At 38.3% G+C, this 117,074-nt stretch overlaps 1 protein-coding gene across 1 annotated transcript; it reads left to right on the forward strand.

The window, feature by feature from the left end:
- Nucleotides 1-14,797: 14,797 nt before the first annotated feature.
- Nucleotides 14,798-115,535, forward strand: LNPEP (leucyl and cystinyl aminopeptidase). Its single transcript, XM_024563311.4, has 18 exons — nucleotides 14,798-15,058; nucleotides 58,767-59,607; nucleotides 61,483-61,621; nucleotides 62,827-62,958; nucleotides 78,559-78,679; nucleotides 79,301-79,455; nucleotides 81,236-81,349; nucleotides 82,783-82,914; nucleotides 85,228-85,359; nucleotides 87,857-88,017; nucleotides 88,274-88,362; nucleotides 95,138-95,321; nucleotides 96,459-96,615; nucleotides 103,327-103,511; nucleotides 104,989-105,150; nucleotides 106,673-106,813; nucleotides 107,495-107,576; nucleotides 108,206-115,535. Exons 1-18 carry the CDS (start codon nucleotides 15,040-15,042, stop codon nucleotides 108,335-108,337), a joined length of 3,078 nt encoding a protein of 1,025 aa, XP_024419079.2. The 5' UTR covers nucleotides 14,798-15,039; the 3' UTR covers nucleotides 108,338-115,535.
- The last annotated feature ends 1,539 nt before the right edge of the window (nucleotides 115,536-117,074 follow it).

Below are 117,074 nucleotides of genomic sequence, written 5' to 3' on the forward strand. Positions count from 1 at the left end.
GCTCTGGACTGTGAAGCAAAGGGTGGCTAGTTTGATTCCCAGTCAGGGCAAATGTCTGGGTTGTTGGCCAGGTCCCCCATTGCGGGGGCACATCAGAAGCAAGCACACATTGATGTTTCTTTCCCACTCTTTCTCCCTCCCTTCCCCTCTCTTTAAAAATAAAAAAAAAATCTTAAAAAAAATAGTTTAGGAATCTTTCTCTTCATGAATTTCTTAGAGTAGTTTCAGAAAGATAGGACTTAGCTCTTCCCTAAATGTTTGGTAAAACTCCCCTGGAAGCCATCTGCTCCAGGGCTTTTATGTGCTGGGAGTTTTTTGATTAGTGCTTCAATTTCACTAACTGTTATCAGTCTATTCAGGATTTCTGCTTCTTCTTGATTCAGTTTGGAAGATTATATGTTTCTAGAAATTTGTCCATTTTGCCCAGGTTGTCAAATTTCTTGGCATAAATTTGTTCATAGTAATTTCTTGCAGTCCTTTGTATTTCTGTGGTATCAGTTGTAATTTGTCCTCTTTCATTTTTGATTTTATTTATTTGGGTCTTCTCACTTTTTTTCTTGATGAGTTTGGTTAAAGACTTGTTGATTTTATTTATCCTTTCAAAGAACCAGCTCTTGGATTTATTGGTCATTTGAATTGTTCTTTTAGTCTCCATGTCACTTAATTCTGCTCTGATTTTGATCATTTCCTTCCTTCCACCTGTTTTGGGCTTTATTTGTTGTTCTTACTCTAGTTCTTGTAGATGTAGGGTTAGGTTGTTTATTGGAAATTTTTCTTTTTTCGGTAGGCCTGTATTGTTATGAACTTCTGTCTCAGGAGTGCCTTCTCTGTGTCCCATAGGTTTTGGGCTGTTGTGTGTTCATTTTCACTTGTTTCCAGAAACTTTTTGATTCCTTCCTTGATCTCATTGTTAATCCATTCATTATTTAATAGCATGTTGTTCAGTCTCCATGAATTTGAATATTTTTGAGTTTTTTCCTTGAGGTTGGTTTCTAGTTTCAAGCCATTGTGATCTGAGAAGGTACTTGATATGATTTCAATTTTCTTGAATTTGTTGAGGCTTGTTTTGTGACATACTATGTGGTCTGTCTTTGAAAATGTCCCATGTACATTTGAAAAGAATGTGTATTTTGCTTTTTGGGGATAAAAGTTTCTGTATATAGGGATTAAATCCATTTGATCTTGAATGTTGTTCAATGCCACAATATCCTTGTAGATGCTTTGCTTGGAAGATCTATCCATTGTTGACAAAGGGGTGTTAAAATCCCCTACAATGATTGTGTTACTGTTGATATCATTCTTGAAGTCCTCCAAGATATTCCTTATATATTTGGGTGCTCCTATGTTGGGTGCATACATTTTCAACGGTTATATTTTCTTGATGGGTTGTTCCCTTAAGTATTATATAGTGTCTTTTTAAAAAAATATATTTATTGATTATGCTATTACAGTTGTCCCATTCCCCCCCGCTCCATAGTGTCTTTCTTTGTATTTTATTATTGTCTTTGTTTTGAAATCTACTTTGTCTGATATAAGCATTGCTACCTCAGCTTTTATTCATGCCTGTGTGCTTGGACTATCTCTTTCCATCCTTTCATTTTCACTCTGTGCAGATTTTTTTCTCAGGTAGGCCTCTTGTAGACAGCACATATATGCAGGTAATGTTTTCTTATCCATTCAGCTACCCTATGTTTTTTGATTAGAGCATTTAATCAATTTATATTTAAGGTTTTTATTCATAAGTACTTATTCATTGCCATTTTTTCCCTTTGTATTTGTGTTTCTCCCACTCCCTCCCTCTCTCTCTCTCTCTCTCTCATCCAAGGACTAACCAGGCCCAACCCCGCTTAGCTTACAAGATTGGGTGCATTCAGTGTGGTATGGCCATAGACATCTCTCTCAGTCTCTCTTTATTTTTCTTCATCTTCTTAAAGCAGTCCCTTTAGCATCCCTTGCAATGTTGGTTTGGTGAAGATATATTCTTTCAGCCCTTTTTCTTTTGTCTGGGAAGCATCTTATTTCACCTTCCATTTTAAATGAGAGCCTTTCTGGGTAAAGTAGTCTTGGTACAGGCCTTTGTCTTTTATTACTTGGAATATTTCTTGCCATTCTCTTCTGGCTTGTAGTGTTTCTATTGAGTAATCAGCTGATAGCCTTATCAGGACTCCCTTTATGTTACTAGCTGCTTTTCCTTTGCTGTCTTTAATATTCTTTCTTTGTCTTTAAATTCTGCCATTCATACTGTGATCTGTCTTAGAGTGGGCCTCTGTGGATTCATCTTGATTGAGACATTCTGTGCTTGCTGGACTTGCATGGCACTTTCTCTCTTGTGATAAGGAAGTTTTCTGTCATTACCTTTTCAAACAGGTTTGATATGCCTTGCTCCTGTTCTTCTCCTTCTGGTATTCCTATGATATGGATATTATTATGTTTCATTTTGTCCAGCAGTCCCCTTAAACTATCTTCATTCTTTCTAAGTCTTTTTTGTTTTGTTGCTCTACCTGAGAATTTTTTTCTTCCTTGTCTTCCAGCTCGCTGATTTAATCCTCTGCCTCATCTAGCCTGCTTATAATTCTTTCTACTGTGTTCTTCATTTCAGAAATTGTTTTCTTCATTTCCTCCTGGCTTTCATTGTCAGTTTCTATGTCCTTTTTCATGCTGATGTAGTTAACTGTAAGTTCCTTGTAGCTTCCCTGTAGTTCTTCGTAGTTCTCACTTAGCTCATTGAGCTTCCTTATAGCCATTATTTTGAACTCAGTGTCTGATAGTTTACTTTCCTCTATTTCATTTAGCACTCTTTCCTGTGATTCCTCCTTTCCTTTCAATTGAGGGATATTTCTTTGTCTCCCCATTTTCAGTGACTTTTCTTGTTTGTTTCTGCTTCTTAGATTGATGTGCCTCGACTCCCTGTCTTTGTGGTGTGAACTTCTGTGGTAGGAGACCTGTGGGATTCAGTGGTGCAGTCTCCTTGATCTCCTGAACTTTATGCTCTTGAGATGGTCCTTATGCCCTTTATGTTGGCTCTCTGGGTGTAACTGGGTTTTGATTGTTGCTGGGCCATTCTTTGGTGGGTTCTTCCCTCTACCTGGTTGACTGAGAGTCACTCCACCCACCATGTCTTGAATGCTGTTGTGCAGGTGCTGTCAGAACAAAACCACAAGCCCAGGACACTGCTCACATCTGCAAAAATAACACCCACCCATAATCACACTATCAACAGCAAATGAGCCACTATTAATAAGGATATAAAGAGATTAAGACTTGTATAAGAAAGGACAAATGAATATGAGATAACTAACTGAAAGAAAAATGATTTTGAGAGGATAGAGGAAGGATCAATAATACGAGTAGAGAATTGGGACAAGGTGAAGAGTGAAAGTAAATTTTACATCATAAATAAAAAGGGCGGTAGGAAGGCAGAATGGAGCAAGAAGAAGGAAGCATATATTATTAGGTTTAAACAGAAATTTAAAAAATATAGTGAGAGAGAATGAAAAAAATAAGTAAATAAATTAAAATATAGGAACCAAATAGGAGAAAAAGATCCACCACAGCACTATCAATAGCAAATGAGCAAAGATTAATATAGGTGAGACATGAATAAGAAAGAAAAAAGAAAGAGAGAAAAGCTTAAGAGATGTCTAGAGGAAAGAGAAGTGATTTTGAGATGATAGAGGGAGAAGGAATACTAAAAGTGAGGATTGAAAACCAGGCTAATGCAGAGAAAAATTAAAATTTGAGACAAAAAGAAGAAAAGGCAAGAGGAAGGCAGAATGGAGCAGGAGAGGGGAATGGTAATATTTGAGATTTAAAATACCAAAATAGTGAAGATCTAGAGATAAAATTGAGGAAATGAAACAACAACCATCCTATCCACAACCAAGGATCAGATGTTGATAAAGGAGAGAGAGCTAGAGTATTCTAAGATTTGGGGGGAAAGTGTGAGATGACCAATGACAAGAAAAATGGATTTGAAGGCTGGAGGTAGGAGAAATAAAATAGAGTGCAGAAGGGAAACAAGTCATAGCAAGAGAGAAAACAAAATTTAAAACAAAAATAAGAGCAGGAAAGCAGAAGGTTAAATGGGAAAAGTGAAGGGAAGGGCAAAATATGAGATTTGAAATAAACTGTAATATAAAAGCTAGTGCCCTAATAGGCATAAACTTGAAAGACAAGAAATGAACGTTAAGAAGCTATGCAGGAAAGAAAATACCTCAAATCATGAAGAAGGCCCCGTTGGATTTCATCTTGGTGGCATCTAGTATTTACCACAGTGTTTTCTTTCTGGATCTTCCTCTGGTGATGTCAGATGGTCTGGCCTGAGGCAGTCTGTTTGAGACTACCAGGGATCCACAGCCTCTGGCTGCCTGTGTCAGTTGTAGTCTAGTCACTCTGTATCCAGCAGTCAGGCCTGAGCTTCACAGGCTGGGGCAGAGTAATTCCTGTGGGCGGGGCTGTTGCTTCTCCTCAGGCTGATGCAAATTGGAGGGGAGTGGTCTGCCTGAGCCAAAGGTCTTCCTGAGCAAGAAGGTGCAATCATTTAGCACCAGAATCCTGGCAGCTGCTCCCTGAATTCTCTCCCCAAAGCCACCAAACCCAGTCTCTCCTCAAGCGTCTCTAGTCTACTCTGCTTCCCCTTTGTCAGAGCCCAGGGTAAGTGACTGGAAATGAAATTTTATATGTTGGCCCTTTAAAAGACTCTGTGTCTCCAGCTTTCAGTCCCTGGCAGAGAGAAACCCTGATGCTTTTCACAGCTGGATGTTATCTGGGTTCCTTCCCAGCTCTGGTGCTATATGCTGGGGAGCCCAGCTTGGGGTTTAGACTCCACACTTCTTGGTGGAACCCTCCCCTCACCACTGAAATATTCCTCCAGCACTTTAGCTGCCACCCATGGGAGCTCAGCCAGCCCTCTCAAAACTCCTCCACACTCCTTACCAGTCTCATGGTGGTGAAGCTGTTTCTTCTGTCTGTCCTTAGTTATAAGTTTTCTCTCCAGCTAGTGTTCAGTTGGCTATTCAAGATGATTTCTCTACAACCCTGGCTGGTGTAGCTCAGTGGATTGAGCACTGGTCTTAAAACCAAGGGTGATTTCTCTACAATTTAGCTGTAATGTTAGATTGGTCCTGGGAGGAGGTTCGTGTAGCTTCAACTTAGTCCTCCACCATCTTGGATCCCCTTGCTTCCTGAAATCTTAATCCCATTAAACTCATATCTTCAAATCATAAGGAGGAAGGGTGAAAAGGATTATGAAAGACTGGGTTTGTGGGGCAGAAGCAAATGTATATTTTATATCCTAATATTTTAATAGATGGTACCAGATTCTTTTTCTGAAAGGAGATGTTAATTCACTTCCCTCTTACCTTTCTATCCTGTACTTGTTAGTAATAAATGTTAATCTCTTATTTCCAGTAATACTTACCATGGTAAAGTATAGTTTCCCTAGATATTTATATAGCTATGCCACTAATTTGTCTTGATTGTTTTCTGCTTGATAAATCTTTCTGTATCCTGTTTCTTTGAATTTTTCTGTATCCTTTATTTTCAGATGAGTCTTTTATAAACAGACTATACCTGAATTTTGTTTTCTATTATATTCCCCAACTTGGGCAGGTTGGGCTTTGTCATCTGCCCCCACCCAACCCCTACCCCAAGCCACTCTCGGAAGGCATAAAAACTGAAGCTTCAGGTGCCCTCAAGGTAAATGTTGACTTCAGCCTCTGCTTACCCCTCAGGGTTCCTGCATTCACTTCATTTTTGATCCATGAGTATTCCTTAGTTACTTTCAAGAACATCAGTGCATTAAAACAATTTAAAATATTATTTATTCTATACTTTTATTTTTAGCAAGAAGGTCAGCCAGGGTACCTAGTCTAGCATATTCTCAGAGGCCATAATAATTTATTTTCCAATCTGCAAGTGCCTGACACTTTTACACACGAGGCTCCTTAGTATGGACATTTGTTTGTCGTATTGACTGTGTAGTACGGATTTCTCATAAATGAGGTTGTGGGATGCCTTACGCTGTATCATACTTAGGAAGCTAGCAGTATAAACAGACGGTTTATTCAGAACTTAAATCAGGAAAATTTTCCAATGTTCATAGGGAGAAATGGTTTAGAAAGTCTGAGAAATGCAAACTTAACTAACAAGATAAAAAAACATTTCTATGTTTCTATCACTTCTGCAAACTTTAGTTTTCAGCTATATATTCAAGAGCTTATACTAATTTGTTCTTCTTTTCCCAAGTCTTCATCTTCTACCCTGCTCACAGATAATGTTAAAAAACTGGTTTTCTATTATCAGTAGATGACTCATTAATTTTGATCTTTAGGTTTTTAGCCACATTATTTCCACACTTCAAAGTTCATGCCTCCTGCTGTTGAATTATGCCCTATTTCTTTCTTTGAATATAACATTTCAGGTTTGTGCGTCTGTAAGGAATTCTCATGTTAATACAACCTAGCATGTCCCTTAGTCATCCAAAAAAGACTTCAGTTACAAGTACAAACCTCATTTTAAGGTAAGCAGAATAAATTGTCTAAGACTTAAGGGATACAAAAGATATTATTTAAGTTTTGAAACCTTATTCCGCTTTAAAATTGTTTTCTAGTAAACTGAGTTTGAAAATTCTCACTCATTTTTAATATGATGAGTTGGAATTGAGAAAAGGTTAGATAAAACATTCTAAAAATTTAAATAGAGAAAGAGGTAGGATGGGGAGGGGGGAACTCTTTCTAAAACAGAAACAATGGTCTCCATGGTATAAGGCTGTTGGCATATAATTTTGTTTTCTTTCTATTCATACCTCGAACTATAGAACCCAGTACTAAAAGCAGGAATCTTACAAGAACAAAGCAAACTTTTTAGGTGATAGGTGGTAAACAGGCAATGATAAAGATCAAAGAAAAGGTCAGGTCTGAAACAACTACGCACAACTGCTGTGAACCTGACAGATTCCACAGGAGTCAGACCTCCTGTCCTCGGTAAGTTAATTCAACTCACACTGAGGGACTGAATTTGGGTCACTGAAGCAGTAAGAGAGGATGGAGAGCACTTAAAAGTTTGTATTTGTTTGTTTTTGTCATGAGTCCTGCCTTATCTGGATGTAGACAATAGTTCTGATGCAACAGATCAAAGCCCTGTTTAAACTATAGTGTTCTCTCTTCTAGGAAAGCCATTACCAGATAGGAAAAGCACATTATTCTTCTCGTCTCAGATAATTGTTTCTTTGGGAATCCTTCCTGTTTGTATTTTAAGGCCAAGGGGAATATACTGTTAGCTCCTCTGTCTCACTTGAAAGCCTAGAAAGAAATACCACCTGAGCTGTTGGCCTTGCAAATCCAAACGTAAAAAGTGTATAAAACAATAATAATAATAAAGCCTCATAGGTTTTGTCTCAAAGTACATCTTTCCTTATCCAGTTACCTTTTGTTCTATCATTTATTATTACAGATTCATTCCTTTGGGTTAAAGAAATAAAATATTAAATTATAACTCTTTAGTCATGTTTTAGTGTGACTTAAAAAAATTAATATTTATTTCTTTACAGCTAGCTGAGAAAAGGACCCTAAGGAGAAAGAGAGGACCCCAAAGCTGGGGGAGAGGACTGGGGTAGGGATGGGGTGCGGCATGGATTCTGGAGTAAGAGCACTACCCCCAAATTACTGGTTGGATAGGAAGAGCTGGAGGGTAGTATCTGTCCCTTATTCTAGGTCATTGAATACAGGTGACCTTTGACAAATATTTGTTGGCTGTGTGAGTCAGCACCTAGAAATGAGGGAGGAAATTTTTAAAAACGGGACCTAAGAGAACTTGGAGATAAGCCTACTTGGCAACTTTGCCTCAGGCTGGTCCTGCTGGTACATGATTGTATGCTCCTGTGGCATGTATTACACATTATGTGTATATCCCGTGAGCTTGTCCTTTTAGGCCCAATGTACTGGCCTTAAAAGCAAAACTTCAGTCCTGTTTTTGTTGCTGTTGTTGTTGTTCTCTTTGGTGCTCTGTACTCAGCAGGCACATCACAAATGCTACTGACTGACTGACTGACAGCCCGTGCTGGCAGCTATCAGCCTGAGGGAGGAGAAAAGCATCTGAGTCAGCCCAGCGTCAGCCAAGAATCACAGCCAAGTGTAATTTTCTGCATAAATATTGCAGGACCTTCTCGTGCTAAAAAACAAATAAAAACCTGAAGCACATATTTTACGGGAAGGAACCTTAGGCTCTATTTCAGCATAGACGTAGGAAATAAAGGGAGATGAAAACCGAATCAGTATCTTCAGGAGTGTAAATGTCTCCCTAGAAAAAGCAAGTCAATCAAAAATTCCAGCTAGATATCATTTCTAAAAATAACTTTTATATCCTCTGGCTTTTATATAAGAGGGCCTGTGATTGGTTCTCATGGCTGAAGCAGGGCCTGGCATCCCTGCCACTTCCTGGCCTAGCTAGGCCCCATTGAACACAGGGCTTATGTATCCAGTCAACACCAAAAACTTGATTTTCTCAGGGCATCATTATTTTGAATTATCAGGTTGGAGTATGTCAGCATTATATAAATTTGTTCACTCTTGCATTATACTTTGTGAGTCTAAACTTTTTTACATGCAATCCACATGGTATTAAAATTTACAATTCACATTTAAAAGTAATAGCAAATACATTTTTAGTGCTTATTTTGTGCCAGTCTCCTCAAAGCACTTTTAGTGTGTACATTCCTCTTTTCCTCACAATAACCCTAAGGATGGAGTGATTGTCTTTAGTTTATAAAAGAAAAAAGAAAGCCCAGGGAGATTAAGCAATTTGCTCAGTCACAGAGGCAATGGTTTTAATATATTCAGAGTTGTGCACCTGTAATTGTGGTCAATTTTAGAACATTTTCATCACCTTAACAAGAAACCCTGTACCCACTAGCAGTCACTTTCCATTCCTCCCTCCCTTCAGTTCGAGGCAACCACTAATATTTCTGTCTCTGTAGATTTGCCTAGTCTGGACATTCCACATAAATGGTCTTCGTAACTGGCTTCTTTGATGAACATTTGTGTTGTTTACACTTTTTGGCTATTATAAATAGTATAATACAATTTATTGTACAAGTTTTTGTGTGGACAGAAATTTTTAATTCTTTGGGTATATACCTAGGAGTGGAATTGCTGGATCCAACTGCAGCTCTGTGTAGCCTTTAGAGGAACTGCCAGACTATTTCCAGCACAGCTACACCATTTTATGTTCCCACCAGCAGTGTATAAAGGTTCCAATCTCTTTACATCTTTGCCAACATTTATTAGTCTCTAGCTTTTTTATTCTAGCCATCCTATTCCTGTGCCTACCTATACTGTCAAGTGGTACGCCATTGCGGTTTTGATTTGCATTTTCCTCATGGCTAATGATATTGAACATCTTTTCATGTGTTTATTGGCCATTTGTATATTTTGTTTGGAGAAATGCCTATTCTGATCCTTTGTCCATTTTAATTGGATTATTTGTTTTTAATCATTAAATTGTAGGAGTTCTTTATGTATTCTAGATACAAATCTCTTGTCTTCTGTGGGGTTGATTTTTCACTTCTTGATGTTATACATGAAAATCAAATCTTTCTTGATGCTTATCTTCAACCTTATTTCTTTTAGACAGATGCTGTTATGACAAGTTTAATTGTGTTTACACAAAATCCATATGTTGAGGTTGTAACCCCCAGCACCTCGGAATGGGACTTTATTTGGAAATAGGGTGGTGGCAGTGTAATTAGTTAAGGTGAAATCATACTGGAGTAGGGTGATATGACTAGTGTTATTAAAAGGGAAATATGAACACAGATATACATGCAGGGAGAATGCCATGCGAAGACTAAAGTTACGCTGCCACAAGCCAAGGAACTACTAGAAGCCAGGAGAGAAGCCTGAACATATATCTTCCCCTGGTGCCTTCCAAGGGAGGGCCCTGATGACTCCTTGACCTTGACTTCTAGCCTCCAGAACTATGAGACAAAAATTTCTGTTGTTTAAGATTGTTATTGTTTTTTGGTTTTGTTTTTGTTTCTGTTTTTTACAGCAGCCATAACAAACTAATACAAATGTCTAAGATTTATTTTTCCATTTTAGTAGTTACTTTCAGGTCAAAGTTCAAGGTTTAATAATATATCTTTTTTTTTTGGCTTGTAATCCTAGTTATATTGATCAATTATATGAAAAATTGCATTGAATTCAGCTCTATTTTTACTTTTCTTGTAAAAAAAGTAAAGTGGCTTAGGGTTTAAAATATTATCAAAATATTATTAAAATATTAGTGTTTATAACTTTTAGTGAACATTTAGATTGCCTACCTGATATTTTGGTTGCTTAACCCCCTTTTACCCTTCTGAATAAGAAAAAGGACTTTGTCCACTGCCCCCCACCATCCCATATGAAATACAGAAACTGGTCCTAAACTCAGCCCTCCTAAACTGCTTTGTCCAAGAAACTGATCATGGTAACCTTGCTTTCATTTCCAGTGATTTGCTTAGAAATAAACAAAATGCAGTTTTGGCAATAAAACCTGAAGAGAATTCTAATGGGGCATTTCTGAGAAAAGTTTTCTTGCTCTTAAGAAAGACAAACCAGAGAAAAGGTTCCTTCCTCCTCCCTTGATGCAGCCTTTTCGACCTCATGGAACTCAGTGTTTCAGGAAATTGCTCCCAGAGTGGACAGAGTGAGAAGGTGAATTTTTTATAAGGTTAGAGAGCTGTGACTAAAGACTGCCTTATCTCTGGGCTTATGTGAGATGATAAGTTTCCTTCTTATTTAAAATGGTTTATTAGCATTTTGCTCTGTATTCCAAAGTATCTGAACTCATATAGAACTGTTCTTTCTTGATAACCTTTTGCTTTATTTGGCTGAGTGTTTTTTGCTAATGTCTAAGCTATGCAAGGACTCTGTTGGGTGATTATTCTGTTGTTTCTTTTTTTTTTTTTAGTGCTCTAAACATTTATGCCTAATTTGGTATAACTTCAAACATCACTAATTGATGCTGAGCATGTGTGCTGCAAGAGGGTTACCAGGGCAATGAGATACTGACTCCTTTCGTTCGTGGGATGGCTGAGTAGAGTCTAAAGTAGCTGGAAACCTCACAGTGGTCATCTTGTCCTGGCAGCAAACAGCATCCTCCACTTATTTAAGAGTCCTGAACAAATGTTTTCAAATGTATACACCGAATTAATGTATAGTTTAGTGCTTATTTCAAAATAATGAGAAAGAGCCCTGGCTGCTGTAGCTCAGTGGATTCAGTGCGGGCTGCAAACCAAAGGGTTGACAGTTCAATTCCTAGTCAGGGCACATGCCTGGGTTGCGGGTCAGGTCCCCAGTGGGGGCGTATGAGAGGCAACCACACATTGATGTTTCTCTCCCTCTCTTTCTCCCTCCCTTTCCCTCTCTCTAAAAATAAATAAATAAAATTTTAAAAAATTAGAACATTTAATACTGCTAAACCTAAAGTTGACACGGAATATCAATAAATTAAATTGGAATTTCAATTAAATAGTTAATGGGATAGCTTTCTATTAGCCTGAAGTTAGCTGTATTTCTCTTCATACCATATCCCTTTCACAGATCATTTTTATTTCCCTGTGGGAACAGGGAAGCAGCAGCAAATTTCAGGGCACTGGTTTAGAACAGAGGCCACCTGAGTCCCAGCCCCTGTCTGCCACTGGACTGTGAATAAATCTTCTAACCTTTCCAGATTTCGGTTCCCTCATCTGTTAAACTGAGGCTTGGATTAATGATCCAGGCCATACAAAGTGCTTTATTTTGATGGGGGGAAAAAGTTCTTATATTCATTGATTAGCAAGTTTGTTGCTTTTTTATAAGTAAATACTGTTTGTTATTTAAGGAGCTTGTATTTTTCTTTTTGCTATTTGTTATATTATACTTAGCCTTCCAATTTCTTTATTTTCAAGTGTTAAATGGTAGAAAGCAAGGATTCTAAAATAGTAGTGGGTATAGTAGATAATGTCACATTATCTCCTCTGATAATGAGTAGTAACTTCATAGCAATTTAAAGTATTATGCCCTTAAACTAAAGAGGAAGTTCTGTGTGGGAAGCTAGAAAGAGGTTAAAGACTGAAACATCATGGGTTTCAGCAGTGAATGTGTGAAATTGTGTTCCCTCATAAAGGCTTTATGAAGTCAAATGTAAAATGGTATCCAAAAAATAAAAAATCCAGAATAAAACAAAACACAATTCATTATTATTCTTTTGAGGGTAGGTAGGATCCTGAAACATTTTGGGTTTACATACTTTTATCTCCAATCCAAAACCAGAATTCTTTAAATCTTTAAATGGTTCTTAATGACTCTCTCTCCTTCCCCTCACCCCACCCCATGTAAGAATAGGAGGGATGGGAGGCAAGAGCTTGGCAAAGAAAGAATAAGGAAATTATTTGTCTCTTTGTCAAAGAAATCTCAGAAAGACATGATAATCCATCTATTAGTGCCATGGTGAAGCATTTTTACTGTAAGTCTCTGCAGAAATGAAATATTTAAGACAAAACACAAGATGATGTGTTTCATGCTGGAAAGCATAATAGACTCTAATTTACAGGTGAGGCGAGGGGATTTAGCAAGCTGTGGAGTTTTAAATATCTCTGATCCTAAGTACTTTGGTTGCAAAAATAACTCCAAAGGGAACTGACATGTCCTCAAACATGGGGAAGAGCCTCTTATCTAAGCAATACAATGTGCAGGGTCCTTTTAACAAGATCCAGTCCTGCATAAAATATCTGAACACTGATGCAACAGCTGAGCTTCACTTCCTATTTTTGGTTAAATTCCCTGGGGTGGGGGTGAGGGGCAGTCTAAAGGCTCTGATTATTTTTATTTAACAGTTAAGGGAGAACAGCTTTGAGGTATCATATGATACAGACACCTTTCCGGTACTGGTCACATACACACCATTTAGTATAGAATAAGGTAGATGGTCTCTGGAAGCGTGTTCAACATTGCAAGTTAACTAGAACTCTAAATACCATTGCATCCATCCCCATATTCATTCAAAACTTTATTGCAATTATCTGGGGATTAGGAAGACAGTCCTTGAAAAAGATAATGACCATGCCTTTACACAGCTTGCATTCTCGAGAGAGAGAGTTTGATAATAATAAAGCAACAAACGAAAACATTGTTTCAGAGAGTAATGAGTGCTCTAAGAAAATTAAGCAGTAGTCCATGTTTGTGCTTATTTTCGACTATGTGGTCAGGAAAGGGCTCTCTAGAGTTGACATTTGAGTTGAGACCTAAATGACAAGAAGGAACCAGCAGGCAAATTACCAGTCAGAAGGAACAGTGCTTGCGCGAACAACGTGCTTGGATGGAACTTGGCTACTTCCAGGAACTCCAAGAAGCCCTTTGTGGCCAAAGCCATGATCACGTGTAGGAGATGAGGTCCCCAGAATAAGGTAGAGTTTCTTTTTTATTCTAAGCGTGATTGTTGTCCATTGGAGGTTTTAAAGTGGAGTAGGAAGTGTGTAATTTAACACAATTGACATTTACTATATAACATTGCACTTCAGTTTTACTTCTTCTAAATCTGATGTCTAATTCCCGTGCGGGTCAAATAACACCCCTGCCGTTCCCTATTCAACCAGGCTGTTTTGCGCTCATGGGCTTGTTTGCAACCGATGCCCTGCGCCCTGCTGTTGACAGCCTCTGAGGAGCGTGTGACAGTTGGCAGGCTCAATGAGGCACAGCCTAAGCCAAATTGCGGCAGCGGCCAGGGATACGGATAGGATTGAGTGGGGGAGAAGCAGAGGTCGGGTCTGGAAGGGCTGCGGCCTTCCCTGTGAGAGTAGCAGCAGCGGTGCGCAGCGCACACGGAGCTAGGGATGAGGGAGCCGGCCTGATGAGCCTCCCCGGGCTCACGGCCCCTTAGTTGCTCCATCCCCAAGGTTTGCCAGGACTGCCCAGATTTGACATCGGAAACAATGGTGGCAAGGGGCTGGAGGCAAAGGCGCCAAGGCTGGGAGGGCAGGGATGGTTAAGGGAGCTTCTGCTTCTCTGGTCTAGCTCCATCTGCCTAGGCCGAGGACCCCAGCGGTGGCACCCCTCAGAGCCGCAGGTGTTGATTTAGAGCTGGCTCCTGCTAGTCTTCTGATCACATTCTGCGGCGGCCAAGGACTCCGGCTTATCCAGCCCCGGGTTTTGTGATTCGCCGGCCTTAGAGGCCACGCTGGAACTGCTAGCCCGGGGATAGGTTCCCTGGGCATCCCCCACCCCCTCCTGCCTTCAGTCTCTTGGGTTACACCCACTTGGGACCAAACCATAGCAGGCCAGCAGCCCTGCCTAGACGGTCCACAGCGCCACCTCTTTCGAGCTTTGGTGAAGTGAGCTCCCGAAGCCGCTCTCCAGTTCGGGGAGCGACCCTTCACCCGCAGGCTCCTGCTCTGCCTTCAGATCTCCGCTACAGTGGCACCTCCCAGCCAGTCCTGTCTTCACCGAGCCACCCGAATTAGCGCCCCGCTTACTCTCCATCACATCACCCTGATTTAGTGCTCAGCGGAGCGGTTATTTCAGCCTTGTGTATCTTCTGCGTTTGTATATTGCCTGTTTCCGGAATGTCTGCTTCACGGGGCAACGACTGTGTTTTCCTACAGTGGTGCTGAGTTCTGGGAGCCTAGGATCGTGCTGGCCTGGACACAGTAGGCTTCCTGTTTGTTGAATGACTGAAAGTGGGCCTGTAGAGACTTAGAGCTGGCTTCCCTGACGGGGGCGTGGCTTGTTTACACCCCGCCCCTGGGCCCGCCCTCTGCTCTAACCCGCTTCAACCCTTCCTGTCCCGGAGTTGGCTTCAGGCCTTTGAGAAGCATTTTTCTCTTTCCTCCCTCGCATTTTCTGCAGCTGTCGCGAAAACCCGGCAAGGCGGACCCGCAGAGCTGCGGAGCGGCGCCGCCCCTGGCAGCACCTCCCGAACATCACTGGGTGGCCGCGCTGGGCATGCTCAGTCTGCGGGGCCGCTTCAGCCCTCCGTGTAGGAAGCTAGGGCGCTCCGGCTGTACGGAGCCGAGGCGGGGGGAAAATGGAGCCCTTCACCAGTGGTGAGTGGGCAGCCGGAGGGCCTGGGACCGGAGCTCTGGAGCCCAGAGGACTGTGGGCAGTCGGAACCCGAGGGGTCGGGATGCAGTCGTTCCCACCATGGGTTTTCTGCGAGGGTTTGGGGGCTGGGAGGTGGGACTGGGGGAGGCAGCTGGAGGCTGGGAACAGGGGTCCCGCGGAGCCCGATGCGGGCGGGGGGGGGGGGGGGGGGGCTGGCGTGAAGGTCAGCGCCGCAGCCTTCCTGGGTGGGGATGGGGGACGTCGGGTGCGGCTGGACCGGATTCTCCGCCGGGCGGCCAGGTGGGCGAACGGCAAAGTTTGGGCTGCGGTACGCAGCGGAGGGGAAGTGGGAAAGTTGGCCGCACGGTTTGCCCCAATACGGTGGTGTGCGTCACGGCCTCTGCCCGGGCTAACTTTGGTGCCGCGCTGGGGGCTGTCCCCCTGTCCTTCAGCGAGTTGCGGGGTGACTTTTCCTAATAGGACGGGGTGGGTTCGGGAGCTTGCCGGTTAATTTAGGGGAAGGAAGGGAAAGTTGGGGGCAGGCTTGCCTGCGCCCTGCTCGGGGCCGAGGCGCTGCCCGCCCGCACCGCCACCCTCGCGTCTGTTGCCGAGGCGCTGCGCAGGGCGTTCGGGCTTCCTTCCCCGCTCCCGGTAACGTTAGTTTTTCGGTGGGAGGCTCATTAGATACGGAGAGTCCCTCACGGTGATATCACAATGTGACTTGAGGGGAGAGTCAGAGCAGGAGCTTGCGGGATATCCTACAACAGTCACAGCCCTTTATTGAATGGAGAGAATAAATCCCGCCCTAGTTAAAACGATGGCTTTTGTTTGGCACAGAAGTGCCTGAGTTACAATATAAGGGTGAGATGCCTAACCATTTTGCGGCGTTCGTTATATGGATTCTGTTTTGGGATAGAAAGTAGGAAAACTGCCATCAAGGGATAATTCACACTTAAAGAGAGAATTCATTTTCTAGTTGACATGTTTTCCTGCTCGTGGTTGGTTACTTCAGGTAGTTTGTCATGGTGATAGAAGCCAAGTCTACCGCTGCTTGGGTGGGTCCCTGTCACCCAAGTAGAAACATTGTCCACTGTACATCCCAAACACCATCCTGACTTCGTTGTACGTTGTGCTTCATTCATGGGCTTGTGAACTAATTATATTCTTCCTGTTTCTACTTCATGATGCTTTATTCTACTGCCATCTTCCTGTCTGTACTGTTTAATCAGGCTTAATGACGGCAACTTTAATTATAAATCTTCTTGTTCAGGTTCTATTTGTAATCACTAAGGCTCTAAGATGAGTCTGGTAAAGTTACTAAGACAATTAAGAAAGAGTGGAACAGAAAAGAACCTTGAAGACCATCTAGTAGTTTAGTGGAATATATGTTTAATATAGAGCATTAAATCCTTTCCTATGACTCTTCCAAGGCTTTTTCTTTGTTCTAAGTAGAATGCTCGGAGCTTCCATCTATGTCGGATGTTAAATATGAAATTTCGCTTAAATTAAAAAAATGTTTCCACGGCGAGGCCAGGTCATCCATTTGGTCAAGAGCATGGCTAGCTGATTTTGTGAACCCGTGCCAACAGAATGAAAGTATATTCTCAAGTCTTAAAATTGGAGCCTTTTCTTCTCTCTTAGAACATGCTCCCCTCGATATGAATGTTTACAAATTGCTACATTTGGGAAGGCAGTGGAAAAGTCCTACAGACGAGATCAAAAAAGAAGCAAACCTTCAACTTTCGTGTAGGAAATTGGATTTCTAATCCTTTCCTGTCTTCCAGATTTTCAGTGTGTGTTAGAGATAGTTTGGCAATGCAGTGTTTTAGTTAATGTAAATCCTTTACCAAGGAGAGTAGAAACTACGTTTGAAGTCACAAGAAATGAGCTCCTAGCAATTTGAGGTACTTTTCAGGTTTAAGGTGTTTTTTTTTTAAATTTCAGAAGTTTTGAAGGATAACTGTAGAATTTTCTAGTGTTTTCAAGCAGGACATCTTTGTACTTAATCCTTTTGAGTACAAAGCATGTGTACATTTAATTCTTCTCCTGTAGGTCTGGGTGTTCTGGTGTAGAGTAGTTCATTATCCACAGAATTTATGAGTGCAGGAATTGTCAAGGTTGGTATTGGCTTTTGTTTCAAATTCATGCTCTTTTAGTGAAATCTTCACTGCTTACACTTTCTCATGTATCCTGTATGTGGAAAGAGTTGTGAGAGCTTAACAAAGACATTTTTAGTTTCAGGACCACATATCTTTCAGTTAAAATTTGTCAATGGTTCTACCCTGTGCCCTATAAATTTGTAAAAAAGGCAAATTTAGTTTCTGTTTTGTCATTTTGGCTTTCTGTACTCATCTATTCCAGTAGGACTTTCTGTACTTTGTTAAAACTTGCTCCTGCCGTTCTTTTTTCTTGGGCCCTGCTCTTTGCCTGCTGATAATGTGAACATCCTCTGTTAACCTGTCCAGATAACACTGCTCTAACCCATTTAATATGCACATCTCCAGAAAAGGCTTATAAAGAGGAACCTTAGTGCCAGGAATTCCCATTCGGCTCAGGAGATATATTTGGTCTTGCCCTGGGGAGGGACTGCTATTATGCTGAAGATTGTACATCCATACTGGTTTTGGATCTTTGGTGAGTTTTTTGCGGGGTGGGGATGGGGGTGAGATGTGCTAGACCAGTACTCAAGAGTTTTAACAGTAATTATTATGTCCTGCTAGGCAGGTAGAGAGAAGTGAAACTACTAGAAAGTAGTGATTTATATATTATCAAAAAACAAACCCAAAAAGTGGTGGCAGCTCTCCAGACCTTTGGATAGATGTACTGTTGTAGATTAGGACAAGTTATTATTTGATGACTGTCAAGCTTTATTTGTCCTCCCTTGCGCATTCAGGGTTGGGGTATTTCAGAGTAACTTAAATTTTTATTAAGGAATATAAACGCCAGGGCTCACCCTCAGAATCTGATTGAGGACGTCTGAGACTGTTGAGCCTAGGAATATGTGACTTCATTTTGAGGATGTTAGAATTGTTCACCAGAAGGTAGAAGAGCCAGGATTTGGAGGTGTATTGCCAGAGAAGGACTTTTTACCCTTATGTGTGGTGTTGTGTGTGTGTATGTGTATTTTCCCCCTATGCTTTGTAGGCTTAAAGGAAATCTAGAGGGCAAAAAAGCATTGATATTTTGAAGTCCCAAACTGAAAACATAATTCAAACAGTTAGTCATTTTGTTTTCATATGAACAAAGCCCCCAGAAATTTCTTTAGCACTACAGCCTGGTGCATAATCAAACAGGGGGACTTTCCTGTCTTACAAAATTATTTTTGTTTTTGTTTTCAAATGCAATGCAATTGAAAGTATTTCCCAACTTCCATAATGAGAAGTCTGGACAATAAAGTAGATATTCATGGGTTATAAGGCAGTATGAAATTGTGATTTCATCTTTTTATGTTATAGAATAATAATTGTCCTATAGCATACATTTAAAAAATTTTAGCATCATTATCAAAAGTGTGAGCTTACCACATTTTGTTTATATGTTTTACATCTTTTGTTCTATGATAAATTACTACATTGAGAGAAAACCCTTAAGAAATGGAAGATAGGAGTTTTTCTGTCTGATGGAATGTAAGTTATATTGTTTTTAACCCATCTGTCTTGTTTTTATTTTAGTTAAGGGAAATAGGGACTATATAGAAATTGAGTGTTAACACTTAATAGTCTAAGGTTGAGGCAGAAACTAGATAAACCAATTCAGTTTTTAACTGGGAAGCGGTGGTTGAAAATTTCTTTGCTTTACACAACCACCTCCAAAAAAGAGTGTCTTGAAACAAGATAAACAACATAGTTTAGATGCAATTGAAACCAGTGATTATCATTTATCTGTAGATGATCCTTGAGAACTCAGCCTGAAAGATATATAACCAGAAAGATTGGTTATGAGGAAATTATCATATAAAAATAAGCAAGAGGTGATTTTCTCCTCAGTAATTCAGTTGGGTACCACTTTTTGAATGCCCATTACAAAGTAGATTTTCTGTTAAGCGTGGTTATAAAAATCCCACAATTCTGTCATCAGATAATGTTAACCTCAGTGAGAGATATGAAATGCAAGAATCTAGCTTTATTCTCATGCTGATATATAGAAGTGAAAAAGCAATGAAAGTTTAAGACAGTTTTCTAATTATGAAATCAATGTACAGGGTTGTCTTTATAACCTGTTCGTATAACATCTGTCACCAATAAGTTCACATTTCTACTGTAAATATTCCTGTTAGGAAACAACAGCATTTTGACCCTCTGTAAAAGTATTAGGAAATCTGAGAATTTGGGATGGAGCTGCATTAGACCCCTGCTTCCTGACAGTTGAGGTGAGGAGGATGGTGCAGACATGTTCTATAAATTTGTTACCTAACATCTTGAAAACTGTAGGTGGTTGGAGGTGGTGCAAATACTACTAAGCCTTTCCATAATACCAGTGAAGCAACAAGAGAAAGTTTTTTTTTCTTTTTTTAAAATTTGAATCAATAGACAGGCACCTTTTCTGAGAGTTCACAGGAAACAAGGATTGGAAATAGAGGGAAATTTGGAAGCCCTTCGATAGTGCAGTTCCTGTGTATCTAGTAGCTTTTTTAGAGAAGGCTGCTCGTTGCCCTAGTGTTCCTGTGCAGTTATTGGGACAGAAGGAGCTCCTGTGTCGATGCAAGCGTGGCCAGGATTCCTCTGTACGCTGATTCATTATTGTAATCCATTTGTGATTGTCCTGGGAGGTCCCGTAGGACTTGGACTCTAAAGATTTTCAGGGAAACTTGGGACTTAGTAGAATTAATGATGAGGATGAAAGAAATGTAGAGATTTTGGGTAAAGGATGAAGCTGATAGGCAGAGATTTTCAAAATGGCCATGCCTTGAGCCTTGTTCAGAGAGTGAGACACTGTTGAATGAGGCTGAAAGAGAGAATCAGAGTTGGAAGGGGTGGTAGGTGGATCTGGTGGGACAAAATAAGTTGAGGGGCGAGGGGAATGAATGAGTTGAGATTGGCATTTGGAGGCCCTGGAAGGAGATAGAAAACATTTGCCATGAGTTTAATCATTCAATGTACTTCTTTCTTTCACAGTCAAAAATTCATTTACTTGTAAGTTAGGACTGTTCACTTTCATGAAAGTTTTAAATTTCAAGGAAAAAAGTACAGAGGACTGTAGAGTCATTGAACTTGAGGTACCATCCTGGTGGCAGTGACTGTTCTTTATTTCCTGGTTTTACTTCATTTTTCTACTGATGTTTACGGTTGAATAATGAGCCAAATAATTTTTTTAAACTCCAAGATTAGCATCTAAACTAGGAGGAAACCAGTTCTTTTGCCAAATAAAGAAAATTCAGGCTTCCAAGGAAGTTTGAAAAACAATGGAAAATCAAGTTCAACTGTAGAAGATCCTTTGAAGTTCTTTTCCTTTTAAGAGTGTTTTCCTTAATGAAGGTCTTCCTGGGCATTCCTCCCGTGTATTTTAAGAATGCAGTCACCAAAACAAAACTCAAGCCAATTGTCTGTATTTCTGTAGGTTAGGGGGCTGGGTGGTCCAGTCTTCTCCAATCTCCCTGTACTCTTGGGGGAGGTCAAGCCAATGATCTGGGATGAAGGGAGTAAAAGGCTTCCTGATGATTCTGTGGGGAGAGCTTCATAAGCTGGGAGAACAGGAGAATGGGAAGTGCGGTGAGAGAATTGGTATCTGCGGGTTGGTTGTGCTCCTTTCCTTCCTGATCCCACAGCGATGGTGACCTGAACCGTGTGGTAATGTTTCCCAGACAACTACCTCAGATGTCATAGAGGAACTTTCTGGTGGGCAAGGGGGCTTTGGTTCATAGTATTTCTCACATCTGCAACTTATTTTATAAGATTTAAAACAGTTGTTAGAATATCACCTCAACAGCATTACATTATCCTATGTTTCTCTTTAGAGGAAAAATGCACGGAAGTTTGGGAGTAATTGAGTAGAGTAAGTAAATGTTTAAAACATCTTTAAGTTGCTTTGGGTCATGTGATTTGAAATCAGAAAGTAGTGTAATCCTTGTTATGTTTCTTCTTGTTCCATAACTGTTGAAAGGGCCTCAGTGGTTAGGTAAGGGAGTCCGCTGTGGCCCTTGGGGTCTGATTTATCAATATCAAGTCCATGAGTTTGAGGTAGTTCCCCTTATAAGTATTAGCAGTCATTTTTCTGCTTTTGGAACTAAATGCTAAGTATCTAACCAACCCTTTGGGCCACTGACATGTCCTTACATATCTAGATGGGGAGGCTAGATTAAGAAAACAACTCAGACTGAGCATAGAGTATTGGGTGTTAGTGGGAATAAAAAATGTATTGCTCTTTAAAACAGCAGCCTCACTTCCATCTGCATCAATCCAGGCTAGTGAGGCTTGGTAATTTTCCAGTTGGAGGAAGCACACAGAAAAATAATTGAATGTAGAAGAGAGGGTATAATCTGAATGGAGGTTAGATAAGAAATAGGGTATGTTGGGTTAGATAGAAATAAGTTACCTTTGTTCAAATTCATTTGTTCATTGCAGTTGGCTGCATAGTTCTGTTTTAATTAATTGCCAATTTGAGAAACACCATAGAGATAAAGACTTGAAGAATTCATGCATAGAAACTTTCCTTAGCAGATAATCAAATAACTTTGATGACTGGTAGAAAAAAATGTGGTTACAATCCAGAGTTTTGGATAATCATCACTTTTTTTTTTAAATGGGTTGATGATAAACTGACCCTCATTAAGTTTTAAATTGTTGGCAAAATCTTTGCTATAGAGATTTAAGACTATCATTTACTTGTGTTTTATCAGTCTGATAAGTCAGATGGAAAAGTATTTCAGAGAATTATCAGCAGAATGTTTTGTTCAAATCTCTCTTAGATCAAGTCTAGCATATATGTTTACTAATTGAAGTACTTTCTAACTCATAAGCATTCTGTGTACAATGAAGTGTTCTTACACATTTGTTTTGCAGATCTCATTCAATGATATGCATTCTCTATTAAGTCACTTACAGGTATTCATTATGCCTAATGCCATTTTTCATTTTAAATAAGGGATTATGGTAGATTAACATTATGTTGAAATTATATTCAGGTAGTTGATGGAATTAAAAATAAACTTTTTAAATTTAGATCTTTAAAAGATATTTGCCACTTTGTAGATTTGCTTGAGAGATTAAGGAGCATAACTATTTAGGCATTATTGACAATTTCAACTGCTTTTTATAGCCGAATCATTCTAAGAGGTGCCATGAGGATTGTCTAGGATTGTGGGACCTATGTTATGAAGAAAGATTAAAAAAAAATATTGTGAGCCCTGGCTCGTATGGCTCAGTGGATTGAGTGCAAACTGTGAACCAAAGGGTCGCTGGCTCAATTCCCCGTCAGGGCACATGCCTGGGTTGCCGGCCAGGTGTCCAGTGGGGGTGCATGTGAGAGGCAACCACTCATTGATGTTTCTCTCCTCTTTCTCCCTCCCTTCCTCTCTCTCTAAAAATAATAAAATCTTTAAACTAAAAAATATTGTGAAAAAGTTTGATATAAATATAAACATTAGGGTAAGCAATTTAGCCTAGGAAAGGGAAAGAAAATTGAAAATTAAGGTCAAATAACTTTATTTCCCCTTATGAGGATGTTGGCTAACTTTGAAATGGCAAAAAAGCATGTCTGATTAATATCATAATGATAAATATAAGGATGAGGAATGCTGTTTTGTCTGTATTCTTCAGTCCATGGAATAGTATGTTCCTCTTGTTAACTTGATGATTTTTAGGTGTCCCCTAGCCAGAAATTCTACTAGAGTATTTTTCCTGTGGGCTCTACAATGTTTTTGAATGCTGGTGGTTCAGTAGAAATAAATGGTATTTACTAGAGCTTTGTATATTATTGTAAATTTTATTTTTCTTTTGGCTCTATAGTAAGTCCATTGTAGATAACAACCAGAGAAAATAAATACAGAAATGCATATGTGTATATGTATATGCATATTTATTTATTGGAAGATATTATACAAAAATGTTTTTAGAAAAGGTATGCTTTGGGCTCACTTCTATTTTATTGAAACCAGATAGTACTGGGGTTTAAATCTACTTATATTTTTTGCTTTATTTCCCCCTTTTTTGTGTGTTGAATTTCTTCCTTTTTAAATCATGCTAATAGTTTTTCTTCATCTCTTATTTTGTTCACCAGGACTTAACATAGAACAAACCAAAATTAGTTTTCCATGTCTCCTTGGAAAGTCAGGAGTTGGGGTCAGAGAAGAGCACAGAGTGAATATTTTAGTACAGATTCTTCTTGCATACCATTTTAGACTGCTGTAATTAACAGGTATTTATAACATTTGTTTTTGACATATCCCCACATACCTCTTTTTAAAAATACAATAGTTTTTTAAAAACATGCCCCCCTCAAATAAATACATTAAAATATACATTAATTGTATGCTAACCTGTGTCAAGCTTTGTTCTTAAAGCTGTAGTACAAAATGAGTGCAGCATGGTCTCTGTTTTTGAGGAGCTTATAGTCCAGCAGAGTTAAGTTTTAAAAAAGGTACATGAACACACAAAATAATACATTCTCTTAAAAACCTCAGGCTTCTCTAAGAAGCACAGGTCCCATACTATACCACTTTCCTTAGATCCACTTAGTTTTGTACTTTTAGTTTTTCATTTTGGAGATCTGTCCATGATGATGGTAGACCTGTCTCTCTCTCTCTCTCTCTCATTTTTATGACAGCCATATACTGTTCCATAATATGGAAGAGTGATTCAGATGGCTGCATTCAAACCCTGGCTCCTTACTATTAACTCTGTGATTCTTATTTAAAGATAATAGCAAGATGTTCTACTATGTTTAGTTGAAAGACTAAAAAAAAATATGCACAGAAACTCAAACTTTTATTGTTTTTAGCTGAGGTCTAAGATACGTGGCGGTTTGACATACTCCAGCCATAGTGAGATTTTCAAAATTGGAAAACAAATGGTATTTTTTACATCTTGTCTACTGAAGGCTTCAGGCCAGTCAGTATAGGAGGATTCTTTTAATTTCATATTTATTAACAGTTATCATGTATCTGTAACACTTTCAGGGAAGTGTTGCATAAGAGTAGAATAGAGGAGCTATTCATTTCTACATGCAATTTGATTCTGGCTTAGATGTGTGTTTCTGGTTCCTTTAAGCAAATGTAATAATATGCAACACCTCATTCATACAAGTAGAACTTGTTTCAGTCTTAGATTAGGTATTAAATATATTTTGTCTGTTAGTTGGGGTTGAAGTAGTTAGGAATTTAAGACCAAAAGAGGTAGTGTTAACATGAAGATATAGAATAAGGGTACTTCATTAACTGTTAACAAGGCCTGTATTTCATAGGCATCAGGAATGCAAACAAACATCTCTGTGTTTAAATTTATACCTATTTTGCTATGTTTCCTCACAGGAAGTGTAATAAGGAGCTAGTTTTACTAGTGAATTTGTATGTTTGCTAGTGACTGTGACAGCCTTATTTATTATTATTATTTTTACAGAAGGATTGTAACTTGGCAGCAGCTTTTGGCTCTGAGAATCTGTTATGAATCATGGCAATTTACCTCCTTACCTCCACCCTGCCAGGAGTCTCCAGAACTTTTTTTCCCTCGCAGAGATAATATTTTCAACTTTTAAAACACACCAGGTAGTGATTTTGACCAAATGGCAAGATGAACTGTCTATATGGAAGGATTGCATGGGAACAAAGTAGAGGCATTTCTCATCTTGGGCCAGAAGTATTCCTAGGAAGCCTTAGGGTTGGGAAGAGAGTGCTTTTTCCACAGAAATAAATTATTGGAGTCCACTTTTCTGCCCAGAGGTGCTCAAAGAAGCATTAATGGTATGTTATGAAAGCATAGGTACCCCTTTTTAGGACTCCATTTTCTAAATGGTTAACACCACATTTTGAGTTCTATATAAAGAATGTACATGCTTGTTCAACCCAAACCATCAATTACACACAACAAATAAAAGCACAACTCTTTTGTATTTGGTTGCTACTAGAGTTGCCTCCTAACATGCATATTAGATGTTCAATAAATGTTATCTGAGACTAATTTCTTCAAATAACTCCGAAACATTTAAATAACAATATTATTTTGTTTGTTTTCTTTTAATTTAGAGATTTTTCTTTTTTTCCTAAGCATTGAATTTCAATGCTTTTTTTCCTTTTTCTATAAATTTCTCTATAGCAAATAGAGTAATTCCAAATCACTTTTTTGGGGGGAATATTCTTATGAGTGTTCGTTCACCTTCCCTTTTCACTGAAATGCATTTTGAGGGCTTGCTGTGTTTCAGACACAGCAAGTGCTTACTACAGGAAAGACAGTGCTGCGTAAGACGTGGTCTCAATGTGTGAGGGAAAAGATGATGGGTAAGGGGAAGCAGTCTCTTACTCTGAAGCATTTTCAAAATCAAACTTAAAGAATGACCTAACATTTTCCTCCTTCCTTCATTGCTAGAGAGTTGCTGTGTCTTTGAGACAAAAGTGGTTCCGTTAAATCAATTTACTTCTCTTCCAGCAGTACTGTAGGGACTCTGGCTGACCTGGTATTGGAGTATTTTTGCTCTTCATTAAAAAGACACAAAAACAATTCCCAAGCCAATTAGATTCAGCTTTTAAAAAGTAATTTTTTAATATCCCAGAATTGATAAGAAGGCATGAATTGGTCATACATAAGCATTCATGTGGCCTTATTTATGGGAAGAGTACAGGAGGTGAGGCTACATCATTGCTGTCAATTAGGCAAAGTCATTGAGAGGCAAGATTCTCTATTAGTTGATACAACAGAATACTAATGGTATGAGTTAGTTACAGTATGAGCAGGAATGTGAAAGCATGAAACTAACCAGGAGGGAAAAACGTAGATGTTTCTGTCCTAATGTTAATCAAAAGATAAAAATTAAATGACATTTAGACAAGAACAAAATCAATACAATTCCTTAGTGGCCACATAGCATAAATTATGGCGTGTGAATTATGAAGACATTAATTCAACATCATCTTTCTTCAAAAAAAAAAAACCTCTCCATTTTCTCCCATTTTACTTAGTATATTTATGGAGTACTTATATGAAAACAGAATATAGGTAGTGTATTAGTCAGCTCAGGCTTCCATAACATAATACCATGGACTGACTGGGTTGGGTGGCTTAAACAGCAGTAATTTTATTTCCTTACATTTGTAGTTTGGAGGTTAGGCATTCAAGATCAAGGTGCGGGGCATGGTTGGTTTCTGGTGAGAGCTCTCTCCCTGGCTTGCAGATGGCCACCTTCTTGGTATGACCTCACATACCTTTCTGCCGTGTTTGCAGAGAGAGCTGTGGTGTCTCAGATGCATCTGGTAAGAATATCAGTCCTGTCAGCCTTACCCTTATAAACTCATTTGACCTTAATTATGTCCTTAAAGGCCCCTATGTCCAAATAGTCACATTGGGGGTTAGTGCTTAGACATGAAATTTTTTTGGTGGGGGTGGGGCACTCAGTTCAGTCCATAACAGGCAGACTTCTATTTGGATGATTTGTTTACCTTATGGTAAAGAAGATTCTGTTTTTTTCATAGAAACAAATTATTGGAGTCCACATTCCTGTCTGAGAATGCTCAAAAGAGCATATATGGTTAGTTTAAGTTCAGTAATTTTTTTTTTTGCCTAGACCCAGGTTCCTTCCTGCCCAACTAAAAAGTGATTCAGATCTATATTTGTTTTTCTTACTTTATGTATTTACATGCTTTTTCAAATAATACGCTGAAACTTCTACTCTTGAATCAAGATATCTGGAGAGTTTGGTAATTTTTTCTTTATCTTTGAAGGCAGAATTATGTTTCTCAAACTATTTAGTCTCAGAATGCCTTCTGTACTCTTAAAAATTAATGTGGACCCCTAAAAGTTTTTGTTTATGTGGGCTATATTTCTAGATGTTTAATGTATTAGAAGTTAACACTGAAACAATTTTTAGAATATGAGTTTATTTCATAATAATAATAAAAACCTTTTCCATGTCAAATGGTATTTTAGTGAAAAATAACCATTTTCCAAAACAATTATTGAAAGGCATTATTTTACATTGTTGCAAATCTCTTTAATGTCTGGATTTAAAATAAACGACAATTAGGTTTTTCAGATTTTCTTCTGTGGTCTGTCATATTACATGTAATGTACCTATGTATAAGTCTACTGAATACTCATGAGAGAATGGGAATGAAAATGGCAAATAACCTCTTATTAAGAAAATAGTTTTAGCTCTGAAGACTGGCTGGAGGAGCATTAGGGATTCTCAGGGTACCCATTCCACATCTTCATAACCATCACTTTAAACATTTAATCTGCCTTTTACAGGGATTGGAGAGGAATACCGTAGGAGTCCACAGCAAGTGGAAAATGGGGCTGTGGAGATCAGGCAGCAGGGTTCTTAAGATAGATCTAGGTCACGGGGGAAGGCAGTGTTCCAGCCGGGCATGTCCGACCAACCACGTATCAGGTGCCTTGGTTATTTGAGGGTTCTGCAGTTATTTATTCCAGCCCTGGATAGTTCTAAACTAGAGTGGACACGAAATTTTAGGATACTCTTTAGTTACCTTAAAAAAAGGGAGTTGGATTTTATCTATTTTGTGTTTAAACCTGAAGAGTTTTCAACCTGCTGCCCTTCTTTCCCAAACCCCCTCTCTCCAACATACACATAATATGAACACATCATTTAACTTCTTAGCCCTTTAGTGGTTTCTTAGACTTACCTCAATTTTAATGAATTAAAGGCCTGCATTGTTTAATTCAGTTATTGTTTTACTGCTTGTCCTGATCTGTGGAGTCCAGAATGATGTAAAATCCTTTGCCCCATATCTCTCTTTAAGAGAACTAGAATGAACCCTCTTTTTCTTCCTGTGGTATCTGGGTCCACGAGTGAGTAGTATGGATCTACTTAAAACTGTTTTTCCCCTTGAAAAGATATCTGCACCCTCATGTTCATAGCAGCATTGTTTATAACAGCCAAGACATGGAAACAACTTACGTGCTGTGCCCATCAATGGATGAATGGATAAAGAAGCTGTGGTACATACATGCAATGGAATATTACTCAGCCTTAAAAAACAGGGAAATCCTTGCTCTGGCCAGGTGGCTCCGTTGCTTGGACCGTCATCCTGTATACCACAAGGATGCTGGTTCAATCCCCAGTCAGGGTACATACCTAGGTTGTGGGTTCAGTCTTCATCAGGGCACATACTGGAGGCAACCGATCGATGTTTCTCTCTCTCTCTCTCTCTCCCCCCCTCCTTCCTCTCTAAAATCAATAAAAATACCCTTGGGTGAGGATTAAAAAAAAAAAAAGAAATCCTACAATTTGCTACAACATGGATGGACCTTGGAGGACTTAGGCTAAGTGAAATAAGTCAGAGAAAGACAAATACTGTATTTGTCTTACATGGGGAATCTAAAAAAACAAACAAAAACCCCAAAACACTAAAAACTAACAAACTCACCAAACACATAGAAAAAGAGGACAGATTTGTGGTTACCAGGGGCAGGGTGTGGGGAGAGGGGCAATTGGAGGGAAGGTGGTCAAGAGGTACAAACTCCGAGTTGCAGGATAAATTAGTGCTAGGGATGTGATATACGCATGATGATTGTAGTTAACACTGCTGTATGATAGATATATAGTGAAGTTACAGAGCAGATCCTAAGAGTTCTCATCACAAGGAGCAGTTTTTTATTGTATCTATCAATATGTGAGATGATGGCTGTCAACTGAACGTATTGTGGTGATCATTTCACAATACGTAAATCAAACCATCATGCTTTACACCGGAAACTTATACAGTAATGTAGATCAGTTATAAGTTCAGTTAACTGAATTAATGGTCTGTAAAAGTAGGTCATGTACCAAACCATCCTAATCCATACATTTAAAGTACCTTGAAATACTAACAGAATTAGCTCTTCACTCTCTTGTTGTTCATACTAAGTGTCAGGAACACTTTGGAACAGAAGACCATTTATGGTTCCTTTGTGTGAGTTAACAAAAAGTAATTGTGGAACAAAGGCCTGGAGCCTGGCATGTGATATGCAGTAATTGTTCAGACGAATAAGCCTCGCAAACTGGCCTTGGTGTAATTGAAATCAGAGTACTGAGGTGTTGCATTTTCCTGGTTCTTAGTTTTCCATTTTTTAAACTTAAAGTCAAAGCAAAACAAAATCTATACTTTATCCCTCCCTCCATCCACATTTTGAGGCAACAATTGACCTGTTTTCTGTCACTATAGCGTAGTTTACATTTCCTAGAATTTTATATAAATGGAATTATATCGATTTTATATAAATAGAATCATATACTATGTTTTTGGGCCTTTTTTTCAATCAGCAGAATAATTTTGAGATTTTTCTATGGATGTTAATATTTAGTTTCTCTTTTAAAATTGCTGAATAATATTCCATTATATGGATATACCATAATTTGTTAATACCTCTTAATAGATATTTGGTTTTGGTTATTATACATAAAGCTATTGTGAACATTCAGATATGTCTTTGTGTAGACATTAGTTTTTGTTTGTCTTGGTTAAATACCTAGGAGTTGATTGGTTGGGTCATCTGGTAGCTGCATGTTTTAACTTTAAGAAACTGCCACATTTTCCAAACTGTTATTTTACATTTCCATCAGCAGTATTATGGTAGTGCTTCTCCATATCCTTGCCAACACTTGGTGTGATTAGTCTTTTTAATTTTAGCCAGTCTAGTGGGTTTGTAGTATCTCAGTGTGGTTTTAATTTGCATTTCCCTTGAGGAATACTGATGTTGAGCATCTTTGTGTGTGTTTTTTTTTCCATTAGTTCATCTTCTTTCATGGTTGGCTGTTCAGATATTTTGCCCATATACTGAGTTGTAAGAGTTCTTTATGTATTCTGCATTTACTTATACAAAAGATATAAATATGTTTGTGTGATATATAACATTTGTATTATATAGGGTGGGGCAAAAGTAGGCTTACAGTTGTTCATATGGAAAATAATACAGTAGTTAATAAATCTTAATACAAGAACAAACTGTTTCATGCACTCACAACTGTAAACCTCCTTTTGCCCCATCCTGATTGTATTGTACAAACATATATAATAAGATACACACACACACATCAAAATACTAAAGATGGTGCTCTATGAAGTTCTGGCTTCCACAGTTTTCTGTTAAGAAATCCATGGTACTTTTAATTGTTATTACTCTATATATAATATGTATTTTTTTTCTAGCTGGTTTCAGAGTTTTTCTTTACTATTTTTTTAGTAGTTTATTTGTGTCTTGGTTTGGTTTTCTTTGGACTTATTCTTTTTTTTTAAAGATTTTATTTATTTATTTTTACAGAGAGTAGAAAGGAGAGAGAAACATTGAAGTGTGAGAGAAACATCTGATCGGTTGCCTCTCGCACGCCCCCAACTGGGGACCTGGCGCATAACCCAGGCTTGTTCCTTGACCAGGAATTGAACTGGCAACATTTCAGTCCACAGGCTGGCACTCATTCCACTGAACCACACCAGCCAGGGCTGGGCTTATTCTTTTGTTAGGTTCATTGAACTGTAAATGTGTGTCTTTCACTATATTTGCAGAGTTTTAGATCATAGTTTTTTTTTCAGATGATTTTTCTGCACCAATATTTTTTTACATGCATGTTAGTCTTTTTGATATTAACTTGTTGATATTGAGGCACTGCTTTTTTTTCCTCAGTATTTCTTTTCTCCCTTTTATTCAAATTGAATAATTTCTGCTTATCTTTAAGAAATGTGATATGTGAATCATAATTAAAATTGACCATCAGTTGAACTTACAAACCCTCTGATAAAAAGCTGGAGTAAACAGCTGCAGTGTTTTCAGTGAAACAGTGGCTCAATGAATAAATCTAAAATAAACTTAAAAATCTCATTCAATATGATTTGCTGTAAATTTTAAATTGCTAATTGAAACACATTGTTAAGCAAGTTTGGCCAAATGCTGGGGTATAGAGTGTCGATTTGCTCTGTCAGCTAAGACTGAGCTCCATGTCCAAACTCGTGGCAGTGTGGTTATTTTTTGCCAATGATGACCAAATGTTGAAACTGTTCTTTGTAAGAAGATGGTAAAGTAATGAAATGTGTTAGAAATATTTGCATCAAAAACATTTTAAAAGTTAGTAAATAAAATTTTATCACTTAGCCAGGACACTCTAATATTAATAATTATACAGATTCTCTCATCCCAAGTGTTATATTTTACCGTATTGGGAAGCAGGTAAGTGCTGACTACAGAAGAAAACAGGAGACAGCATGTATTTTTCTCAAAAAATCAGCTGTAGTACAATATGAGAAATTTCTCTAAAAATATAACTTTTTCAGTCACATCTGGTCTCTATTTTGTTTGAGATCAAGGTGGGACCGTGCTGCTTAGTCTTGAACTGTCTGTTTGTTTGCTCCCGGCAATGATTTCTGGTCTTCTGGTTTGGTCTCAAAGTCTTGGGAACTCATTTTATTATAAAATGTAAAAGTTCATTTTAAAAAAACATATAGCTCTCTTTGCCCTTTTTAAAGGAAAAAGGCCATGTAAAGTAGAGTACTAACTTGTAACATCCTCTAGATTTGCTGTTTTAATTGATGAAGGCTTGGACAATGTTAGGATGTTCTATTATCTGAAAAATACTCATTGAAAAAAGTTTGTCTGCCATGGTGCAAGAACAAAAGACTTCTCTGAGGTTACTTAACCGTTTCCTGCGTCTGAGAAAGTAGTTGTTTTCACATCACCAAACTGAATTTGAGTAGAACTAAACTTAGCTAAGAGATTTGGTGGGTAAAACTCAGTTTCACTTCCATCTTCCTGCTGTGAAGTTAAAATTAAAAAATTAAAAACAAGAAATCTCCTTGATTCCAGTCATTTTTACTAACCAGCTGAATAACTTTGGACAGAAGTTAATTGTTTTATCTTTAAAATATAAAGGGTTAGCATATCTCTAAAAAAGCTTCTAGTTTTTTTAAATAGCAAAAAATAAAGTTTCCATAAAATAGGCATGCATTGTGTTGTATTTGCATAATTTCATAATCTTAATGAGAAAGGGGGAAAGTCCAGCTGATTGCCCATGGTGGAGTAGTAACCCAGGGAATGTGATTGGGCAATATCAAGCAGCACCTTTTTAATGCCTACCAAACGCCTGGCTGAGAGAGCTGTGGAAACGACAGTGGCAGTGTCTGACACATGCTGGTGGCCGTGTTGACTCTGAGGCCATGTCAAACCTCCGTGCAGCTCTGCAGTTCAGACCCCGGGGTGGCTCTGTGACCACCCCAGGTCCAGAGGCTGCAGAGACATGAAACATTTGCCTGGCAGGAGGGACCTGCGTTGACACTCCCGCGCTATTTTAAGTCATATCACATGGTGTTAGAGGGTTAAGCTGCTACAGTCAGAAAAATGTAGGTTTGGAACTTGGTTGTGTCATTTACTACAAGTTCTTTAATCTCTTACCCTCTCACTTTGTCATCTGTAAAATATTGTGGGAATTAAATAAGCTCATACATGTAAAATGTGGATTAATAATACAGAAAGCTATAATTATTGAGCACTTACTATGTGGTAGGCTCTGTTCTAAATCTTTTACATGTATTTCATTTAATTCGCACAATTCAATAAGATAGGTACTGTTATCTCCAATTGACAAATGAGCACACTGAGTTTAAAAGAGGAAATAACTTGTTCAAGGTTACACAGGAAATGGCAGAGTATCTCTGGTTTCAAAGACATTCATTCTTACCTAATCTGCTGTGCTCAGCCCATTGTTAGTATATGCTGAAGCCCTCAGTGAATGTTGTTTTTATCGTTTTTATTGGTAGTGGTGTAAAATGGGGGTGTTCTTGATGAACTTTGGTTTTACTTTTTTCAGCATCTAATCTGGTCCTGTCCTAGGGCTTCAGGCAAAGAGCATCCTCACTTCCATGGATGAGGGAGCTAGACACTATGGAGTCCAGTATATCAAGGCCCTTAGGCTTTGGAGGAAAGCCCACAGATGCACACAGGAGTTTTTGTATAAAGAATGCGAAGTGTTCTGAATGCCAGGTGTTCCGTTCTCTCCTTATATGCGAGTTGAAGTCCAAAATAACCATGAGGCCCTGCATGTGTTTCAAAGATTCCACAGAATCATAGAACTGATATCTATAATAGTATAATCACTTTTGTCTTAGGGGTGAATTAGCCTATAAGAATAGTACATGCATCAGAATAAGTATATGTATGGATGATGGATAAATCAGTCATCTATTGCTGCATAATAAATCACAAAACATAGTGGGTTAAAACAACGACCATTTAATTTGCCCATGATTTTCTTTAGGTCAGTAATTTGTCCTGGGCTCAGCTGGATGTCTCTTCTACTGGTTTTGCCTGAGGTCACTCGTAGTATCCATCTTCTGGCAGGTTAACTTGGAGCTAGAAGACTTAAGATAGCTTTGGTCACATATCTGACAGTTGGTGCTGGCTGTTGGCTGGGCGTATCTTTCCATGTGGTTCCTCATCCACAAGGAGGCCAACTCAGATTTCTTCCCATCGGACCCTCAGGTCAGCAAAAGAGAATAGTGAAAGCTACAAGGCCCCTAAGCCTACGATTAGAAATACTTCACCGTCACTTCTGCTGTATTCTATTGATCAAAGCAAATTACAAGGCCAGTACAGATTCAAGGAGAGGAGATAATAGACTCCATCTCATAGCAGGTCTCGTGGAAGATTAATTAACAGATTCTGTCCTGGTGTCCAGGTTCCTATTTCACTGACCAGGACCATTTCTAAGACATGCCAACAGTGCTGATACAGTATCTTGATGTATATAATATACACTTTTTTGCCCAAATTTTTGAGGGAAAAATAAAGATGCACGTTATACATAGGTAGCATGTAGCACTAATACCTAGTGTATAGTATGCACCCATGTTAAAGCCATGGGTGCATGTTACACACAGCAAAATATGGGTAATTTTTCATTAATTTCTTAACTTTACATCATGAACAGATTAAAACATGATCTGTATGTGTTTGAGTGTTTTCCTATTATTAACATATAAAAAAATAATAAAAACATTCAACACACACATAACTTCACTTGGCAGAAGTAACCACTATTAACATTTTTATTTACAGTGTGTCCAACTGGACAAATATTTATTTATTTAAAATTTTATAACCTGCCTCTTAGTACTATATTTTGAACACCTTCCCATGTTTAAAATGGGTGTAAATAATTTTTATGTCTGCATAGCATTTTATTGGTGTGAATATACCTATCCTCTGTTGTTACACATGTAGGTTTCCTTTTTCTTGCTACGTAAACAAAACTGCTGTAAACATTCTGTAAATGTGTGTAGATTCTCGTAGGATAAATTCCTCTTACAGAGTTACTTGGTCAAAGGAATTAGGCTTTTGACATGTATTGTTGAGACATGATTTAAAAAATCCTCTGATTTCAACTCATCAATGAGTATAATTTTGCTGAGTTAGGCACGTAAGTATCTTAGTAAAATTGTTCTTTAGATGTGTACAGGTAACGTACACCTTGTGGTTTATGTTTGGAGGGAATTTGGTATATTCTCTTGACTGTCAGGATAAACTCTTAGATGGGAGCCTTAGACATCCATTTCCCTTTAACATATCTCAAACGCAATAATTCTTAAAACTTAGGTAAAAACAGAAACTATAAACACGTCAGCATGTAAAGTAAGTTACTGACACCATCTTATTGACTAAAGCTTTTATTTTCCATATGGGTCCACTGATTAGAGTTCTACATCTTTCTTCTTTTATGATAATGTGCTGTCCAACATGCACCTGTAATTTCTAGGTCCTTTTTTTTTTTATGTGGTTTGAGCTTAGACACTTTGAAGCCCCGGAGCGGAAATCATTCTAGGACCCCTCTCCCCCAATCCTTTGCTTTTCTTCCTAATCATTTGGCAGCAGTGTTAATTTGGGGTTTCACTTTGGTGGGGTCTTTCTGATACATAACCCAGTTTTCACAGAAGCTATTTTCTTTTTGTATTTTTTTATTTAATGTAATACTTAATTATTACATAACTACAGTTATAATTTTAACTAGTGCACATTGGTTTGAGAACAGACAACTAATTCTTGGTCAGAACACAGCTGCTCTGCTGGGGGCATGAGTACGTGGACCTTTTAGAGAGTAGCCCTTTGGCTATAGGCATCCATTGGGCACACAGCATTGGAAATGTCTTTCCAAGGACATGGAGAACATCCACATTGTTTGTTGAGGTAAAACATTTACTTCCTTTACTGAAAAAATGACCCCTCTTTTATTATGTTATTCTTGTTTTACAGATTAAGATTTGTATTAAACTACAGGTATTTATTTCTCTCCTTGATTTTGATATTAAACTCTGTATTTGAAACATTTCACCCCAGATTCCTATGTGCTACAGCTCTTGTTTTTGTCTGATATTGTCCTTGGTCATTGGCATTTTCTAGTAGAATGCCTCCTTTTCCTCTTAAATGTTCTTCTTGGCAGATATTTAAAATAATGTGCTTTATAACTACAGCATTAAAGTAGCAAGTAGTTTATGTTCTTTGCTTCTTCCTCCCAGCACTGAAATGTTGATTTCTGCTCATAGAAATACAAAACTGCACAGAAAACAGCAGTGGTGATTACACGTAGGAAATATAATACAGTGTAGCATTTGAAGATGGTAGAAAATTTATTGACTGAATGTTTTAGTTTGGTAAAATAAAATCAATGTCTACATAATGCTGTCCTTTAGGTTGTTTCAACCAGAAAATATTAAGCATTCTATAAATTTAAATTGCCTTCATCCAAATTATAGTTGTCATTTGATACGCTTTATGGTGTAAATGCGATTATAGTAAATGAGCACAGCGTTTATAGATACACTTAATCCCTAGGTTTATTTTGTTAAGAGTTGTAGTGTCTTCACAATCAAAGCAGCCATGTGTAAAAAGTGTTGGAAGTCCAATGACTTAAAATGTAAAACTTGTATATTAAAGTTTCTGTGAAACAGAGTTATCTAAAGTTACCCTGTTCCACACTGGCTGGAGTCCTCCATGGACACTGCTTGTGCTGATTCTAAATGACATCAAGAGGCCAGAGTTGTTGCCTATGTTTTATCACTTGGTATTTAGGGCACAGAAGACAAAATGAGGGGTCAGGACTCTTTTCTTTTTTCCTTTTTAAGATTTTATTTATTTTGTTAGAGAGAGGGGAAGGGAGGGAGAAAGAGTAGGAGAGAAACATTGATGTGTGAGAGAAACATCGATTGGTTGTCTCTCTCATGCCCCTGACTGAGGACCAAACCTGCAACCGAGGCATGAGCGCCGACTTGGAATCGAACTGGCGACCTTGCAGTTTCTCAGTCCAGCACTCAGGCGCTGAGCCACACCAGCCTGGGCTTGACTCTTCTTAATTCATGAATTTATCTACTGATAAGTGCTGTGAGCAACATTTAAGAATCCTCTTTTTGTAGTAAAAGTTTGAGGGGGGAAATTGTACTGATGGATCTTAAAGAGTAATACTAGTGTGCCTGGCTGAGAAGTAAAAGGTGTGTTTATTTGCTTATGATGTTGAAGCTTCTACCCTAATTACTTAATATATTAACAATAAATTCTTTATTAATGTAGCACTGCGTAGTTTGCAAAGTGTTGTGACCCACTTATTTGATGATGATAATCTAAGCAGACAGGGCAGTTATTAATTATCCCCATTTACCAGTGAGAAAACTGAGGTTCCAACACATACTTAAATGGAAGAGCCAGAATTAGAATCTCCAGGTTTCTATTTAATACACTGTATGCCTCCTAAACCACAATGGATTGAAAGTATATACTGAGTTTGAGAAGAGGAGAGAAAATGTATCACAATGTCTGAAGAATGTCCAGGAGAAATGGGACGCAGTGACTCGGAGCCCATAATCACTGAAGGAACTACGAAGCCCTGCCCTACAGCAGTATTAGAAGGGACTTGGGAACCTCTTACCTGCTAATTCTGTCTTATTACAAGCCTCAGTAAACCTGGGTTCAGCCCTCGGAAAGTTTATGAGCAGACATGGAGAAAATTTTCATTAATTAGTATTTCCTTTTCATGTATTGGGTATTGCTACTTTCACCTTTTCAACATGTATTGCAGGCTTCTTCCCTGCTGGGCACTAAGGATACAAAGAGGAATGACACAAGAGCCGTGGCCTGGAGGAATTATCTAATTCCAGTGTGAAGCAAAACTTATCACTGTAGTTTACTTATGCAGAAATTCCCTTCCCTATTTGGTAAACTAGGTCTTGAAAAGTTTCTAAGCCCTCTCTCTTTCAACTTGTAATTCTCTAATAAGCAAAAAGTTACCAGTATTGAAATGTACCCTTATTCTAGAAAAGTATAGGAAGCAACTTTTACAGCTCAGTATTTCATCCTAAATGCGAAAGCCTGTATAAGCATGTAGTATGTACAATTTCATTTTCCAGGTTTGAGAGGCTGCCGCTGGTGTGTAGCGTGGAGAGCGGTGACTCATAGTTTGGGAATGATTGTTTTGATCTCTCCCAGCAGTTTCTGTAGAACGTCGGCAGGGCAGCCAGCATAATTAACACTGCACGGTCTAATTATAAACACAACTCTGTGGACAGTGGCTACAGAGAAGCAAGCCTGTGCTGGATAATTTTCCAGCTTGGCAGCATTACTTTAGAATGATGACTAGATAATGTCAAGTTTACTCTAAATCTCTCTTTCCTAGATCGTCCAAAGACTTACCATAGGGAGGAAATACTATCTGTGGAAGTCTCACTGGGTTATTTTTTTCAGGGCCCATTTAAGCATTTCTTTATTACAGTCCTTCTAACCTTTTCATACTAACACAATAGTTAGGCATCTTAATGTTTAGGGGAGAGGAGGTGAAGGGGTCAGGGTAGGACCCTTTTTCCAAAAACAGTTGAATTGTTTTTTAAAAGGTGAAAGTGAGTGGGGATTTCAAAATGTTACATTGGATCGATACAATAAAGAGGGAGAAAGACGAGCCTTTGCTGAGGAGAGTGAAGGTGGTGGGATAAAGGTACAGTGATGAAGTGGCCACAGCAGCCACGTGTGCTTAAGAGAAGCTGAGGCGTTTGCGATATGTGTGTGGTCTCACACTGGTCAGAGTTAGAGCAAGCACTGTGTGTGGTTGAGTGTCCCTGAAGGATTTGGGGAGATGGGGCTTAGAACCAAGGACTGACGGAGTTAGTTTATATATAGGTTAGGTTATTGGGTCACTGAGATTCAGAACAAAGGTGCTAGCTGTGGAGGTTCATATAACTGTAACCTGAACAATTATAACCTGATTGGGCAGTATGGTTGTATTTGGGCAGAATGAGCCTCAGAGTTGTGACTACCCTAAATGAATTAGGTGCTTTAAGTCAAATGCCCAAAATGAGGCAGAAATAGATGATTTAAGTACAGTTTTTGGACTAAAATACTTTTTAAAAATACTCACCTGATGATCTGTTTATTGATTTTAGAGCGCGAAGAAGGGAGAGAGAGGGGGATAGGGGGAGAGAGAAACACATCCACGTGAGAGAGAAACATTGATTGCTTGCTTCCCAATCAGGGATTGAACCTGAAACCTAGGTGTGTGCCCTGACTGGGAATTGAACCCACAACCTTTTGATGTACAGGATGATGCTCCAACCAACTGAGCCACCGGCCAGGGCTTAAGAATACTTTCTTACTTTTGAAGAGATTGTAAGAGGTTTCAAAGAACTCTTTCTAATTCATTTTAAAAACTTAGATTTATTAAAAAAAATTTCCCTAGGTTTTTATGGGTTGGCCTAAAAGTTTGTTATTTTTTTCCCATGAAATAAAAGACACATTTTTCATTTTCACCAGTACGTTTATTGATTTGGATATTTTGAGTATGTCGGCCATCTCCCGTGTGGTACAACAGTGATTGTTCTCAATGTCTCGATTTGATCGCTGTCAACTTCAATGGGTCTACCTGACCATGAGCATCATCCACCGAGAAATCTCCAGCATGAAACTTTGCAAACCACTTTTGACACATTCAGTGAGTCACAGCACCTTCTCCATACACTGTACAAATCTTTTTTGTGTGTTTCAGTTGGAATTTTACCTTTCTTGAAATAATAAAGCATAAAATGCCAAAAATGTTGCTTATTTTCTTCCATCTTCAATATTAAAATGGCTACACAAAAAATCAGTTTTTTTAATGCACACTGATATAACAACTGCCACACTACAATCTAACAAAATTGTTTCAGATGAAGATAAAGACAACTAAGCTCTACTAGAACTGTCTTACAGGAAAAAAACAAAAGAACAGTTGGGTTAACCCAGTATTGAGTAGGGAGAGAACATATGCATTTTCCGAATTTGGGTGTAACTATCATTATCACTGAGTGATTTTGTGTTTGTCAGATATTCTTGAAAGAAGGACAGATGTAAAGAAGGACTGTTGGGCTTGTTAACGAGGATCTCTGTAGCCCAGGGTTGAATTCTGATTTGTCTCTTTAGTGAACCTAGCTAGAGTTCTGAGGAGATGTGAACGACTGGTCTTGGAGGTCTGACAGGACTTGATATTGTGGAGATCTAGGCCAGTTTCTAGAATATGATTTAGAGTCAGCGACACTGCTTTCCTGACCTCCTGCAGCTTTTTTTGCTTTGTTAACTTTCTGGTGTTTCTCTGTTTCATTAATTTCTGTTTTGTTCTTTATTATTTCTTCTACCTACTTAGGTTTAATTTGCTATTCTTTTCTAGATTTTTAGGGTGGAAACTTCTATCACTGATCTTAAAACTTTTTCTAATATGTACACTTGAAGCAGTACATTTCTCTCAAATTTCGATATGTTGTATTTTTATTATTATTTATTTTAAATATATTCTAGATCCCTCATGGTTTATTCTTTGATCATGGATTATTTAGAAGTTTATTTTCTATTTTCAAATATCTATATATTTAGATAATTTCCTATTATTGGTCTTTTAATTGTTTCCATTGTGGTCGGAGACATAGTCTCTAAAAAATCTAGTTTAGTCTTTTGAAATTTATTGAGATTTATATTATAGCTCAAAATATAATCCATATTAGTGAATGTTTTATATGTATTCTACAGTTGTTTGGTGAGTGTTCTATAAATGTCAATTAGGCCAAGTTGGTTGATTGTTCAGATATTCTATGGCTGTACTTACTTGTTGTCTACTTGTGCTATCAATTATGAAGAGAAAGATCATAAAATCTTTAATTATGGTTGTATATGTTTCTGTTTCTCTCTTGAGCTTTATCATTTCCTTTATGAATTTTGAAGCTCTGTTATTAGGTACATATTTATTTAAGATTGGTGTCTTATCCTGATGAATTTCTTCTTTTAGCATTATAAAATTTCATTTTAATTTTTAACCTATTACATTTAAATTTAAAATATATCTCTTAAAGACAGTGTATAGTTGAGTTTTGCTTTTTTTAACCCAATATGACAATCTCCACCCTTTAGTTAGAATATTTAGTCTACTTAGTTAATGTAATTATTTATATGGTTGGATTTAAGCCTGTCATTTTACCATTGTTTTCATTGGTCCCTTTAGTTTTTATTCTCTGCTTCTCTGTTAATGCCTATTTTGGGGTTTATTGGGTATTTTTTAATATTTCACTTTAATTCCTCTATTGGCTTCTTAGTTATACATCTTTTAAATTACTTTTCCACTAATTATCATATGACTAATGATATGCACTCTTAACTTATTAAAATCTGTTTATAATCAGTATTGTACTGCTTCACATTTTATGCTTGACCCTTCCCACTTTTTATATCTGATTTTCCCTTCTCAGTTTATAAATGTAACTTAATATAATTCCCCCTATTAACTCTATCCACTCTTTGTGTTCTTGTTGTTAATATATTTTATTTTTATATGTTAAACACAGCTAACATGTTATTCTTGCTTTAAGGAGGTAGTTTTATAGTCTTTTAAGGATGTTTTAAGAAGAATAAAGAACATAAACTTTTATTTTTAACAACTTATTCATCATTTCTAATATTCTTTCCTTCCTGAAGTTCTGAATTTTTGTCTGGTATCATTCTTCTCCAGCCTGAAGAACCTCCTTCACCATTTTTTGTAGTGCTCATCCGCTTGACATGAATTCTGTCAGCTTTCATTCATTTAAAAATGTCCTGATCTTGTTTTTTAAAGGGTAATTTCACTGGATATAAAATTCTGAGTTGACAATCTTTTTTTCTCCCAGCACCTCAAAAATGTTGTCTGTCATCCATCTTCTAGACCCAGTTGTGATGAGAAGCTAGTGCTTTTCCATTTATTTTTCTCTTTTATATAACATTGTCCTCAGGTTCCTTTAAAGATTTTCTCTTTAAGACCTTTGGTCTTTAGTAGTGTGAGCATGTTGTAGCTAGGTATGATTTTCTTTGTATTTATTGTTTTTGAACTTTGATGAGTTTTTTTGATCTGGTTAATAATATTTTCATCAAACTTAATAAAATTTTAACTTATTTCTTCACTTACTTATGTATGTGGTAGACATCTGATATTGTCCCACAAATCCCTGATGCTGTGTTCATTTTTCTTCATTCCTTTTTTCTTTTTTAATTGTTCTATTACAGTTGTCCCAATTTTACCCCCTTGCTCTCCCCTACCACCTCCAGCCCCGTCCCCTAGCTCCCACAGTCAATCCCCACCCTGTTGTCCATGTCCATGGGTCCTTTATACTTGTTCTTTAACTAAACCCTTCCCCTTCTTTCCCCCCTTGTCCACTGCCCCTTCCTCTCTGGTCACTGTCAGCCTGTTCCTTGTTTCCATGCCTCTAGTTGTATTTTGCTTGCTTGTTTGTTTTGTTCATTAGGTTCCTGTTATAGGTGAGATTGTATGGTACTTGTCTTTTGCCACCTGTCTTATTTCTCTTAGCATAATGCTCTCAAGTTCCATCCATGCTGTCGCAATGGGTAGGAGTTCTGTCTTCCTTTCTGCTGTGTAGTATTCCATTGTGTAAATGTGCCATAGGTTTTTGATCCGTTCATTTACTGATGGGCATTTAGGCTGTTTCTAGCACTTGGCTATTATAAATGATGCTGCTATGAACATAGGGGTACATGGGTTCTTATGAATTGGTGTTTTAGGATTCTTAGGGTATATTTCCAGCAATGGAATCACTGGGTCAATGGTAGTTCCACTTATAGTTTTTTGAGGAAATTCCATACTGTTTTCCGCAGTGGCTGCACCAGTCCACATTCCCACTAACAGTGCACTAGGGTTCCCTTTTCTCCGCATTCTCCATCACGGCCAGTGCTTGTTGTTTGTTGATTAGTTAATGATGGCCATTCTGAGCAGCATGAGGTGGTATCTCAATGTGGTTTTAATTTGCATTTCTAATGGTTAATGATGTTAAACATCCTTTCATATCTTTTGTCTGTGGGCCCTCTGTATGTCCTCCTTGGAGAAGTGGCTGTTCAGGTCCTTAGCCCAGTTTTTAATTGGATTGTTTGTCTTCCTGGTGTTGAGTCATTTGAGTTCTTTATATAATTTGGAGATCAAACCCTTGTCTGAGGTATCATTGGCAAATATGTTTTCCCATAGGGTTGATTCCCTTTTCATTTTGATGATGTTTTCTGTAGCTGTGCAGAGCTTTTTAATTTGATGTAATTCTATTTGTTTATTCTTTTCTTTATTTCCCTTGCCCTAGAGGATGTATCGGCAAAAATATTGCTGCATGAGATATCTGAAATTTTACTGCCTTCATTTTCCTCTAGGACTTTTATGGTGTCACAGTTTATGTTTAAGTCTTTTATCCATTTTGAGTTTATTCTGGTGTATGGTGTGAACTCATGGTCTAATTTCCTTTTTTTTTTCTTTTTCACATACCATTCTAGATCTCCCAAAACCATTTGTTAAAGAGGCTATTTTTACCCCATTCTATCCTCCTGCCCCCTTTGTCAAATATTAATTAACCATAGAGACATGGGGTTATTTCTTGGCTCTCTATTCTATTCCATTGACCTATATGTCTGTTCTTATGCCAGTACCAGACTTTTGATTACAGTGGCCTTGTAGTATAGTTTGATATCAGGTACCCTCCTACTTTGTTCTTTCTCAAAACTGCTGAGGCTATTCGGGGTCATTTTTGGTTCCAAATAAATTTTGAAGTATTTGTTCTAAATTTGTGAAATATCTCATTGGTATATTGATAGGGATTGCGTTGAATCTATAAATTGCTTTGGATAGTGTGGACACTTTAATGGTGTTAATTTTTATAATCCATAAACAGGGTATATGCTTCTACATATTTGTATCTTTCTTAACGTATTCAGTATTCTGTAGTTTTCTGAGTACAGGTCTTTTACCTCCTTGGTTAACTTTATTCCTAGGTACTTTATTTTTCTTGTTGCTGTCGTAAATTGATTTTTTTCCTAGTTCCTCTTTCTGATATTTCATTACTGGTATACAAAAATGCCTTTGATTTCTGAATATTGACTTTGTATCCCACTATTTCCCCAAATGCATTTATTAGGTTGAGTAGTTTTTTGGTGGAACCTATAGAGTTTTCTATGTACACTATCATGTCATTTGCAAACAATTACAGTTTTACTTTCTCCTTTCCAATTTGGATGCCTTTTATTTCTTTTTCTTGTCTCATCATCATGGCTAGAACTTCCAATACTATATGTTGAAAGCAGACATCCTTGTCTTGTTCCTGACCTTTGGGGGAAAGCTTTTAGTTTTGCCCATTGAGTATGATGTTGGCTTTAGATTTCTCATATATGACTTGTATTATGTTCAGGAATGCTCCCTCTATTCCGACTTTGCTTAGTGTTTTTATCATAAATGGGTGCTGTACTTTATCAAATGCTTTTTCAGCGTCTATTGATGTGATCATGTGATATTTGTATTTCATTTTGTTTATGTGGTGCATTATGTTTATTGATTTGTGAATGTTATACCATCCTTGGATCCCTCAGATGAATCCCCACCTCATCATGGTGTTTGATCTTTTTAATGTGTTGCTGGATCTGGTTTGCCAATATTCTGTGGAGGATTTTAGCATCTATGTTGATCAGCGATATTAGCTTGTAGTTTTCTTTCTTTGTTGTTTCTTTACTTGGTTTTGGAATTAGGATAATCCTGGCCCATAAAAAGCATTTGGGAGTCTTCCCTCTTATGGTATTTTTTGGCATAGTTTGACAAGGATAGGAGTTAGCTCTTCCCTAAATGTTTGGTAAAATTTACCTGTGAAGCCATTCCATCCAGGACTTTGTGTGCCTGGAGTTTTTTTATTTACTGCTTCTATTTCAGCAGCGGTTATTGGTCTGTTCAATTTTGGAAGATTACATGTTTCTAGAAATTTGTCCGTTTTGCCCAGGTTGTCAAATTTCTTGGCATATAGCGTGTTGTAGTAATTTCTTACGATCTTATGTATGTCTGTGGTATTGGTTGTAATCTCCTCTTTCATTTCTGGTTTATTTATTTGGGACTTCTTTTTTTTCTTGATGAGTCTGGTTAAAGGCTTGCTGATTATATTTATCATCTCAAAGAACCAGCTCCTGGATTTATTGGTCATTTGAATTGTTCTTTTAGTCTCCATGTCATTTAATTCTGCTCCGATTTTGATCATTTCCTTCCTTCCACCCGTTTTGGGCTTTATTTGTTGTTCTTACTCTAGTTCTTGTAGATGTAGGGTTAGGTTGTTTATTTGACAATTTTCTGTCCTTTTTAGGTAGGCCTGTATTGTTATGAACTTCTATCTCAGGCCTATCTTTTCTGTGTCTCATAGGTTTGGGGCTGTTGTGTGTTCATTTTCATTTGTTTCCAGAAACTTTCTGATTTCTCCTTTGATCTCATTGTTAACCCATTTGTTATTTAATAGTATGTTGTTCAGTCTCCATGAATTTGAATGTTTTTGAGTTTTTTCCTTGAGGTTGGTTTCTAGTTTCAAGCCATTGTGATCTGAGAAGATGCTTGATATGATTTCAATTTTCTTGAATTTGTTGAGACTTGTTTTGTGACATTCTATGTGGTCTGTCTTTGAAAATGTCCCATGTACATTTGAAAAGAATGTGTATTTTGCTGTTTTGGGGATAAAAGTTTCTGTATATATGGATTAAATCCATTTGATCTAGGGCGTTGTTCAATGCCACAATATCCTTGTAGATGCTTTGCTTGGAAGATCTATCCATTGTTAACAAAGGGGTGTTAAAATCCCCAACAATGATTGTGTTGGAGTCGATACCATTCTTAAAGTTCTCCAAGATATTCCTTACATATTTGGGTGCTCCTATGTTGGGTGCATATGTTTTCAAAGGTTATATCTTTTTGATGGATCATTCCCTTAAGTATTATATAGTGTCTTTCTTTGCATTTTATTGTCTTTGTTTTGAAATCTATTTTGTCTGATATAAGCATTGCTACTCCACCTTTTATTCATGTCTGTTTGCTTGGAGTATTTTTTCTATCCCTTCACTTTCAGTCTATATAGATCTTTTTTTCTGAGGTAGGTCTCTTATAGACAGCATGTATGCAGATCATGTTTTCTTATCTATTCCACTACCCTACGTCTTTTGATTGGAGCATTTATTGCATTTACATTTAAGGCCTTTATTGATAGGTACTTATTCATTGCTGTTTTTTCCCTTTGTACCTGTGGTTTTTTTCTCTCTCACTCTGACTCAGTCTCTCTTTTTCTTTATTTTCTTAAAGCAGTTGCTTTAGCATCTGTTGCAATGCTGGTTTAGTGGAGATATATTCTTTCAGCCTTTTTTTTTTTTTTTTTTTTGTCTGGGAAGCTCCTTATTTTGCCTTCCATTTTAAATGAGAGCCTTTCTGGGTAGAGTAGTCTTGGCTGCAGGCCTTTGCTTTTCATTACTTGGAATATTTCTTGCCATCCTCTTCTGGCTTGTAGTGCTTCTGTTGAGTAATCAGCTGATAGCCTTGTCAGGTATTCTTCTCCTTCTGGTATTCCTATGATATGGATATCATTACGTTTCATTTTGTCCAGCAGTCCCCTTAAACCCCTTCATTTTTTTTTGAGTCCTTTTCTTTTTTGTGGTTCTGTGTGGGAATTTTTATTCCTTGTGTTCCAGCTTGCTGATTCAATCCTCTGCCTCATCTAGCCTGCTTATAATTCTTTCTACTGTGTTCTTCACTTCAGAAATTGTTTTCTTCATTTCCTCCTGTCTTTCATTGTCAGTTTCTATGTCCTTTTTCATGCTGATGTAGTCAACTGTAAGTTCCTTGTAGCTTCCCTGTAGTTCTTTGTAGTTCTCACTTAGCTCATTGAGCTTCCTTATAGCCATTATTTTGAACTCAATGCCTGATAGTTTACTTTCCTCTATTTCATTTAGCACTCTTTCCTGTGATTCCTCCTTTCCTTTTGATTGGGGGATGTTTAATTGTCTCCTCATTTTCGGTGACTCTTCTTTTTTATTTCTCTTCTCAGATTGATCTGCTTTGACTCCCTGTCTTTGTGGTGTAAACTTCTGTGGTAGGAGACCTGTGGGATTAATGGTGCAGTCTCCTTGATCTCCTTGAACTTGATGCTCTTAGGATGGCCCTTATGCCCTTTATGTTGGCTCTCTGGGTGTAACTGGGTTTTGATTGTTACTGGGCCATTCTTTGGTGGGTCCTTCCATCCTGCTTGCTGACTGAGTGTCACTCTACCCACCACGTCTTGTATGCTGCTGTGCAGGTACTGACAGAACATAACCACACAGCCCAAGAAACAAACCCACTCCTTCAAAAATAATCCCACGCACAATCATAACATGAACAGCAAGTGAGCACTATTAAGAAGGGTGTGAAGACATTAAGACTATTATAAGAAAGGAAAAATGAATATGAGGTGACTAACTAAAGAAAAATGATTTTGGGAGGGTAGAGGGAGGAGCCATAATAAGAGTAGGGAATTGGGACAGGGCAAAGAGAGAAAGTAAATTTCATATCATAAATAGGGAGGGAGAAGGTGGAATGGAGCAAGAGAAAGGAAGTGTATAGAAATTTAAAAAAGTATAGTGAGAGAAAAAGAAAGGAAAATAAATAAATAGAATAGAATAGCAACCAAATTAGAGAAAGGATCCACCACAGCACCATTAATAACAAATGAGCAAAAATTAATATAGTTGGGATGGGATGCAAGGGAAAAAGAAAGAGAAAAGCTTAAGAGATGTCTAGAGGAAAGAGAAGTGATTTTGAGATGATAGAGGGAGAAGGAATACTAAAAGTGAGGATTGAAAACCAGGCTAATGCAGAGAAAAATTAAAATTTGAGACAAAAAGAAAAAAGGGCAAGAGGAAGGCAGAATGGAGCAGGAGAGGGGAATGGTAACATTTGAGATTTACAATACCAAAATAGTGAAGATCTAGAGATAAAATTGAGGAAATGAAACAACAACCATCCTGTCCACAACCAAGGATCAGATGTTGATAAAGGAGAGAGAGCTAGAGTATTCTAAGATTTGGGGGGAAAGTGTGAGATGACCAATGACAAAAAAATGGATTTGAAGGCTGGAGGTAGGAGAAATAAAATAGAGTGCAGAAGGGAAACAAGTCATAGCAAGAGAGAAAACAAAATTTAAAACAAAAATAAGAGGAGGAAAGCAGAAGGTTAAATGGGAAAAGTGAAGGGAAGGGCAAAATATGAGATTTGAAATAAACTGTAATATAAAAGCTAGTGCCCTAATAGGCACAAACTTGAAAGACAAGAAATGAACGTTAAGAAGCTATGCAGGAAAGGAAATACCTCAAATCATGAAGAAGGCCCCGTTGGATTTCATCTTGGTGGCATCTAGTATTTACCACAGTGTTTTCTTTCTGGATCTTCCTCTGGTGATGTCAGATGGTCTGGCCTGAGGCAGTCTGTTTGAGACTACCAGGGATCCACAGCCTCTGGCTGCCTGTGTCAGTTGTAGTCTAGTCACTCTGTATCCAGCAGTCAGGCCTGAGCTTCACAGGCTGGGGCAGAGTAATTCCTGTGGGCAGGGCTGTTGCTTCTCCTCAGGCTGATGCAAATTGGAGGGGAGTGGTCTGCCTGAGCCAAAGGTCTTCCTGAGCAAGAAGGTGCAATCATTTAGCACCAGAATCCTGGCAGCTGCTCCCTGAATTCTCTCCCCAAAGCCACTAAGCCCAGTCTCTCCTCAAGTGTCTCTAGTCCACTCTGCGTCCCCTTTGCCATTGCCCAAGATAAGTGGCTAGAAATGAAATTTTATGTGTTGGCCCTTTAAAAGACTCTGTGTCTCCAGCTTTCAGTCCCTGGCAGAGAGAAACCCTGATGCTTTTCACAGCTGGATGTTATCTGGGATCCTTTCCAGCTCTGGTACTGCATGCTGGGGAGTCCAGCTTAGGTTCCAGTCGCCTTATTTCTTTATGGAACCCCCCATCACTGAAATATTCCTCTAGCACTTTAGCTGCCACCTGTGAGAGCCCAGGCAACCCTCTCAAAACTCCTCCACACTCCCTACAAGTCCTGTGGTGGTGAAACTGTTTTTCTGTCTGTCCTTGGTTATAAGTCTCTCCAGCTAGTGTTCAGTTGATTTTTCAAGATCTTTCTACAATTTAGTTGTAATCTCTACAATTTCAGATTGTTTGGGATGAGGTTAGTGAAGCTTCCCCCTATTCCTCTGCCATTTTGGATCCCCTTGCTTCCTGAATTCTTAATCCCATTAAACGCATATCTTCAAATCATAAGGAGGAAGGGTGAAAAGAATTATGAAAGACTGGGTTTGTGGGGCAGAAGCAAATGTATATTTTGTATCCTAGTATTTTAATAGATGGTACCAGATTCTTTTTCTGAAAGGGGGTGTTAATTCACTTTCCTCTTACCTTTATACCCTGTACTTGTTAGTAATAAATGTTAACCTCTTATGACTAGTAATATTTTCCACAGTAAGTTATAGTTTCCCTAGATATTTATATTGGCATGCTATTTGTTTTTCTTGACTGTTTTCTGCTTGATAAATCTTTTTGTATCCTGTTTCTTTGAATTTTTCTGTATCCTTTATTTTCAGATGAGTCTTCTATACAGACTATACCTGAATTTTGTCTCATATTGTATTCCCCATATTGGGCAGGTTGGGCTTTGTCATCTGCCCCCTCTCTACTTCCAGCTGCTTTCAAAGGCATAAAAACTGAAGCTTCAGGTGTCCTCAAGGTAAATGTTGATTTCAGCCTCTGCTTACCCCTCAGGGTTCCTGCATTCATTTCATTTTTGATCCATGAGTGTTCCTTAGTTACTTTCAAGAACATCAGTGCATTAAAACAATTTAAAATATTATTTATTCTACATTTTTATCTTTAGCAAGAAGGTCAGCCAGGGTACCTAGTCTAGCATATTCTCAGAGGCCATAATAATTTATTTTCCAATCTGCAAGTGCCTGACACTTTTACACACGAGGCTCCTTAGTATGGACATTTGTTTGTCGTATTGACTGTGTAGTACTGATTTCTCATAAATGAGGTTGTGGGATGCCTTACGCTGTATCATACTTAGGAAGCTGTGCCTTAGGATGCCTTAGGAAGCAGTATAAACAGATGGTTTATTCAGAACTCAAATCAGGAAAATTTTCCAATGTTCATAGGGAGAAATGGTTTAGAAAGTCTGAGAAATGCAAACTTAACTAACAAGATAGAAAAACGTTTCTATGTTTCTATCACTTCTGCAAACTTTAGTTTTCAGCTATATATTCAAGAGCTTATAGTAATTTGTTCTTCTTTTCCCAAGTCTTCATCTTCTACCCTGCTTGCAGATAAAGTCAAAAAACTGGTTTTCTATTATCAGTAGATGACTCATTAATTCTGATCTTTAGGTTTTTAGCCACATGATTTCTCACACTTCAAAGTTCATGCCTCCTGCTGTTGAATTATGCCCTATTTCTTTCTTTGAACACATTTCAGGTTTGTGCGTCTGTAAGGAATTCTCATGTTAAATAAACCTAGCATGTCCCTTAGTCATCCAAAGAAGACTTCAGTTACAAGTACAAACCTCATTTTAAGGTAGGCAGAATTAATTGTGTAAGACTTAAGGGATACAAAAGATATTATTTAAGTTTTGAAACCTTATTCACCTTTAAAGTTGTTTTCTAGTAAACTGAGTTTGAAAATTCTCACTCATTTTTAATACGATGAATTGCAGTTGAGAAAGGTTGGATAAAACATCCTGAAGTTTAAATAAAGAGGGGGATGGGGAAGGGAACCTTTTCTGAAACAAAAGCAGTTTTATCCACGGCATAAGGGTTTCACTTAGTTCTCTGCCATCTTGATCCTCCCCTTTTTCCTTTTTGTTTCTCAAATTGGTATTTGCTAGAGATCTCTCAAGTTCTTAGAGTCTTCTGGTGTTTCCAATCTACTGTCTATTCAGTGATTTTTTTTTTAATTGCACTTACTGAAACTTTCAGTCCTAGAATTTCAATTTTTTCTTCCCATTATTTTTTTTTTTTGTTTTAGTTTCTTATCTGAGATTCCCATCTGTTCACATATTCTGTTTAGTTGTTATTGTTGTTTAAACACATTTTCCTTTATTCTTTGAGACATATATATAATAGCTGCTCTAAAGTTTTACTAAATGCAATATCTAGGTCAACTTAAATCCTGTTTCTAATGACTTAGTTTTTCCCGGTATGTCACATTTTCGTGTTTTCTTGAATGTCTTAATTTTTATTATGTATTGGACAGTGTTGATGATCAATTTTGAGATGCTCAATTTAAGAAAAAATTTCTTTGTAGAGTATTCACTGTTGTTTTAGTAGGCAGTTTAGTCCCTGGCTGATCACCTTGTATAAGCTTGGTTTTATATTTTGCTAGGGCAGATCTGTGGAAGGCAGAAGGTTTTTTTCTCAGGCCCCTCTAACATAGCAAGTCTCATCCTCCAAATCCTGTGTGCTGTTTGAATTTTATTAGAGCTTGGTTTTAGACTTTGTCAGTGTGGGTGTAGAGTAATCCTTATTCTTGGGTGTTGTTTTGCTCCTAAAGTGAAGCCTTTCCTTTGTTTCAAGTTGATGCCTAGAGTGCTAATGAGTTGCCTTTGTTCAGACTGGGTTAGACTGCCAATATATCTCCATGCTGCTTGACTTCTAGTATTTCTATTCGATACGAACCTTATCACAGCCACGCTTGTGTACGTCTCATGTAGTCCTGCTTTGGTTAAGGACTCTCAAGAAGCCCTTGTACAAACTTTTCTGGTCCCCCTCTGCACTGTTCCCTCCTCTCTGGTGCCCTGTCTCTGCCTACCAGCCCTGCTCAGGTGCAGTCCAGCTCACTGCACTACAATTAGGAAATTGTCCGTAGGCAGAGAACCATGAGGAAATGTGAGCTCACCTTTTCCTTCTCTCAGAGGTCGTATTCTTGTCCTGTGTGTTATCCAGTACCTCAAACTAGTTGCGTCATTTTAATAGTTGTTTACAAGAGGATGAAAAGTTTGGTACCCGTTACTCTGTCCTGTCATATCGGAAGTGCAAGTCTCCCACGGCATTTTTATATATGTTTAAGTGAATTGCAGTGGTTTCATAAAAGGGAAAAGTCTGTCTTAGTCTCTCTTATAACTAAAGAAGGTCCAGTGAGCTCATGGTGCTCATGTACCGAATCATCTCTCGGATCTTCCTGCCTCCGACCCCCTGTCATCCATTTACTTTATTTACTCTTTTCTCTTCACATGGGAGGAGAGAGGAACAGAAGACAGAAAGACCATACTTGGATCTTGCATCCTGGGTTATATTATGGGCCTGTCAACTGGAAAGTAAATGTGGTTTGTGAAAAAGTGACGCGGATCCCGGCCTGTGGAGTCCATGTGTTGTGGTGGCAATAGACAAATACACACGGACTACAGAGTCCTGTGGAGGAAAAGGGTCAGTGTGGCCACTCTCTCTAGGGGAGGGCTCTCTGACCCTTGCCTTGACAGGCTTTTATTGCTTTTCTGGGCCCCTTACATCAAAGATGGTCCTCATTTACTATACACAGGTTTGTTTTGGGTGGTTATCTTTTACAGACAACAAAGGAGAGGATGTCGCTGAATACATCAAAGAAGGATATTTGCAATGTAAAGGTAGAAATGGTCGAAACTGGTTATGCTCCATACCTGGAAGGTCTAGCTCAGATTTTAGGAAGATAAAGATACTCAGTAAACATTTGCTGCCTCAGGGTGAGGGAGTTTTAGCAAGAGCAAGTCTCATAGTGGTCTAGGTACAATGCAGGCCTGACTTCCCACTGAAGAACCTATCCATGGAGGTGGGTCCTGCCCGCCAACCTCACTCCCCACTGGATTTTCCGAGTGGGGGCTGAGCCACATTCCCCACGCTTGGAACGGTTCCCCATAGAAAAGCACTATACTTGAGGGGTGAAAGCAGGAATGCATGCAAGACTTCCTTTGTTTGTGTTTTATGACACTGCTTATACATTGAGATCTAAGGAAATACGATACATCAGGGAAAGGGCCCACGTAGAACATATTCAAAACTTGTGCTCTCTGACTGCCCTTCAGATTCTGGTGATTTAACAAGAGCATTGGGACTGGGGATGCGTAGAGAATTTTTTTCAGATTAGAGCTGTTCAAAAAGTCACTCATTTTGTTCTAACTTCTAGTCCTTTTTAAACTTAAACATCTAAAATAAAATCTCTTTTTTATGGAAGAGGATTACTTTATTTGATAATTAGCCATCATTTCAGAAATTTAATGAAGTTTCTGTTTGGAAATAATCTAGAAGATTTAAATACTGTTTTAGGCTTGGAGTTTTTAACTCTATTTAAATGTGTCATAGAGGCCTCAGAAGAAGAATCTTTTATTTTTAGAGCCTAATTTGGTTGCTATATTACCTAATTGAATACAGTAAATCTTGTATCTGCCCAAGAAGCCTTATTTTGATTAAGCCTATTCTTTTAAAATGTTTGGTTTGTTGATCTGGAAATATACCCCATTTCATTTTCTCAAAAAAAATATGGTGGTAGTCTGAAGGGATTAAAGTCTGTGGGAAGTTTGTTCCTTTTAATTCCAGTTGTTTACCATGTTTGCCAAAAGCTTTACTTTTTGTCATATTATTAAAATTGAACTCTTTAGCTAATCACTTCCTCTCTTGCAGCACCCTCTATGCATTTCCCCTTAGGTTTTGTCACATCTTTCCTGTATTTAACCCTGGATCCACCCTCTTCTTTCTCTACTTTAAAAATTTGTTTCATTTATTTAGTTATTTATTTTAATTGTGATAAAATACTTATAACACTGTTTCTCTTCTTTTAGACCTGGGCTGGTAAACACTGCTAAACACATTTATGGAGACTGGTGGCATGACATATTCCACTGGGCTTCTTACCAAACTTCTCAGCCATGCTTTGTCCCTGGGCCACCCTTCCCTGGTCCTCTCCCATAGCATCTGTTATTTTTCTTTTCAAGTCACCTATGTCTTCCCCAAAACTGCCTTTGGCTCTGGGCATATGGCCTTGCTTCCTCTGTCACAGAGAACATGGAGGCCATCTGCTGTTTACACCCTCAGCTTTCCGTTTGAATACAGGCCTCTCTATCTTCGCCTCCTGTTCTTCGAGGCTTGGAGGAAGAGAGTGCCTAGATCCCATAGAGGTTAGTCTCTCTGTTGGAGTTCTTGTGATGTCTCCCTGTCCCTCTGAGATGCTGCATTTCCTCTGGTCTGCTTCTCCATCTCCATGTTTTGTTGTTGTTTTCCTTCCTCGCATAAATACATGCTTAAGTTGTTCTTGTCTTAAACACAGACCAAAAAAAATGGATTTAGCTCTTCACTGTGCCATGTTTTCCTTCAGTTTGATCCTGTGCTTTTCTCTTGACACACAACTGTGTACCTTGAAAGAAGAATCTGTAGCCCTTGCCTTCCATTCTTTCTTTCCATTCTTTCTTTGGGCCCCAGAAGTCAGGCTTCTGTTCTCATTACTCCACTGAACGCACCTCATAAAAGTCACTGGTTCCCTAGCTGTCAAATCCAGTGGCCTCTTTAGGCTTCATTCACTAGACCTTCCTAAGACAGCGATTTTCAGCGTTTTTCCTCTCATGGCACACAGAAACTAATCACTAACATTCTGTAGCACACCAAAACATACATTTTTTTGTTGATCTGATAGGAAGAAATCAGCATAATTTTTATTCATTCACACTGGATGACTGTTGTTTTGGTGGCTGTTGTCATTTTTTTACTTTGATGATCTAAGGGAAAAGAGGTCAGTGCTCCTGACTTAAGTCAGGTATTGGTGTTTTAAAAATTCTTGTGGTGCACCAGTTGAAAATTTTAAGACATTAAATGCTGACCACATCCTCCTTCTCGAAAACCTTCTTTCGCTTTCTGGGATGCCTCTGTCCCTGATGTTTCTACCTCTAGTACATTTTATTTGTTCTTCTTTGCTGCCCCTCTTCCTCTTCCCACCTCTTTAATGCTGATGCTCTCTGACTCTTATCTCCCATGTTGTCACACCCATCTGCATCTTGTCACAGGTAACAAATTACATGCAAATTCCAAAATCTGAATTTTTCACCCACATCCCTCTTTGGAGTTTGGACCCACATAATATAATCCTTATACAGTCCTACAAAATAGTAATGTTTTCTACATTTATAGGTGAGGAAATTGAAACAAACTAAGGCATGTATGGTAACCTGTTTGAGATCAAGCGGCCAGTGGAAGAGCCACAATTTTAACCTTTGTCTAAAGTTAGGCTTTTAATTTTATAATATGTTATTAATCAGGTATCTTCACCTGGCTCTCTGACAGATATTAAATATGTCATGTCCCACACCAAATGCCATCTCATAACTCCATTCTCACTATCCCCTCCCAAAGTGAAACAGGAGCAATAACATGAAACCTAGATTCTCAACATCAATGAATGGCATTCCTTCTTTTAAAAGTTATCCAAGCCAGAATTGTTGAGAGAATTCAGTAGACTTTCCTCTACACTTCCCCTGTCTCTCCACCCTGCAGGCTCATCCAGCCCAAGCTGGCATCACATGGTTCCTGTATATTTTCCTTCTTTAACATGACTTGTAATCATTCCCTCTTTTTTACTTCTGCTGCTACTGTGACAGCGGAGAACTTTGTATCGCCCTGGATTGCCGTTACTGTGACAGTCCAGCCCATCGCCTCTCATATTATCTGAGATGAAGAATTAATGTTTATTGTTTTTTAATTTTTAATATGTTGCAGAAATGTAGGAATATAAAAGTGAATCATTGGAAAACTGAAATGAAAAAAAGATATGCAAAGTATAAGTGCCATTTTAAATTCAATAGACATAAAATCCTGTGAAATTTCTATAGTAGTTTTCAAATACTAGTTTCATACGTGTATCTTGTCGCAGGTGACAAACAGTTTGTGGATTGGCCCTAGTCCATACACAACATTGAGGAACACCCGTACATGGTTTCTGATGAAAAGCAATGCCTTCGGTTTTTCTCAGATTTTAACCACACAGGCCTGTTATTTAAAACTGAAATATTTTAACTAGGACATTCTTTGCTTTTAGCTTATATTTCGTTTGTATATGTGGATTTAAGAGGTTTCAGAAAATTTCCTGTTCCTTTAGGATCCCTTCTTTGAATATGAATAAATCCTGTGTGAACAAGGGGTAGTCATGTGTCACGTTACAACTTAATGCTAAAACCAAAGTTCACTGACTTAAGAATCCAAAGTGACATTTTCTTAAATAGACTTGAAGTACAGTTTTCATGGGCTGCTTGTAATAAAAGTGAGTTTCCCTGGTTTGATATATTTAACTTGCTGTGATGGAATTACACATACACAAATTTGTATCTAATGTGCAGTAAAATGTAGCAGATGGGCTGCTGTGTTTCATTTGTGAAAGATTACAACTCTATATACATATTAATCTGACTGGATGATAAATAATAAAAGTTATCTGGATTTTGATAGGCATCTGACTAAGCCCTTGTCAAAGATTTGAAGTTAATGAATTGCAGTCAAGAGATGCTAAAATGGTCAGACTGTGGTTTACCCCTTGGCTTTCAACAGGGAGTGGCTTAGGAATCTAAAAACACAAAAATGAAGTTCTAGAGGAATAGATGAATTCAGGGATAGGAATGATCTAAACAAATATTAAGGTGAATCATGCCTAGAGTTAGTTTAGAAATTTATTAGATAAAACCATACTGCCCAGACCCCATTATTATCTGTGTCAGGTCTGACACAGAACAAAATACATGGGCCATTCATTGCCTAGGAGAACATAATTTTCCCATATGAGATCTTTAAAAAGTCGTAGAAGGTCTTTTAGACATTTTTAAGTAAAAACGCAAATTAAACAACTAATTGACAGCATTGCCAGGCTCTAAACAACTACCACACAGAGAAAATTTCTAACCATTAAGTATTCGTTAAGAGTTTAATTTTTTTAAGTTCAATTACAGTAATATTTGCTCAATTAAGTAAGTAAATGACTCCTTAACACAATTAACTATAAAAACAAAACAAAACTTTGTCACAAGAGGTTGGGGCACTGTAAGAGGCTTAAGGAGACTGAATTCCCAAAGCAGGATGTCATAACTGCACCCTTCTTCCATTTCCAGATCATTCACAGCAGATGGAGAGATGGCAACTTGCTAAACCCACACCTAGAAAGTGATTAAAAGTTTTATTCAAGAAAACTTTAAAGTAGCATAGCTTTAATGAAATTCAGGTTGGAGAGGAGGTAGGAAAACACAGCCTAATTGGGGTCTCTGTGCTCCCCAAATCAAAAAAGGTCGAGATAAAGTGAAAGAAAATGTGTTTTTGAAAGGTAATAAAAAAATAAGTACTTTTTCTTAATTTGCATTGTAGCAAGTTAAGCTGAGTCATGGAATTACAGATGCTCGACAGGTAGCCTGGGATGGGAGGGAGAAATGACGCCATTGCCAGCAAAGGGAACAGAGAGGAAAGATGGCATGTGGGGGGATAATGTGAAATAGCGGCCTAGCTTCTTCTCAGAATAGAAAGCAGTTTGGGATGGTGGGAGTACACGCAGGAATGGAGTGTCCAGTGTGTAGCTGGAGAAGCCTGAAAGCAGTGCTCCTGAAATTTAGAGGAACATCAATCACCTGAGGATTCGTTAAAATTCAAATGCAGGGAAGGGACTTGAGAGTCCACTCTTCCAAGAAGCTGCAATGTGTTACAGATGCCCTGGTCCACAGACCACATTTTGAGTAGCAAAACTATAAATTTTATCTTAACATTTATTGATACTTTGTTTCATGGATTGAGTTACCACTATTTAGTTACTTAGTGTTTGTTAAATAACATAAGCATTTCTGTTATTGCTTGTGGCATAACAGAAATGGCATTTCTGTTAAACTAGACATTAAGTAATTTTATGTCAGTTTTGCTCTGCTGATGGAGAAATAATACCCTTAGCAACTTCATTGCCAAGTGCAAACGAAATAAATAATTTAGATACAAGCCCTCATCCTGTATTGAATTAGTTGAGTAGGGAGATGCAACATAATAATGGAAAGAATCTGAAATTTGATGACAGATTTTTAGAACTGAGCTCCAGTCTCAGTTTTGTGACTAAATAATTGTGACTTTATGAAGATAAATTAGCCCCTCTTTCTGTTTCTTTTTCTCTTATCTGAAATGGTTATAGTACTTGCCATTTTATGGAATTGTTGTGAGAGTTAGAAATGACATGTATGAAGTACCTTGTAGGGAAAGGTAAATGGGGATTTCAACTATCAAACTTTTGAGCTACCTTAAAAGCTAAAAATATGATTCTTTAAATAAAGAACATTGAATGATCTGATTCTAGGAGTTACTGATCTATGTGTGATTATTGGCCCATCTACTTTTCGAGTCTTTTATTCTCAGCAACCCTTAGCAAGTTGGAGAGTGTGTTTTCTTTGTAGTTTATAAGAGCTCCCACCACTACCCAGCCCCAAGTTCCGCTTATATGTATGGTGTATATAAGTAATACGGTTATTAGAGAAGGGTTTATGTTGTACTTCTGAATGTTCTGGAAGCATGAAAAAACAGATTGAATTGTAGCTTTACCTGATTTTCACAGTTTATTTGTCTTATTTTCAGTATTTTTTAACTATGGGAATTTTCTATATAATTTGCCACTTTCAGTTTGCTGTGGAACAGGAGCATCCCTCTTCCAGGGGAAAGAATAACTCAGCCTATGGCTTAGCTATTGTTTAAGCCTATAATGGGCTTACCAGTTTGTGATCCTCCTTAGGGAGAATGGGACTCAGAGGAGAGACCCACAGAGGCCCTAAAAGCAGAAATTCTTTTAAATGTGGGGTTCTAGTAGAACCAGAAGGGGGACATGGACCATTGGTGGGCACACCTCTTTGATCCTATTGACTCCTTACTCGGTGGGTACAGGAACAGCCAGAGGCGGGCCAAAGCAGGGCTCTCTAAAGCCCAGGACAAGGGTCCAGGATGTTGGGCAGGAGCGTATTAAGGAACTTATTGTTTAACCTCTTACTTTTTGTTTAATACTAGCCCATTTATTTAGCTTTCTTGTTTCATGGCTGTAGTATACATTTATTTATGCCTGAGTTTTTAATGGATACAAGAAAATTATAGCATCTTATTTAGTAGTTCAGTAGCTCTGAGATGGAAGTAAGTCTTAGTGATAAAAAAAAATTCTTATATTAAATGTGGTCTTGCTAGTAGATATTTCATTATGAGCTTTTCTTCCTAATACTGTGCCTTGTCCTTCTGTTTTGGATTTTTAGATCGGCTGCCGCTCCCTAGGAATATGATTGAAAACAGCATGTTTGAGGAAGAGCCAGATGTGGTGGATTTAGCCAAAGAGCCTTGTTTACATCCTTTAGAACCTGACGAGGTGGAATATGAGCCGCGGGGTTCACGACTGCTGGTGAGGGGTCTTGGTGAGCATGAGATGGATGAGGACGAAGAGGATTATGAGTCATCTGCAAAGCTGCTGGGCATGTCCTTCATGAACAGAAGCTCAGGCCTTCGAACCGGTGCAACTGGCTACAGGCAGAACCCAGATGGGACTTGTTCAGTACCCTCAGCGAGAACCATGGTGGTCTGTGCTTTTGTCATTCTGGTTGCCATTTCTGTAATCATGGTGATTTATCTACTGCCCAGATGTACCTTTACCAAAGAAGGCTGCCATAAGAAAAACCAGTCAATGGAACTAATTCAGCCAGTTGCAAAAAATGGGAAGTTATTTCCATGGGCACAATTCAGGCTTCCCACTGCCATTATGCCACTTCGCTATGAACTTAACCTACACCCAAACCTAACCTCAATGACATTCAGGGGTTCTGTGACAATTTCACTTCAGGCTCTTCAGGCCACATGGAATATCATTCTTCACAGCTCGGGCCAAAATATTTCAAGAGTGACCTTTATGTCAGCAGTTTCAAGCCAAGAAAAACAAGTTGAGGTCCTGGAATATCCACTTCATGAACAAATCGCCATTGTTGCCCCTGAAGCCCTTCTTGAGGGGCACAATTACACCTTGAAGATAGAGTACTCAGCAAACATGTCGAGTTCTTACTACGGGTTTTATGGTATCTCCTACACCGATGAAAGCAGTAAGAAAAAGTATGTAGCTCTCCTAAATGATTCTGTTTCTTTGCTCTGTGACAACTTCTGCAGTATGGACTTCCTTGACCACATGAGACATTTACTGCAATTCTTTAGATTTTAGGATGTTATGTGTGAAAGAGCAGAATGGCGATTTGGAAGAATGTACTGTTTCTCTCTTATCAAAACCTTGAATATATATTACATATCATGGTGGGGGTAGGGGCATGCAGATGGAAGGAAATAGATAAACATTTTGTCTATCACAATCTCTATCACAAAAACTTATGTTATTTTGAATTTTTTATATCTTATAAGATGAATCTAGTTTTCTGCCACCTTACAAGAGCTCTGTGAGAAGCAGAGTGAAAAAGAGTATGGATTATTCTGTAAGACCTATTTTTCTAATGTGTGGAACTTTCAGGAGGTGCTTAGTGAGATAAAAAAGAGGGTGTAAAGGTGTCATATGCTTACATAAATCATTTTTAGTATCTTTAATCATTGCTGATTTATTTATTTTTAATGCCACTGGCTATTTTGAATTTCTGACAGAAAAAATTTTAAAAATCTAGGAGAGACTTGGTTTTTAAAAAGTGACTCAAAACATAAGTGTTCAGCTCCCTATTTAGACCATATATTTTGCACTTTAATCTCAGTATTCATAGCGTGTAGTTTAAATTGCTGAAAAGATGCTATACATACTGCAAACAGGTCATTCTTAAGTTCATGCAATAATGTTCGTTCTCTTGTGTGCACGAAGTCCTTGTTAGGTCTGCCCAACACGGTTGGAGCATTCGCTCGTATTTCTTTGTAAACCAATATGTGAATTACTGATGCCATTTGGCTAGCATATATTGGTATATTGAGAAAAATGGAAATGAATATTTTAAATCTATTTGAGGAAGTTTTTTTAATCATTCTTAAATGGAGAGATAAAAGCAGGATCTGTAGTTCTATTTAGATAAGTACTTTTTCTCTTTTCTCTTTGTGTAATGCTTGAAAACTAAATGGTATGTTGACTCTTCATGAGAGCTGACATTAAAAGCAAATTCATAATTGCAGTGATAGCTCGGGCTACTTGGCTTTACTTCTCCTTCCACAATCTCTCTCCTTTCTAAGAATTACAGAACAAACATAAAAACAGTATTGTTAGTATGCAAACAAACCTTTAAGACAAATCCTTTGTCATATCTTCCAACCAGATTGTTGCCCATTGGAGTCCCTTGTGCCTGCCACTATATAGTGGGAGGAAAAGTGTTATATGGCAGAGTAAGGTGATTTTTGGTATCGTCATTTGTTATGATCTGGATTGAGTTGTAAAAAAATTCTACAAAAATGGAAGACAGTTCCTTAAATTAAGAAATAGAGAATTAAAAAACCTGTATTTTAAAACCTTAAAATAAATTTGCAAAAGTGTGCTGTTAAAAAAGTGTATATAAATTCATTAACCTACTTGGTTAGGTAAAATGAGTACCTCACAAGAAAATATATCTTGATGGAAAATAAAAGTTGAGAAGATTATTTATACCTTTGAAGATGTCTGAAAGCTATAATTCAGAGCAGTTTTTTGGTCTTTCTCCCACTTTTAATTTTGCTTAGTTATTAGAGAAGCTTTTGTACTTTTTTACCCTCTGAGGTGTAATAAAAATAAATATTTAAACAAGTGGATAAAGTAATTGAGGGATAGATTTCTTATTGACTGGAAAATCAGAATATATGTAAATGCCAAATGTGTGTTGACATTGCTTGTAGTAAGGGAAAGTTACCGCTGTCATCTAAGAGGTAAAGGTGGTTCGTAAATCCCATCTGTTGATGATAGACTTAGGTTCTAGATTTAAAAAACTGATTTACTAGGTGCTCAATAACTATTGGATGAATTTGCATTTCTTTTAGATACTTTGCAGCAACTCAATTTGAACCGCTGGCAGCAAGATCTGCTTTTCCTTGTTTTGATGAGCCAGCATTTAAAGCCACATTCATCCTCAGGATCATGAGAGAGGAGCAATACACTGCTTTATCAAATATGCCTAAGGTACTGTTCTGATCCTTGATTACAAAGTCTTTCAGTGGGTCTCTTTCTTTGTTGTGAAAACCTGAATTCCTCTTTACTGTGCTGTTGAGAATGAGTAAATTCTTACGCACTCTTATTTTTTCTTAAAATACGTAAATAGAAGTTAAAGCATTCGTTGGAGTCAACTGGGAGGTCAGCCTGTGGAGCATGTGAGGAAAAAGGAAGACCTGCTGAGTGTGAAGTGTGAAGGCAGGAGACATGAAGTGTGTGCTGTGCACTAGAGATGCATAGAATATTAGCACTAGGGACAGCACTGAAGATCAAAGTGATGTTTTCTCAGATGCGCTGAATTGGCTCTTCTGAACAGTTGAGAGTCATGAATCATTACTGACCTTGGTGTTGTATTGGTTATTTAAAAATCTTGGATGTGAGCTGTGCATGGGAGGCAGTGAGTGTGAAACCAAGCAGAACTGTTTTTATGCTGAACAGAACTTAGGGGGCCCTTTTGTTGACACCTGAGGGGTAGTGTGCAGCCTGATCAGAGCCTCTCAGAACCCATGTGGCTGGGGGAAAGGAACAGCCACATTCAACAGACTATGGAGTGAACCCTTGCAGGCAAGAGAAGACATGGTCTGTCCTTTAACAGGGACATTACTTCAACAGTTCCACTCCCAGCCATACACATGACCTTATCTTTCTCTAAAAGAGGTAGATTACCTACTTGCCTTGTATCTCAAAGTATATTGCAATTCATGGTTAGAAAATCCTATAAGATTGCCTGCATTAGGGATTTTCACTGTAATTAATATATGCTTATGATGAAGGATGGTAGAACAGACTGAGACTAAGGGCCATGCTCTGTTTAGAAACTAGTGCTGAGAGAGCCCTGGCTGGTGTGGCTCAGTGGATTGAGTGCTGGCCTGTGAACCAAAGGGTCGCTGGTTTGATTCCCAGTCAGGGCACATGCCTAGGTTGCAGGCCAGGTTCCCCAGTAGGGGGCACATGAGAGGCAGCCACTCATTGATGTTGCTCTCCCTCTCTTTCTCCCTCCCTTCCCTCTAAAAATAAATAAGTTAAATCTTAAAAAAAAGAAAGTAGTGCTGAGAGATTAAAACATGCCAACATCTTTACTACTTATTTCCTATTTGAATTTTCAGTTTCTCAGTTTGTCACTGTCATTTATTCCCATAATTATAGAATTGTCATCTTTTCCCCTTTGCTTGTAGAAGTCATCAGTCACCATGAAAGATGGACTTATTCAGGATGAGTTTTTTGAAAGCGTGAAGATGAGCACTTACCTGGTTGCTTTCATTGTGGGGGAGATGAAGAATCTGACTCAGGACATAAATGGAACCCTGGTATGTGGTAGTATTTGCAAGAGGTTGAGAGAATTCCTTTAGTGATTTCTCGTAACTGGAGGAAAACAAGCTTTTGGATTGCAACTCTGACATTTTATGCCAGAACTCTTACCTTTTGCTTAGTTGTTATTTACTGTTATTAATTAAATATCTGAAAGTCAATAATTTTTTTTTTAATATATTTATTGATTATGCTATTACAGTTGTCCCATTCCCCCCCCACTCCACTCCATCCTGCCCACCCCCCTCCCTCCCACATTCCCCCCCTATAGTTCATGTCCATAGGTCATACTTATAAGTTCTTTGGCTTCTACATTTCCTACACTATTTTTACCTTCCCCCTGTCTATTTTCCACCTGTCATCTATGCTACTTATTCTCTGTACCTTTCCCCCTCTCTCCCCCTCCCACTCCCTTAATGACAACCCTCATGTTCTAGTTGTTTGCCTAGTTTGCTCTCATTTTTGTTTTATGTGTGGCCGTTAATAACTGTGAGTTTGCTGTCATTTTTACTGTTCCAATTTTTGATCTTCTTTTTCTTAGGTAACTCCCTTTAACATTTCATATAATAAGGGCTTGGTGATGATGAGCTTCTTTAACTTGACCTTATCTGAGAAGCACTTTATCTTCCCTTCCATTCTAAGTGATAGCTTTGCTGGATACAGTAATCTTGGATGTAGGTCCTTGCATTTAATCTTGGGTAATGTAATTATGATGTGCCTTGGTGTGTTCCTCCTTGGGTCCAGCTTCTTTGGAACTCTCTGAGCTTCCTGGACTTCCCGGAAGTCTATTTCCTTTGCCAGATTAGGGAAGTTCTCCTTCATTATTTGTTCAAATAAGTTTTCAATTTTTTGTTCTTCCTCTTCTCCTTCTGGCACCCCTATAATTCGGATTTTGGAACGTTTCAAGGCGTCCGGGAGGTTCCTAAGCCTCTCCTCATTTTTCCAAGTTCTTGTTTCTTCATTCTTTTCTGGTTGGATGCTTGTTTCTTCCTTCTGGTCCACACCATTGATTTGAGTCCCAGTTTCCTTCTCATCACTATTGGTTCCCTGTACATTTTCCTTTGTTTCTCTTAGCATAGGCTTCATTTTTTCATCTGTTTTTCGAATAGATTCAACCAAGTCTGTGAGCATATTGATAACCAGTGCTTTGAACTGTGCATCCGATAGGTTGGCTATCTCTTCTTCGCTTAGTTGTATTTTTTCTGGAGCTTTGAAGTGTTCTGTCATTTGGGCCATTTTTTTTTTTTTTTTTTTGTCTTTGCGCGTCTGTTACTTTAAGGGGCGGAGCCTTAGGTGTTCACTGGGGCGGGGTAATGCTGGTCGCAGCGCTGTGACACTGAGGGGGAGGGGCCGAGTGGGAGCAATGGCGCCCGCCACACTCTCCTCCGGCTTTCACTCTTTCACTCCCCTACCCACAATCAAACTGGGCCACTCTGGTGCTGGTTCCCGAGTAAGTGGGCCTGTGCACACTCTAGGCCCCTGTGGGTCTCTCCTGCAACCTCTCCTGTGAGGCTGGGAGTCTCTCCTGCTGCCACCCCAACCCCCAGTGGCGCTTTCAATCAGAGGTCTGAGGCTTTATTTTCCCGCGCTGGAGCCCTGGGTTGTGCCGTCTGCTTAGCTCCCTGCTGTTTGTCCTGTTTATCTGTGGGCGAATGTGGTGCCGCGGGGTGCTACCCGCTGCTCTGCCTGCCCCTCTCTCCGCCACTCTGAGTCCACCCCTCTGGGTTTATCTGTGCAAATGTGGGGCCGCAGGGTCTGCTAGTGCTCAGACTGCCTGCGCCATTTGTCCCACACTCCGCCAGTCTTAGTCCCGCCACAGCCACGCGAGTCCTCTCCACCCCGGTGCCCGTCTCCGCCCCTCCTACCAGTCTGGATGAATGGTTATTTTCTATTTTCTTGGTGTTGGTCCCCCTTGCTGTTCGATTCTCTGTCAATTCTGGTTGTGCGAGGAGGCGCAGTGTGTCTACCTACGCCGCCATCTTGGTTCTCCTGAAAGTCAATAATTTTTAAGTTTGTTTTCATTTTACTTTTACAAGTAAGTTCCAGTAAGACAATATATGGGGTTGGCAAAAGCAGGTTTACAGATGTTTACATGGTAAATGTTACAATAATTAATAAATAATAATACAGGACTAAACTCTGTGTTTCATATACTCACAACTGTATGTATAATAAAGCTTCCAGAACTGTGTTGCACACTATAGAGGTCACTAGCTTAATGTGACTACATTCAAATTAAAATTAGAAGGCAGAGTCATGGCTGAATAAGATGTCCTTCATTTATGCCCCCCCCCCCACAACAATTTGCATCCATCCATGGAAAAGATGCCTTTGTGTAAGCTGTGAGAACCAGCACCACGTGCCATGGGACATGGAGGAGTCTTGCCCACCTATGCATCAGCTACTAAGCGTACAGACCTTGGTCCTGGTTGTGGACCCTATAGTGGCCTGTGGACCCCCTGGGCTGTAGTCTGTGAGCATATGAAAAACACTATATTAGACAAGTGATTTTCAACCTTTTTCATCTCATGACACTCGTAAACTAATTACTAAAATGTGGCACACCAAAAAACATATTTTTTGCCAATCTGACAAAAAATAGGTATAATTTTTATTCATTCACACTGGGTGGCTGTTGTGTTGTCTGTTGTTATTTTTTTATTTGACAATCTAAGGGAAAAGAGGTCAGTGCCCCTGACTAAATAGTCAGGTGTTGCATGTTTTAAAAATTCTTATGGCGCTCCTTTTGAAAATCACTGTCTTAGACAATTGACCCTAGGTAAGAGATCCTGACTGGAAGTCCAGATTTCCAGCGGAGAAGTTCTAGCACACTACTGGAGGAAAAAGAAGAAAGCGTGAGTTTGGATGTATTGGAGAGGTCGGTTAGTAAAGACTGGAGATCACTGCTACGTCAGATGCAAAGATGGCTAAGCAAAACTTCAGGGAACATGACAAATCCAGAAAACAGGACATCACCAAAGCACAATAATCTTCCAGTAACCTGCCCCCAAGACATGGAAATCTATGATTTACCCAGTGAAGATGTCAAAGTAGCTGTTTTAAGGAAATTTAAAGAGCTACAAGAAAACACAAAAGACAATTCAATGAAATTAGGAAATAACACAAACAAAAGCAGAAGTTTAACAAAGCTATATAAATAATAAAAAAGAACCAAACAAATTCTGAGGAAGAAGAATACAATGAATGAAATGGAAAAAAAAAATGCAGTAGAGAGCATCAACATCAGAATAGATCAAGCAGAAGAAAAAATTGGTGCGTTAGCAGATAGGAACTTTGATATCCTGTCAGTGGAGAATGAAGAAAGAAGCATGACAGAACTGAAAAAGCCTATGTGTTATGTGGGACCATTAAATGAAATAATTTGTGAACAATTGGAGTTTCAGAATGAGAACAGAGGGAGAAGGGCACAGAAGATAATTTAAAGAATTAATGGCTAAGAATTTCCCTAAACTGGGGAGAGATTTGGATACGCAAGTTCATGAAGCTCATAGATTACCAAACAAATTCAGTTTAAAGGTATCCTCTCCAAGACACATTGTAAAAAACATGTCAAAAATCAAAGAGAATCTTAACAGCAGAAAAATAAAAGAAGCATGTAATTTACAAGGAAACCCCCATAAGTTTATCAGTGGGTTCACAGGTTCTCAGCAGAACCATAGAGGCCAGGAGAGAGTAGAATGATCCATCCAAAGTGCTAAAAGAAATAGAACTGCAACCAAGAATACTCTTTCCAGTGAAGTTATCCTTCAGAAATGAAGGAGATAAAGACTTTCCCACACATGCAAAAGTTGAGGGAGTCCATTAGCTCTATCTTACAAGAAATGCTAAAAGGACTGCTTCCAGCTGAAATGGAAGGACGCTGATTAGTAACATGAAAGCAAATGAAAATACATAACACATTAGTAAAGTTAAGTACATAGTCAAATTTAGAATAATACTGTAAAATGGGATGCATCAAGAAGATTTGTAAAAGGGATGTTTGGAGTAATAAATGCCTTCATTAAGATAAAAGAAAGATCTCAAATGAACAGCCTGACTTTATACCTCTCGGAACTAGAAAAAAAGAGAATAAACTAAACCCCAAATTATCAGAAGGAAGGAAATAAAGATCAGAGCAGAATTAAGTGAAAAATATGTACCAGAAAAAACATAGAAAATATCAAGAAAACTAACAGCTGTGTTTTTGGAAAGATAAAATTGACAAGCCTTTAGAAAGACTAAGAAGAAAAGGACTAAAAATCAGAAATGAATGAGGAAACATTACAACTGATAGCACAGAAAATGCAAAGGATGGTAAGAGACTACTATGAATGATTATAGGCCAACAATTTGGATAACCTAAAAGAAATGGATAAATTCCTAGAAACATAGAAACTACCAAAAATGAATCATGAAGACATAAAAAAATCTAAACAACAGTAACGAATAAAGAGATTGAATCAGTAATCAAAAACTTCCCAACAAAGAAAAGCTCAGAGTCAGATGGTTTCTCAAGTGATATCTACCACAATTAAAAAAAAAAATCGGTTTCAAACTCTTCCAAAAAATTGAAGCAGAGGGAATACTTATTTTGCAAGGTCAACTTTACATTGATACGAAAGCCAGATAAGGACAATACAAGAATCTATAGGCCAATATCCCTCATGAATATAGATGCATTAGATGTCTGTGCATGAAATTCTCAGCAAAATATTAGCATACTTTCTACAGCATATAGAAAGGATTATACACCATGATCAAATAGAATTTATCCCTGGGATACAACATATACAAATCACTAAATGTGATAGATCAAATTAATAGAATGAAAGGTAAATATCATGTGATCACCTTCATAGATGCAGAAAAAGCATTTTATAAAATGCAGCTTTCCTTTATGGTAAAATTATTGACAAATTTGGTGTACCTCAACATAATAAAGGGCAAATATGAGAGGCCCACAGCTAACATCATATTCAACAATGAAAGATTGGAAGCTTTGGCTCTTAATATTGGGAACAGGACAAGGGTGCCCCGCTCACCACTCTTATTCAGCACAGTGCTGGAAGTATTAGATAGAATGATTAAACAAGAAAAAGAAATAAAAGACATTCACATCAGAAAGGATGAAGTGAAATTGTCTTTATTTGCAGATGATGTGATCTTATATATAGAAAATCCTAAAGATTGCACCAAAAAACTGTTTGAACTCATCAACAAATTCAATAATATTGCAGGATATAAAATTAATATATAGAAATCAGTTCTGTTTCTATATATCAACAATGAAATATCTGAAAAAGAAATAAAGAAAACTATTCCATTCACAATAGTATCAAAAAACAATATACTGAGGAATTTAAACAAGGAGGTAAAATCTGTGTACTGGAAACTATAAGATTTTGATGAAAGAAATTGAAGACACAAATAAATAGAAAGATGACCCATGTTTATGGATGGAAAAAATTAATATTGCTAAAATGTCTATACTACCCAAAGCCATCTATAGATTCAGTGCAATCTCTATCAAATATCCAATAGCATTTTTTACAGAAGTAGAAAAAAATCCTAAAATTTGTGTGGAACTACAAAAGACCTTGAATAACCAAAGCAATTTTGAGAAAGAAGAGCAAAGCTGGAAGCATCACACTTCTTTATTTCAAACTACACTACAAAAGTATAGTAATTAAAACAGTATGTATAGCAATCAAAAGAGTATATTACTCATTCAAAAATAGACAGACCAACTGAACAGATCAAGAGCTGAGAAAAGAAAACCCATATATTTTGGCAAATTAATATTTAACAAGGAAGTAAAGACCACTTAGTGGGGAAAGAATAGTTTCTTCAGGTATTGGTGCTGGGAAAACCAGATAATCACATGCAGAAGAATGAAATTGGACCTTTCTCTTAACACCACTCACAAAAATTAATTTGAAATGAATTTAAAAGACTTAAACATAAGATCTTAAACTGTAAAACTCCTAGGAATAAGATAGGGAAATAGCTTCTTGACATTGGTCTTAGCAACAATTTTTGTTTATGATACTAAAAGTGCCAGCAACAAAGCAAAGATAAGCAGGACTACATCAAATTAAACAGCTTCTGTATAACAAAAGAAACAAGATTAAAAGGAAACCTCCAGAGTGGGAGCAAATGTGTGCATATCATATATCTAATAAGGGGTTATTATCCAAAATGCATAAGGAACTCATACAACTCCATAGCAAAAACAAACAAACAGTACAATTTAAAAGTGGGCAGAGGCACTGAACTAACATTTTTTCCAAAGAAGACATACAAATGACCAACAGGCACATGAAACATTACTAAGCTCTAGGGAAGTGCAAGTCAAATCCTGAATGAGATTGCACCTCACTCCTGCCAGAACGACTATCTCAAAAAGGCAAAAGTTTAATGTTAGTGAGGATGTGGAGAAAAGGGAACCCTTGTGAATTATTGGTGGGAATGTAAATTGCTAAAACCACTATGGAAAACAGTATGGATGTTCCTCAAAAAATTTGTTTAAAAGGTTAAACTTCTATATGATCCGGCAATTCTAATTCTGGATATAGACCCAAAGGAAATGGAATCAGGATTTCAAAGAGATAACCTGCACTCCCTTGTTCACTGCAGTATTATTCACAGTAGCCAAGATATGGAAATAACGTAAGTGTCTGTGAATGAATGGATAAGGCAGATGCGGTATGTATTACTCAGCCACGAGAAAGGAAATTCTTCCATTTACAACATGGACAGACCCTGAGGGCATTATGCTAAATTACATAAATCAGAAAGAGAAAGGCGAAGACTGTATAATGTAACTTATATATGGAGTCCAAAAAAGCCAAACTCATGGAAATAGAGAGTAGAATGGTGGTTGCGAGGCTGGGGATTGGGGGAAATTGGGAAATGTTGGTCCAGGGGTAGACATTTCCAGTTACAAGATGAGTAAGTTCTGGGGATCTAATGTACAGCATGGTGATCATAATTAACAAAACTGTGTTATATATATGAAAGTTGCTAAGAAAGTAGATCTTAAATATTCTCACCGCAAAACAAAAAAAATGATCACTAGGTGCCATGATGGAAGTGTTAACTAATGCTACTGTGGAAGTCATTTCACAATATATAAGTTTATCAAATCAACACATTGTACATCTTAAATTTACATATTACTATATGTCAATTATATCATTAAAGCTGAAAAACTTAAATTTAAAATTCACTTCCTCAATCCCAGTAGCCACATTTTTAGTGTTTTTGTGGTTAGTAGCTGACATATGGGATATCACCAATACTGAATATTTCCATCAATGCAGAAAATTTTATTGACAGCCAGCACTAAATCTAGAACATTGTGCAGACTTAAAAGATAGCATAAAAATGTAGCTAGTTAGAAGAAATAGTTAGAAGTTAGTTAGAAGAAATACTCCAGGTTATGAAAGGTGAATCTTCCTTTTTTAACAAGCAAATTCAGATTCAGTTTTCTTTCAATCTGAGAGTAATGAGTAAGATTGTTTAAGGGCCCTGTGTATCTATAATTTTTCAAAATTGATTATTCTAATTAGGCTCCTCTGCATTTCTTTGTCATTAGTGACTATCTGTAAATGATTTTTGTTTGGATTTTATGTTAATTTTACAGTAGAGACCTAATAAAGCTAATATTTTCACATACAATATAGAAGAAAAGAGTCTTTTAAAGCTAATAATGATTATTCTTCATGATAGAAATGTAATGGAATTCTTTTTCTTCATATTTTTAACCCTGCCAGGGAATATTGTCTACCCTTTGAACATACTAAGTTGGATTTGGGTTTCCGTCTAGACTAAAGAGCTTTATTTTAATTACCGTGTACTTGGGTTATATTATTTTGCTAATTAAAAGGGTATACTCTTTCCGTTATAAGATTATCATGTATACCCCATAAAGTAGTATTCAAGGGTAAGTGTAGACTGCATATTGAATAAGTGTTCAATATGATTCACTCACCTTTGGGTTGAAAGAGCATTGTAAGTCTAAACCAAACAATTTTTCAGAATCTGTTCAAAGGATATTAAGATTGGTTTAATCTTAAAAAATTCAATTCCTCTTCGAGCATTGCAGCACAAATTTAGACTTTGATTTACATGTTGCAGCTTGATAAAATCTAAAAAGCTCAATCTACAAAGTTAGGTGTGCTGCTTCAAGACCCAGTTGAATACCCAACTACCCTCTTTCACTGAAGCATTTCCTTCTTTCCACAGCTGGGGTTAGTCATTCCCTCTGATCTTTAGAGCACTTTAGTTACATCTCTGTTGTAGTTCTTATTACAGTTTTTGATATAAAACCCCCACACTTTTTATTGTGTTCCAAAATGTTTGCAGACTTGGCTTTTTAGTCCCTCCCTCCCCTTCTCTCTGCCACGCCCCCTGTCTTCCTCCCTCCCTGTCTTCCTTCTCCCTTTTTTCCTCCCTCTGTCCCCTACTCCATTCCTCTCCCTTTTTCTCTCAATTGCTATGTTGGCTTCTTACTGACTGTATGATTACATTCAAATTCATCACTCTGATATTCAAGATTCCCTTCTAAATTAGGCTATATTTCCAATTGGTAAATAGTATTGAGAGAGAGGAGTTTCAGATGACTTTGTTTCTTTTTATGTACAAGTATCAGGAAGGAACATGATTTAGCATAGACTGTGGAGTCTACCTGGGTTCAAATCTCTCCTTTACAGCTTGCTAGCTGTGTGCCCTCGGCAGGCTGCGGGTGGTCCTCTCCACACCTCACCTTCCACAACTCTAGTACTGTACTGCCTATGTTAGCCTGCCCTCTCAAAGATTAAATTTTTTCATTCCTGTAAAATGCCCAGTACCTTGCAGATAGTAATATACATACACACACCCAGAGGGAAAATACAGTCTCTTTTTCATGTATGCAAACATATCACGAACTCCCTGTATGTGTGTAAATATAAATAATCTTTATTTTTCTTAATACTATCCAAGTAAAAAGAATTAGCACTATACCAATAAATAATTGTCTTATTAATTTTATCTCTCTGTAGGAAATGGAGAAGAATCTAACATGCATAGAGTTATACCCTTTGTGGGAGCTTACACACTCATTTATAAACATCTTTTCATTTTATAAACCAAGTGAGGGGTAGGCACTAGCTCCATGTTGTCGATGCAGAAACAGTGTGTCAGAGGAGTTTGGTACATGACCCCGATTATGTAGCCAGGAAGTGATAGTCAGAACTGCACTGTCTGCTACAATAGGCCGCTTCTCAGGCCAGATGACATGGATAACTTCCGTAGGTGTGGTGACCAGAACTTCAGGCTTGGAGTGTAACAAAGGATTTTTGTTAGGCTAAAATGTGGTAATCTCTAGGAGGTTTCTCTTTTGTAATATTTGGCATTAGGCCTATTTCACAAGATTCAAGAAGGCAGTAGGGCTTCACTTACTAATCAATCTTACCGAACAACTAAAAATGTCAAAGTTCACCTTAGATTATTAAACATGTCATGTTCAGTGGTAAAGACTACGTTGTCAAAGGCCTAAAGAAAAAGGAACATTCGTTTTATTATTTGTGTCCATTCTTCAGTGTTCTTTCCATCTTTCCTTGACTTCAGGGTGCCAGAATTACCTAGAAAATTCCAGGCCAGTTTTAAAATACACTGCTTTTATCTACTTTTTTCTTGAGGTTTTTGTTTTACTTTTCCCATTGCCTGATTTTTGTTTTTACCATAGACAGGTCTAATTAGTAGAATCAGAATCCAGTGGTGATTAGTCAGATGTGGACTATTTAACATTCAAACAGAACCTTTAACAGTATTATCTATATACCGTATTTTTCAGACTATAAGATGCACCGGACCATAAGACGTACCTAGGTTAAGTTATAATTTTAATTTATTCATATTCAGTCAGAAACATAGCTTAGTTCCAAATTTCCACTAACAACAGTTCTATGTCAATTGTCTCTTCACTAACCAGGGACATTTTTCATAATTTATATCATTCTCTTAAAGGCCCATCTAATCAATTATTCTCAATAGGCTTGATACTGTTGGGGGATTTTTTTGCTTCTTTTGTTTTAGGAATTTATGCTTTTTTGTGGGTTCACCTGTCAGTTTAGAAAAACTGCTGTTTTTGAGGAGCACACTATATTATTACCTTTTGGGGGGGAATGGGGTTTAGTTTTATTTTTGTTTTTGTTTTATCTAGTTTTTGCTTTTATTAAATTAAGGAACAGATTAGGTTTAACCTAACAAATCTGTTACTCTTCCGTTTTAAAGAACCCTTTGTCTGAGTCTTTAGTTGTGTCTTCTAGAATTCCTCCTAAGGTTTTAGAAAGAGATCTTGCAAGAAAAGTTTTAGGTTGTTAAGTCTTAAGACCTCAGTGCCAGTTTCGTTCCACTTAGCAATGTTTAGAGTGCTCTTACCAAGACCGGAATGCTGGTCAAGGCTCTCTTTATTTCCTACTGCTCCTGTTGCTCGTAAAACAAGTTTGATAATAGTTATAATGACCAGACAATTTATCTCTAGTGAGAACTCATAGCACCATTCTTTTTTAAAATTATATTTTATTGATTAGGCCATTACAGTTTACCTGATTTTTCTCCCTTTGTCCCCCTCTACCTAGCAGTCCCTACTCCCTCAGGCAATCCTCCCTCAGGCAATCCTCTCTCAGGCAATCCTCTCTCAGGCAATCATGGCCATGGATCTGTGTATAAATTCTTCGGCTTCTCCATTTCCTATAGGGTACTTTACACCCCCTTGGCTATTCTGTAACTGCCTATCTGTATTTCTTACTCCCCTCACCTTTTCACCCATTCTACCCCTCGCCCCTCCCATCTTGCAACCTTCAGGTAACAAACTTCTTTTCTGTTGCTTTTAAGAGTCTCTCTTTATCTTTAACTTTGGGAATTTTAATAATAATGTATCTTCTTTTTCACCCATTCTACCCCTCGCCCCTCCCATCTGGCAACCTTCAGGTAACAAACTTCTTTTCTTTTGCTTTTAAGAGTCTCTCTTTATCTTTAACTTTTGGAATTTTAATAATAATGTGTCTTGGAGTGGGCCTCTTTGCTTCCATCACAATTGGGTGTCTCTGCACTTTCTGGACTTGCATGTCTGTTTCCTTCACCAAATTAGGGAAGTTTTCTTTCACTATTTTTTCAGATAGTTTCTAATTTCTCGCTCTTTCTCTTCTCTTTCTGCCACCCCTATGAGGCGAATGTTGGACTTCTTAAAGTTGCCCCAGAGGCTGTTTATACTATCCTCATTTTTTTGGATTCTTTTTTCTTCTTCTTGTTCTGATTGGCTGTTTTTTGCTTCCTTATGTTCCAAATCATTGATTTGATTTTGGCTTCATCCATACTACTGTTATTTCCCTGTAAATTGTTCTTTATTTCAATTAGTGTATCCTTCATTCCTGACTAGGTCTTTTTTATGCTGCTGAGGTCCTCACTAAGTTCCTGGAGCATCCTTATAACTAGTGTTTTAAACTCTGCATCTGATAGATTGCTTATCTGCATTTAGTTTAGTTCTTTTTCTGGAATTTTGATCTGTTCTTTCACTTAGGCCATTTTTCTTTGTCTCCTTGTTTTGGTATCCTCCCTGTGTTTGCTTCTATGTATTAGGTAGAGCTGCTTTGACTCCATGTCTTGGTAGTGTGGCCTCATATAGTAGGTGTCCTGTAGGGTCCAGTGGCACACATCCCCTATCACCCAAGCTGGGGACTCAAGGTGTGCCCTTTGTGTGGCCTGAGTACACACTCCTGTTGTAGTTGAGCCTTGGTTGCAGTTGGCAGGTCAATGGGAGGGATTTATCCAGGCCAGTCAGCTGCAAGGACTAGCTGTGACTACTGTCCACCAACCTCCACCCTCCATGGAGGATCAGCTGCGCAGGGGCAGGATGGTGGTGCTCCATAGTGGTCTGTGTCTGTAGCTATTCACTGGGTGCACCGGCCCTGGGGTTTCCTGGGTGGTACAGGCCAACGTCAACCCCCACCTGTGTTTTGCCTGGGGTCCCCTGCCTGAGCTGTAAGGCAACCTGAGATGGCTGCTACTTGGAGAGATTCTCAGGTGAAGCCAAGCTGTGACTCTAATCTGGCTGCCACTGTAGGGCTCACTGAAGCCAGCTGTTGCTTGTTTGATAGGATTTAGGAGCCAAGACCAGCCATTGTTATGGAAAAGCAGCTTGGGTGGGCTTATAAATTAGGTGGAATAGATCCTCTGTGGATCTCCAAGGTGAGTCACACAGTGTTAGCCAGGTTGATGGAGTCTCAGATATGGCACCAGCCTACTGGCTCTGAGCTGGGGAGGGCTCAGCAAAGGGACAATGGCCTATGCTTGCCCTGATGCCAGACACTTCAGTCTCTCCCCATATGCCACTGGTGCGCTTCAGGCTGCCACCCCAGTGCTGAAGCTCAGAGGGAGCGAGTCTTAGTAGGTGAGTCCATGTGTGTGCTCCTCAAGAGGAACTGCTTGGGGTTCCAGCAGCCTCCTCCACCAGCTCAATCCCCGCTGGTTTTCACAGCCAGAAGTGGTGGGGACTTATCTTCCTGGCACTGGAATCCTGGGCTGAGGGGCCTGGTGTGTGTCTAGGACTCCTCACTCCCAAAGGATCCCTCCCAGATTTTTATCCACACAGGCATGGGACCAGCCTGTTCTGCGTCCTCACCCCTCCTACCAGTCTGGATGGATGTGGTTTCTTCACATTTGTGGTTGTCAGACTTCCATTCAAATCGATTTCTGACATTTCTGAGTGACGGTTGTTCTATATTTTCATTGTAATTTTGATGTGGTTGTGTGAAGAGGCAAGGTATGGCTGCCTATGTCGCCATCTTAAAGGGTTTTTTCACACCCATTCTTTTAGGAAAGAGAAAAGAAGTAGAGGAAAGAGAAAATACCAAAGTATCTTTTTCCTTAGCTACTGTATTCCAGAAATGGGACTAAGTGGATTTTTTGGTCAGATTTCAGTTTCATATGAACTTCTTTCCCCCCCTTTACTTCTCCTCTAAGGAAAGGGTGCTTTTCACACACAATGATGGAAGTGGCCGAATTGTGTGCCTGGCAAAAGGATGTTTGAGGAGAAATCTGGGTGTTATGGGTGATGTTTCTTTTCTTTTTTTAAGATTTCATTTATTGATGTTTAGAGAGTGGGGAGGGGAGAGAGAAAGAGAGGGAGAGAAACTTCAATGCGAGAGAGAAACATTGGTTGGTTGACTCTCACATACCCCAAACCGGGACTGAACCCACAACCCAGGCATGTGCCCTGACCGGAAACTGAACCGGTGACCCTTAGCCTTTCGGAACGATGCCCAAGCAACTGAGCCACACCAGTCAGGGCAGGTGATGTTTCTATTGGGATAACATCTGTAGATAATTACATCAATTATAACATACACATGATATGTATGTTTGGAAAAAACAGGCATAGATAAAGACATCTCAAATTGTAAGTAACCTTGGTACTGCATTTATAATGACAGATTCTAAAAGAACTCAGGCTTTTAAATTTTTTTAGTGATAACACTGATTTCTTCAGAAGGGGAAAGATGCAGGAAGTGCACATGTTGGCAGCACAAGCCTGAGTTCCCTTGGCAGGTGGTGACTGAATTCCGTCAGCTGTGGTCACAGCCATGTATTGTATCAAGGGCTGTGTGGTATCAAGGCCAGCAGAGTGCTGGGCCGCTGAAGTGCACTTGTCCACATACTGTCGGAGGTTTTATTTCTTCTGTAGTTACTTTAGAATGCAACTTATTTTTCATTGGCTCCCTCTACTTCTAGACACTTGGCTCTTCCAGTAACTGTTGCCACAAACGTTTTAGTCACACATATTTTGCCCATTTCTGATGGGACTGTGGTAGTAATGATAATAACTACCATTTATTGAATCCTTACCTTGTGTCAGGTACTATTCTAAGTTCTATAAATGTATTAGCTCATCTTAACCCCCACAGCTGTCCTGTGAGGTCAGGAGCCACTTTTATCACCATTTTATAGACGAGGAGACTGAGGTTAGCCTGCCCGCAGTCACACAACTAGAAGAGTTTTGAGCCTGGCACTCTGACTACACAGCCTGTACATTTAATTTTTTGTTTGTTTAGTTAAAAATGTTCTTTTTTACATTTAACTTTGATGCCATGTTTCCTCCATGTCTCTGTAATTAATGCATGTGTTCTATAGAATAAAGCCCCACATAAAGGCAGTTATGACTAAAATCTATTTGATCTCTTAGAAAGCACTGACAGTTTTTTAGTCCTTTGATGGGAGACTAAAATTACTTTAAAGTGAGAGTCCACCAGTGTACTTTGTCCAAATGATGATGAATGATTTAGTGTCTCCATTTCCTACTTTCTGAAATCTTTATTTTGAAATTTTTATTTTCTGCTATGTCTTGTCCACATTCCATTTTCCAGGTGAATAGAGAGGGTTTTTTTCCAGTCAATTAAAAAACAATAAACATTGCTTTTTAAAACCCATTTTAACATAATTGCTTAAATTGCCTTTTTGGTACTTATTGGATAAGTTTACAGTTAGTCACATCGTATGTGTTTAACTTACACACTTGGAAAAAAGAGAACGAACGTCCTTGCTGCTGTGGCTCAGTTGATTGCAGCGTCATCCCATATACCGAAAGGTTTCGAGTTCGATTCTACCTCAGGGCACATACCTAGGTTGGGGGTTCAATCCCCAGTTGGGGCGCATATGAGAAGGCAACCAATCAATGTTTTTCTCTCTCTTCTCTCTGTCTCTTCTCCCTTCTCCTCTTTCCCTCCCCCGCCTCTTTCTAAAAGCAATGAAAAAAGAAAAAAAATAACAATTTAAATAACGTGGGTGATTGCATCTGCTACCCCGCTGAGTGAGCTTGTGCCCTGGAGTGAATGGGTAATGGGGACATGAATTTATCATCCCATTAAGCTGGCTTTAGTGAGTGTTCTACTCACTGAGTGTTTCACTCTGCTGGGTATGGTTACTTTTTGTTACAATATTGTCTAAAAAAACAAGCCAACAACTTGGGGGCGGGGAGGAAAGTAAGCTCTCCCAATGCTGGAAGAAAAACCGGCTGTGCCATGCTTACTGAAAGAGGATGTGTTGGTCTCTAATAGGTTTTTCCAGGGTAATTTCCCAAATGTGCAATTTCTGCCTTATGTGTTTAAGTAACTCCCTCTTAATACGTGATTCCTCTATACTGAGTACCTGCCCAATGCCGGGCACTGTGACAAGTACCAAAAGAATGGAGATTTGGCACAATCTTGATAGCTCATAACCAAAGCAGGGCAACTGGAGGTAATGGAGAGGAAAAAAAAGAGTATTGTAGAATTAAATTTGCAAGTGCATAAAATTGCAATAATATGGCCCAAAATAGTTTATTTTGGATGTTATAATAACTTTAAAAACAGGAATGATCAAGTGTTTTTTTTTTTAACACTGTTGTGTGTGTGGAAGTGACGTGCTGGGTGCTGAAAGAACATAAGGAAGAGTGTTTGCCCGGAAAAATCTTTCACCTCTATGCGTTTCTCACGTATGCTAATCTTAACAGTGTTCACCTGAATATCGCGACATTTTAATTAGACCTGCCTTACATCACACATAATGTTTTCTTCTAGGTTTCTATATATTCTGTTCCAGAAAAGATTGATCAAGTTCACCATGCCTTGGAGACAACTGTGAAGCTTTTTGAATTTTTTCAAAACTACTTTGAAGTTCAATATCCACTTAAGAAATTGGGTAAGAATCAAACAGTGCCTCTGATGTTTATTACCATTATTTTGCAAACATTTTTTAGAAAGAACTCTTGCCAAAGTTATTATAAAAGAAAACCAAGAAACACTTAATGATTTAAAAACTGTTTGTATTTAAGATCATTTAGATTTCTTGAATGTATCTGGACGTGGAGCTTATAACACTTACAAGTTTATAAGGCTCCTACAAAGGTGCTGTATAAGTGGGAACTTGCTTCAGGCTCAGTCTAGAGTTTAACTAATTCTAACTTCATGAGAAATTTCTGATTCAGATAATAAGACCTGCGTAATGGAAGCTCTGAGTAAAGAAGCTGCTTCTAGGTCAAAGAGAGTTGCCGCTGCACACCGTGAAGGAATTAGGTATCTCTTCCTTTGCTAAGGAGTACAGTAGCATGGCTCTCCAGGGGGTTCATCAGGTCTTCCTCAGCTGACCTATGGGTGAGGAGCTTCCAGGGCTAGAGTGAGGCAGGTTCCATTCCTTAGGGGTATAAAATGAACTCACTGCCTCCTGATCCACAGTGATAAAGCAATGGGGGAAATATTTTTATTTAACCAGGGAGTACCTTAAATGAGGGAAAGTTAATTACCTTTTTCCTGTTATGTCCAGATTTGGTGGCTATTCCTGACTTTGAAGCAGGAGCAATGGAAAATTGGGGTTTAATCACCTTCCGAGAAAAGACACTTCTATATGACAGTAATACTTCTTCAATGGCGGATAGAAAACTGGTTACTAAAATCATCGCTCATGAGCTGGCCCATCAGGTATTAGAACCAAGGCTGTCATATCTCATATCTGTGGTCTGTTACATATCCTAGAGTATAGAATAGGTTTAGAGGCAAACAATAGTTCAACTTTTTATTATAGTATTGTTTTCATAATAAAATGAAACTTTTAAACACAACTTGAGATGAAAGTGCTATCTAATATTTGTATAGGACTTTACAAAGCATTTTCACATGTATTATCTCACTTTTCATAAGTGCTGTAAGGTAAGTGACGATCCCATTTTACGGATGTGGAAACAAGACTCAGCTTAAGTAAATAACTTGCTCAAAGTCGCACAGGTACTAGGTGGCAGCACTAGGCCTTGAAGAAGCACTAACTTACCAAGATCTCTCTCCCCCCTGCTGCAGTAAGTACGTGGCTGTTTTGCCTCTGACCAATGCCAGCTGCTCCGTGTACCTCTGTGGGGGCAAAACGTTTTCCTAAGTTGTACTCTCACAGCTCGTGGACTGTAGTTGTCACGACTAGATTTAGTTTTTCCTCTCCTGCTAGAACTGTGTCTTTTTATTTCTTTCAGAGGGGGAGGGTACTCTTTGTATGAGTTGGAGAACGAGAAAGAAAATCACACAGGTACATGAAGCTCCTCTGTCTTTCCCAACACATTGTCTCTCTGGTGTCCTTGGCAAGGCGCTTCTCAGCGCTGGGCACCGTGCAGAGGTGCCGTGATGGTGGGAGGACACAGAGGAAGGGGAGAGCACGCTCTGGGCGGTTACTCCCTGTCCGGCACCCAACCCGAACAGGACCGCAGAGCCCTTGTGAAGACTTCACGACAAGCTGGTATATGAAGCACATACTTACTTACTATCAGAGTGTTAGGTGTGTACACGAGGCGTCTCTTAGGCAATTTCCTCCAGGTCCGTCATTGTACCTGGGGCCTCCCGTTACTGCTGGGGAGGATTTCTCTCAAAGAAGTGTGACTTCTTTTTTTAGGACGTACAGATCATCTTCATCTCAAACAGGTTTTAGGATAATATCTTTGAAAAATATGTTCTGGTAATTCTCAAAAATGTTTTGTCTCAGTATCTAGTAACTGTATCATGTTGCTGCTGGTCTGAGTCCAGCCCTGGGCCGCACTGCGCGCCCTGTCACCAGATTTTATTTCAGGGAGTGTCGAGTTACACTTTTTAGGAGAGCCTCCTACTTTTTCTTCCCTCTTACTCCCTCACAGAAGAAGACATTAAAGATCTTTCTGACTTTATTTATTTACATGCACGCCGACTTTCTGAAGGAACGTTGTTTGAGTTATGTCTTGAATCACGTGAATACTGTCCTCAACGTCAGCGACTGCGGAGAAATGTGAAGAACGGGCTCTCAGACTGTAGGGAAATCTGTCGCATAGAAATTTATTTTGTAGTTGTTATGGATGGTTGTAAATGCAATGGAAAATAATCTTACTAACTCGATATTAAAAGGTAGAAGAATCTTATTTTCTAGGAAATCTCATTTTTAATGAGGTATCTAAAAACTGTTTATTTAACCTAGTATGTAACATGTGTTACTTTGATAAATATGCTAATTGTCTCTCTTATTTTTTTTCTATTCAATTAGGGTAAAATGTTAAAATTTTATTTTACTTTTAAAGTAAATTTATACAGCTTTTGTAAGTCTTTAATTTGAATGTAGTTTGTTTTAACTATGATGACTGTATTTTAAAGTAATTGTCTTCTAGTTATAGGTGATTAATCTAACAATTCACTTGTTAGAACATTCTTGAGAATGCAAATATTGTGTTGGCTAGTAGATTGTTTTTTCCCACAGTGGTTTGGTAACCTGGTAACCATGCAGTGGTGGGACGATCTATGGCTAAATGAAGGTTTGGCTACTTTCATGGAGTACTTCTCTTTGGAAAAACTATTCAGTGAGCTGTCCAGTGTGAGTACAGTCTACTGTGAATGTCGGGGGGGGGGGGAGTCAAATTATATTTGGCATGTATTTTTATGCATTCGCAATAAAGAAAATGTTTCTAGAAAGAAACAGTAAAATTGGCCCCTGTTACTTATATCTCTACCTCTTGAGATTTGACAATGAAAATTATGCTTTTATTTAATGATATATTGCATTGAAAGCTGAAAGTATGTGAAATTATTTTATACTTTGTAAACATTTGTTGGGAAAAACATTTTAAATTGATTTGCTACATTTTATTTTTAATAGTTGTGATTCTTGTGGTTAAAGGAATTTAGATATAGTTGAAAAACCTTTTTTGCAAAACAATACATTTTGTCCTATGCATAAAGAAAGAAAACAAATTAAGATATTCTGTAGCAATGCTGTCTGTTATCACTCTGATCATGCTTATAACAGTGACATGTAAGTTGATACAGACAAATAATTTGCCCTTTTTAGATACAAACCATATTTTGTTCTTTTTCAAAGACTTGAAACAGCATTCTGTTATAGAGAACATGATGTCACTATGTTGTTAGGCTTTATGGAGATGCTTCCTACCCTTAGAGATATTTGGGCATACCAGGATATGATACGACACATACTGTCAAATATTCATGCAACAGGTGGGAAAGCATAAAGATCCCTTTTAACCCTAAAATGCTGCGACTTTCTATAAAACTTCCTGGATATATGACCCAAAACTGCTTTAAAACAGGAGTTCTTTTAGAGTTTTCAGTTTGAAATTTTCATGTAGGTACTGCTAAAAAATTTCAAGTGGTATAGAAGAAACTTATTTTTAGTCAGAAGACTAAATAAAGGTACTTTAAATCTGTGTATGTCCCCTAGTTAAGCAGTGAGATTCACAGTTTCACCACTTGGTGGTGCCCAGAATGTTCAAAAGCTTCAAATACACTAGTGGAGCTCATCTGCTGAGCTCTCAAAGAATTCTTTCTGTTTGAGTGGTATTTTATTTCAAATGAACCTCAGTTAAAGGAAATACACATTTCTTAATAGAAAAGCTGGGCTGTGTGTAATAAACTAGCTTAAGAGCCAGTTATTATTTTTGTTTTTTAATTTCAGAGTTTTAAAATATACGCTAATCTTTTCAGACTATTTTGAATTTTAAGATTTGGCATTTGGTTGCTTTAATAACAGAATCTTAATTCATCCTTATGTTGTTTAGGAAACACTTTTTCATGTGGCCAGGAGGTTATCATTTTATTTTTAAATTTAATAAATATGCATAAATGTCACACTCTTCCTGTATTTTTAAAAGCTTGTGTTCTGAAGTTTATTGACTCTGGTTATTTTTAATAATATCCTTAAGCAGTAGTATAATTTATTAAATAATTACTATACTTGCCTTTGCCTTTGATACTGCTCATGATTTCCTAATCAGTTTAATTTTTTACTAGTATGAAGACTTCTTAAATTCTCGATTTAAAACCATGAAGAAAGATTCCTTGAATTCATCTCCTCCAATATCGTTGTCTGTCCAGTCTTCACAGCAGATTGAAGAAATGTTTAATTTTCTTTCCTATTTTAAGGTATCGCTATGCACAGTAGTGCCTGGAATAGCTTTTACATTAATTTTATATGTGAGCAAGCTGCATGGTTTAGATTATTTTAAAGATTATTATTATTTAAAGTATTTTTTTAGGTATCCTGTTAAAATTTAAGGTGCTTGCTTCTATTTAAATCTTGGTCTTAACTTTTTCTGGATTATTATTTTTTTCTCTGTCTCTGGTTTAAGTTATCTGACTAGTATTCTGGGCAGTTAGCTAGAACTTACGGCAATATAGTGTTTAAAGTTGCTTCCCTCTTTAGATCTATTGGTAGTATAGGCACAGGGAAGGTGTTAAGCAAGCCCTTGGCTATGTTATTCAGAATCGGGGTATATTCCAAAGTCAGAATTTCCAGAACAAGTAAGCAAACAAGGTATTTTAATAATTGAAGATTAGGAGATTCCAAGATGGCTGTGGAGTAGGTGGAAGCTGCACTCGGCTCCTCCTGGCAGCAAACCAGATTTACAGCTAAATTACAGAACAGTCAATCTGAATAACTAGCTGAAGGACAGCGAACAGGAGTGTTACAACCAAGGATTTACAGAAGAAGCCACATAGAGACTGGTAAGAAGGACAGAGATGCAGAGAGGGCCGGCCCCTCACCCACATGCGGTGGCTGAGAAGCTGGAGTGTTCTCTCAGTTGCAAACAGCCCCCCACCCTGAGGAACGTGGGGTCTCATCCTCAGGCCGGGCTTCCCAACCTAAAGCATCACATCTGGGAACAGGAGCCTGCAGACAAAACCCTACTTCCCCAACCTTGCACAGATAACAATACAGTGATTGCCAGAGAAAAAGGGGGTGGGGAGGGGAGGAAGACAAAGGGGGAGGGTACATGGTGGTGGAAAGAGACCTGAATTTGTGTGGTGTGTGCATAATGCAGGATGCAGATGATCTGTTACAGAGCTGTACACTTGAAAACTATACGGCTTTATTAACCATGTCACCCCAATAAATTAAATAATTTTTTAAAAAGAATTAAAGATTAGATTGCAGGGTCAGAAACACAGACTCCAGACTTGGAGGTGAGTCAAAAACAGAATAGAATCCTGACTGGCATCACCGTGGGTCAGAGGAACACAGTTACCAGTGCCTCTCACATTTGTGTTGGGAGGGAGGGGTGAATGCTATATGCCTTCTTTCCCTCCTTTGCCTTGTGGGTATTAGATTAATTGATTAATAAATTGAATTGCTATGTTAGAGAAGAGAATACACAAAATAAGTGAGATACAGTCTGCATTTTTAATGGGAATGTTATAGCAGAGAGAGAGTTGGTGTTTCAAGATAGAAAAAGAAATGCGGGAAAAGAAAGTACTCAGATTCATCCTGTGACACCATAGAGAGCAATAGGTATTGAGTTCAGTTAATGTGTACGTGGTAATTTTAATGACAGCATTGATAAATATTCATCGGAATTGAAATTCGTTTGAAAACCATTTGAGTGCTTACTGTGTATTAGTCATTGTTTAGTAATTGGAGTTGAATTTTTCAGTTTTCCCCTCAACTAACATACAGTCTAGAAGAAAATATAAATGCATCTCTGTAGCAGATGCAGGAAGTGATATAAATTGCTTTTGGAGATAGGTAAATATGATTTCTATTTCAAATCAGGAAAGGCTTTACCAAGGCGGTGGTTGTTCTAACATTGGGAATGATGACGTATGCATCAGTGAATATAGTGTGACCTTAATAGGTGCACGCCTAATTCCGAATATTAGTGTGTACTTACTACCCTATACATCCATCGGTTCTAAACACTGGAAGTGACTCTGCAGGAAGAAGAGATCTTGGTTACTTCAGCGACGTGATATACTAAAATTGGAAATTAATATATTCCCTACCAGGGAGACTTTTGAGAGCTCTTCTAATTTATCTCCCCCAGCAGAGTGCCCATGAATTGAACTGGTACTTTAAATATTGAGGACGAGAGTGGGGATGCCACATAAAATTTGGCATGTTTTTCTATTAAAAATATATTTACAATCACTTAGCTTTTTAACACTAACAGTGAAACAGCAAGTAACTGATAGACCACACAAAATGTCTCATAGTAGAATTAGTGTGCATGGGAGTCTACTTCATTAATTCTTTTGAGATCCTTTAAAATAATTTTAAGACAATTTGAACATAGTCCATATCTGGTTAATGGGACTAAATAACAGTGTATTATAACTAGATTCTATGTAGGAAAATATATGGTTAGATTGATTACATTTTGAATTTTAGATTCTCAATTTTATAAATCTATTATATTCCATTATTTCCCTCTCTTTCTTACTTTTTTTTTTTTTGAATAGGGAGCTTCTCTCTTGTTGATGCTAAAAACGTTTCTTAATGAAGATGTATTTCAACGTTCTCTTGTCCATTACCTACATAATCATAGTTATACATCCACTCAAAGCAATGATCTGTGGGATAGTTTTAATGAGGTAAGTGACCTGAATATTTTATTTAGCCCTTAAAATAAGAAGACAGGAGTTCTATTTATGTTTTTCTCAAGTATATAAATAAGCTGTGGTACCAAAGATAGTTATTTAAGAAAGGGGGAATGGAGCTTAGGATAAATATTTATAAATAGAGCAAAAATTAAAAATCAAGAGATGGAAGTACTAGTCTTAATCGTTGAAGGATTGTGTGTGGCCTTGTGTAACCATTTTTATTCTATACTTTAATCTCTGTTCCTACTTTGTAGGAGAGTTGTCTTTTCCAAATTAGTGTATATTACTATATTTTCATCTTTTTCAAAAATCTTTTTTTATTCTTATGATTTTGCAATTTTTCTACCTCTCATTCATGATCTTTTTTTTTTCCTGCACTCTGCCCTATGAATCCTCCTGTCTTTCGGAGCCACTTTGTCTAGGGTAGATGATGCGTCACAAGCTGGCTTCCTTGGCTGCATGCTGCCCTTCCACCACCTTGCTGTTTGTCTGTTACGTCTGCAAATATTCTAATAAGCAGTGTAATTAGGTGCACGTTAGGCTTCATAGCAGTGCGCGAGCCTCGCCTGCACCGTGCATGTATGCTAACTGCATGTCTTTAGAAGTATTTGAGAGGTTTTTTACCCTGATCTAGATAAAGTTCTTAATGCTTAGAAGATCACAGACATATTTGAAAATTTGATGATAGTTCTGGACATAATCCCCAGAAAAATCGCATAATGCAAAAATTCACACTGTTTCAAAGTCTGTGGACCCTGTTTAAGAACGTAGCTCTGGATATTTTTCGTATATTCTTCCTGCTGCCTGGCCTTGTCTGAACCTGGCATTTTCTAGCTGTTAACCCTTTGCCCAGAAGGCACACCTTCCCTATTCTCTGAGTTCTCTTTGAGAAGGATTAGTCCTCATTACCTAAGAGTTGCTTCCAAATCATTGTTTTTCTTCTTATCATACAGTAGTATTTCAATCAAAAGCTACACTATTTACTTTATACCTGTTATATTATCTCCTGACATGTAGGTTATATTTCTGCCTCCCTGACTGACTTCAGCTTTTGTATCATAGTGTTTTCCCAACCTAGTCCCAACCATTATCCTCAGGTTTTTAGCATCCACCTCAAACTTGCACCGTCCTCTTCATTTTCAGTTCTCCCTCAAAGACCCCTAAAAGCGCTTTGCTTTGGAGCAGGCTTGTTTTCTTCCCAACTCCTTGCCCAGAAATAAATAGATCTGGGCCATGAGAAGTGTGAGATTTAATATCACAATGAATTTGGGAAAATTCGCTCCATCCTCTTCTGCTTTAAATAAATAGGAGTCCCCACCCCACTCCCCTGGCTATTGTTAGATTGTTCTTAACTTCAATGTCTCTGGTTATATTTTGTTTGCTTTTTTCTTCTATTGATTATGTTCCAGTTAAAGGTGAGATCATATGGTATGGGGACAGTGGGAAGAGGGGATTACAGGAACTACTATAAAGGACACATGGACAAAATCAAGGGGGAGGGTGGAGGTGGGGTAGGGAGGTGGGTTCAGCTGGGGTGGGGTGGAGGGATGGGGAGAAAGGGCATACAGCTGTAATTGAATAACAATAAAAATTTTTAAAAAAGAACAATAATAAAAATAAAATAAAATAAATAAATAGGAATATGGTGATTGAGGTAAGGCCTACCATGGTGCAGTGATATTGTCAACACTTTAAATACTTGATGATTTTAATTGCCTGCAATTCAAATCCATATGTAATTTAAAAAAATAATTTGAATCATAAGTTTAACTTACCTTCTTTAAAGAGATAGTTCTTCAAAAAAATCGCTTCATCATCAATACAAGATGTTTCAGGGACAGCGGGCTTTAGAGGATCTGTGAACCTCTGACACTGGATTTTTGTAGATAAGTTTATGTAGTTATCTGGGAAAGAGGGTCTGGACCATCAAAATAATTCACCACTGTTCTCTAGAGAAACTTAAAGTCAAGGCAACCGACCTGTTTATATTTCACTCTTCTGCTACTGCTGCTGCTGTTTCCTGGCATTTCCACAGTATTAGTTCTTTCAAAGAAGAATTTTAATGCGAAAGCAGAGGGTCTGGAGAATAGAGAAATCTAGACTCTGCTCATTCGCAGGAGGAAGTCTCAGTGCTTCTGACTCAAGACTCCAGTTACTGTTCACACCCTCGGTGCTAGTACTGTGACCTGAAAGAGTGCTTACTTTTCCTGAGGGATTTTAATGAACACTCGGTTGATAGTATCTGCTGGGTTTTCAACAGTGCCTCTCTCTCTTTGGTTGTTTCTTAGTTCTGTTCCAGGTTACTTGCCTTTTGGCAGTTGCTCATTTACCTAGCTTAGAAATGTACGTCCAACTCAGCATTCCAGCTTCTTTTTCTTATGAACATTAAGTGTAGCCTTCATAGAAGGTGGTAGGGAAAGAGGGAAAGATACAAACTGTAATAAGCTGTTTACCTTCGAGCAAAAATAATTTATCCTTTTATTTGTAGGTCACAAACAGAACACTAGATGTAAAGAAAATGATGAAAACCTGGACCCTGAAGAAAGGATTCCCTTTAGTGACCGTCCAAAGGAAAGGAAAGGAGCTCCTCATACAGCAGGAACAGTTCTCTTCAAACACGAAGCCTGAAATCCCACCCTCGGATGCAAGGTGCGTGCCTTTCTCTCCCTGCTGCCGCTTTTGTACCCTCAAGTAAAAACACTTTGAAAGGTTTTGTAATCATAGGTTCTTATAAAACCTCTAACAAGATGATCTCTTTCTGGAAATACCTTGAAAATTTTCACCTTCCTGCCCCGCCCCCCCCAAAAAAACCCCAAAAAAGAAAAAAGAAAAAAAATGACAAATTGTATGTAAATGACTGAAATATTGGAAAATGTGATAATCTTTCAATATTTTCTTTTTATAGCCATCTGTGGCATATTCCACTGTCCTTTGTCGCTGAGGGAAGAAATTATTCAAAATATCAATTTGTATCATTTCTGGACAAGAAATCAGGTTTGACTTAACACTTTTCTGATAAGAAGTTGGAAAGAACATATTTTTAAAACATCTGACCGAGCAGCAGAAAGGAGTTTCCACCATCCAGCGTGCACACTCGTGAGCTGGTTTTGTGAGTCACCTATACACAATGTGACTGAAGTGAGACGGAGTCTGTGTGTCATGCATAAAACTGGTCTGTCATAGTCCTGTGACGTAAGGTATAAAAAGCTCCATTGGAAAGTGCTGGCAGTCCGGATAGAAAATAACAAATGCTGTATCTTTGTATCCTAGATAAATACTTCGTGTTAGACAGTAAGAAGTAGAGCAGTTTCTTAAAGTACGCTCTGCTGACTGCGTCCTGGGGGTGGGCTGGGGCAACGGCATTTTGACAAGCACTCTAGGTGATTCTTATGCCTAATAAAGGTTGACGCATGACCTAGGTAAATAATTACTACAAAATGTCCTGTGGGCATAGTATGCATTTTTTGGTAATGAACAAAATGAGACAAGAAATTATGATCGCAAGGAGGGGGATACTAAAATGTAGCTTACCCACAACGAGTCTATAAAAGCAGTTGAAATGTAGTTTCTGACCATCCGTGAAATACCCCTGGGAGTACCACATCATGTATCCCCTTAATTCGCACCCCGAAAGAACATAACGCTTCTGGGCTCTGCAGGAACCATTAGTGATACTCCACATTGAGGGGAAGGGGAAATCTCTTGTGTGAATTTGGATGTGGTGTTCAGTCCTGTATTTTTGAGAGTGCAGTGTAGTGTGGTGGTGAAGGGAATGAATACTGGAGCCAGACTGCCCGGTTCAGGTGTATGATTTTCGGTGACTTACGTGACTCTCTGAGCCTCATTCCCTCAGCTGTGGAATGGAGGTAGTGGCTGTAGTTACTTTACAGTGCTGTGGTGAGCCCTGAGTTCACTTACATGAAACACCTAGAGCAACACCTGGCATATGTTGTATCCTGGATAAATATTTAACCCTATATAAGGGTTAGCTACTGTTATTGGTTATTATTTTTAAAATATTTCAAACATCATATAGCCCCTCTACAGAATATCTAGGAAAAGCTAATCTTATCTTGTCACAACTACTCTCATGATTATTTCTTAGTCATTTCAAAGTATTTTTTACTTAGCTGATGTCCTTGTGTGCATGTGATTTTTGTATCTCTTCTTGTAAAAAGCAGACATACAGTGATTGATCTAACCTTTCCTTATTATTGAATACTTGATTCACCATGTGTCTCTATGAAAAAAAAAAGCTTTAATAAAATTCGGGCTCTTAATTTTTTTTTGTTATTTCTCATAGGAATGCTTCTCAAAATGAAAACTGTTACCTTTTGTGATTTAATACATATTTCTAAGTTATGCTTCTGTTGTGTGATAACAATTTATAACGCCAGTTGAAACATATGAGCATACCAATTGCATTGCAGTTTAAGCTAGAGTGGAGTGTTACAAGAACAATCTCATTATTTAAAAACCTTAAGAGCAGTTGATAATGCTTGTTGAATCTAGCATAGCTGGAAGTGCTGCCTTCTTTAATGAAAACAAAACCGTATACTTTGAGTGGGCCCTGGGAGGATGGTCTCTGACCTAAGGGACAATAAATAATTTTACCTCCCTGTTTGAAAGGAACCGATGAGGATTTTTTACAAACCTCCTGATAGTCTGTAAGTTTTGGGTGGTATTAGAAGTAATTGGATAATAAGATATCTGCTTTTATTAGTCCTTTACTTTTTAGCTCAGTTTACATGTGAGCTTTTTAAACTCCTTGAGGTTCACAGCCCAAAGTCTAGCTCATATTTTTCTATTAAAACATTTTTTTTACTTAACCCTTACCTGGTACTGTTTCCACTGCTCAAAAATTGAGCAACTCAAACACGCCCCTCCTCCTCTGGTCTCTGGGTGACTTTTGTTTATGCTGTTTTCTGTCCTGGAAGAACATTGCTGCCCACCCCCCCCCCCACCCCCACCCCCACCCCCACCCCCACCCCCCCCCCCCCCCCCCCCCCCCGCTCGCCCCCGCCACCACCACCGCCTTGATTTACTCCTGTTCATTCTTCAGATCTCAGATCACCCGTTGCTTGCTCCAGGAAGCCTTCCCTCGCCCCACGGCAGGTTAGATGCCCTACTTGTGTGCTTTAATAACACTCTCTGCTTCTCTACTTGCAGTACACTGTAAGTACTCTTTCACATAGATCTGTCCTCACGTGAGATGTGTCCCCTACTGGAGGCAGATATCATGGCTGTATGAATCACTTTTGCAACCTTAGCACCAAGTAGGTACAAGAACAGTTATTGAATAAGTAAATATGGTCTATAAAGAAGTGACTCAGTTGCAAATCTCATTATAAAACGTTCCAGGAAAAGAGCATTCAAAGCCTGATGAAATGATATCTTCTGTTTCCTTTCATTTCAAAATATTCTTAGTTAAGGAGAATATACACAATGCACTATGATATAATTGGTTTAATTTAGAGTGGGAACTGAGCCACGATATGATGAAAGCAATGACTGGTAGCTCCTCTCCTCAGCTGTGTTACTTCCCTTGCTGCTGCTGCTCTTTCCATTCCTGGCAGTCCGGGTTTTGAGAATCCACACTGAAAGTGTTTTGTCCTCACAAAAAACGATGGGCTCTAGGGACAGCTGGCTCTTCTTGGTTCCTGATGCTCCAGTGAGAATCACTCTTATTTTAATTTTTTCAGTTCTCATAAGAAATGTAGCAGAGGCGGTGACTACAGAGGCTTATTTTATGTCATATGACTTTAGTACAGGGTGTTATCTTGGTAGTTTGTTTAATTATAGTATATTTCCATGTGTCCTAGGGTTGCTGGGTTAGTCCATTAGTTCAATCAAATGTAGGAGTTATATTTGGTTAATATCTTTGTCACTTTTCCCCACATACATGAATTTTGACCAAGTAATAGTTGTGCAAAAGAAGGGCTGAAAGAGACCATTTTTTCCAAGCTATATAGTAAGGAAGTTATACTAAAAAAGTGAGTGTCTCCCTCTCCCCTTTCTTTCTTCCCCCCTCCTCTGTCTCTGTCTCAATCCACATTGTACTCAGACGTAAGCTCTTTAACTATAGAAAATTCTTATATTGACTCTAACTTGAAACATTCATGTTTCTGAAAGGATATCACTGTGCCAGAAATATTTCCCTGAAACTAGAAGACATGTCATTGGAGTGAAAGGCAATTGGAAGAAAGAAGGAGGAAAATCGTAGCATTAAGATATTTGCCATGTGCCATTCTCAGCTCTTGTCTTTCTCCCCCTAATAAAACAAAGGGGAAGAGGAGGGTATTGCAGAAAGGAATGCTTTTGAACAACGGTGGATGCAGTTCAACTGTATGCCTCATGCTAGTCCTCTGGAGCAAACTACCCAGGAAATTTTTAACTTTGTAGTAAAAACATGACTTTTGTTTCTGTGCTTTAATGTTTCTCTATAAAACAGTAGTTGATTTTCATAACTCACTGACAAATGGCTTTATGGAATCAATGTTAGATTACTTCATCTGAGCTTCTGCCATTTAAGATTCGAGTTGCTCACTCTTTTTAACTACTCAATGGATTGTGAAAACTGAACTGTTAATCTGTTAATGATTATAATAAATTGAAAACACATGAGGGTAGCCTCATCCACATTTGAGCTGCAAGGATGTAGTGACGTCCCTTGTGAGCAAAGCCATTACACTTTGATACCTGTGGTTTTAAGGATCTCTATTCTGGATCATTCAGAAGACCTGAAAGAGACTAATATATTGACTCTTTAAATGATAACTCTCCTCTCCATGCTGTTGGCTGTACTGCTTTATATTTCTGTCATCGAGATGACAGTAATAATTTCAAGTACATTCCCAGCTGTGTTTCTCCTCTCTACCATCTGGACTTGGAGGTTTACATTGTGGCCAGTTGCTTGCTTATCAGCCAAGATACTTTGTATTTCGATATTTTCTTGCATCCGTCCCGTGGGAAAATGGCCATGCTTATCATTGCTTGTCCCCTTTTATGGGAAAGGGAGGTTTGGAGCTATTCAGTCCTTCCCAAGATCCTTTCTTGATAAAAGATCTGTAGGAAATTGTGTTTGGTGACCTGGAAAGTGTTGATCTTTTTGCATCAGCTAATGATAAAGTTAATTTCATTAGTCATAGGTTTGTTAAAAAGGTCTCCAACTTAGAGCAGATGCTATAGCCATTACAGATATCCCTTAGAACCACATTCTGCTCCAGAAAAAGGAATAGACCATATTAAATTACTGTTTTTTCTCACCTATTGCTATATCAGCAGTAAAACAGAAACTAGTATGGAATTTTTATTTTTATTTTTTAAATTTAATCTTTACTGTATTTTTTTCCATTACCATTTAGTCCCCTTATAACTCCCTCCCCCTACAATCACCATGCTGTGGTCCATGTTCATGATTCCTTTTCCCTTTTTGCTCAATCCCTCCACCCCCTCATCCTCCCCACTAGCTGTCATTCTGCTCTCCAAGTCTGTCCCCATTTTCCTTTAGTACAGAATTTTTAAATGAAAAACACTTTATCTTATATGCCATGTTAAGACATGATCAGACTGTAAGTCTTTTCCATTTTAAATATCTTTTGTACTTTCAGTAGAATTAGGGTAAATAGTGTTAAAGCACCTGGTAAATTTTAATAATTCATGCTTTTGAAGTTGATAGACCTGAAGACTTCAGATATTTAAGGGTTTGAATGTGTTTCTAAAGTATATGTGCAAAAACCTTCACACAGAATTATTATGACAGTGAAAATTTTAGAACAGTCTAAATGTTTCCAAATAGGAGATTGATTAAACTGTGGTAGGTCTTGAAATAGAATATTATAAAGATATCTGAGCCCTGGCTGGGTAGCTCAGTGGATTGAGTGTGGGCCTGCAAACCAAAGGGTTGCCGGTTCAATTCCCAGTCAGGGCACATGCCTGGGTTGCAGGCCAAATCCCTGGTAGGGGGCATGTGAAAGGCAACTACACATTGATGTTTCTCTCCCTCGCTTTCTCCCTTCTTTCCCCTCTCTCTAAAAATAAATAAATAAATTCTTTTTAAAAAAGAAAAATACATTATATATATTTTTAAAAATATATTTGAACAGTGCATGTGAAGACAATGGAAAATGGAAGGGGGTGGAATCTGATAGGTGAAAAAGCAGTATAAAAATGCATGCATATGTGTAGATCCATTGTATGGAGTATTACATCAGCTGCCAGTAAATTGTGTATCAGAACAATCTTGGCAGGAAATATACCCCACAGTGCTATTGTTGTCTGAGTTTAGATTATTTTTCTATCTCTCTACTCTACTCTTGCTTTTATAATTTTAAAAATTAGTATTTTTTAAAGTGGGGAAGAAACTTACATCATAAGCCTTATTTAGATACTTTGAAACAATTTACCATGACACAGTTATTTTGTTAATTCATCTGTTAATTACCAAGTATTTTTTTGAGTACTAGGAACATTGTTTTGGGCACTGAGACAGTAACAGTGAAAAAAATAGTTCATGGAGCATATATTCTAACAAACAGTAAACCTTAAGATGCTTAGAAGCATACCCTTAACTATTATATTAAATTCATGTCTTTGTTACCAAATTTAAAGGACATTTCTTGATTAGTAATTTTAAAGATTTTAATATTCACTACATATATTTTGTAGTCAGCTTTTGTAGTAATATGTCTTTGTAGTCATGTATTTTGTACCTTAGTAATTTAAAATTAATTGAAATTATTCCATATAAATTTTTAACAATTCTCTCAGCATTTATATACATACTGGTAGGGGCCCAAAAAGTGCATATCACTTTTATATTATTTTAACTCAATTATTTTTAAAAAGACTTTATTTTTAAAGAGAGGGGAAAGGAAGGAGAAAGAGAGGGAGAGAAACATCAATGTGTGGTTGCCTCTCACACGCTTCCCACTGGGGACCTGGCCAGTAAGTAACCCAGGGATGTGCCCTGACTGGGAATCAAACCTGCGACCCTTTGTTTTGCAGTCTGCCCTCAATCCACTGAGCTCCACCAGCCAGGGCCAGTTATTTTTTATTTGTGCCCAATGAGACATTAGCCCTTCCCTGATGTTTTGCTAGCTTTGAATTATGTAACTTTTCTAAATGGCTTTATTTGTTCTTCCTTTGCTAACATAGAGACAAAGGTGGAGATGGAACACATGTATACCGTTCTCTTACGCGATGCTCCCTGCTGCCCTGTGCTACAAGCATTTTCCCTTTCTCCCTGCTTCTCCTCTCTAGGCACAATGAACTTGGGAGCCCGTTCAGTGCATGGACACCATGTATACTTTCTTTCTGGGTCTTGAATCCTCTCTACCTGGCTAACATATTTTGAGGTCTCAGCTTAGCTGTCATTTCTTCCAGGAAAGCTCTCTTAACTTTCCCTAAAGGATGAGCATTTCTTCTATGTACTTCCATTGAATACCATCAATAACATTTATATGAATTCTATACATTAGACTGTAAGATTTGTGAGAGAAGGGACATAACCACCTTGTTTACCATTAAATAAATAATTGTTACATGAGTGAGTAGTAACCTTTGTTAATGTGAAAACAACTGCACTGAAGGCAGAGATTTGACTTCTTAATAGAATAATAAAATATATATATGTATATATATAATATACCAAATAACTTTGAAACAAAGCATTTGTTTAATATTTTTTTTCTTGCCCTATTCCCCTCCTCTCCTCTCTCTCTCTCTCTCTCTCTCTCTCTCTCTCTCTATCATTTTTGGCCTGTATCAGATGTCATCAATCTTACAGAAGAAGTGCAGTGGATCAAAGTCAACGCAAACATGACTGGCTATTATATTGTACATTATGCAAATGAGGACTGGGACGCACTCATCCAACAGTTGAAAATAAACCCTTATGTCCTGAGTGACAAAGACCGGGCGAACCTCATCAACAACATCTTTCAACTTGCAGGGTACGGTATGCTTGGTTTGGTTTTGTTTGTTTTTTAACAAGTGATATTGAGAAAAAGAACATTTTAGAAAAACAGTTCGAAAGAACTAGCATGTATTACCTGTAAGGTATAATTCATGTTGGAGGAACTGGGAAAGGTAAGAAATACTCCATGCCTCCAGGGACTGTAATTTATATGGAAACCTAAGCTACAAATATTGAACAGTTAAATAACAAGATATTATTTAAATAATGTCTCAAGTATGTAGATGCCAACAAGCAGACTCATATTTGCTGAGTACATTGATAGTTCCAGCTTTGTTTTATGTCTTGAGAGAATTCTTTTCAAGCAGCACTTGGTCTAAGTGTGATGCTTAGTGCTTACTCACCAGTTTGAGGAACATATCTGATATCTAGATCAGATCCTCCTTATTTGTGTACCGCTTGCCTCCCCCCTCACCAATGCATTACGGTTTCCCAAAGCCAGAAATGGCAGTGACCTTGTGTGTGTAGGTATCTTCGGAATAGGAAGATTACCAATTTAGGTTGTTAATGGGTCTAGAGACGCAAGAAATATTCAAAAGTGTTCCTTCTGACTATTCTTGACCTTCCTATCTAGGTTCATTTTTTAATGAAATTATCTTATATCATCTCAGTCATCACTGTTATGATTTCTATAAAATGGTTATTTTTAAAACATACCATAAATTCACAGTAGACCTCACTTTAACAAGTTCGACAAACAAATTCCCATATAAACAAATAATATTTTTTGTGATTCAAATCCTCTTTATGCTACCTGTTCTCACCTGGTAAATATAAGTAAATATAAGTAAAAAATAAATAAAATTAGTACTTTTCATCTTTTATTTCCTAAGATATTGTAATTCTTTACCTGAGTCAGTAGCAATTCACGGGTGACATAGAATAAAAATGGAGCAATTGTGTTTCTTTTTCTTGAAATGTATCTTTAACCTTGGGCCACATCCATGAACATAATTAAAGGTAATAATTAGTCTAACTTTACAGAATAACACTCTAAGCTTAAATTTTAGGTCTTCAAGACTCACCATCTGGCCATAAAATTTCTCTCTCAGCACGCGTAGAGTTCATCTGCCTTTCTCTGCGTGTTTACTTTTTCTGCTCCTTTACCCTTTAGCCTCGGCAAAGTGCCTCTTCAGAGGGCCTTTGATTTGATCGGTTACCTTGGAAATGAGACCGCTACTGCACCCATCACTGAAGCCCTGCTGCAGACAGGCCTCATCTATGACCTCCTTGAAAAACTGGGATGTGTGGATCTGGCCTCAAGAGTCGTGGTAAGTCTGCCTTTTGCCAGCTTCTCTTTGATACTTTCTTTTAATACGGTTATTCAGAATTCCGTTCGGCAGTAATAGGCCGAAAATACAACTAGTTAAATTCCATTTTCTTTACTTTTCTAGAAATCTTTACTTTGAATCAAAATGTCATTGCTTATCATGAAGCAATGATAAAGGCTTATCATGGTGTGGTCTCATCTGCATATCAAAATATAGACTTCTGATACTGCTATCACATGAAAAGAAAAGTTTTCTATTCAAATCCTGGTTTATTTTTGTGTAACAAATGCTTTCAATGGGCCTCTTTGCAAAGTAGTTTTCCCCGTTCATATTCCAGTGGTCCGTATAAAATGGCAGTCACGTTTGTGTTGAGAATAGTGTCTAGGAGTCCTTACCGATGGTCTGTCTTGTGGATGCCATTGCTGGTGGGTCTGTTTCTCAGCGAGGCAGTGAGGGAGGCTTCGTAGTGGGGACTGTTTTACCGTTTTTAAAGCCAGTTGCTTGCTCTTAATAGTTAACAACTGTTTCTAGACACCTTCAGTGTTATACCATTGACTGAGTCATTAAAAGCTTGGGAGGGAGCAGCGAATCCTTTGTTTTATCCAATTCTCTGAACCTACCCATTCTGACAACAGGGTTTGCTTTGTAAACTAGTCCGGTTTTCCAGAGACCAAGCAAAAGACAGCTTTCAGGAAAAGGAAGTATTAGAGCAGGAATTAAAAAAAGCCTTTTAGAATTTGGTGTCCTCTCTGGTAAAAGGAAGGAGTTGGATTATGTAACTTTTTTTTAACCATCTTTTTTCTGCCACTCTTACTGTGCATCCTACTCTGCACCCCATGTGATAAAGTCTTAACACCTGCATGATTCTCAGTGGGGGAAGGGGATGTAGGGCAGGAGGGCTGTGTGGTGCTTGAAAAGCACCCTTCCTCACAGGTTTCTGCTCTGACCCCAGAGGAGCCACCCCCATCCCCACCCATAAGTGAGATGCTTAAGTTAGATGATTTCTGAGGTCTCTTCTAATTGATGGGTTTTTCTCATTCTTCTATTTTTGTAAGGCTTTAACTCCCAGCCTTAATAAAAACCAGCACCAGAAACAAGTACATGTCAGTGTTTATTATGTTCTGTACACCATCCTTAGTGCTTAATGATGATCACCCTGTTTAATACACAATCCCAAGCAGATATTTCTACCCTCATTAGATATATGAGGAGACTAACTGCCCCAAGTCACTTCCCTAGTTGATTATAAAGCTGAGATTTAAACCCATATTCGTTTCACTTCAAAGCCTATTCTTTGTGCTGTGTTGCTATATTTTAAATTAATTTGTATTCTAACAATGTCATCTTTCCAATGATATCTTTTTGTTGGGAAAGTCAAAGGCTGCTATCATTTTTTTCTTTTTTAAACTGAGATTTTTTTTTAATTAAAAAAAAAAAAGGCTTGAAAAGCTTGTAGACCATGTGTTTAAGGTTTAAAATCACAGACCCACCTCTAGTTACTTACTTGGAAATGAAGTTGGCAACTTACTACATGAGATTTCTTTCATATCCAAAATGTTAGCAACAGTGTTTTTAGAGTATTTATGTGCATTTCCGAGAAGTATGCAAATAACTTATTGGTCTCTTTAGGGCAAACTTAGAATCCAACATAGACTTTCTACTAATAGTATATTAAAGAAATTGGCCATTTGTTAGTTCAGCTACTGTAGATGGGCATTTGGGTTATTTGGAATTTGGAGCTATTACAAATAGTGTTGCCGTAAATATTCTTGTTTATGACTTTGGTGAATTTCTATGGGATATGTGTCTGGAAGTGGAATTTCTGAGTCATTACATATGCATCATTAATACTGTACTAGCAAATCGTTTTTCAAAGTTATATCAATTTAACACTCCGTCAGCAGTGTTTGAGAATTCGAGTTCTGTTCCGGATCAGTTTTTTGCCAGTACTTGGTGTTAGTAACAAACCTTTCTTCTTTTAGCTTTTCTGATGTGCGCATCATAGTATTGCAAGTTTGGCTTTAATTTGCACGTCCCTAAAGTGAAGATGAACTCCTTTTTGATACGTATATTGACCACTGGGTGTTCTCTTTTGTACCCAAGTCTTTCGGTGTCGGCCTTTTTCTTATTGGTTTGTGAGAGTTCCTTATATATTCTGTGTTTGAGTCCTTTGTTGATCATGTATATTTACAAATATCTTGTCCTGCTCCAGCTTGCCTTTCCACTCTTAATGGTTTTTAAATTAGCATAAATTCTTAGTTTTAAGGTCTGAAATCTGTTTGGCCCAAGATATTGTCCTGTGTTTTTCTTTGAATACTATTGTTTTATCTTTTATATTTAGATTTATGATCCCTCTGAAATTGATTTTTGTATATGGTGTGAGCTGGGCATAAATATTAATTTATTTTCATGTAGATATCAATCGATCCTACACCAGTATACATCATTGCATATGTATTTGTTTACTTTGTGGGTTATTAGTGCCATATCAAATCAATATGGGGTAGCATATTATTTTCCTATGGCTGCCATAATAAATGATTACAAACTTGGTGTCTTAAAACAACAGAATTTATTCTCTTACAGTTCTGGAAGCCTTAGATTAAGGTGGTGTTGGGGTAGGGTTGGTTTCTCCTGAGGGAGAATTCGTTCCATGTGTCTCTCTTAGCTTCAGGGGGTTGCTAGCACCCCTTGGCATTCCTTGGCTTGTAGCTGCATTGCTACAGTCTCTGCCTCCGTCTTCACGTGGCATTCTTCCTGTGTTTCTTTGTCCGAGTTTCCTCTTATAAGGGCACTAGTCATTGGATTTGGGCCCTCCGTAATCCAGTATGGCCTCATAACTTGTTTACATCTGCAAAAGTCCTAGTCCCAAGTAAGGTCACATTCAAATAAGGTTCCAGTCAGACATGAATTTGTGGGGGGGATACTATTTAATCCAGTATGGGTAGCAATATTAGTCTATATCACTCACTTCAGTAATAGGGAACGGTGTTGGTACTGAATATGCCCCGAAGGGAGGCAGAATATCTGTCTACTCTGAAGCTCCACAGCTAGTTAAGTTTCGCAGTGGCAGCAGCCACTCTGCCTCCGCCTCTCTCTGTTAACTGTGTTAAGTTCCAGTGTCAGGAAGCACTCGGTAACTTACCTCAAGCTATCCCGGTGCCGAGAATATAGAGGCGAAACACAATCTGAGGAGTTAAACCTTTTGAATAGTTTCCTACTGTGGCACACAAGTAACTCTGCATCTTCATTCCAGGTGGTGATTTCCAGTTGGCTGGACAGGGATGTGTTTGTTACGAACGTACCTCAGGGTGACGTCCAGGGGCCTGGTGGTTAGATGGCAAGGACGGGAGGCTTAATATGTGATGGAAGAACACAGGTCCCTTTACTGCTGGAGACCCTCATACACGTGATTGTCAGTTAAAAGTCAGCCTCGCTTCAGTTCACCAAGAGTGAAAAATTGTCTCTTTAAAATTCTAATTTTAGGGCATTTTGGTAGCATTGAAACTCTCAAAATAGGAAGTCTGACCTACTATAGTTGGAGATTGGAATGGCAGATATTTCTGAGTCCTTGGATCTAATCTTCAAATACTATTTGTGATTAAGACTGGTGTCTAATTCTTTATGCCAGGGGGGTCAAACTCATTTTCATTGGGAGCCACATCAGCCTCCCAGTTGCCTTCAAAGGGCCAAATGTAATTTTAGGACTGTATAAATGGAACCACTCCTTAACAGTTAAGCGAGAGCTCGGCGTTGTGCCGGGCCGGATTAAACAAGGTGGAGGGCCGGATTGGGCCCGCGGGCCTTGTGTTTGCCACCTGTGCTTTCTGCCATTGTCACCAGAGCAGTGTGTACGTTTATTGGTCATTTTGTTGTACTGGCGGCACGTACCTACGGAACACACACCCGTGTGTCACATTTTGATGCTGTGTGGTGGTGGGCAGGGTCTGGGGCACATTTCAGTTGTGTCCTGTTGTTCACATGTGATGTTAACATCTGATCCCGGCCGTATTCCTGTCTCATGACTTACAAGTCTGTCATTCTTTTACATACGAGGGGTTGGTGGGACAAGCCTTTGCAATAAAAGCTGATACTTCACATTTAAGAAGTTCAGTTGACCCAAGAAAGAACTCCCTGGGCATATCACTGCAAAATTAAAGCAGTAAATCAAGATGTAATACATAAGGGCCAGCATCTTTCCATGTTTTGCTTTTAAAATCATTTTATGTTTGTTACTGCATTTTATTGCATATCCAGTGTTTGTAGCTTATATGACCCTATTTGAATGTCACAGTAGGAAAAGATTCAAAAGGTTTAACTCTTTGAATTGTGTTTAGCATCTGTATATTTCCTCTCCTCACTTGCCATTTTTACTTTATGAAATCAGAGGATGGGATTCTGTTGTTCCGTGAGTTTAAATTTCAAAAATTAATTTAAAACTATGGAAAAAATAAATGTAATTTTATTTGTAAAAAACAAAGGTGATTTGACATCCTTGCTCTGGTTTATTAATACGAAAAATATGGCCTGGATTACTTATAAAATGACATTTTATATCTGCAGGCATTTTCTAAAGAGTTATTTTTTTTAAGTAAAATACTTTTTATGTTATCATTTGAAATATATTTCAAATCAACTATTCGGGAATTTCCTGTTGACTGGTGTGCAGGGAATAACTAGTAAAATTTGACCCTGTAATTCCAGTGGAGTAACTGTTCAGGAACTAGCCTGAGCATCTTCAAACGTCAGGTTCCTCTTGCCTCTAGTACTTTGAAGGGCCTTTTCTTTCTTTCTTTTTTTTTTGTACTGGCCTCTTTATGTTTCAGTTAATTCTAAAGGAGCATCGCCATTTTTCTCCACTGAACCTTTTAAAGTAGTATTTCAAGTGTGTGACTTTTGTTTCTCTTATTCCTCTTTTGTTTATGTTTGACAGTTATGAGTAGCTTTTAAGTTTCTTTTATGCTTCACTCATTTGGGATGGTTTGCCCTGGTGATAACGTTGAGGCGGTCAGGCCAGTGAAGACAGCATGCGCCAAAGCAGTCATGTGTATCCAATAGGACCGCCTGCACTGCTTTTATGTTCCTTGCATTATCAGTCAGCACGGCCACTGTTTTTCCACTTCACATCCTCCCAATGACTCACAAGCTTACTCACACATTCCACAAGGTGTCTGTTCTCTATTTTATTCCTTGTGAAGCAAACAAACAAAAGTGAATTGACCTGTCATCACAAACTTTGAGTCATCCTTGCGTGGATTTTTTTTCCCATTCTCATGGTCAGAGCCATAAGAGATTTATTCAGAGGTCTTCTGAGAAAATGGCTTCACAGTTTAAAAGTCTCTGACCAGTATTCATTTTAGGTATTGACAGTGGTACTCAGTAAGAATATACTGCTCTGTGAAGAACTTGAACTAGTTTTCTGGGGTTGGGAGTTTTTGTATCTGGTCACCTGGGGCGCCTGGCTGCTCAGGATGAGACAGGGCTCGGGTGCTGCTGTGAAAGACGTACTAGGGGAGGGCGTGCCCCAGGCCGGGAACCCTGCTGGCGGGTGTGCCTGTAGATTTTTTTCATTTTGATTCTCCTTACAACTGTGAAGGTTTTCTAAAACATACCTATAAGCATTTTTATTTTAAAAATCTTGTTCCTTTTAGCGGCCTTCATAAATGCGTATTTTATGTGATGTTTTCTTTAAATCCCCTGTGCCCTCACCCCTCCCCATGCACCACCTCGGCACTATGGACTCGGCACTATGGAAATACTTCCACATCCTATTAACAGCTTTTACACTGGTGTTGTGGGGAGAGATGAAAAAGAAATAAGGATTTGTTGATTTCTTAATACCATAAGTATACATTTAAGAATGATCTTATTCAGAAGTGATATAACAATGGACTGAACAGTAAATGATATTACTGAATATCTTGTTCATTTCTTTAAGTTTGATAAGGCATTATGGTTATTTGGAGAATGTCCTTATTTCTGGGAGTCGCATGTTAAAGTATGTATAATTGAAATATCATGATATCTGTAGCTTCCTTTCATATGGTTCAGCTAAAACCATTAAAAAGTATGTGTGTTATACACATATAGAAACAAAGAAAATGTAAGAATATTAAAAAACAGTGAATCTAGCATATGGGTGTACATTGTCCTATTCTTGTAGCTTTTTTGTAGGTTCAGAATTTTTAAATAACAAGTTGGGGGGAGAAAAAATAACTATAAACAACTGTAATTTCCTAAATATCAACTAGTTGATATTTTAAATATTTCTTTAATATTTGATTCAGAAACACTTAAACATCTACTCATAAGTAAAGAGTTTTATTTTTCTCTCACTGCTTTTTGGATTTATGGATTCTAAAGTCGTGAGGTCAGGAAGTTCCAACTTCTTTGTAGGACGATACTTTGGGGCAGGAAAACAACTTCTAGCTGAGTAGACACAGAAGAAAGGTCCCCTGCTGCACAGACGTCATTAATTCTTTCTGTGTTATGTCATTAAAAGTCTCTCTTGGCTATAGCAGCCTTTCGTATGACCTTTATATTGAATGGTTCATCCCAGCTGTATGTGGGCAGTTGATATTTAATGAGTAATATCTTGTTGCCTCTCCCTTTTCCCTCCTTTGGTAAATGTTGGGGAAAAGAGATCTAGTTTTCCTAATTTTTTTGGTTGTCCTAATTATCATTCCATTATAATCCATTTTATCTGTCCAGACCAGGGTATTTCAATTGCTTCAAAACCAAATTCAAAAGCAAACTTGGACTGATGAGGGCAACACATCTGTTCGAGAGCTGCGGTCGGCCTTGCTAGAATTTGCTTGCACCCACAGCCTGGAGGACTACAGCACTGTGGCCAAGAAGCTGTTTGACGACTGGGAGGCATCCAATGGAACTCGAAGGTGATGTGCACTTCTACTCAGAAGGACTCTCTTCTTCTTCTTTACTTCACATCATGTGCTAAAACCAGAGACTCCTCATCCTGGGTCAGAAATGTTATAAAACTGAGTGCTAATGTATGTGAACTCTATGTACTTATATTCTCAAATAAGATATTTTTTAAAATTGTGGTAAAATATAGATAACATAAAATTTATTATCTTAACAATTTTTAAGTGTTCAGTTCAGTAGTATAAGTATATTTACATTATCATTCAACGAATCTCCAGAACTTTATCTTGCAAAACTGAAATTTGTTACCCAAACAACTGCCCACCAATCCCCTCTCTCTATCCTCTGGAAGCCACCATTCTGCTTTCTATTTTATGAATTTTTGCTACCCTCAGTGCCTTATATATGTGCAGTCATACAGTACTTGTCTTTCCTTGACTAGCTTCTTTCACTTAACAAAATATTCTCAAGGTTCATCCATGTTGTAGTATGTGTCAGAGTTTTCTTTCTTTTTAAGGCAGAATAGTCAATCCATTGTATGCAGTATACACCACATTTTGCCTATTCGTTCATCCTTTGATAGACATTTGGGTGCTTCCACCTTTTGGCTCTTAGGAAGAATGCTGCTACGAACGTGGGTGTACAAATATCCTTTTGAAAGCTTTCCTTGAGTTATTTCGGATGTGTACCTAGAAGTAGGAGCTGCTTGGATCGTATGTAGTTCTATTGTTAATTTTTTGAGGCACCACCGCCACACCGTCTCCCACAGCGGCCGCACCATTTGCATTCCCACCAGCAGTGCACAGGCTTCCTTCCAGTTTCTCCACGTCCTCACCAACACTTGTTATTTTCTGGAGTTTTTTTTTTTTTTTTTAATAGCAGCCATCCTAATGGGTGTGAGGTGTCAAAAAGTCTCCTTTAATTTAGGAATAAAACATAGCAAGTGGAGTTAGCAATTAGTAGAAATATTTTGATGAAGTTTGGTTCTTTCTAGGTTCCCTATGGGGCATTATGGAAAAGGATTCAAGCATCAGATAAAGTGATCATAATCATGGCAGAAACTGTGCTTCTTCCCCTCTTCTCATCCCTCTCTTCATAGTTTTACTATGGCATTTACCACACTGTATTATAACTTTTTATTATATATTTACTATTCTGTATTTTGTGATAGCTTGTGACTTCATAGAGGCAGAGACTGTGTCTCTTTCTTCTCCTCGCTATCACCCAGCCAATTGCCTGCCTGCTTCTTCATGGATGCTCAGTGAATAATTGTTGCATTAAATTGAATTGATATTCCTCATAGTCACACCAACCAAGAAAGTAGCAGCCACTAAAGTAATCATTTTCTTCACTATTAGTTAGTTGCAAAGTAAAGACTCTTCCGCTCTGCTGCTCTGCTCCAGTCCCAGAAACATCACCACTAGTCATTTCCTCACCTGTATATTCAGAGGTTTTACTTGTTCTCATATCTGCCCACCTCTCTTACAGCCTGCCTGCTGATGTCATGACTGCTGTGTTCAAAGTTGGAGCAAGAACTGAGAAAGGCTGGAACTTCCTCTTAAGCAAGTATGTCTCTATAGGCTCTGAAGCAGAGAAGAGTAAAATCCTTGAAGCTCTTGCCAGCTCAGAGGACGTACGGAAACTTCACTGGTATGAAACCACCCAAGGAATATGACACATGGAAACCAAGAGCACAACAGTATTGTGCTCCAAGGGTGGGGAGCCCATTTTTCTCTGGGATCTTCCTTTTTCTCCCTGTACTCACAGGCTGCCTTCATGTGAATTTGTGAGACATTTCCTTTTGAATGTTCAGCTGATGAAGACCTGGGAATGGGAGTTTCCCATGGGGAGAGAAGGGCAGTGAGCGGGGCCTCCTGACTGGAGGGACAGTCAGTGGCAGGGTAGAGGAGCTCTGGGAGCCCAGGGAGATGGGAAAGTATCTTGAGAGTCAGCACTGGGAAGGACAGAGGGAGGCATTTGGGTGTCATTGCTTCTCTTGTATACTCTGCCCACACAATCCTAGCAGAGTCCCAGAGATGTCCTCCGCACCTGCCCAGGCCTGCCTTCCAAAGGATGCACTGTAAATGATCCTTTCTTTAAGGCAGCAGCCAGCCCCAGACCCAAGCAAATGGAGAGAAGTTTTTGTTTTAAGTTAGTAATAATTTTGATTGAAACTGATAACACCCTAATAAATTCCCATTGTAACGTATTTAAACAATACCTAAGAAAATGGAATAAAATGTGGAAGTATCTCTCATATGATCCTTTACTTCCATTCTTATTCTCCCTGTTAACCATGTCAATCCTGGTCTGTATATTTATATATAACAACATAGGTTTATACTACACCCAGGGTTTTGTGCCTGACCTTTCAGCGAACTGGATCAGTCTTTAAGATTTGCCATGTCAGTTCATAAAGCCCACTGCATTTGTTTTTACGGCTGCACAGTATTCCTTCGTGTGGCTCTATCAGAATTTATTTAACCCATCACATCATGATGAGCGCTGGGGTTTTTCTTCATACCAGAAATGTTGCTGCATTCTTTTGGGGATTCATGCTTTCCCACCATGTACAGATTTGGTGGTACAGTAGATGAGAACTGCTTATGTTTAAAGCGCTTTAGTATTTACTAGCAGTGTAGCCTGGGCAATTACTAACCTCCTCAGTTTCTTAAACTGTAAAGTAAGGATAGGTAATAATAATTACCTATTTCAAGCATTGTTGTGTCTATAATTCAGGACATTACCTAGTACATATGAAGTACCAATAAATAATAATATACTGAAGTATACCTTAATTTTCACATTATTTAAACAGCTCGGTTTTTAAGAGTAACAATGCACCTGCCTACTCAAATCAAATAAGAGTTTTAACAGAAAAAAATTAGTCTTCAGAATTATAAATTCTACCAGAATTTATTTCTTAAATTCCTTACTATGTCAAGAACTATTTATTATTATGTCAAAATATTTTGAGGTACTTATTGCTGAGTGCTTCCTTCATTTAAAAAAAATGACATTTTGAATCTATTGCTCAATCTTAGACTAACCCAAAATTTATATCCCTTGAATTGCTGCAGAGCTTTAATTAGGAGACCAGTACTAATGTAAGTTCAGCCATCACTTCATCATGAATAATTATTTTGGAAGCTAAATCTGCTTTGCTTTTCAGGTTAATGAGAACCAGCCTCAGTGGAGACACCATCCGAACTCAAGAGCTGTCATTTGTCATTAGAACAGTGAGCCGAGGTTTTCCTGGACACTTACTGGCATGGGATTTTGTCAAAGAGAACTGGGATAAGCTTGTACAGAAGTAAGTTTCTCAGAGAAGTACTAGCTTTTAGTATTTTTAGTCTCTGCATTTGAAAAACGTTCCCAATATTGTATTGGTTCACAGTAGTTATGATTTGCTTTGAGAGGAAAAATGCTTCAGTGGCATTTAACTGAAACACCCAGAAATTTTCACATGTGGAAACAAAATTCCATGATGTGAGTCACATAACTGGTGTTCCAGTTGAGTACTAATCAAGCCTACTGTGCTTGGCTCCAGGTCACTCCGTTTAGTGTGGCCATTGGCTGTTTCAGAATAGCCGTTTACTTATGTGTGTTGAAAAATGCCTCTTCATTGCCAAGGGATCAGTTAAGAACTCACACCCCGGTGGATCGCACATGAAGGGTTTTCTTCTTTTAAAACAATAATCACATTTCTGGATGTTTGATGTGATTTTTGAGTAGATCAAATGGATTAGTAATTTATGTCAATATCCCTAACTCTTGCCTCGTTCCGCCCACCTTTCCTCACCACTGGCAGTGTGTGAGTGCAGAGCTCCTGTTCTGAGCTGCAGCGCCCGGCAGCGGGACTCTGCTCTGCCTCTGGTATCTGTAGCTCACAGCAAAGCATTCCCTTTGCAGTCAGGAACACAGCTTACCAACAGCTGCCTCTTTTTTTTTTTTTTTTTTTGCTCTTTTTGCCCTTGTATTTGTGTTTCTTCAGGTTCCATCTGGGTTCCTATACCATACAAAATATTGTTGCTGGATCAACTCACCTGTTTTCAACAGAGGCACATTTATCAGAGGTTGGTTGTATAAAATGCTAGTAAGGGAGGTGGGGTATCCCTTTCCTCTCAGGCTGCGCAGTTTAAGTCAGATGGCGGCTTTTCCTGTCCCTCCTCTGCCTTGTTCAATGTTAATGATTCTGCACTGGGGTTACTTCTAAAAGGTGGATGTATAGCAATGAGCAAAAATTCTGATGAAGAAAAATTCTGATTCCATTCTCAACAATACCCTCTTGTCTTCCTGGTACAAGTATTTTTTTAACTAAAGCCAGTATATGCCAAGTTTATTTTTAAGTGGTAATGGAATAGTTTTTGAAGAATGCCACTCTAAGGGTAAAACTGGGCACCAAGCCTAGCTTTAGAGTCTTTCTCATTTGCTGTTACTTGGCCATTTTTTTGTTTTGTTTTTAATTTGAAAAATTAATCCTTGTGGGAGTAAGGAGGATGCATTTTAAAAATTACTTCACATTTCATCATACTTGATCAGTAACTTGGTATAAATACCTCGGATATTAAAGTACTTCTCTCTACTTCTTTCAAGATACCAGCAAAGCCATCACTAAGTGAAAGTTTATTTGAAAAGGCTATGCAGAGTTACCTGAGATTTGCTGTTATTTTCTTCTATTGAAACGTTTCTCTGCAACTTACAGGTCCAGGCATTCTTTGAAAAGCAGTCAGAGGCAACCTTTCGGCTTCATTGTGTCCAGGAAGCTTTGGAAGTCATTCAGTTGAATATCCAGTGGATGGAGAAGAACCTTAAAACTCTGACATGGTGGCTGTAGCATGCAAAACTGCACCTCATTTTGTCACCCCTCAGAGAGCTTGTTAACTTGGGCTCTGTTTGTTAACTCTTGCAAAAGCCAAGGCGAAGCCAAGGATTGCTGCTGAGTTGTTTGCACTCTTTAGGAGTCCTAGTTAGCTCAGGGCCCATCTGTATTTTTCATCAGTCTTTCCTGAAATGTCATTGGGTAGTATGTAGTTATTTATTACAAAATTATATTCGCCTATATGCCAATCATCTACAAAAACAGTGATTAATTTTTCTACTTTGAAGATACACAAATGAGGAATAAAATCTGTTTTGGAATTCTATTCTATTTCTCGGTATCTGTAAAGTACTGACCCAGTGAACAAGGGAAAATCTACTATGGGAGCCACCATCTTCGCAGGCTGCTGGTTTGTGAGCCATCTGTTGCTTCTTACTGATAGATGTTATTTGACTGTGGTAACAGCTTCAAAAAAGTATGGCAATGAAGTCGATGAAGCGTGCAACTCCAGAGAACTCATCTCAGGTGTGCAGATCTACTTTGAGTTGGGGGTTTCTTTAATCCTTTATTTTCTGGAAATTTTTAAAATAAGATCTGTAACTATTATATTTTTTCTGCAGAATAGCCAGGTGCTACAGAATTTTTAAATTTTTGTTATATTGAGAAGCTAAATGACAAGGCCAAAAGATTAAATTTTCCCAATATTTAACACTTTCTTTTTCATCTTTTAGGAAAATGTTTCAAACTAAGTTAACTTTAATTGTAATTATTTTATTCATAAATTTCAATATTCTCCAAATCTGTACACCTTTAGTACTCCCTGCCATAGATATACTTTGTTTTAGATAAGTATTTCCCCAGTTATGGTGAGCGTTTTGTTAGTACTGGTACCTTTTATCAGGACTTTATCGCTGTTACTAAGGACACAGGTTGTTTTAGTTGCCTTTTGGCATGACAGACCACAGACCCTTCCTCTCCGAATCATACTCCTGGGGAGATTTTCATTTTATATGAGAGAGTAGCACATTAGAAGCATTTTAAAGTAGGGCCTTTGAGAAATTGAACATTTTTGTTTGAAGTTCACCATAGTACCTTAAAGGAATAAAGAGAATGTGAGATAGAGGTACCTTGATTCAGGTTTAATATGGTGAGCTTTGAATTTTTTCCTACTCTCAAAAACAGTACTTTTCTTTAGTTGAAAATTCATAGTTTTATTTTGTGGCCAAACTAATAAACTAAAAGGAATGGCTGAGGGAGGGGAGGGGAGGAGAGGGATGGGAAGGGAAAGGAAGGGAAGGGAAGGGAAGGGAAAGGAAGGAAGGAAGGAAGGAAGGAAGGAAGGAAGGAAGGAAGGAAAAGGAAAGGAGAAAGAAATCCAAACTGTATGGCATTTTTACTCCTAAAGGGGAAATACTGTACTTGAATTTGTTGAGCTGTGCAGACTTATACCTAGATTGTTGTGTTTCTTTGATTCTTAGGAGAAAAGCTTTCTTCCTAATAATTCTTGTACTTTATATTTTGTTTGACAACATCTTCTATGTACAAAAAATAGTAACTGCTCATTTGCAAGCACTTAAAAACACTCCACAGAATCAGACTATGGGAAAGGTCAGCTTTTTTATTCTGCAAGTGTAAAGTGAAAATATGTGGGATAGTGTATAAAATTATATTTTATTTTATGAAAATATTTTTATATAACAAAATTTAAAAGGCTGTCAAACTAAAAGATAGCCTTTTTTACTCCTAGTATGTTTTTGCCCAATTTTGTCTTTTCTAAACATTTATCTGTCTGTTTTATAGTAGAAAATATTATATCCTGAGAATCATGGAATCATCTAAAGATATCTTATTGAAACCGGGGTAACTATAGGTCTTTATTCCTCTTGTGCTTCAGTAAATGAATGATAATTTAGTTGATAATGGAAGTTAGTGAGTTTTTATATTTTTAGAGTGGGGAAAAATAATAAACTTTTGAGGGATATTTTTTGTTGCTGTTTTTTTTACCATACTATATTACTGAATTCCACTTTGATACAGAGTTTAAATTTTGCTACTTCTCAAAATCAGTTAAGATACTTCAGTTTTAATTCCCCATCTTTACATTGCTCCTGTAACACATTAACTGTGCAAATGGCAAATCTTGTCTTGAATTATATCACTTTTTCCTCTGTGTATGTGTGTGTGTGGTAAGAGGTATTATAACTAAAACCTTATCTAAACTTTGGCTAAAAAAGAGTTAACTCATAATCCATTGCTATCTTTGTACTCAAAAGCCATTCTTTCCCATGAAACTGGATCCATACTATTTGTTTAGTTTTGTTTGTGAGCCTCACTTCAGATTATTTGCACGTTAGTAAGTCTCACCTCAGATTTCCCCACAGAATTCCATAGTTTTTAATGTGGTACTAACCCATGATATGACGCTTCTAAAAAATAACCTAAGTGAGGAATATAAGGTTAAGTAATAGGTAAAACATGTAGTGTTATGTTTAATTGTAGCTTTTGAAGATTTTTCCCCCCAAACTGTGTCTTAGCCACTGTATTTCTGAGAATTCCTGTAGATTAAAGAACAGCAGCCAGTCACAGTACGCTTTTTGTGTAAGCGTGTAGGGCCCTGACACAGTTAAGTACTTGTTTGGCAAGTACTGTCTCATCGCAGAGAGACGGGCTGCTAGAATGTAGTATAAAAGACCTATCACAGCAGATCCTTAGGAAGGGGAGAACAGGAAATCTGGAGTCGTGGGACACAAAGTTACGCTTTGGAGATCTTAAAGACCATATGAAAGTAGGAATCTAAGGAGTCCAGTTCTGTTAATATCAAGTGACTGGTTGTTGTAAACTGCAAGGAGTGTCCACCTCCATCTCAATTCTTTTATGTAAATCTAGTTGAGAAATTGTGTTCTTTGCCATTGCTTCAGTGTTCGTGAACTTTCTTATGGTCACAGGTTCCACTGAACTAATATTCGTTGCCGTTCATTTTTTTCATTTAATTGTACTTTAGCCATTGTAGGAAAAAAGAGCTGGCCGAAGAGCCCTGGGTATGTGGAGGATGTCTGCTGCATCCGTCTTACTGGGTACAGAATAGAGTCCTTTTGGAATATTGGAAATTAAGAAAACAAAGTTAAGTGTTGGGTGTGTCATTAGTGATTGGCCTGTTGCCAAGTTAGATTTTAAAAGCGTCTGCTCAGACAAGCACCTGGGATGGCCATCTGCGGTCAGACTGCTGAGCGTTCACACGGTCCAGGGAAGGTGCGCGCCGTCACAAGGAAGGCAGTTCCTGGGCTGAGTTTGCAGAATGAGACCTGAGTCTTCTGGGTATGATGTAGCTCTTCTTCTCCCTTTGCCTTTGTTTTTATTGGAATTAACTCTCTTTTTAAAGAGCTCCCCCCTACCCCTATTTGTATTTTTAAAAGATAATGTATATAATTTTGCTGGTTTTTACATTTTTATTTTGTGCTTCATTCTCTCTCTGCATTGGCAAGTACGCACCAAATGAAAAGTGGAGGTCCAAAAGTATGATAAATCTCCTCTTCTCCTTCTCCCTTATTGCCGGCATGGGCAATAGCTGGTAGAATAGTTGATTGATTTCTTTCAGTAGCTCTTTGGGAGTATATACTTTAAAAATGTACATAGAGTTTTTGATGAGTTTTTATATTCTTTCATTTTGTATACGTTGTCCTGACGAACAGTGAAATATTGTCCCCGACAATCTCTTCTGCCTTCCCGTATTGTCTGTGAGCAACAGCTGTGGGGGCTTTTATTTCCTTTTTTGGAAGGAGGTGGTGGTATTGACAGGAGAGCAGAATACGTCCTTTGTAAAATGTGTACAAGTGTTTTTGCTGCTTTTTTTGTGGGTGTTGTTTCATTTTTGTATTTTATTCATCCTTCATGGACATGCGGATATCTAGTGAACCATGGAGGTCCACAAGTGTGACAAATGTCCCATTTACCCTTCTCTTTATTGCCCGCGTGGCAATACCTAATAGGGACGTTCTTGCTATTGTTTGGATCTAGTCTTACGGGTAGGGGGAGATCTGTATCATTCTTTCAAGTGTACGTAAATGTTATCTGCTTATTTATATTTCATTTTATACGTGTTCTCTTGCATGGGTGCATAAGTACTTAATGAAAATTGAGGTCCAGAGAATGACAGATTTCCTCTTTTCCTTATTGCCTCTTTCGACAACAGCTAATAGTTTGTTTTGTTTTGTGGTATAGGAGAGAATGGGGTATGTACTTAATGTATGTAAATAAATTTGCTACTACTTTGTATTACTGATTCATTTTGTACTGTGTCCGTCTCATAGGATGTTTAAGTACCTAATGAGACAGGGAGGTCCGGATGTATGACAGTCTCCTCTGGTCCCCTTCCCTTATTGCCTGCGTGGGCAATGGGTAGTAGTATAGTTATTGGAGTGGGTTGGGGGGCGGTCAGGGACAGGCAGGAAGGGATGTGTACTTACTGTATATGCCTGTGTTTACTACTGTGTTGTATTATTCATTGGGTACCCAGACTGGAATGTCCCTAATGAAACCTGGAGGTCTGGACCTATAACAATCCCCTCTTCTCCCCTTCCCTTATTGCCAGAGTAGGCAGTGGTGATGAGAGCACTTGATTACTTTCAGGGTTCTTTTGTGGGTATTACTTTTTACTTTCTCATTATAGTATTTCTTCAGCACCCAATCCTTCACTCGGACACGTAGGTTGCTAATGAACCACGGAGTTCTGGGTACACAGCGATCTCCTATTCTCCCTTTCCCTTTTTATCTCTGTAGGCAATAATTTTAAAGTAGTTGGGGTTTTTGGGAGGTTTTTTTTTTTTGAGGGGATGCTGGAAGGAAGGGCAGGATAAACCCTTTATAAACTGTGTGCAGTGTTTGTTGTTATGTTGTGTTTTTCCTTTCTGTACCGCGCCCCTTACGGGGACGTGTAGGTACCAGACGAGACGTGGAGGTCCGAATGTATGAAAATCTCCACTTTCCCCCTTTCCTTGTTGCCTCTGTGGGCAATGGTTTTGGAGTAGTGTAGATTATTTTCTACTCTACCACTCCCTCCCCTGGGAGGGTGGTAACAAGTACTTTTAAAAATGTATATAAATGTTTTTGCTTTTTTCTGTTCTTTCATATTGTACCTAGACTTTTCCATGGACACATAGGTGCGTGACGAAAATTAAGGTTCATGCTATGAAAAAAATCTCCTCCCCTTCTCTATCGCCTGTCGAGGCAGAGGCCCGGATCCGGAGGCATGGTAAACCTTTTCTCCCGTACCTGTAGCCTGTGTTCATGGACTTAGTATGAGAATGCTGGAGGGCTCAGGGTGTGTGTGTGTATGTGTGCTTTTTGAGGTTTGCAGTAGGGAATTGGATTTTTAGGCAAAATAGGTAGTTTTTAAATTGTATATAAATGTTTTGCCTCTTTTTGTTGCTCACTTTATTTTGAATATATTTCTTTGCATGATTATTTAGGTACTTTGTGAAAATTGAGATTGATTCTATGAAATATCTCCCCTACTCCCCTTCCCTTGTTGCCAGGTGGGCAATGGTAGAAGAATAGATGTGTGGTTGCTTTTTTTGGAGTGGTAGAGGTGTGGGGGAGGTCTGAGTGTGTATACTTGTGTGGGGTGTGTGTGTGGGCGTGTGTATTTTTTAATGTATATAACTGTTTGCTACATTTGTGTATTATTTAACTTAGTAGTCAGTCCTTTGCTGGGATTTGTAAGGACGTAATGAAACTTGGAGGCCCAGACCGACGACAACTGTCCTCTGCTCCGCTTCCCTCATCGCCTGCGCGGGCAATAGTTTTACGTTTTGGTTTGTTTTTTTAGGGGTTAGGGTTATTTGGGTGATAGGGTTAGGGGGAAGGACAGGGCATGAACTTTAAATATATATATTTTCCATACCTGGTCCTGTGCATGGACGTATAGGTACGAATGAAAATCGAGGGTCGATGGATGGCAGATCTCCCCTCTCCCCTGCCCCTATTGCCTGTGTAGGCGAATTAGTGACCAGAATAGTTGTGTTTTGTTTACTGGCCTGTTTGTTGTGAAGGGATTTATATTTTCAGCAGGGAAATAGTTTTAATGAATATAAATATGTTTTCATTTCTTTGTTAGTGCATTTGTATTTAGTCCATTGCATGGCTATATAGAGGTCTAATGAAAATTGAGTTTCATAAATTGACAGATCATTTCTTCCTTTCCCACATTTTTCCTGTTTTAGCAGTAGCTAGCACAGTTGTTGTTTTGTGGTTACTTTGTTTTATTCTCTAGCATATATGCCTATAAAGATGTAAATACACACACATAATTGGCGTCTTTTTTTTTTTTTATTGTTCTCCTTTACTACTTAGTGTCTTGCAGAGCTCTGAATGTATTTAACAAACATAAAGCCCCATCGAATCCCTGCCACCTGACTTGAAGGTGTAGCATGGTGGTGGTATCACTAATGGTAGCGGGCACGTAGCCAGGAGGTGGGAGGAGACACTGGGATGTGGCTGAGCTGTGAAAGCTAATAAGACCCAGCTTTTCCTAGATTGGTTCAAACTGAATGAAATGGTGGGAAGGGACCTGTACTTGGGAAATTCCAGAAAGGCAAGAGGACAGTCCTACGTAAAAGTATGTTTAAAGTTTGTTGTTGATTAGTCTTTCAGAGACTGGTAAGCCAATGAAAGTCCCTTGAGAGTAGCTTCTTTTGAGGCCTGGAATTCTGATTCATCTATGGAAGTCTATTGCAGTTTCATCCATGGCGTGTTCTTGTATACCTGATAAAAATTATTTTGATTCTCGGAATAAACCTTTTGAGTTATTGCCATGGTTCTAATGAATGACAAAGTGGGCCCAAAAACTAATCCAAAATGAATTTGGGGGACAAGCACTTCAATCTTTCAACACCCACATGTGGTAGGGCAAGTTGGTCCTTTCCTACCCAAAGCTCTTCTGTGAGGCTACGTCTCCCTCCTCAGTTCTCCATTAGCTGGACCATTCCTGGGGTTTTTTCCCCTTTTTTCTTCAGTGCTTGCACCATTAAATGTTATTTTTAAGTGCACTCAAAGATGTAAGCCATTGTTGCCTCATTAGCTGGACGTTTTTGCATGCATTTCCTACATCCAGGCCTGGACGTTCACTCTCAGCCTTCTCAAGTCATACATCACATCGGCTGTTCCGTCCACTGCAGAGTAAACGTTGAGACTCCACATTTGTCTGTGTTAAAGAAAAGGCATGTGTAAAATCCATCCTTCCGGCCCTCTCTTCCTCCCTTGCTTTCTTCCTTGGAGCATCATTGGCTTGTTCTGTAATTTATAATGAGTCTAATGCTGAAGATTTGCCATATTGTTATTACTTTTTTATGAAACACTGAGTGATAGGACTCCTAGAAAACTTGTGGAGATGCTATTTACCATATCAAACCCTCAGGTTCTTGTGTTGGAAACTTAGTCCATACTTTGCTGTTACTTATACCTGCTGCTGTAGGAAAAAAATGGAGTTTATTCATGACGCTTTTAGCTTTGATCATAAGTAAAAGAGAAGGGGGCACCTTTTTAGAGTTAGTCATGGTAGTCAGTGATATTTCTGAACAGTTTTTAATTTAAAATACTTCAAAGAAAGTGGAGGTCATGGCTGAACTGAATGAAATGCTCCAGAAGTTGAGCTGTGTAAACCATCAGTGCCACATACGCCCGTGTGTGCGTGTGTGTGCATGAAGTGAGAATCGCATTCTGATCGGAGCATTAAGCATCAAACTCACATTGAGACAAAACTCAGTCTTACAGCTGTCTTGACTCAAGCCAAGTGTTCCATGTTGCTGTGAAGTCTCTTTCAGACACTTTGAAAAGTAATTACTTGGAAACTTGTAAAAGTATTATGTTTTTGTATTTAAACACCTATAGAGATCTCCAATTTCTTGAAACTGAGCTTGTGGGTGGAATTCTAAATTTATATAACAATCTGTCTTTTGTGGAAGATTTTGAAAATAATATGTGTGTATATATGACATTATATATGCAAATTGTACTGTGTCACATAAAGGGAAAAGACTTATTTTTCTTTACACTTCTGATACCTTGTTTGGCATATGACGAGCACTGACTGGAAGGCATATGTAACTGCAAGCACTGTTGCTTTTTTTGTGTGAGATGAAAATAAAAATATTTAAATATAAAAATCATGTGGACTATTTGGATGAAAAAAATTGCATACAGGGGTGGGCAAAGGAAGTTTATAGTTGTGAGTATGCAAAACAGTTTTATTACTTATTAATTATTGTATTATTTATTTGTATTATTATTATTATTATTATTTTCTCATCCTTACTTATGATTTATCTTTTAGGTAATGATGGCTGATAATTTAATCTACTTTTGCCCACCCCTATATATAAAGTGGTATGAGATTACAAGCTCTACCAGGACCATAAACCATACTTCGTTGTCTTCCATAACTTGTCTCCTACCTCATCAGGACCCCAGTATCCTTACTGCACGTTGACTCAAGGTTTCCCAAACTCACACTGGTGACATTTTGGGCTGTCCCCTGCATTGTGTGGTGATTAGCAGCATCCCTGGCCTCTAATGCAAGTAGCAACTACATGCCAACAGCAACTCCCCAACCCCCAGCAGACAACCAAAACATCTCCAGACAGTGCCAAATGTCTCCTGGGGTGGTGGCGGGGGGATTAAGGCTCTCAACAGATGCACGGGGCAGGGGACTCAGTAACAGATGAATTCCATCTAGGGCAATTATTTACTTTTTATTTTA

This window comes from Desmodus rotundus, chromosome 1 (assembly GCF_022682495.2).
Source record: "Desmodus rotundus isolate HL8 chromosome 1, HLdesRot8A.1, whole genome shotgun sequence".
NCBI classification, from domain to species: Eukaryota; Metazoa; Chordata; class Mammalia; order Chiroptera; family Phyllostomidae; genus Desmodus; species Desmodus rotundus.

Bases quoted from the DNA above. Each gene is read 5' to 3' on its own strand.
- LNPEP (XM_024563311.4), top strand. The intron at 61,622-62,826 runs GTACTGTTCTGA...CTTTGCTTGTAG, and splicing joins CTTTATCAAATATGCCTAAG to AAGTCATCAGTCACCATGAA. The intron at 105,151-106,672 runs GTATGAAACCAC...TTTGCTTTTCAG, and splicing joins GACGTACGGAAACTTCACTG to GTTAATGAGAACCAGCCTCA.